The 125881-nt window shown below is 40.8% G+C and overlaps 3 protein-coding genes across 8 annotated transcripts; all 3 read right to left on the bottom strand.

Annotated features, from left to right (window-relative positions):
• Positions 1-23794: 23794 nt before the first annotated feature.
• On the bottom strand, positions 23795-46143 carry LOC102234619 (dual specificity testis-specific protein kinase 1-like). 4 transcript variants are annotated; one of them, XM_023342888.1, is made up of 10 exons: positions 45926-46143; positions 44477-44546; positions 34363-34556; positions 33600-33721; positions 33081-33129; positions 32261-32410; positions 28736-28909; positions 27012-27095; positions 26802-26888; positions 23795-25647 (listed from the first exon to the last, which is right to left on the bottom strand). In XM_023342888.1, the coding sequence occupies exons 2-10, from the start codon at positions 44505-44507 to the stop codon at positions 25543-25545; spliced, it is 996 nt and encodes a 331-aa protein (XP_023198656.1). In that variant the 5' UTR covers positions 44508-44546; positions 45926-46143; the 3' UTR covers positions 23795-25542. The 4 variants fall into 4 exon arrangements, with proteins under 4 accessions (XP_023198656.1, XP_023198657.1, XP_005802227.1 ...); XM_023342889.1 differs by having other exon boundaries at positions 34363-34553; XM_005802170.2 differs by lacking the exon at positions 44477-44546.
• Positions 46144-49772: 3629 nt separating this feature from the next.
• Positions 49773-53189, bottom strand: LOC102234878 (beta-1,3-galactosyltransferase 2-like). Its single transcript, XM_023341678.1, has one exon. The coding sequence runs from the start codon at positions 52915-52917 to the stop codon at positions 51976-51978; it is 942 nt and encodes a 313-aa protein (XP_023197446.1). The 5' UTR covers positions 52918-53189; the 3' UTR covers positions 49773-51975.
• A 2216-nt stretch (positions 53190-55405) lies between these two features.
• Positions 55406-121828, bottom strand: LOC102227520 (tenascin-like). Of its 3 annotated transcripts, XM_023342040.1 has the most exons (23): positions 121496-121828; positions 100878-101428; positions 96781-98373; positions 92820-93083; positions 92621-92736; positions 91987-92140; positions 88338-88607; positions 86968-87153; positions 85547-85636; positions 83903-84166; positions 75196-75471; positions 69812-70084; positions 67495-67617; positions 66196-66339; positions 65826-65945; positions 65036-65179; positions 63891-64021; positions 63658-63790; positions 62734-62885; positions 61646-61742; positions 59470-59631; positions 57826-57989; positions 55406-56799 (listed from the first exon to the last, which is right to left on the bottom strand). In XM_023342040.1, the coding sequence occupies exons 2-23, from the start codon at positions 101353-101355 to the stop codon at positions 56689-56691; spliced, it is 5445 nt and encodes a 1814-aa protein (XP_023197808.1). In that variant the 5' UTR covers positions 101356-101428; positions 121496-121828; the 3' UTR covers positions 55406-56688. The 3 variants fall into 3 exon arrangements, with proteins under 3 accessions (XP_023197808.1, XP_023197809.1, XP_005802200.2); XM_023342041.1 differs by lacking the exon at positions 69812-70084 and having other exon boundaries at positions 121496-121827; XM_005802143.3 differs by lacking the exons at positions 69812-70084; positions 75196-75471 and having other exon boundaries at positions 121496-121825.
• Positions 121829-125881: the final 4053 nt, after the last annotated feature.

Below are 125881 nucleotides of genomic sequence, written 5' to 3'. Positions count from 1 at the left end.
AGATTTGTTAAACCCTGAGAACAGACTGTAACAGCTCCAATAAATAAAAAAAAAAGATCTATCTGTGGTTTGTTACTAAATCAGTAAAATATACTGAAACTGTTTCACAGAACAAACTTTTTTTTCCATGTTAACAGTTGCTGTTCGCAGTTATTATAAACCTTATTAGTTTTATCTATAGTCATGAAAAATGTTGTGATTGCTTTGTGTTTATCTCTTTGTGTTGAGTGAAACGGATCTAGGTGTAGATTTCTGGTTGTGATCCTTCAAGTGTTTTCTGTGTTGTTCTCCTTTGAGGCAATACGCTGTCTGACAATATTTCTGTGTGAATTTGTCCACTTCTTTATTTGTATGCGTAAGACAAGGACCTCTGTTTGCAGTATTGTGTTATTCTGTGATATCTTCGGAGGATTTTGTTTTTGTAAACACGGCGCTGTCGTCGCAGAGCAGAAACAGCCCAGGGACACCACAGAGAGCGCCGCGCTCACTGCATGGCTCCTTTACATTCTGCAGCAGTTCGCCACTGCACCAAACGCTGCACGAGCCAGGCTGCTTTCTCTCTTTTTTTATTTATTTTTTTTTTTTTTAATGCTCTCTTTGACTAAAGGTCAGATCCTGGCAAATAGTTGCACACTTTCTCAGTTCTCTGACTGTCGAAAAGAAAAGTTGTTGTTTGTGACCCGGTGATCTGAGCTGCAGCTCAGCTCAGCAACAGCTTTATGTGAGTCAAATGACATTTTATTCATGTGTATTTATTCTAGTCTGTTCTCTTATTATCACAAGCATCCGCACACTATTCTGTTGTCCACATATGATGTAAACCGCTTGCAAACATTAATTTGAAAGCAGGTTACTGTTAAACAATAGTCCATTCTTGGATCCAGTTTGATATTTTTTAAATTTTAAGGATGTTTAGAACAGCCATAAACTGTAGGGTAGGAAGTTTGTTACAAGCACACATTGGTAATTGATATCAAAATGTGTAAGTTATCGTACGAAATATTTAGGAGCATAGCTCTCAGGTTCAAATATTGTGATACAAACATGCTGTATTTGCTCCCATACAGATTTTTACTGCTTTTGCTATTTTTCCCTTACTTAAATGTTTCTGATCATTGAACAAATTTTAATATCAGACAGAGATTACCTGAATAAATACAAAAAGTTGTTTCCAAATGATTATTTTTGATGTTAAAGAAAACAACCTGTATTACCCAACCTGGTCTGATGTGGAAACATATTTGTTCCTCTGGTTGAATCATGAAATACCAACATAATAAACCACAATATCAGGCCAGTTTCACCCACCACTTCCTGAGCCTGTCAGTTGCCAAAGCAAAAGAATCTAGAAACTAATTTGATAGATTCTGACAATACGAAGAAGGTAAAAAGGTCTCAAAAAGCAACATGTAATGCTCTTATGTATCCTGTATGAAGATATCCGTTTTTTTCTTTGAGAAAAGCAGCTGCTGTTTGTTTAAAGGAGCCAAGCAGAGAGCCCTGCTGAAGAGCTCCGGCAATCTTCCCTGGGAAACGGAGGACTTCCCCTAAGCATGAAAAACATAACTCAGATGTCAAGAGGCTCTGCGCTCATATGGGCACAGATCTGTTGCAGAAGAGCTGACTGAAACAGATCTGTGCTTGAACGCCACACACACCTTGCTCACTGGAGCAACCATTTTCCATTTCCTGAGAACATAATTGTGCGAATCAAATCATTTGTCTCTGCCTCTCCTCTCCTGTTGTTTTGTTATTAAGAACGGACGACCGATTAAATTATTAACAAGCGTTGTTGGGTCCTCTCCGCTGCTTCCTGCCGGCTCCCCTGAAGATTGCCGGCGCTCGGCTGCGAGCCTGATTGGGTTTGATGAGGGTGATGGATGGATGGATGGATGCTGCTCCGAAAGCCCTCAGACCTCCAGTCGGGCTCTGATTGTATTTTGGGGAACGATGGAAAATAATGTGCTTATTTAACGTCTGTTTTGATTTCCATCAACTTCAAACTGAGCATTATATTTCTGAAGGGTAGAGTAGAGACAGTAGGAGTGATAAATGTCGCAATAAGGTAAAAGCATTCAAGTGTACTGGTAGAAAACGTGCTTATTATGAAAAGCGTCATAGGGATTAACATTACTGCATATTTGGTGATTTTGATACTAATAAAGTTTATCTGTACACTACATAGTTTTATTTCTGTGAGCCTCCAGGTTGTCCATGTATAGCAGGTGATACTGACTTGGTGAAGCTACAGAAATGTGGATTCACTACTTAATGGCTTCCCTGCATAATTTCTTTCAGAGACTGCAAGGTGCTCAAAGCTACAGAATTTTGAAAGTATTCTGACCCGTTTGCACATTAACAACATTAATGCTGGATTCCATGAATTATTATTGTGATTTTGAAGTTGTCTGGTACCAGGTACAGAACATCCCAGTTTAGTTCAGTTTGTTGATATCCCAATGGGAAACTGGTTTTCAGCAGGCAACAAAAAACAAAAACACGTCCACAAAAGAATTCCCATTCATTCTGTTAGAACACCACAGCAACAAGTATCAGGAGAAATAACTGAGCATGACAATGGCTCGTTACTCTCCAATCCCATTGCACATAATAGCCTAAAGCATTGCATTTGGCTCATTAAAGTTCATTTTGCCACCAAAACCACAAGAATATAAAGTGTGTATTATCTCAAAAACCTAAAAAATGATCTAGTCTGGGTATCACAGCCTGATCCAGGTAGATTAAGCTCAGCATTGGCAGCAGGAATTAAAGAAACCTGACCATGTCGAGTTCTGAGTAGTTGAGTCGTCGAGTTCTAAGTGGGCAAGATTGGTCGGGTTGGGATCTGTATGGGGTGATTTTTCTACCATAATCAAAGAACCCACATTTTCAGTCAGAAAGCAGGATTTCATGTCTTTTGTTCTCAAAACCTTTAATACTTTTGCTTACATTTTCATTTTGAAAGCAGGACTTCATGTCTGTCTTCTCAAAACTTGTAACGCTTGTACTAAAAACTTCTCCTGGCGCTCAGCCAAAGTCTCTGCTCAGCCTCTCTGTTCTCTTACGTAACATTTTCTGCTTGCTTTTGGAACAAAAATACACCATCGCCTGGCAACCTCTCAGTCAATAGAATGGAAGTGGTGCGTTTGTTTCCTTTTAGCCAGTGTGCCTGTGTGGCTACTATAGATTGTAGCAACTTCATTAGTTGTAACAAACTCCTTAGTAACAAACTCCTGCCTAATATTAGAAGGCTGTTACGATCACTAGCACACTGCTAACAGATGCTTAGTGTACTACACAACAGAAAGCTGAGGCCGCTGTTTCTCCTTACATCCAGTGGGTGGCCACGTTGCTATAATCAATAGTAGCCACACAGGCACCACTGCTAGAAGAAATCAAACGCACCCACTAGAACACTTGCTGAGAGGTTGCCAGGTGATGGTGCCAAAAAGCAAGTCCAACAGCAAGCAGAGAATGTTTTGTAAGCAAGAAGAGAGTTCTGCGAGAGCACAAGGGGAAACTTTTGAGTAAACATAAGTTTTGAGAAGAGAGACATGAACTCTTGCTTTCAAAATGAAAATATAAACAAAAGTATTAAAAGTTTTGAGAACAAAAGACATGAAATCCTGCTCTCAGACTGGAAATGTATGTTCTCATATTATGGCGGAAAAATTCCCCATAGATTTGACTACTGTGGCAAGTCTATACAACACAGAGAAATCCAAATGAGAATGCACAATATAAAGTGTGGTAGTACTTATCATAGTGTGGTAGTAGTGTAGATTACCACACTATAAAAGGTAGTGGTAACCTACTTATAGTGTAAATATAGGAATAGGTAGCTGATCTTGTTGAGGAAGGAAAGAAAGTAAGGCATAAGTTGGGTTGGATTTTTATGTCCAATGTAAACTCTAGTTCTGACATTAAGCATCATAAAGCAGCAGCCAGATGGAAGAAAGTCAAATTCACTGTTAACTGAATTTTCTTTGATTCTCACATGTTCAGAGTGTATATTCTGGAGCTGCCCTTACTTCACTCCAGCCGTTTTATTTGCCACATTAGTGTATGGAGGCTTAAGAGAGACAAAATTAAAGAAATAAACATACTATGAAACATGTCTGTGTAAATATTCCATTAATTAATTAAATGTATCATAAAATTATTTAAAACATTATTAAATAATTAAATTTATCACTAAATAATAAAGAAATATGCCTCTAAATATTTAAGTAAATCTATAAATAATTAAATATATAATGAAATTGTGAAATATGCAATTTAATAATTAAATGCCCCATTAAATAATTAAAGCTATCTTTCTAAATAATGAATTTAATTAACAAAATGTTGTTGTAAAGAAAACCTTTATTTAAAAATATATTTCATTATTCCATGAGTCCTATGCGAGCGCTGTGGTCAAGAAACCCAACCATTAAACTCAATTTAATTATTAATCAATCAATCAGATTTATTTGTATAGCACCAAGGCAGTTGAAAGTGCAGTCTATCATATAAGGAAACCAAACCAAGCCACACACAAAGGTGAAAAACACTGAGCAAGTGGTGATCAACAAAAAGTTTGTTTTCCAGTTTCAAACCCTGACCAAGGCTGACCCATCAGTGTCTCAGTAAAAACCGTCTCTCCTGTCTTTTGCTCCCCGGTGACATATTAAACTGCAGCAGCCTGTTGCTGCTGGCCTTATTCCAATGAGAACAAATGAAGTTAGTATGCTTCATCTAATTACAGTAGGACAATTCCACTCTGTCTTTAGGGGCCGAACTTCGTTTCCTCCTTAAAAGGTTTACAGATGTTACAGCAAAGCTGCTACTAATGGCTGCAGCTTTAAACTCAACAATCCCTCCCTACACCTGAACAAAAGCATCACTGCTGGCTTTACTGTATGGCTCATGACTGCGCTCCAAACTTTTCAGAAAAATAATAAGAAACGCATGGATTCATGATTCTGCTACTCAGTATGGGTGGAGGATGCAGATAAATGACCAATGCTGTGCAGCTAGTACATTATTTCCCCCTGACCGTTCCTGCAATGGATTATAATTAACATTCGCTCTTTTATGGTCCGTTTGGAGAATGAAGGTCAGCATGGTAATGAATAGTGAACAAACCTGGAGATTAATTATACTACACCTACTGTGCAGCGTTTGCCTCAGTATGTTTTATCATCCAGAAGACTTCACTCTGCAGCCACTGCATTGTAGCAAACTTGTTTGCGGCAGTGTGCTTCTTTAAACATGCTAGCTTGCCAACATTTGTGAGTTAAAGCAGATCAAACGGATAAAATGACACATATTGTGATTTTGATTCGACCCATGCTCCCCAGACACTTTGAAAGCTAAAACGTTTCTGCTCCCTGTCAGGAGGAGACGGAGTGAATCTGGCTCACACCAACACAGACAAACACATTCACACGCACATTGGTATTTAATATAAATTTTAACAAATTTTAAAAATCCAAGAATTAAAAAAAGATGATAGCTTTTCTGTAAAATCTAAGGAGCAAATGCCATGCTAACTAGCCTAGCGTTCACAACAGGATCTAGAGAAATATGTTGCGCTATCGGAGAGCTAGGGGGGAAAGGGAGATAAGAGGTTGTGATTGACAACGCTAAGACCCGCCTCCTGGCTCTGATTGGTTGTTTCTTGTTAGCACTGGGAGAACGCAGAGAAGCTAAACTTTTTCCACAGATTATCTGCCTCAGAACAAACTGTCAAAACATGGTGACAGTTTTAGCATACATACATATATATAAATGAATAAATTAGCTGATTTGGATTCAAAATACAATTTAATGATTAAGCTGTACTATTAAAAAATATGAGAAATTTGTCATTAACTTTTGGGCTATCTTTTAAATTATAGCACTTCTGTTAATGTCTTTATGACCCTGTAATAAGATAGAAATGTGACCTTATTGATTAAAAGTTATCTTGTTGACAGGCTATTTTATTTTTTTTCTGTTGGATCACATGACCTGGATTTACTCCTCCAAAGGAAGATGGCGACTGGCAAGCTTCCCCTTTGAACAGCCCTAGAGCCATTTTGATTGGTCTGGGTGAACAGAATGATCTTCAGGACTACCTGACTACCTGCACTCTCACAAACGGACTCTTCGCATTGGCCTGACATGAACCCAGACTATTTCAGCCACCTGGACATTTACCTGAGCTCAGATACAGACACTTTGTGCAATTATCAATTTGAAATTCTTCTTTTCATGTCTCCACCGGGAATCCTTAAATGCAGGGAGCTGTCACCACACCATAAACTACTTACGGTGCTGGCATGTGGAGCAGAGGTCTTCTGGGCCAACTAACAGCAAGAACTAAACCTCAGGCTGTCAGAAATCCCTCCTGCTGCGGCTTACGTAACAGAACAAAGTGACCTTTCAGACCAAACTACACGGGTTAGTCATGCATCTCTCAAACTCTCATAGTCTGGGAAAGGTCTCAGAGCCTAGCTCCTGTTTTCTATAATAAATCGTGACAGTTGGTCTAAATACAAACTGACTGCTGTCATCTTCATCATCATCTTCATCATCATCTTCGTCATCAGTGGTATCATCTCCATCTCTGGACTCACTTTATTAAAATGCATTTAAATGTTCCAGCCATTTATTTTCTAAACCTGAAAACTACACTCAAAGCTTGGCACATTGTTTGTATGCAGTATTATATGAACCACACATTGATTCCAGTTAAGCCATTGTGCTTTTATTCATCTTCTCAGTCCCACTTCTAGCTGCTGACATCACTTTCTGTTCCAGTGAACAGATCACCTGAGGAAGCCCTTCCTGTCTGGCCTCTCTGACACAGTTTTTCCGCCCTGCTGCTGTTCCTACTGAGATTAAAAACAACCTGATCAGGCAAAATGATCTGTGCAATCAAAGCTGTGAATTAGCAACTGGGCACAGCTGGAAGAGACACTGAAGAGATTACTTTGATTATATCGCTCGAGGAGGGTTTTATCATGACTCAGTGGAAGATGATTGTGGATTTGTCATTGCTGTGGCTGAGGTAAAAATGAGGTAAAGTCTTTTTTTTTTTTTTAATACAAACAGTAAGAAAAGCTGGGTAATATGCAGAGATTTGAAATGATTATGTCACAGAGGTCTAAAATCTGTTTGAGATGTGCTTTTTCTAGTCATCTAGTCTTAGATCTCTTGCCTAAAACTGGGACTTTTGTGCCAAGTTCTACTGGGTCCTACAGGGTCTCCATCCCATCAGAAAAGACCTGAAGCAGTGGATACTTCTATGGGGCTAAGATACCTGCCTCTACAGGAACATGCCTTTTTTGAGTCTAATCAGCAATGATTGCTTGCTAGATGTGAAGTTACAGGGTGGAATAGTTCAAGGTTTTCAGAGTTGAGAGAAGATGACATCCTGGCAGTTGGTAGTGGAGATGACGTTTCAACTAGGATTTTGGTTTCCAAAAGAGTCCTGCTGCTGGTGGAGCAGAATATATGTGAGTGAGATCCACATGACTGAGCAGAGAGAGTTGGAGCTGGAGAGGTCGACCGACACCAGAGGAGGTCCGGTCTCAGAGGAGGGAGACGTCAGAGATCCTTTCTTCTGGAGGAATCTCTCTCAACAGCAGGGCCCTGTGGTTTTCATTAAGGAACAGAAATATACTTGCACCTGTTTAATAAAGATTATTTTTTTACTTTCCCTAAACTGTTAGAGAAAGAATCTATTGACTGTCTGCTGTGATGTGTGTGTGAGGTGTGTGATGAAATGTGCTGAGAATGCTGATCTGGAGTCTTTCCCTTAAAGCCACGACTTGGTCTGTTTCTGCCAATCTCTGTGTGAATTCTGCTGCTTCTCTGAGCCATCAAGTGTGGAGGTGACAAACATATGCAGACAAAGACATATGTGACTTCAAGGTGTGATGTAGCCATGACACATTACCTGTGCATCCAGCCGGGTGGGAATGAGGGCAAAAACACATCAGGTACACCGCGGCGCAGAACGCTAATTGATCCTTCTCAGATCCTTTGGTCCTTGTCAGTCTCACTCTAACTGGTGAATGTTCTACTTTATTTAAGAATAAAATGCACATCACGGCAAACTAAAATCATGCAGTTACACCGTTGGGAACATATGGAAGGTCATTGTTAGGCACAAAGCTGTAGCTCTGACAGAACGTTGACCAGAGCTCCATCGTTTCTCACTTCGTTATTACTGCCCGTTCTTCATAGAGGCGTTCTGTTTGCAGGGCTGCTGCGTCATGGTCACCCCACTGCAGAAGTGGACGCATGTTCTCCTGACTCTGATCATGATTAAACTCAACCACTCAGCTCTCTGATAGCAGACTGTAGGACCAGATTGACTTATTAGGAGAAAGGGAGCATTTCCCGTTGGGCTGGTCTGACGTTTGGGTTTATGTTATATTTATATGTTTATATATATTTTATTTTTAATCAGGCCATTGTGCAGTCATTAAAGTGGGTTGATCGTGTATTATACTATCGCTGTCCTTTTGGGCTGTGTCCACTTTGTGGTGTCTTGTCTTGAAAAGCAGCACATGTTGTAATACCTATGACCTCTAAGTTGCCTGAACACTGTTATTGTGCTGTGAGTTAGAAAACACAGTAAATGCTGCTGGGCCTTAACTGCATCATCTCAGTCTCTTCTCATGAGCTACATGAACATAAATGTAACCAATCGCCATATTACAGCAGCATAGGGCTGAAAGTCACAACACACCTCCACTGGAAACTTTCAGAGATGCACCCTGACAAAACACAACAGCATATATTTATTCAAAATAAATACATGATAGAAACATTAAAAACCTAAACCCTCTATGGCATGGCGTTGCCCTCAGGCAACAAACCACATAGCTGTACCTCACATTGCTCCTTTATTTTATTTTTTGGGGGGCATGATTTTTGACATATTTTTGTCCAAAAAATAGTTCTTTTATGAATATAGTTTTTGTTTGATTTGTATTTCATTTCTCATAATCAGTGTAGACAATCTTGGTGTTCTAGACCAATGTTACCCTGAGGCAACAAACCCAAATCTGGTTCCAGGAGGTGTCAGAGTCCGATTTTATGATTGACATGTAATTAGGGACCACCAAGCTCCCAAAGAATGCAGGAAAATATTTCTTCCCCACAAAAATAAAAAGTCATGCCATAGAGGGTTAAAACAAGCAGAAAAAGGGAAAATAGGAAGTTTTTTCTAGATAAAACTTAGAAAATTATTTGATAAGAAAAACAAGTATGTTTACCTTGGAGAATTGGATTTAGCAGCCAGCGCAGGTACTTAACAATTTTACCAGCGGCGCTGAAGACAAGTTCAGAAGGTGCTGGGATGATACTGCAGTCTAGCCAGCCGACGCAAATCCGTCACTTTTAGACTTTTGTGTTATAAACTGCCTGCCATCATTTGTTGGACTGACAAATATCAACTCTGAAAATCCTGGCTCAACCTTAGCAGCTATTATCTACAGCTCCCAGCTCAATGAAGGCCTCAATGCTTCTCATCTTAAGAATCACATCACACCTCCACTGGCACCTCAGCCTGGGGTCATTGATGCTAGCTGGGTGCTAGCTACACTGTTTGATGGATCGTGGACTCTGATGACTCTCCAGTCTCTAGTTGACCAGGTTGGTTTTGGTTTAATAGGACATTCCTGGGTGTGTTTTATCTTGAACTAACAGTGAGAGTTTACATTAAAAACAAGTTTAATTCACCTGTTTTCCATTCAGACATCGTTGCCCTTCAAGACATGAATCCTCATACTCCTTTTCAGTTTTATGTCAACTTTGGTTCTATAAGTTCTTCTTCATTTCTATTTTTCCTGCTCCTGCTAGTTCACTGGTCCATCTGTAACTGAGTCCCTTGGGAATCTGCTGGCAGCGCTAAAAAACTGCCTGCTTCATCCTACACACTGTCGGCTTATTACCTCATTTTGGTCCAGCATTGGTGAACACTTCAACAAGATGATGAGCTGATATAAATCCATATGTTAAATATCAGTATTAGGGAACCATTCAACCACACTGTGCTCTGAAACACAGGGTCAAAAGACACAAAGTGCAACAAACAATGAAAATATAATGTTAAAAATATTTTAATCAATAAAAGCTAAATTATTCTTAATAATAAGTCAAATGTGTAAATGAATATAAAAGCTGAATACCAGATAAGTAAAACAAAGACAATAATGCAATGAGTAAGTATATGATAATAAAGAAACATTTTTACACTATACAATCAAATCTGGATGAAAATTCCAAAACCATCTCAGCTACAGATGAGGTTCTATTTTCATTTCCATTCGCCTCAAGACTGAGCTATTTGGGGTTTTTTTTGTTATCACCCAGCAACCAGTCAGCGGGGTCTGAATGAGCAGAGTGCTGAGGAGTTCTGACAGTGCTTGAGAGGTCACGCTAAGGTCAGCGATGAACTCGCTGATGATGTGTCTGCTGATGGGAAAATGATCCTGAAGACCATTTTATTGTTGGAAATGCTCTCAGTGATGAGGGAAGTAATAAGCTCTGAGGTAAAGAGGAAACAGCCATGAGCTGCATGTGAACAAACTCAAGAAAATCCCCAGGAGGGCGTCTGTATTTATGCTGCAGATAGATAGATAGATAGATAGATAGATAGATAGATAGATAGATAGATAGATAGATAGATAGATAGATAGATAGATAGATAGATAGATAGATAGATAGATAGATAGATAGATAGATAGATAGATAGATAGATAGATAGATAGATAGATAGATAGATAGATAGATAGATAGATAGATAGATAGATAGATAGATAGATAGATAGATAGATAGATAGATAGATAGATAGATAGATAGATAGATAGATAGATAGATAGATAGATAGATAGATAGATAGATAGATAGATAGATAGATAGATAGATAGATAGATAGTGTTAAGGAATCATGGCTATTTTTGATGGTTTAATATAGTTAAGCTAATGCCATGTATGTTTAAGTAGACCAACATTCCTTTGGACAAAAGCAGATGCAAGCAGGAGTTCACAGATAAACATTTTTCTGGCAAGGTTGTAACTTAGAGCAACCATAAAACACTATGCTCTTGAAAGGTTTTAAATTAGGAGGCCATAAAGAATATCTTCCCCGGCTCGCAGGTCAGAGGTCGGGGGTTTCCCAGGAGCTCAGAGCTGCATCTGGAGTTGATCACAACTTAGGAATCTTGGAAAACACTTAGTTTAATTTCTGATATACCTCTTAATATTAATAGCAATAGTGTGTTAGATTAAAGTATATTACCCAAGCTACAAGTACTAATCTAGTAAATCGAATGTATTTGAAAATGTACTAACTATGACAATATCGGAATCAAAAGAGAATGATTTGAATGTTATGTTTTACAGGTTAAAAAAGACTTCTATCTCATTATTGTTTGTGATAAAGCAAAGGGTCAAATCTTTGGAGAAGCTGACTGCAGAGGAGCAAGATAGGTTTTGTGAAAATAACTTATAACTTTAATAACTAAAATGACTCTTGATATTTGTCATTAAAACTCAGGGGAAGGTCTAAGTTTTTTTCCAAGGTCGCTCTTGGTTGGTCAAAACAGAGGTACGCCCTATTTGCATATATTAACAAAGAGAAACGCCTTCCCTAGAAAAAGGGAATGCGCAACAATAAAATTCAGACAACTGTCCTGTTATGCTTTTAAGCAACAGCTGTCTCCAAAGGATCCTTTGTTCTTTTTAATTCTTTTGTCTCAGGTAAAGAATGTATTTTTGTACTCTGAAGTTTTCTTGTTAAATTCATACGGTGTTTTCTATTGAATTAAACTCTGTATCTCTGTGACGTCATCGAGCCTCGCCGTCTGTTTTTTCCAGCCGTGACGGCATCCGCTTGCGATCCGGGCTAACAGGAGGAAAAGAGAGCCATGTTTTTTTTTTTTTTTCAAAATTTAAGCTAACCTAATAAATTTCCTCCTTAATAATAGATAGATAGATAGATAGATAGATAGATAGATAGATAGATAGATAGATAGATAGATAGATAGATAGATAGATAGATAGATAGATAGATAGATAGATAGATAGATAGATAGATAGATAGATAGATAGATAGATAGATAGATAGATAGATAGATAGATAGATAGATAGATAGATAGATAGATAGATAGATAGATAGATAGATAGATAGATAGATAGATAGATAGATAGATTAGGAAAAGCTCTGACTGATCTCAGCACTGTGATCTACACTCTGGGATCAAGCTAATTAACCTTCAAACAAAGGGTGGAGTCTCAGAGAAAGGGTTTGGAGTATGTGTATGTGCGGGGGGTGGGGTGTGTGTGTGTGTGTGTGTGTGTGTGAAGAGAGAGAGAAGTGTGAGTGTTGAAGAGATAAATGGCTGACATGACTGGGTGGGGAAAATAAACAAGGCAAAGGTTAATCATGCTGACAGCCTTCATCAACTGTTTTCTTATTGTACGGCCAGAATGGAGTTTGGAGAGCAGATCCTGGTGAACAGAGTGAATTATACGTGAACGGTTCCTTATCAAGTCCTAAGGCACAGGCAGCAGCTCCAGTAATCATGTATTGATCCTGGTCTTCTGTCATCCCGCAGTGCAGATTTATCTTATCTGTGTGTTCAGAGTTCTTTCATTAGAAACACTGGTACATTAGGTGTTAGGTTCTATTTAAAATAGTTTTAAAGATGTAGGTAGCAATATGCTTTAAGGGTTTTGTGTCATTTCTAATTTAACGTCTCTTACCACTGGGATGGCTCGGTTTTCGAGTCCTTCCCATATCGGCTCAACAGGGCCAAAAGGCCGGAGTCCACCCTGACGACTCTGATGGCTCAAATTAGCATCCCTTCTTCAATTGTAAATGTGGTCGTTGACCGTCAGGCCAGAAGGTGGGAATGTGAATAGTCCATGTTGGGGGTGGGTATCTATGATACCTGCAGGAGATCAGGTCTCCTGTAGGTAGTGCTCTTCAGTTTAGTTTTGAAGCATACATGAAGTGTTTTTGGAGAGATGTGACCTTTTGCAGCTGATCCATGATGTTGTGCTGCATTATCCAGGTCATTTTGCCAAATGTACATAGAGTTTGCAAAACATAGAATCTGTTTCAAAAAATATGCAAAGGTTTTTCTAAAAGAAATTAGTAATGTTTCTCTTTGAAATAAAGCTAAGAGGGTATAACATGACAGTTTAGAAATAAACTAACCAAATTAATTGTGTTGATCCACCTCAAAAAAATCATGCAAAAAGTGTAAGCAAAAGAAATCTGGGAGACTTAGCACATGCAAATTTGCATGCAGCCTTTTGTGCTGTGGAGGATAAATAGGTGACTGCTTCACCTATTTAGTTCACAAGAACTAATGGCATTTATTTCAGTCATAATCTTGCGGGGGGTGACCAAGGTTCCATCACTATGTGACAGCTGGTCAGCAAACCTGGCAAACATGATTGACATGGCAGCACTGAATGCACATGTGCTTTATCAGGCATGCATTGGGGTGCAGGAGAGACGGGTGGACTTCCTGGTTGAGCTTGCAAAAGAGTTGGGTAACTCTCATGTGAGTGAGAAGAAGGCACACAAGGAGAAACTGCTTCGGCAACAACCTTCCACACCCAGCTCAGGCAAAAGGGCGAAGTGTCAGGTCAACCATCGATGCAGGATGCGTGTCCTGAGGCCGAAACATCATCAGTGACCCCTCACACCCCCACCATGGACTGTTCTCCCTGCTGCCCTCTGGAAAGAGGTTCTGCAGCATCCGGTGCAGGCCCACCTGGTTCCGAAACAGCTTTTTCCTACTTGCCATCAGACTGCTGAACTCTTAACTGGACTTTATATTTTATATTTAGATTTATATTCATATTTTATACTGTTGAAAATGACAACAAAGTCAGTCGAAGTCGAAGTCGAAGTCTAAGGAACAATTGTGCAACTGTGAGATGCGTTGAGGCCATTACCAGGGTACTGATAAGGTAATGGCCCTATTTACAGAACAAAAGCACCTGCTAGATAAAATCCTTCAGGCCAGTTGGACTATCGAAGCCGATATAGGTATACGTCAAAGTGGACTAACTCAAGCCATTCGGTGAAAGTAAAACAGTATTGGTCCCTTGAAGGACTTACACCAACGCTCTTATTTAAACTGCATTAAATTCCATTCGAGAAAGCAGGTAAGAGAACATCATTTAAATCCTGTGATATTTTCACATCCCGTCACTGCAAAACACAAGGTCTTAACAAGTGTTTTGTCTAGTTTCCAGTACAAAACTGACTTGGGTGAAACGCAAAAAGTGAACCTGGTGCCGCAAAGCCTCTTGGGGGGTTTTCTCATATAGCTTTGCACATCGGGATAGTTACTGTCTTTTATATTTTTTTACAAAACAGCTCAACTTTTGAGATTTGAGTGTCTGTTGGCTTTTAGTCTGGCCCGTGACGATAAATGACTGACCTGATGATTTTTAAAGTCAGACCTCAAAGGTCTGGCATGTTTTATATTTCTCCCTGTTCCAACACACTGAAGTTGTGCAGTATTCCACATTTCTGCAGAATACTGGTGAGAAGTTTGTTTTGTTTAAAAAAGATTGTTCTTTTCTCCTCTATGTTTTAAAATTTTTGCTAAGATAAAATTATTACTAAAAATGATCAAAACATGGGTTTAAAATCAAACGTGATTTTAATCCCATGTGTTATGTACACATACTGTATGTATACATATGCACACATATTTATGCAATATGTATGAAATACTGCATAAAATAGTTAATATTAGAACAGAATAGAAATTTTCTTTATTGTCCTAAATTGGGAAAATTTAAGTGCAACAGCAGCATCAAGATATGTAAGTTCATACAAAAGATCAAGAAAGAGTTAAAAAAAAATAGAAAAGCAAGATTTACAATAATAATATTATACTGCACAAGAATATAAACAAAAAAATACTGTGAAGTTATCAGAATAGAAATAGCATAATTTTATAAAATTTTAGGTTAAACAAATGGACAGGTTATTTGTCATCCGTGCATTTTAAGAGGATTTAATCTGGTATTTTATGACAAAATACACTGAAGATTGTTATGTCACAAAATATAATATAGGTCAAGTATAAAGAAATTTTCCAAGCTGTTTCTTGTAGCAAGAAGATCCTGGTTTCTATTTCTGATTCGGTTTTTCTCCCCGTTGATGTTTGAGGTTCTATCTAACGCAGGTCTGCTCTGGCTCCTGTATACGATCACATCTAATGAGCCTCACTGGCCTGTGAAGGCTGCTGGCAGGAAATGTGTAAAGCCAGAATTTTTAAACGACAAGAGGAAAAATGTTGCTGTTGTGCCGGAGCGGCCGCTGAGTTGAATAAAAATCAGCACAGCAACACAGGAGCACTGAAGGCATGATGCCGAATCTGTAGCCTTCATCTTCTATGAACAAAAGTCTGACATGAAGCTGAGGTGGATGAAGACGGTTCAGCCTCAGCCGCCGTACAGAGAAGTGTGTGTTTTCTGCCTCTCTTTTATTATTCATGACATGCTGGAGGGCTGCCCGTCCACACACATCGGCATGTTGTGTGTGGACCGGCAGCCCAACCTTACCTTTGACCCCGTACCACACAGCCAGCGGTGAGTCCGGCCGTGATTCAGAGCTGCGCTACGTGTGGATGTGTTGGGACGTCATCTGCAGCCTCAGCTCATGTGCTGCCTCCATCTGTTGGGATAATAATAATTATTGTTGTTATATGCTGCAGAGACGCAATGTGCACACACGGACAAAATTGTTGGTGCTCCTATGGGACTGAAAACCCCACGATGGACAGTCAAATAATAAAAGACGATAATGAATAAAGACTTGCTGAAAATGAATCAGTGAAATTCCAGGAACTCAACATTCGTGGTGCCTCTTCATAAAACAGCAATTCAATGAATGTCTCAGGATATACCAAGGTCCTGATCTGCTCATTTATCTGCCTGACCCTTCAAAGTGCTGACAGAGCTGGAAGACAGAGCAAAGCTGCCCGACCCTGACACATGACACAGGTAATGGATAGGAAGGTGAAATCTGTAGGCTGCACAGTAAAGCCAGTGAGAATCAACCAAGAGAGATTGTATAGACTACAGATGACTTCAGTGAACCCAAACCCGCCTGGTCTGCGCAGGACTTCCATCTGGATGCTGGCACCCATCCTGTTCTGCTTCCTGCAGGTGCCAGCAGGGTTGAACATTGTTGCCGTTTTCTGTAATTGGTGCGCAGGTGCAGACAAAGGATTTAGTGGTGCGTCAAAAAGGAGCAGTTGATGATGAATCAGGATTGGCAGAACGGATTGTTGTCGAGCCTTTTTGAGTTGTTTGTCATCCGTTGACCACCAGTAGGAGCCACAACGCCAGCAGATTAAATGCGCGCAAAAGGTGATGAAGGCTGGCATTACTGTCTGTAGAGCAGGAGAGAGGAGAAGGGCATACTGGACACTTTTTACATTGGCAAGTTCATCATACACTTAGGTTAAAAAAATACACCTGAATTTCATCCATGTGGAAAACAGGCCATGTTGGGATGCAGATCATTATATTTTCATCTGTACATAATTGGGTTTGTTAGATTACATTCCTATATTTACATTTTTTGATCTCTCTATGGGGCCCATGTTTCTTTTGACATTATTGTAAATAGTTAAGAGTTCTCTTGAAAACTCTCAGTGTTTCTCTGGTTGGTTTATGCAATGCCTGACACTAATACTAATTTTTAAAGCCTCAAAATGTAATGTAATCACTTTTATCTTCATAATCTAGACCAGGGGTGGGCACTCCTGGTCCTCGAGGGCCGGTGTCCTGCAACTCTTAGATGTCTCCCTGGTCCAACACACCTGAATCCAACAGCTGAATCTCCTCCTAAGTGCAGTCAAGTTCTCCAGAGTCCTGTTAACGACCTCATTATTTGACTCAGGTGTGTTGAAGTAGAGATGCATCTAAAAGTTGCAGGACACCGGCCCTCGAGGACCAGGAGTGCCCACCCCTGATCTAGACCTTGTGCTGCCATATTGCACCGAGTGTGAAGAAAATAACCTTGTTCTACCTGACCATTTTTAAATAAGCTTTGAGTTTTTCCTGAGTACTCCAAACCAACGAGAAAATGTCATTATAATGTCACTAACATGATAAAACTACTTACCTTATTTGAAAAGATGAGCTACTGCTGTGCTTTCATTCTCTGTACTCAAAAGATTTTAATAATAAATATTTCTCACAGTCCTATAAATGCAGATTTGCCAGCCTTTAGTTACATAGATCTGTTTATTACCATTCAGTGATTTGGAGGCAGCAGACGTCCATCTCCAGCCCCTCACTCTCGGGCCCCTCCTCCCCAGAAACGTTGGAGTCATCGATGTTTCCTGAGCAACATGGCTCAGAAAAATATGGTTGCAGTCTTTCAGTAGAAGCAGCTCCCTCTTCTTCATCCCTCCATCAAGCTTCTTCCTCCAAAACCACAGATAAATCGTTCACATCTTCACTGAAATCCTCACAACCTCCTCCACTTCTGTGTACTGAGGGTAGTTGTTTAAGGTTTGACTTACCCTGATTACATCAGAAGATGGCGCCGGCATATGACCCAGTTATTACAGAAGGAAACCACGACACTTCATTTATGGTATTCTGTGAGAAATATTTATTATGAAAAGCTTTTGTGTACTCAGAATAAAAGCACAGGAGTTCATTTATTTAAGTTGTGTGAGTGGTTTAATGGTGTCAGTGACACTTTAAACATTTCCACAGATCACTGCATTGGCTCTTCTTCAGCAACCTTTTCAAACAGAGCAGCTGCAGCTCATGTTGCTGGTACTGCAGGTTATCAATGGGCTGAGCCTTAATCAATGGTGAACACGGCTTATCTCGATGTCAGCAGCAGGAAAAGGACAAAGCTGGATCAATTACAGTGACAGCTGGGAGGAAACGTGTCAGTTTGGCCCAGAGGAATATCAGAAGGAGAAGGCTGGAGGTAAACCGTTTCTGGGACCACCTGCACACACGGGCAGAGATATTTCTACACACTAATATTTGCACATTTTTATAAAACATGGAGGTGTAGCAACCTGTTATGACTAGTACATGTTGTTATAAACAGAACAATGCTGGCAGCAGCCAGGCCAGCTGACAGCTTTGCCTCTTGGTATTCTGTTACTAGTGGGAAATGAATTCATATTGACCATTTAAAGACATGATTTATAATATATTCTGCCTCATTCTTTCCTCTTCTTCTTCCTTCTTCTTCACTCCTCCCCCCACCTCCACTCCTCTATCTGTTTGTTCCGCTTGTTGGAATCAGTTCTAGAAGATATTCCTTCTGTAAAAAGCTAGTCGTTACTGCTGTTAGAGTTGATCATTTAAATAAAATAGGAAATCAAACAAATATATCTTTTTTCAATACATTTTAAAGGTCTCAATTTACCACTGGTTGCACTAATTACATGAGGAAATCGTAGTAAAATTTAAATAAAAACAAATATTTTGACATAAACACTGAGCTGAGTGCTGTGAGTGTGTGTGTGGGGGGAGGGGGGGCGTGTCGGCGTGTGTGTGTCCTCCTTTTCTCCTGCAGGGTGAGTAAGGCAGGTGTAGCTCCAGCTGCAGACTATCAGCCTATCAGGATGTGCCTTTAAATAGGAGCTGGATTCCTGTGGCAGACACCAGGCGGTTCTCCAACATCTCGTGGTAACCTGACCGCAGCTGGAAATTTCAGTCAGACTACCAACCTGGTTCCTGTGCTGTCGTCCAGATTCCTCGTTCAGTGAACACCCTCCTCACAGCCGACCTCTGGCTCAGAGGAAAGACGTTTCTTCCAGGGTCATCCTCGTCGTTCCTGCATGTTGATCTCATGCGGTTCCCTTTACTCTTTCCTCATCTTCTTCTCCATCAGTGCAATCTCACACCAGCCTTCGCCTCCTGCCATCAGTTCTCCTGACGGTTCCTGTCGCTGCAAATAAAACTTCTTACTTACCTTAATAGTGTCTGTAACTGTCATCTGCACCAGAGTCTAGAATAACCAACAAGACAGATTTGTTTAAGAGGTTACATTACAGTTTTCTCATTTATAAACATCAATTTTGGGCCTTTGTAATTTATTGAATGGTGTCACTTTTGACTTTCCATACATGCTAAGTGTTTCATTGAACAAGAACCGCCTGCCTTGCTACTTCAAAATAAAAGTCCAAAGAGGAACCAGTTAACTCGCTTCTCCTTAAAAATAAATGCACAAAGATTTATCATTCCTAACAGTGGTGAAGAAAAGAAAGATTTGGACGTTCCATACAGACCGTCCCCAGTTAATCAAAGAGTTGCCCCAGTGAAGGACTGGTTTCCCATTGAGAATCTAAGGCTGCTTAACTAGGACGTAAATTTGGGTTTGGTAAGCCCATCCCAGTGACCTGCAGCTTCCTGTCGGATTTATTGTCTCTGCATGCAGCTGGAACCAGATGTTTACATTCACTGGATGATAAACATATAACGGTTCCTCTGTCTGGCACAAAATCTAATTAAACTTTTCCTGTTTTAGGGCTTTTTTTCTATATGACTGAGGATATTTACATACATTCCTTAGTATCTGATCGATCACTCTTTAAAGCTGTGCGTCTTGGATCAGAGATTATTCCATAAACTCAGATTTTGATGTCACAAAAAGAAGCAGTGTGTTAAAGTGTCGCCTTAAAATACATGGCAGGTCTGCCTTCAATTCACTCTGGTTTAGTTTTTTTAAACTCCTTAAACTAATAGTTATCTTAGTGTATGTAAACTTAAGAATTTTAAAAAGCAGGAAAGGTTATTTACAAAATGAGTTATGAAAAACCCCGCAGTCACATGGAACTGTTTTCAGATTGTTTTTATTCACAGAAACGCAAAGAAAAACATTATTTTTGCTGCTCTAGACATGTAAAGTGGTGTTAAACAGAGAAAATGGGAACGTCCACAACTTTGAACAACAAAGCTGGATGTTTAGTAGAACTCTTTGCAACTGTGGCAGAAGTTTTTTTTATGTTTTACTGCAGCACCACCACTGAGATTATCCATCACTGCTGTTACATATGACTCTTTTAGGATTATAGTTCATTTTAGAGGCTTTTTCTAGGTCCGGATGATATACGAGAAAGCAATTTTCACTCTGGAACCTTTTTGTGTTTTTTTAAAAAGCATTTTAGTTCTTCTGAAACAGTTCTTTTGTAGACACGGTGTACAGACAGACAGTTCAAAACTTTTCCTTTTTAGAAAAAAAGAACATTCCTAGGGAACAGAGTTGAAATCCTAACTGACCTAAAGCAGAAAAAAAATGGTCTGAATTCATGTCAGACAGGGAGAATCTTTATATTCAGTAAAATTCTGGTTTCAGCTGGAACTCCTGCATCATTCAGTCTCCTCTGCTCCAGTTGGTGAAGCTCTAACCCATAACGTCATTTTGCTGTAAATCACTCTTCTTCCAACTCAGTCACTCCAGGAGGTGGGCTTCATTGTTTTTAACAATGATGTTTATCAGATAAAATACTTTAAAAAAAATCTCTGTCATAAGCTTTGCTGACACAAAGTCATGACTTTCAATTAGCCGATTGAATTAACTGATGAGATGTTTTAAGGGACAAAAGAAATGAACCACATGGATTTAATTAGGAGTTATTTAACTTTGCAACATGAGGTGACTCCATGTTTTAAGGAACGGTTGGCAGCCAGGGCTGTGGGTCAGCGTTGGTGAGCTGTCCCAATACGAGCTGCTGAAGGGTGTGTGTGTGTGGGGGTGTGTGTGTGTGTGTGTGAGGACAGAGTGTGGGTGTAAAGAGGAAGTAGGCTAGGAGGCAAATGAGAGAAAAAGAGGCGCTGAAGGTGACCTAATATCAGAGAGTGAAGCACAGATTTATAGTGGAGGACGGGATTTTTGGAAGGACATCCAAGTCAGACTGAAGATCAGCAGCAGCCAGTGTGTGGATGTTTAAAGCCCTATTTGGATGTTGTCAAAACCTCCGCCGTACAAATGCTCAGCATCCAGCAGTGTGTACACCAAGCTACGTTTATGAGTCGTCGTAAAGTCATTTGTGGATTTTCTGTGTTAACCAGATTCCTTCCTGTAACCTGATGTATTCTGCATAACTTCTTTTTGTCAGATTCTTTCTGAGTCATGCTAAAACCCGCTGGCATTTATCCGTCTTGTTTTACTGATGGTACGTTCATTCTCCCATGAGACTGAGTGAGGAGTAGGTTCAGCACCTGCTCATCCCCGGTCTCATCTCCCCCTCCTGTTATCGTTTTACACGCAACATTAAGCAGGAAGACATTGTGTCTGCTTTGCAGTGATTACTGCACTGATGATGTCCCAGAGCAGCAGGAAGACTCATAAAAAATCACATTCAGACTCTAGAGAGCAGCAGGACTTACATTAGGAGACGTGATCGCAGCCAAATTCTGGTAAGTCCGATATGTCTCCACTTACAAACTGACAATTAAATATACGCCTGTCAGTGACATGGAGCAGGACAGCATGCTCTCCGCTTCACTTTCAGGTTTTAAAGGTGAAATGACATAAATCATTTCATTGTGTGTCCAAACTGTTGATCTATCATCATTTATTGCAACCATCACATTAGATTCCTTTCATTATGACAATTGAAAGGCTGCGCAGTTGGTAGCACTGTTGCCTTGCAGCAAGAAGGTCCTGGGTTCGATTCCCGGCTCGGGGTCTTTCTGCATGGAGTTAGCATGTTCTCCCTGTGCATGCGTGAGTTCTCAGTAATTATCAGAAATATCTAATTAAAACATGGTTTTCATATCAATGTTCAATTTCAGTCCTAAAGAACCAATTAATAAATGATATTACATAAAAACAAAACGACAACAAATTGACTTTCATAACAGGGCAAGCACATTTACTGAATAATAATAATAATAATAATAATAATAATAATAATAATAATAATAATAATAATAATAATAATAATGACAGTTGTAAATAACAACTAACAGCATCAGAATAACTGCCTTTTTTTTACAATATGTATCATGTAATAAATCATCTCAGTTATTTAGCAAAAAAATCAAATAAAAAACTTTCATAACAATAATAATACTATTAGTAATGGTAATAGTAACATCTCACAGAAGGAAAAGAGAAGCTCAACATGTTTCTGTTAATCCTCTTCTTCCCTCCACATTGTTAGTGTTACAGTTCTGTATTTATCTTTGAACTGGTTGATTAACTGTTGATCATGAGTCAGTATTATTAACTTGTGAAAGATCAACCTGAGCTTTTATTGAAATGCAACCGCTGCTCCTCCCTGTCCTTTGTGATCACAGTCATCGCTGTGTAAATCAGAGGACACACTCAGACACACAGATCAGTGTTTAGATCATCCATCCTCATCAATCTCACTCTTTAGACTCTGATGTTGCAGGGAGAGGTGGGAGGTGCAGAGTGTTGTCATGGCCTGAAACAGCATCTAAATATTTAATGCTCTCTCTGTAACAGCTGAGCACTGGGAGCCGGCTCCTGTAGCTAGACTAGATTTGTCAACCGGGTGTTTTTATATAGATTCAGAAGAGGCTCTTTGTTCTGTTTCATAATTGAAAACATTTGCTTTATGTTTTCATGCTGATTATGCAGACAAGTCATGCTTCAAAGAAAAATAATGAAGTCTCTCTCTCACAAGTGTTAAGAGCTCCAGTAACCCAACATGAAAGCAGCCACGTTTCTTAGATCATAGAACATGTTCTGTCACATCCTTCCAGCAAGTCTTCTGCTTCAGTCTGATGAAGAAATGACCAGAAATCAGAGAAGTTGAAGGTGCAGTATGGTGTAAATATAGGTTTTTGAGCTTTGCATCATGTTATAATGTTATTCCCTCCTCAACAACATACCTGGAAATGAGTGTTGTCTTGATTGTTTCATGGATGTTTGAGAAATCATTTAATCTCCATGGCAACCATTCAGCTGTGCAAAATACCTGGTGGGACCTAGCACCGCATTAGAGGATGAAGCTCCTCCTCAGAGCAGCTGATTCCAGGCGTCAGAGTTTCAGCCTCACAGAGCAGCAATTCCCCAAAACTCCCCCACTCAGCTCCTTCAGACTAGCCAGCAGCAAATAGCAAACACATCTGCTGGGTTCATTATATGAGCTACTTCTCAGATAAATGCTGTTTATACATACATTATGATATATATATATATATATATATATATATATCTTCCTCATCAAGAAGATGAGGAAGATCTCATATATGTAATTTTGTTAATCATTGCCTTTGCATTTATTTATAGTTTTCTCATAGCCAAACCAAACCTACTGTATGTCACAGCACACGTCTTTAGCATCTTTAACAGAACTAGTCTGTTTTTTTATTTTGTCCTTTTTCATATTCTGTTCTCACATGTTCCATAACCTGTTCATCATTTTATTCTCACTGATCATGTCAAACATTATGCACAGGAAGTCAAATGTAGTTTTATTTCTGGATTCTATTCATCGGACAGTTTCTTATTTTTACAGCAGTTGGTCCTTCGTAGTAATCCAGGCAGGATTCGTATCAGTAATGAAAAGACTGCCATCCAGTGGCATGTAGTGGTATAACAGCAGAAGGGATTTTGTGGAGGGGGAAAAAAACAAAAACAAAAAAAATCAAAAATTAAAACTGTGGTACATTCCTTGCATACTTTGGTGCTCAAATAGATTTAGCAGATGTACCTGACATCTATGTTCCATTTGGCTGGGAACTCAACAGGCTCAATGTGATCATGTTTTATCAACTCTGAACTTAAACTTAAAGCATCTCACAAAAAGAAATGATAGACAAAGAATTTCACTTTATTTGTTCCATCACAAAAGTCTGGCTGATGTCAGGAATAATGAAACTATCTGGCTGTTGCATTTTAGCTGCCTTGAAATTCTGATAGCATGGAAAACCGAACTGGACCACAGGAACAGAAAGCATACAGAAAGCTCAGGTTTTTTCAAACACATGTTCAGATCCAAGCATGTTTAAAAATATCAAAGAAATATATAAAAGCAACAGGTTACAGACAGTCTGGGTATGCTGGAGTCAAAGCAAGAATGTGATTTAAAATCTATTTATGCCTCACTATGACAGTTTTCTCCAATCAAGCCATAAAATGTTTACACACCCCTGTTAGAGGATTCAAAATTAGACAATGAACCTTTTATGTCTTTAATATAATTTCCAGTACTTCCTGTGCAGTTCAACTGCTAAACCAACACATCTGGTGCATTTCACATCTCCAGAGGAACACCAGTGAAGCTTGGTGGCGGCAGCATCATGCCCTGGAGTTCATATTTTCATGAATGTGGAGGAATTCATGAACAGTTTTAAATATCATTCAGTTTTCATGCAACCCCTCCAGGCGCTTATCATGAAGCTGGAGATGAAAACTGATTTTACTTTTTCAGCATCACACAGGGTTCAAGCAGATGTTCAAATAAATGTAAAAAATTACTTCATAAGAGAAAAACTTAATATCTGGCATCAGAGAGCAGAACTAATTCTGACAGAAAACTTGTTGGGTCACCTGAAGAGATCCTCACAGTCTGAAAACTGATTTCCTCTCCAGCTTGTTTTGCCAAGAAATGTAGAAACTTTGTTGAAAAGTCATGTGTAAAATCCCTGCAAGCTTCTACCAAAGAAGGATAAATGCTGAAATGAAAGCAAATTATTATTCTAATATTGTGAACACTAGAGGTGGGCCGAAAATTCTGTCCAAGGTTTTTACAAAATAGTTCAAAAGAAACATAAAAACAACTTAAGGTCAAAAGTTTGATGATATATCAAGCCTACATAATAAAAAGTATCCATATTGGTATCAATATCAATATTATTGATGTGGGACGTGGATTTACTTTGTTTTGCATCAATAACAAGTAAATAGATTTATTGACGTGTTTATTCAGTTAAATTATCATTTAGAACTGTCACATTAAAGGCTGGGAAGGTTTTGGAATGATTTGTTGGTCTCACTTTTTCTTTTCACTCTAAAAGGGTCTGCACACTTTGTGGTCTGTTGTTTTTTTCTGTGCAAATGTAGAAAGGATATTTTCTGTAAAACTGAGACAAGCTCTCAAAAGCCTTGAACACGACGGTCAGTCTGAGGGCCCTCGGCTGTCTGCAGCCGTTTGGAGTCCGTTGCTGAACGAAGTACGGAAAACAGAATAACTAAAGCAGACACAAAGACCAAAACCAATCTGCAGATCGGATGATCTGTGTCGTTGATTCCAAGTGAGTGGCGGCGACAAGCAGGACGAGGCGCGTATGAAGAGGAAGAGGAGGAGGAAACCTCTGAGTCAGGAAATGAAACTGGATCTACCTCGAAGAGTAACACTGATCACCCAGAAGCCACGTTAGCAAAGCGTTCAGGGAAGCCGCGGTTTGGCTAACCGCTCTCAGAATAGACAAGTTGAGCCTCTGGTGCTGAGTGAGAAAACAGGAAGCATCAACAATCAGGCCCGCCTTCTTTAAACTCCCCTTCACTTTGGCTTCCTGTCTCCACTGTGATCAATAATCCCTGCTGCCGGACACCCCCTGCTCAGCGGGCCGTCAGGTCGGGCTTCGGTGGCGGCTCCAGGCCCTCCGCAGCTTCGCTCAGCTCATCTAGCAGCTCTGTGAAGGCCGGGCGCCGGAACGACTCCACCTGGGAGCAGCAGAGACAGGAAGCTGCATCAGGCCACAGTCTGGTCAGATCTAATCTGTCACTGTGCCAGTATGAACCCAGATCATTCATCAAATTCATGATCTGTTCAAATGATTCTACAACACATTCTCCATTTTATTTACCTCATAATTAGCACATAAAAATACATAATGTATCATTTCACACAGATACCGTAGCATCATTCATTAAATCCGAACATTACTGAAATGTCCATTTATTTAAGGAACTATTACTGAATATTCAAAACAATAAATGTAAAGTAAGATAAAATTACCTAGTTTGATCTGTTAGGTACCACAATACATTTTACTTGGTGTGCACTTAACTTGACTCTCAGCTGCTGTTTTAGTTCCCTTTTTTATGTCATTTCATTTTTTCAATTCAATGAATTATTGAATCAATGAATTCAGCAGACTGGTGTTTTCCAGCTTATATTTCTGTTAATAATCACAATGATTTTGGGCTTGACGAAAACACGACATTTAAAACTAGAATATTATGTCAGACCAATAAAATAAACATTGTTTATTACAGAAATGTGGTTTTAAAGGTCATTTAAAACGTTATTCCAAAAGGTAATTTTCATCTGACAAACAAGCCTTGTCAGAAAGAATACTCAATTTATTCGATTGGACTGTTAGATTCAAAGTTTGCATTCAAGTAATTGATTATTCTGAAGATTAATTGAATAATCAAGTTAAAAAAGTTGGCACATTCTGCAGACATTTCATTTAATCATTAAGCCTTTTTATACATCATCAGAAGTAAAGTAAGAGATGCAAATGTTCTTTGGGTAGAACATATTTACAAGCAAAAGTTTTTCCTTATCTTAAATGCAAAATGTTTATATTTTTTGTTCAAATTTGGCCTAATTAAATCCTTATAAAAGGATGTAGAAAACACAGAGAATTTTATTGAAGGGTTTCATGTGTGTCACTGTAAAAGCTTGTTCGTAGGAATGAGTGTGTGCATCGGTGTTTTGTGGTGTGTGTCTCTGTGTTGTCCAGTAGTGGAGTGTAGGCCTGTCCATGGTGTCCCATTTTAATTTAACTTCCGATCCGGAGCAGACAAATGATCATCTGACTCTTTTCATTCTCTCTGTTCCGTATGGAGAGTTTCTTCCATCTACATACCATGCAGCAGCTGGCTGCTAACTCCAGGAGGCGCTGTGGGCAGTCAGGAACCAGCTCACCGAACGCCTTCACATCCAGCCCATAGTCCTGAAACACACCAACGCTATCATCACTATGGCCGCGCTAAAGTCCAGTTGTTACAGTGAAACATTCATGTCTGTGCACCGCTGGATAATCCCTACAGCTGGTGGTTCTGGTTCTGGTCTCTACCTGGGTTCTGGGGAGGATCTCTGGGTCGGCTGGGATCCTGGCCAAGATTTCACACAGAACGATGCCGAAGGAGAAAACATCCACCTGAAACAAGCAGCAGACTAATGTCTACAACAAAAAGCTCCACATTTCCATCTGTCAGTTTGGACACTAAACAGTGGAGATCGAGGAAGAAGGTGTTCAACAGATGACCAGGATGAGTTTTCTTTCACAGTGCCAGTGTTGACATGGACTTCATTAGAAACGTAGAAAATGTATTTCTGGCATTACCAGTTTTTAAAGGCTGCGAATGGCAAGTGTCCACTTCTAACAGAGCGAGTCGAGCGATCATTTCCAACACATTGTTAAGGCATCAGAGCAGAAAGAGCTACACATCTATCGCCTCGGAAAATCTAAAAATACAACTTAAATTTGAAACATGAAAGCATTTAAAGTAGAAAGAGTCCAGACAGGAAGTTTATTATGAATTTTGTAGGCCATATCGTAGAGGCTGTGGGTTCCGAAACTTCATTAGTAAGAGATCAGACAGGCAGTACGACATGGCTGTACATATCATGGCATGAAGATTCCAAACAGAGGACGGCAAATTTGACCTAATTTTGTAGTAAACATAAATTATTTTTGCTTCGGCTTGCGGCTGGCACAGGTTGTGATGAGTCAAATCAGAATCCAAAATAATTCCTAGATATTAATAAGTCGTGACAGCAGAAGGAGGTTTGGTAATGAAACGCCTTTTTTTCTACGTGAGAAAAAAATACATACACACAGTTTTTTTTCTTATATTAATAGTCAAAAAATAATTATCTTGTAACTAGCACTGAAGTTGCTGAAGATCTCCAAGTAACTGACGATTTGAATATCTGAATCAGAATATTTGAGCCAGACAAAAAAAGCAGCTTCCTCATGTATTAAAGCTGCAGTACATAACTTTTAGACAGAAAATATATTTTTACATATTTTGTTGAAACTGTCACCATGTTATGACGGTTTGGTATGAGACACATAATCTGTGAAACAGTTGAGGTTTTGCACCTTCTCCCTGTGATAACTAGAAACAACCAATCAGAGCCCAGAGGCGGGTCTTAGAGATGTCAATCACCCTAAGTGTGACTCTGCTTTTCCTCCTTTTTACTCCCCCTATGCTCTCTGCTACACCGCAGCTAGCAGAGCCTGTGGTGAATGCTCAGGCTTATTAGCATAGCCACTAATGTGTTGATTAAAGGGTTTTTCTGTAACGGTACGTTGTTTCTCTACCATTAGCACATTTAGCAGTGAGTACATGAGATTGATTGACAGCGTGAAGACCCTCCTGGCTCTGATTGGTTGTTTTTGGTCAGGAGCGGTGCTTTGCTTCAGAAGACAATAGTAGCTCAAGGAGGAAGTGGAGGAATTTGAGCTTTTACAGATGATCTGTCTCACAGTACACTGCAACAACATGGTGACAGTTTCAACAAATATGGAAAAACAAAAAAAAATAGAAAAGCTACATACTTCAGCTTTAAAGTATTGGAGTGCTTAAATGTTTTTGGGAAGGTCATTAATGTATAATAGAAATCGCATTGGGCCCAGCACGCGATTCCCAAAGAGCAGGGATATAAAGCTTCTAGAAAGAAAACATTTATAATGTAGAAAAGTTTAAAAGTCCAGTTTTGTCACATGAGGAATGCTTTAACGTCCTGCACATAGAACTAAAACTCCTTCCTGGGAAATGACTGAGCACTCACTTTGCGGTCGTAGGGCTCTCCTCGGAGCATCTCGGGGGCCATCCAGAAGGCCGAGCCCACCAATGACAACTTCCTGCCGGGATCCTTCACAGGCAGCTCCACCACTTCCCTCGCCAACCCAAAATCTGTCACCAAGGCCTCCCAGCCCCGAGGAGTCACTCGGACCAGACAGTTCTGGAGGGACCAACGAGAAGAGAACCGCAACGTGAGAATCTGACAGCAGAGGGCAGCGTATATGTACAACTTAAAAAAAATAAAAGCTTGATGGATTCATTATGTCATCATTAGAGACAGACGTTTTCATGGAGCTTCACATTTATCTGTCATCAAGGTCTGACCGGTTCTGACTGTCAGAACCTTTCAATTTCACTAAATAATTCAACTGGACCACATGCAGAGGCCAGACTAAGTGGGCCGCCATGGAGCAGGGAAGCCTCCAATTCACTGATCAACTCTTCATCATGCATTTTGCTCTTTAATAAAAAGCAACAGCTTTTAATGGAGACAGAACCTGGGCTGTTTACAGTCTGCAAGCAGGAGGTGTGATGACAGAGATCCACAGGAAGTGGGAGATATGATTGCATAACATTAAGTGGTCCCAGATACGTGTGTGATGTCTAATTGGAGCTTTTTATGTGGATTGATGGGTGAAAGCATGGTTCGCGTGGAGCGCTCTGTGTGCGTACACATGATGTGGTTGGAGTCTGGCTCAGATACGAGAAACCTCTTCCCTCTGCTAACCTTTCATTACGAGGCCTTACGGAGGGAAAAACTTCACTTCCAGACCTGAGCTCTAAATTTAGCAGCTTCGCTTAGTCACTTCTTTGGCAGGAGAATCAACAGCTTTGGAGACAGAAATGGAAAGAGCAGCAGACAAAAGGAGGAAACCCGAAAGCTCCAAAGAGGACGGCGACTTCTCACACCTTCACAGAGTCAGGAGTCATTTCAACGTCATTTCATTTACAAACGTGTGCAAAACTTTGTCAACATTCTGCCAATGTTGGAAATAAACATATATACACAACTGCAGGGTTTCCATTAAATAAGAAACGCAATTAAAATCACATGGGAATAACTGACAACTACTTCCTGTCGTCGTCTCCTTCATGGCAACATCCAATTGTTGATCATGTGACTTGTGTGATGCAAAAACGTGTTTCCATTGCAGTTTTGCAAAAATAAAGTTGTTTCCACACAGCCAAACAACAACCTCATCCCAAAACGTTTTGTTGAAAAACAAGATTCCCAAATTCTCATGGTTTCATAAAGCAAATTTATTTTTGAAATTTTAAATCACAGTCTATGGAAACACAGCTATTGACATTTAGGAGTTTTGAAACCATGTAGTCTGAAACTTTATATATTTACCAGATGATGATCAGAACTGGCCGATTTTCTAGCCTGATTAGCCTCATAGATCTGGTTAGTGTTTCGTTTTGTAATAAATGCACCATAACTAAACATTATCAGGTCTTACAACACTCTTCAGTGTGGATGCTACTACTAAAAAAAGATTCGGAGGCAACCACTTTCAAAATCATTGAGGTAACAGAGGTGAACACAAGAGACTGAAATAATACTCAGGAAAGAAAATGTGGTAAAATATTGTATTATTATTGTACAATAATACAATATGACATATTATTGTATCTGATAAAATATTGTTTTTGCCGCAGGAGCTGAGATCAGCTCAAAAGTACTTGTGGGCCCAAAAGAGTAATAGTCAATGAGTAAATGTGGTCCTAGTTACTATGACAACAGAAGGAATCTTGGTAATCTTGGTAAAGATGATCACTTTATGTTGCATCTAATATATTTGTAAGTACATTTTGACTGAAAAGTCAAACTTTTGTCAAAATGTATTAAATTTAGTCCTACTTTGTGATCATAAAATCAGTCCAGGGGCCACAAATGGCCCTGGGGCCCCACTTTGAACACAATGGTTTAGACCATTTTCACTTTGTTTACAGAAATCCAAACTTTCTATCCTGTCTGGATCAGCAGGTTTTGTCTTGTAGAGGTTTGACGCAAACCAACAACTCTCTTGGAGAATTAGACTGGAGCCAAGTGAGGAGCCACTGGGTGACAGCCAACAGTCTGCAGTTAGCAACAAGCTATTAACATAACAACAGAGGCTGTCATGATGTTGCTTTGCATTTCTGGTGGCTTCTTCTGGAAAGCCTGGCAACCGGAGGAGAGACGGCACCTACACGCAAGCTCACCCACGCAGCAATTTACGGAGGCTCTTCAATGCCTCATACTGTCACTGAGAATAAACACGCAAACAGAGACTTCCTTCGATGTACAGCGAAGGGCCAATGCTGGAATTAATTCAGGCAAACTGCAAAACAAACTACAAACATAGAGCTGGATAGAAAAAGACCCCCTGCGCAAATATTCACGTCTGTGTGCTTATTTCCAGTCTCAGAGCTGAAGTCATGCTGTGGGCAACAAGTGTATTATTTCCTCAGCAGATGGTTCACACTTGTTTCTCCTTAATTTATACAAGAACAATCAGGGAAGAAATAAAAGAGCAATATTTTAATCAGAAAAGAACAAAAAAGTCAAGATGCATCAATTATTTTCTGTCACGGTTGCCACGTTCTGTAGCAAAACCTGGGTACATGAAGAGGAAGACGTGTTTAGGTCATGAACCAGAACTAGTGGAACATTACACAAAAGTAAGCCCAGCTGTTGTGTAACGTCAACTCTTAATTAAGTAGATAATATTCTGTTCAAAGAACAGAAGGGGTGTAGCAAGATCATTAACCTTTTTTTTGGGACTGCAATGTGATTCATGAACCTTGTGAGTGTCACACTGTTAATCACTAACTATGTTAAAGTGCTAACCACAAGGGTTCTCTCATTTCTTTAAAGGACTCTGAAATAAATTGTATTAAATTCAGATATGTTCTCTGGTCAAAACACAATGTCAGAATTGATTTACTTTTATTAGCAAAAACATAAAATATAATATTTTCAAAGCTTTTTGTCATTAGCACCACTGAATAATGGAAGCCTAGGAAACAATCTATGAACCAGTCAAACCAGGACTGAGATATTTTAAGTAGGACTCGGACTTTACTGCATTCATTTCGATTAATTAATTACATATATTTAAATTATTGTTAACAAATTTTTAACACAGTTAATGACATGTTGTTTTTTTACACACAAAAGCCCTGAACTGGAACCTTTGTATTGTGTTTCTGTTGCTCCTGAAAATCTGATAGTTTGTTAGTTTGAGTCCAAAATAATTTTAAGATGAATGCAGATTGTTTTTAATTGTTTGTTATTTATGGTACATTTTATTCTAAGTAAACTGAAAGTGAAATTTATGATTTTTAATACCTGGTAAGTAACCAATCAGTTCTTGTCCTGTCTGATGTGATGACACACCACCAGCCATTACTTCAGGACTTTTTCAGGTGTAAAGAATATCTCCAAAACCCAGATTGCTGGACATCGTCTCCAGTTTTGACAACAGAACTGCCTGAGTTCTGGTTGGAGGTCTGGTGGTCTCACCTTTGAGTTCAGATCTCTGTGGTAAATGTTCTTGTAGTGCAGGTAGATCATTCCTCTGCTGATGTCACAGGCCAGGTCCACCTTCTCTCTCCAGCACAGGGGAACATCTTTCCTGGCCAGAAGCTCCTCCAGGCAGCCGCCGTTTACGTACTGAAACATGCAGCCAGTGTTCAGGTTAAGGGCTGCGTCAAACAAACAGAAGTTTACACCTAATGGGTGATGGACATGCAACCATAATGAGCACTCACGCTTTCTATCTAACAAGCCCTATCATGTCTGACCCTCTGGGTCCCTTTTAGGAGTCCAGAGGGAACAAACACAAGGTTCATTGGACCAAGTGACCTAACCCACTGCACAGGTAGATCTTGATGATGTGGATGTTTTCACTAACAGGACTGTGCGGCTCACTTCTGGATCACAAGCACACCACTCTAAAAAAACCTAAGAAAATCAAGAGGATTTGTCACTGTGGACAATGGAGTCAAACATGTGAGCTTTTGTCCAGACAGAACCCCCATAACTCTCAAACCTTCATCAACAGGTGAGAGACGATTATCCGCTGTCTGGCAAGTAAGGATGCACCAATTTATCCGCAAGCCGATTTTCGTAAAAACTTTCTTTAAAAAAATGATAACGAGGAATTCACATTAAAAGTAAGAAACTAGAACGCATTGGTTGGACGACAAGCCTCACAGCAAACAGTTTCATAGTGATCATAGCATATCAGATCAACATTTCTTGTTTCTTGTCTTCATAATAGACAAAGCTAATAACAGAACTTTATTTACGGCAAACAAGAGAAGCAGAAAGCAGAACTGACCTCTAAGATGGGGTACAGTTTGTCTTCTTTCACACAGATACCCAGATACCTGAAACAAAGGAGGCATTAAATTTGTGCCTTTATTCCTGAGCCTGTTAACTCAGATTTGGCAGTTCTGACTTTTGTCTATCTAGTAACTATTAACATATCATATTGTCACTTTCCTAAAATAATGGCCCATGTCATTTTTTGCCAAAAATAATTTTTTTTTTCATAAATCATCTTTAGGCAAAAAGGTCACCTAGGAAAAACATTATTTTAGACAGGTGACAATTTTATAAATACACTGGCTTGTATTTTTTTGAAGAAAATATGTATGTATGTTGTCTGAAAGTTATGTTTTCGTGTTTGTGATCACTGTAGAGATGGATAAGGAAAGGAAAAGGCCACATGTGGAGAGACTGTCTCAAACTACGCTGCTCTCAGTAGACTAAGGAAGTTTTAGATGGCAGCTTTAGACTGAGCCCTGCTTGTTGTAGCTTTGGCTGAGCAGAGACTGGGAAGGGCCGGTGCTTTTACCTGACAACGTTGGGGTGAGAGAGCTTCTGCAGCAGGCTGATCTCTCGCACGATGCTGTCTTGGTCCACATCATTTTTGTAGATCTTCACTACCATCACCTTCCGCGTAGTGCTGTGAATCACCTGAGAAGCAGCGGCACGCTTTAGACAGAGGAAACCCTTACTGTTTACTGTTTGCTTTCTGAAAGCTGTCTCAGTAAACAACAACTATTGATGCACCTCAAGAAAAATGAAAAACAAAAGTAAGAACAAGAAGGATTGGTTAAAACGTGGAATTGGTACGACTGAGTGAGAATGACAAACTTCACTAAGTTGTAGTTAAATTTCCAAATAACTGAAGCAGGGAAAATAATAAAGTTAACTGTGAGGAAGAATGATGAGGATGAAAAGAAGAGGCTTTAAAACGAAGGTGAGAAAAACCAGTCAAGACAGAGAACAAAGGCTGCTTCTCAGCCAAGTTCTGCCTGGACAAATTCAACCTCTAATTATTCCAAACAAACTCCTCAAACTAATTCCAGCTCATTTCATCAGCAACATTTCTGACAGCTTGCTCGCCCTGTTGCTGCGCAGCAAAATGAGCTTTAAAATGAGAATTATGTAAGGTGGGAGAATTTTGTGCCCACACAGTTTCTAAAGCTGGTGGGCCAATCACAGAATGGCAAGAATGTCCTTATTAAGAGGCTCAAACAAAGCCAGCTTTGATAGCAGCTCAGATGTAGAGCAGCAACGTGTAAATCAGGGGGGAGGACGGCGAGACGGAATACCTTGTAGACTCTGGAGAAGAATCCGCTCCCGATGAGTTCAGCTCGGAAGTTTTCCCAGAACTCCAGCTTGCGTACGGCCGTGCGGAGCTTCTGCCAGCGGTCCACATGGTAGTACCTGTCTGACGACTCGCCGTACAGGGTGGGGCTGCTGGGCTCCGAGGACGAGTCCACATCGCACATCCTGGAGACGTCTGCTGGGAAAAAGAGAAACACGCAGATGTGGGTCGTCATGCGCATACAAAACCTCTGCCGCACAGCACGCAAAATTACAAACAGGACGCTGAGTACACCAAGCAAAGAAGGAAATTATAAAAGAACAACATGTTTAAAAAAAAGTTAATTTAATTATTAATTTTGTGACAATTTGAAAAACTGAGGATTTACAAGCATGTCGGCAAAGTTACTGGGGCCCTGGACGTGTGAAAAATGAATGTAATTTAGTTTTATTAGCGTTTTACTTGATCCGATGTCTTGCATGTAGAAGCAGAATTTCCACTGCAACTAAACCAATTGAGGCATCACAAAAGAAGACAACCAAAAGGGCAATTTATGCATTTATCAGCATGAAAGCGACCCTGGATGAAAGAGAAGCTCATGAAAGGCCCGGCCTCACAATCCACTTATTAACTGCATAGATGAGGCAAAGTGCTTCCACTCTGCAGACAGAAACAAAGACGCTGCATCATGTGAGGTTCAAAAAAAAAAGGCTGAGGTGATCATTCACCTCAGGCAGAGACTTGTAGCTGTGGTTTTTTATGGTAGCGCCTTAATGATGAGGGGAAACACTACGTCTCTGGATAATCTGGATAATATTATAAAATATTAAGTTTTATTCAAAAGGTTTCAATCTAAACTTCAGCATGTCTTTCCACTAATACATGTACATCAGCGTAGATGTTTAGTGAAATTTATGTGTTTGGTGCTTGGATGGTTCTGAGTCACCTGGTGACATCGTAATGTAGAGCTGTGTATCATCTGCATAGTTATGGCAGCTAATCTTATTTCCTTATATAAGCATATAGATATTGAATCACAGGGGTCCACATTCTCCACATGTGACTTCGATGAGAAGCTACATATTGAAACAAAGAAATCTCTGTTCCTTATGTATTATGTATTCTTTAGTACTGGACCAGAGTCCAGCCCAACTCTCCAGTCGTTTCAATAACATGTCAAACGCTGCACTGAGGTCCAACAGAACCAGCACTATTGATCTTCCACAGTCTGTATTCATATGGATGTCATTGAGCACTTTGACTAGGCCATTCTCAGGATGGTGGTGAGTACAGAAACTAGACTGAAAGACATCAAAGCAGTTAGTTATAGTTTGAAAGCTATCTAACTGTTTAAACAGCTTTTCCAGTAATTTTGCTGCTGAATGGAAGGTTGGAGATCGGCCTGTAATTCTGCAGTAGGAAAGTTAAGGAAAATTGTCGGCATGACATCAAGACTTCAGAAAGAGGAGCTTAATTAATAGTTTTTATATTTAAGTAGTTGAAATTGAGTACAGTAAATTTTTTCTGCATTTATTATGTCACAGCATAGTATTGATTTAGTGTGGATGTGCAGATTAATCTACTTATTTTTTTATTTTCTGTGGAAAAACGTTAGCAAATTCATTGCAGTCATGTTTGGTGGTTCGGTCACAGGAGGGTCTGTGAGCCTGTCAACTGTTGCAAATAAATCTCGAGTATTGTTAATGGGTTTTTTTATGAATTCCCCAAAGAACGTTTCGCCTGCATGTTTTAGTGTTGAGTGATAGCTTTGCTCTCTTTCTTTGTAGATTTTATAATAAACGTGAAGTTGAGTTTTACACCATTTACATTCGGCCCAGGACAGTTTGCGCACGTCTCCATAGAGATTTGTTTCTACCAGACACTATCTTCAACTCAGTGGAATCAATGATAGCTGAAACTATAGAATGGATGTCACCTACCAACACATCTATGGTTACAGCATAAAGGTGAGGAGGAAGAGAAGATTTGATTAAAAGTTTCTGCTGTATTGTCGGAAAAAGAACGTTTTGAAATAGTATCTGTTTTGCTAAGTGAGTCAACAGCGACTTTCAAAGATAACAGAGAAATATGTGCCTGGAAAACACTCAGGTTATCTTTTGTCTGATTAAAATGAGTTGGAGTACCTAAAAGATTTTTTTCACAACACTATATTTCTTTGATTATTCTCAATAAACCATCATTTTTCAGATTTTTTTTCCATGCTACTGTAATTTTCTTTATGACTGTGCTGAATCATTAGTTGTAGCTGAAACTTTACTAATAATTGTTCTCCACTCAGGTGAGTCCTGACCTGCCTTCATCCTGACCTTCGCTCGGCCACAGCGAGCTGGCGTGACAGCAGAGAAGGTCAGACTCTGTTCACGCTATAGTCACAATGACGGTGGTGGAAAGCGCACGCTGACACGCTAACACAATCAACAAGCTTTTAACAATCAAGTCGGCGGACTCAACCCCAGCTATTCATGCCGCTTTTGTTCATTTGGCTTCAGACTAAACAATTATAGCTGAAATGCTGTCAGAGAGAAATGCTTACAGTGCAGCCATTGAATCTGCCATTCTGTGCCTCTCTTCTCTCCTTTGTTTCATCATTTTGCCTGCTTTTCTGTCCTGGCTGTTTTGGTCTCCACTTTTGTTTTTGCTTTGATTTCTTCTCAAGTGATAACTTTTTGGACTTTTGTTTATGAAGGACAAGATGCATACAAATGTTTCATTTTTCTGTTGTTTCTGTTTGTCATGTTAATATGCTAAGTAGCGCCTGCAGCTGTATGGCTGTATGCACTGTGCATATCTTGAGATTTTCCTCCAAGTGAAAAAAATCGGAGGAATTATAGTTATTGGATTTTTTAACCCTCTTTACTATTAACAAAACTGTGAAGAAAAAAGCTATTTTGTGTCAAAACATTTTGTACACAACCCACATCTGCGTGAGTTTGTGTGGGTGGGCACATGGCCGTCCTAAACCTAAGTCCCCTTGGTCAATTTACTTTTGTTTATTAGGTGGCTTGGTGGTCCTTCTGTAAGCTAAACGTGAATATGCAATGAATCTAGCTAAAAATGAATAACCAGCTTGTCAACCCTCCCGCAGTCCTAAGAGGCGTTGAATGAACTGTTTACACTTGTGTGGTTATGGCAGGGTTGCCAGTTTATCAGCTTTTTTTCTGTGGGGCGTTTTGCGAACTGAAGAGCTGATGGGTCACTCGGTTGGCCAACTGTGACATCTGCTGTGCTCTTCCTGAGTATCATGCTAAAACTGCAGGGGAGTTACACTGTGCTCTTGTAGGTGCATTGATAGTTTTGTAACTACCCTCTCTTCGTATCCTGAAGTGACCCCTGAATATGTTATTAATTTTTCAGACACCAGTAACTTTTTCCAAATTCAGTACTATGCATTAACATTTTTTTTAATGGAATCCCCTAAAAACACCAAGAGGTCAGAATTTAAAGGTGTCAAACTTGAAATATATAGGTATCAGTAATACTGGTACTATTTTTACCGACACCAAATATTTAGCATTGCATTCCTCTAGTGTGAACAACGGAACCTACTGTTTTCTGTTTGTGTTGCTAGTTAAATTCAAATAAATGAACCTTCTAAAAAGAAAATAACAGATTAATTTCCAAACTGACAGAGCAGTATTTCTAAATTTTTTCTCCACTTCTTCTCTTCATCCAAACATGGATCTCTAACACCATCTCTGTGTCAGAAAATTTTCTCGTTTTGAAAATCTGGTTCACTTCATACTGAGGTTAAATTACCACCAAGTGGACTCTAATTGGTTACATGGTGACTTCTGAGGGCAATAGTTTGGGCCAAATTTTATTTAAGGTTGTCAAAGCAAAGAGGTATGGACATACAGTACATTACTTTAAATTCATTTTTGCTCCACTTCACAGTTTAAAATCCCAACAGAACACATTAATGCTTTGAGGCATTGGACGGCCTGGCAACAGCTTGAGCTTTCTGTTTTTCTTTTCTTTACAGACTGAGTGGGAAGGTTAGACAAGCAGAGAGCAGTGAGCTTGACCTGTCAGGGCAAACAAGCAATACCAAGGCCTTCAGAGACCAGATGGTGACTTCCTGGAAAGGCTACCACAGCACCCATTAAAGTTCCACTGCCAACACCAAAGCAAGACTATTTTCCCTGGAGCTAAGTATCCATACATGTGGACTATGCAGAGTCCTCATGCGTTTTACTTTAAAGTGTGTGTCCTGTTTGAAGTGGTCAGGGGACATCGCGTCATTAGATGATGTCAGGGTGGTTGAATCTAAAATTCTCACTGAAAGTGATCATGATACAGGTCACGTGTGTGGAAAAAAAAAAAAAACTAACCTGTGTCTCGTTCCACCTAGAAGGTGTAAATAATACCAGTGACAAACGTAGCACTGCCTGACTGCCTGACTGTCCTCAGGCAAGAAGCACAAAACAGAAAATGTGGACTCTCAGGTACATACTTCACCACCTTTTCTTAGTTAAGACACTGCAGACTGAAAACACCCAGCAGGCCTAGCAGTATAACCTTGATTCATCTACAGCCGTGCAGCCTCAAATTCAAAACAAAAAATGTATTAATCCCGGAGGGAAATTGAACGTTTTAACTCATATCCCACTTTTTTTTTTAAGGAGTCGTTAGAGATGCTGATGTCTGTGGGCAGGAAGGAGCTCCTGTAGCAGTCTGTAATACAGTGTAACCAAAGAAGCCTATGACTAAAGACACTTTGTCATTGTAACGCAGTGTCATGAAGAGGATGGTCAGGGTTGTCCTTGATTTTTTTGACTTTATGAATACTTATTCTTTGCATCATAATCTCCAGAGGTTTTACAGTCTTCCCCAGAACAGAACCAGCTTTCTTCATCAGATTGTTAAGCCTTTTAAAGTTCTGTTGCTGCTACCCCAACAGATGACGACAGAAGAAAAGTGCACTCTCCACAGACGAAAAATAATATACAAAGCATCTTGCTGTAAATTCTCTAGGATCTAAACTTCATCAATAAGTGAACTTTGCTCTGTCCGTTCTTGTAGACGGCTGTACTTTTGTGTCTTCAGGCCAGTCTGTTGTCCAGATGAACACCGAGATATTAATACCAGAACTCAGTACTTACTAATACATGTTTGTTATATCGAGCATTGTTATAACAACTGAAGGTAATAGAGTCACCTGATTATGCTAGAAAATGAAGACTATGTAGCTAGAATAATACTGCATCTTTAAGGTCTATGGTTGTCCTCTTAGGGTACCTGCAAAAGTGAGACACCCTAGTTAGAGTTCCAAACCACTGGCTCAGTTTGTTGTAGAGCAACATTCATTCAGTGTACGCTAGCATAGCTAGCATACAGAGTGATTCAAAGCACTTTAGTGGTCATGACTCCCAACCCAGAACAATATGTGAGTGTTGGACTTTTCAGCTCAGCTCCTTCTCCACCAAGGTGAACCAGAGCACTGTCCTGAAAACACAGCGAACTCTTTAGACGACATGTTCCATGAGAAACAGGGTACCTCACCCAGGAACAAAGGACGTTTCTTGAACCAGGCCTGGGGTTGTGAGCTTCCTTGTAACTTCGTGATGGTTCAGTTCTTAGCTCCTGGGAACCGGCTGGCCCAGCCTTAAAACAGTCACTGTAAGCAACAAGAGGCAAGGTCAAGAGGCCTGTGCCTGTCACTTCCCACAATTACAAAATGGTTATTTGTGGACCTCCATGAGAACTGACTCCTCAGTAACACAAGTTATGTACAGGAAAAAGTGAACGGACCAGTCAGGCATAACATTATGACCTGCACTGACACTGGTGCTGGTGATTGATGCACTATGTACTCAGTAATTTGAACTACAGTGGTTTACCTGTTGGATCAAACCACATGGTTCAACGTATACTCTCCATCTGCATCAGTCACCAGTTGCAGACCGGAAAACCTCATGAGAACCGAGGTTCTGGAGATGTGTTACAATTTGTCAACACTCAGGACAGTGATCTCAACTAGATTTAAAGGGCATTATTAATAAAAATGAATTATTCTTATTCATATTAATGTTTACTTGTTACCTTGTACATCCAGTTTAGGTTAGGTTTAGATTAGGTCTCACCATTTGCATCTCTCTTAGGCTACACCATTTTGTAATTTCCCTTCAATGTTTTCATGTTTGGTGAGTTAGACATGAAATAATGCCCAGTCAGAGATTCCAAAACCCTAATGAGGATGGAAGCATTTAGACACAACTCTATTATGGCTGTAAAATGTCCTGCTCTGCGGTACACCAACTAATAAGTGGTTGGTGTTGCAACCCAAGCTCCATGGGAGATACAACAGTAGAAGCTATGGGAAGGGAACGCAGCAGGGATACATTGTGGGAATGTTTGAACAATTTAATTTTGAGGAGATTATGCTAGCTACCACACCCCTTAAATCAGTTTTCAAGCCAATCAGAACCTTAAGAATTAAGAAATAGGGAGATAAAGGTGGACTGATGCTTTTGAGATTTCAGTACTTTTTTCTGAACGTTGCATATTCAGATTTTAAGACTCAAGTCCTGCATTTAGGAACAATGTCCTGCAACTTTTTGGATGTTTCCGAATTGAATTCAGTTCAGCTCAGTTCAATTGAACTCAAAGGGAAGTTGCATTTTGACAAAAATACCAATGCAGACTAGACTGTAAAGAAAGTTGTGAAACTCAATAAACTAAACTGAATCACAGAGATAAAACACACCATCTATACTAGAAACTCCTGTTGTTCTGTTGGTGGCTGTAAACATCATAAACCACAGTGTTTTTCCAAATGCGTTCAGGCCTTTAGGGAATCTGAGACTGTCCACCCCTGGCAGCTTCTATCTCTGTGGTAAGGCAGCGGTCTAAAAAAACAGGCAGATTATATTACACAACAGAGTGACACCCTGACCGCTTTGAGAATGCCAGCAGACAGAGTGTTTGGGGGTGGGGGGTTTCCAGAAAAGATCATTTCTCTCTGATAAACAATACGTCACTTGTACAAAATGGTTGAGTGGGATAGAAAGGACGTCAGAGGTCAGGAAAATTGCAGAGACCACACAATGTATCGCTATTCCTGTCAACAGCTTCTCACCACTACGACAGCCCAGAACTCAAGCCAAGCTGCAAAGTTTGTCGAGTTCATGCCATGTAGGAAAAATCATTTTTCATAGTGAGGGTTAGTTCACTTGGTATTGGACCCAATAACCATTACTGGATACGATTTCAGGCTGAGGTCTCTATGCACACAGCATGGTTATGTGCAACCAGTGACATCATTAATTGTGCATAGACAATTGTTTCAAATACAGCAATACAAATAAAATACCTAAGTATTAGCATATTACTGGTGGACTCTTTCTAAGAAGCCGAGAAGTCAGTTGAGAAGGAGAAACATTTATGATCTTTGTTTATTTAGAGGGATTACAGTTCTAGTAACTGAGGAGAAAAGTCCAGAACTCAACACAGGATTAGAATGGAGAGTCAGAAGACAACAGGGAAGCTAACTGGAACACCGAACGCAACTTTATGTTTAAATTAATATTTATCTGGCCCTAGGCAGAAAAAAATTGGAAACAACAGAAGGAATATTCAAAGTGTCGTGAAACCAAAGAGGCTGCTGTTGGTTCTAAGCATCATTAATGGGAATTAATGTGGAGATGATGAAAGATGATTACTGAAAACCATGATTTCCTACATAAAAAGGCCACATAGTTATGAAAAAGGAACTCGGGGTCTGAGCGGACGGCAGGTAACAGGACACTACTCTGACACACAGTCTTTGGACACGTTCAGACATACTGGATGCTGAGGAAAATACATCCTATTTCAGGACAATGCAGAGCTAAACATATTTGCAGTACAGTGCGTTCATCTGCTTAAAGCAGCATTTTATCCTGATTAAACACTCAGAGCAGGTGGTGAGACGGCTGTGATGCAGAAACATCAGGCCCTGTCCTTTAACTAGGCCATGGTTCCGGGTCAGAGAGTTGAGAGGAGCTGAGCATCAAAAGCTCACCTTTGGCTGCAGTAGAACCATAAACCTTAAAGTGTTTCACAGTAATTTTGTGGTAAGGACCAACACAAAGTAAACATGCAAACTTTGACGGAAAACTAAGGGTTTTCAAACATGAAAAAGTGAAAAAGTGTGATGTCCAATTTAATCCTCCCACTGAAGAGGATGAAAGCTGAAACCAGCTTTCAGAGAAGTTACCCTTGCAGGTACTTTGGGGTCTTGTGTATGTCAACAGACTAATGTGCACAAGTTTTAGATTCTCACTACAAACAGTATTTAGCATATGGGCCAAAAATGTATTTGACTTAAGGTTGGTCTTGTTAGAGATTTTTTGGTATTATCATTTTATTATTACTTTAGTTCACATTCAGCCTATAGATCATTGTGATTTTCTGTTTAAAGTGTTCTCTTCCTTAACTGACCTGGAGGTCACTACTGTCTGTTCATTTCTATGAGAAATAGTTAACGCTGAGTTTCTCAGACCTTAAATCCTTTTACAAGAACACCTCCTAATTTAGTAACTACCTGTGAGCAGTCGTATTTTGTTTTGTTGACAGTATTGACCGAGATTTGAACCGGGCTCAGACCTTTGATCAGATATCACATCTGGAACTGGGTTGTTAGATGTTTGGGTTAGAAGCTTTACGACCTCTGTTGTTTTTCCTGACTGCCCCCTTGCCTGTTCTTCTTTGACAATAAAAACAGGAGCTCATGCGGAAGCAGGTCAGAACGCTCTGTGAATTGCTCGTAGGAGCAGTGACGGAGGCTTCTCCTTTTGCAAAAGCTTGATATAAAATTCATATACGTTGTCTGTGGTTCTTTCTTTTATGTAGGTTCGAAAGGAAAAATACCTATCAGTCTTATCTGACGTTCTTCTAACAGTTAGCTGTAACGGCAACGCAGGTGTGTTGCCTTGATTCTTTCATGCAGATTTAAGAAATCTTTATTTTCCTGTGGTATTTTGGAGAAGCCATTCTTCAACAACTAAAAGCATTGGAGTGCTCACTCAGAGTATAAGCACAAGAAACCTTCATTTTTAAATTCCTGAGTTCCTAGGATCACCCTGGAAATGCTGGAGTTTATTTTTTAAGAAACTCCAGCAAAAAATTTAAATTTATATATAATTTTAAATGACATTTTATTTCCTTATGTTTGTTGTTTTTTTGTGGAAATAAACTTTTGATTACAAGAGTTTCTGGCTTGATAAATGTAATAAATGGACATCCATCAATTATCATACACCCTCATCCCTAGTGGGGTTGCCAGGGGTGCTGGTGCCTATCTCTCGCGGTCAGCAGGCGAGAGGTGGGGTCACCCTGTACAGGTCCATGGCCGATAAATGGACCTTAAACTATTTTATTTCAAGATTTATTGGCTCTAGTGGCCTTTATTTGAGAGTGGTTAGGCAGGAAAGTGGATAATGAGAGAAGGGGGAAGACATGTGGCAAAGGTCACCAGGCCGGGACTCGAACCTGTGATGTATGCATGGAGGAGTTGGCCTCTATACGTGGGTTGTGCTTTGCCCCTTCACCACCACAGCACTCGAACCTTTGACTATTTTAAAAGTGTCTTTGTGGACCTTTAAGATTTGTATTTGAGTAACCCTGATCTACATGCTCATAACTTCACTGAATGAAGTGACAAGTCATGGATTACACATTTTTGGACCCTTTAATTTGGATGAAACAACTGAAGTGCAAAACATTTATATTTATTTGAATTGTAGCATTTTAATCTAGCCATATTTTCAGATTTCCTGTCAAAGTTAAACATTTGTTAACTCAAAAACGTGGTGAGCCTGTAGGTGACCCTATCACTGGGCTTAGCAGGTTTTCTGAGGGAGACCCTGAGTATCAGAATAACTGTGGCTGAATACAAGTGAAGTGCACACCACACTTTTTAGATTTTATCAGTAAAAAAATTGCAAATCATCATCATTTCCTTCTCCGTCACATTTATGCTCCTCTTTGTTTGGCCTGGTACACAAAATCTGAGAAAAAGTGACAAAATATTTAAAGGTCTGAGATGAAGGAACAGTTTTATAAACCACTGTAGTTTAAGGAAAGGCTGGAGAGCGTGTGAATACTTAAGTACTTACTCCACTGATTTAACATATTATTCATGTGCATCCTGTAGGTGGTGAGGGAAACCACAGGTCTCTGCAGAAGCTGAGGAGGAACCACATACAGTACATGCATCAACAAATGAGCACAGACACACGACCACGAAGCTACCTAACACACAGCTGGCAGGCAGACCAGTGACAGCGAGGGAGCAGGGAGGCTGACAGGCACGTCTGCACCGTCACAACGGAGATGAAATGTGTTAATACATGAAAGAGACAATGGCGATGTCTGCAAAGCTTCTGTTACAGTTCAGTTTGAGTCCTGCAGCAGTGGTTCCCAGCCCGGCTTCATCACACCCTCACAGCCACGGCTCAGTGACAGGAAGCGCTTTCATCACGCTGCTTCATCTACCCAACTACCAAACTAACAAGAAAAAATCCAGCTTTCACAGAGAATAAGGCAAATATTTGACTTCCATGACAACATTAACTGTTTCCTGTCCTTGTTACTTTCGTGCATGTTTGAGAACTCCTTTAATCTCCATGGCGACTCAACTGCGCAAAACACCCGGGTGGACCTAGCCCTGCCTTTGAAACGTAGCTCCTCCTCAGAGCCTCTCCCTCACATAGCAGCCCTCAACCACTCAGATCCTTCAGACTAGTCAGAAGGAATTAGCAAACACTTGATGAAACTGCATATCATACAGGCTACTACTCAGTGCAACGTTGGTAAAAAAAAACATTGTTTAAGTGAGTATTGTGATCACTTCCTGAAGGTGAAGTTTCAGAAAGAGCAGGAGTTTTTAAAGAGACAGAGGCCCAAATTAAAGGCATTAAATGTAAAAGTCAAATTTCTTTCAGGTCATAACTGATATATGCAGCATTTTATGACAACTGGAGGTAATAGTTACTTGATTGTGCTATAAAATGGCACTAATACATAACACTGCCCCTTTAGACTGCTTAAATAAAACTACAAATCTAAAGAGCAAGAGAGAAGAGGAACAGAACAGTCAGTTAGTAAGATGAAGGATTTGGAATATTAGTCTGGTAAAACTTTGCTATGATCCCTTTTACATATTCAATGCTACAAAAAAAATGTTGATCTAGGTTCGAAGAAGACGATCTGCACTTGAGACCAAACTTGCAAAGAAGGAAGGATGTTGCCTTGCTTAGAGGAAGCTGTGGCAAAGACACACAGGAGCAGTTTGCAGACATTTAAAAGTTTCAGAGTCATGCACAAATATAAAAGACTAATAAATGTTATTCATTAAGGTCAGTGTCCGGAGGCACAATCTGGGAATTCTCTTTTCTCTTTCCCCTATGGTTGAGCTCATTCAGATGGTCCATGGGAGCCACTGCTGAGCAGCGTGTTAACTGGTCTGTTCTCCTCTGCATCTTGTCAACTCACTCCACTTTTCTTCCTTGTTGGAAATAAAAGCCCAGAATCAAAAGTTGCACTCCGCGGCAGAGCAGACTCACCTAGAATCGGTCTCTGCTCCGGGTGCAGCTTCAGGAAGATGAGCTCGGCTTCAACGTGCCGATGGGAGCGTCTCCTCTATCCGCGGCAGCCCGGTCCGTGTTTCCCCCCAGCAGCGAGCAGGACGGCGCTCAGGTCCCCGCTGCTGACTCCGGAGCGGTCTGTGCGGCTGACGGGCCCTCCTTCCTGCGAATGCATGCCTCTGCGGTTGCCTAGGCAGCGGCTTCTCGAGAAGGTCGGGGGATGGAACTCCGCCCACACGGAGAACAGGACGCCGGCGCCTGGGGGCGGGCAGGTCGGACAAGCGCGATCAGCGGGTCTGAGCTCATGGGAATTCCTTCGAGGTCGATCATGTTCAGTTCCAGGTTAGAAGATTTGAATAATAATGTAATAATGAAAAAAAGTTTAAAGAAAAAAAAAGTCTATGCAGAAAGAAATGTATCTTGTGCTGTAAGGTCAGCACATCTGTAACAGGAGTATTAAATGGTAATGATGTAAAATAATAATAATAATAAAATAAAATAAAAAAGAGAGCTAAAAGAAAAAGAAAGAAAAGAAAAAATTAGAAGTTATGCAAAATTAGACTTTTTGATGAAGTTAAAACCATAAGTTTACACACACCGTCTAAAACACACATAATGTAATCAGTCAATCTGACCTAGATTACTTTGCTTTAGCTCAGTGAGAAATCTGGATGAGTCGAAGCTGCGGCTGTCCGCCCTGTAATTGGTGGGTTGCGGTTACCGGTTTGGTTCCCTCGTCGTTTTTGACCTTAAGCAAGACACTTCACCCACCCTGCCCGCTGGTGTTGGTCAGAAAGCCTCGCGTATCAGACTTGACCCAACTGTTGCAATCAACAGCGAGTGAATGAGCCCTTTGAGATTCAATTTGATATGAAGGGCATTATAAATAAAATAAATTACTATAATTTATTTTATAATTTTATAATCAGCAAACAAAATTATTTTTGTTTGTTTAAAAGCCACAGTTAGAGAAAGAATGTATATATAGCCTGGTGGCAGCATAGCAGTGAACGCAGGATAAAATAAGCCACTGTATCTGGAATCTTAAAAAAGGATCATTTTTACTCACTTTTCTTGAGCTCACCTAAAGGCCACATGGAGTTTGGAGGTGTATAGATATCCACTGTACAAAGTTAATGACCTCTGCAATACAGGTGTGTGATATTGCTGTGGTATTGATCCGATACCACGTAAATACAGGGATCGTGTCGCTGATACCAATACTTTTGACTTAAATTTGATATATCATCAAACTTCTGACCTTTTGTTTTTTCCCCTGATTTATTTTTTGTTCAAACCTTGCTCAGAACTTGGACAAAGTGTGTAGCTATCTACAAGATACTCTACTAACATAGCAACATGATTTGTGTGCAAATTGTTTCCCAACTACACTGTGCAAAAAAATATAAATTGAGAGCAAATTAACAAAATCTCTCTTGAGTTACAGTTTAGACACTAAATAAAATAAATTCCATATTAAGATGGAATCTGAAACTAAAGTATTGATCTTACCATCCTTGCATCATTTTGATACTGATACCGATTTGGTATCAGTATTGATATTTTGGATTGATCCGCCCACCTCTGCTCATCAACCCATGTTCAACCCATATTCTCATCTTTCCCAAAGCACCATGGGAACTGAGTAATCTCCTGAGATGTTTACTGAGATCAGCGTCTAGGCTACAGGTGAGTTCCATGTCTAGATCAGAATATATTAATCACAAGAAGCAGAAAGCAGTGGCAGCTGTTTGTGTTGATCAGGATATAAGAGACGGGAGCGTTAGAGTTAATCTCCCACTCAGTCGGCGAGGGAAATGATTACAGTCTAGCAGAGGGCACAAAAACACCACGCAAACAGACACTGTGGACAGTGATGAATACAAAATATGGATCAATTAGGCTAATGACTTGCAGGGATCATATTTAAACATACTGCATTCTTCTGAATCAAGCAACAATAACTTTGAGGAGGAAGGACATTTCCAGAGCAGGTACCTGTCTCCTGCAGTCAAGTGGATTCAGAGCTGCCTGGCATGTTAGAGGTCTGCTGAGGTTCATGTTTGCCAACACCCAGTCACTGTGGTGAATAATGAGTCCCGAGGCGTTTGTTTCTGAGCCCACTCACCAGTTACGTCGCTGTAATCATCAGCAGCAGCTTTTAAAGCTGTTTACCTTTTCCCTTTCTCCACATCTCCATTTTTATTGCTGTTTTAACATGGAACAGGACATTTCTGTAAAAACAGTCAGAGGATAAAGAAAGTGCACCACTTACATCCTATGGCCAACACAATTCCAGGATGTTTCCAGGTAACTGCACTAATTACTCCAACTCAACCACATAAACCCACAAGAAGCTTTCTGTAGGAGACAGGAAGTATCATCTACCCATGTCAGCGTATGAGTTAGCCTGGCTATTGGCTTCCTTTGCAATTTTTCCATCGAGTTTGATTTCTGCGGTTGAATTTCTGTGTTGACCACATATTGAGCAGTTACAGTCGGAGCAAGAGGAATGTTTAAGACATTTTATTGCTGGCAGAGCTGTCATGACCCAACTCCCGTCAGGGTTGTTTACAACAGTTTCTGGTAAGCTTCATTGAGGTAGTGCATAACATACACCATGGCCAAACGTTACCGATTGGGTAAAATCAGATCCAGTTGTTTCAAACTTCAATAGCAAGCAATTGTTTCTCGATAGGAGAGGGTCCAGATCCTCTGGACGAAGCAATGGGTATTCTTGGAACAAGTAGCTGTTTTTTGTTTTTTTTTTTTTACCAGGTTTTATGTGAGCATATAGATGGCCAGATATGAAACTATGTAACTTCCTTTGGGTACATTTACAATAAATACTAACTGATGTTTTCACCATGCCTTTCCTTCTTCTGTAAATCAATGTGGTATCAACAATAATAAATACTACAATTAGAATGCTTCCCCTGTGGTATATAAAGCCTGTCAATAAAAGCTGTAAGAGTTACTGGAGAAGAGATTTCACAGAAAATCTTCACATTCACTGAATCACATTTGGAACGACTCCAGCTATCATTTACCTCTAGATCATTATGGAACTGACAGCTGATGGGACCGAGTTGGACGAACAACTTTGTTATCATGATATTTATAAATAAGATGTTTTGAAATCTGCTACCAATGCCCAACAAGCAAACTTGAATAAAAAAATCAAACAAGAGAAATGAAACGTGGTTTGTTTCAAAATATTGTACTGAAGTGCCCTCATGTGGTGAAAATCGAACATTGCAGCCCTGTCAGAGGGTCATTGAAAACACATGAGAAAAAAAAATAGCTTTGCATGTTCCGAGTTGTCATTTCTACCAGAGCAGGAGAAATTCAAATCACTTTGACATCTTGCTCTAATTTACAGAACACATTTCATTCTAACAGGTCTTATTACACCTTTCAGCTGGATATTGACACTAGAGGGAGTCATACAGAACTATAATGAAATATTTTAGACAAGAGTATATGTCTGTGTTAGAATGGTCGAGTAAAAGTTCCAGTTAAGAATCTGTGGCAGTGATTGATGGTTACAGGTGTTTTCCATGGGAGTGTTGGAAGTGAGGATGGTAAACACTCAGCTCTTCCAGAAGCTTTCTACTGTTATTTGTGGAAATTAACCCTGTACCTCAGGCTGCAGGTGTACCTTCTTGTTTCTATAACTATCAAATTGAAGCACTGAATGAGATTGTAGAGAGTTGTATTTTATAAAATGAATGAATGAATTTTTCAAGATCATCTCCAAGTGCACTGTAGACGACTCCTAGGAACGTGTGACATTGAAGCAAGCTAATAAAAACCAAGACTGAGACTTATGCACGGTTCCATTTATTTACACTTATCTTTATCAACCAGACACAACTTTACTTTGCCAAGGCGGAAACTTGTAGAAGAAAACTGGTTTTAAAATGTTCCTGAGGCATTTATTTGGTGAGTTAGGAAACAGCATTTATCAGCAGACCTCCTGGTCAGAGCAGAGCAGCAGCCAATCACAGAAGATGATGTTCCTTCACCAAGAAGCTGAATGCGATATGATGAAAACACTGAGGTATAAAGTCATGAAGCAGTTTGGTTTACATCACACACACACACAATAACACAGATTTTTGTTTCTTCTCACTAAACTATCGAAAGGCATAACTTCCTTGCAGGTCAACAAATGATATGAATCAGCAATCTCCATTTTATCATTTGGATTACACCGCCACCTGCTGGTTATTTTTATAAATCTCAGTGAGATGAGTACAGCATCTGAATATTCAGTAAATGCAAATGTAGGCACCAAACCTGATATTACTATTCTGACAGATAGAATTTCTCAGATTGTTTTAATATGCTGGGCCTCATGCAAGAATAACAATGTTTATCAATCAGCTCTGCTTCAAGAAAGACTAAATATATGGGGACTCCAACTGTCTGCATTGAAATATAAATCTAATTGTTTTAATATTTCCAGACAGTCACATTTGTTTTTTGTTGTTTAAAATAAACAAAAAACAAAAAAAACATCTTTTACTGCTTACTAGCAGTGGACAGCAACTGGTTGGGGAGGGGCAGCGCTACATCACTTTATGCTCCTAAAGGATTCAAACCACAGGTAAGGAAAATGAGAGCAGCCTTGAAATCGGAGATTTTAAAAACTTTTGTAAACCTCGACGCTGCACGATATGAAAAAAAAAGCAGGAAGCAGAGATATTCCTGCTGCCATAATCATAATGACTGTGATTAAGCTATATTTTCCTCACTCATTTCTTACTTTTGCATCATCGCAAAGTCCTTATTGTTCTCCTTGTGCTTTAGCATCCTGCTTACTAAGACATATTTCATGTGTGTTAATGAAACACAATGAAAGACCATCCAACTGACCTAATATATTACTGAAGAGGAGAGTTTAATTCCACCTAAACTATAATACGTTATCATATATTGCATCCAAGCAGCAAACACATAAATCAGCTGAGATAGTGACTGCAAGTTTATAAGCTGAGCAGCTGTACTTTACACCAGCAGCAAGTCTAAGCCTGGTCTTAGCTGTCATTTTCAGGTCACTTTTCTTTCTTCACACACATTGTGTGTGTTTCTTCACCATCACACGCACAATGTCTCGAACATTTCCCCTTGAGCCTGATGTGGCGTGTGCATTAAAAGACAGAACACATCACACTTCTCCTAAATATTGCATCAGAGCAGTCTTTTTTTTTTTTTTGCAGTACTGTACACACGGATACTGCGATGATAACTGCGTTTCTATATATTGTTCAGCTCTGTATCAAATGGAGCGAGTGTTGGTCTTTTCACGCCAGCTGCCATTTTTTAATCCTCTCCACTTTTGGTTTGTTTGGCAACTATGTGTCTATTTCTACCCACCAAGAGGACGCTTCACTGTAATAAAGTCATTTTCCTAAGCTTTCCTCACAGTCAGCTGTAAGGAAATGTGACTCAAGGAAATAGTCCTAATTTGTCTATTTTGTTACAGTCACTGAAAGGATTCAGAATCCGAACACACGACTAGAGAATAAAAACATCAAAGACACAAATAAATTCAGAGAAGAACGAATGATAAAGGAAACTATCTGAACACATTCTTCCATGAGGCCCAGAACTCGACTGTAATCCATCACTCAGGCACTTAAACACAGGTTCACACCCAAACAAAAGGCACACGCCTCATTAGGAGGAAATGCAATAGGTCATAGGTCATCTCTAAAAGGAACCTTTGCTTGGTGTAAAATAAACACACCTGCAACAGGAGGAAGGCACGCTGACTTACCAGTCTCACAATGAGTCACACTGTGAAAAGTTAGTAAATGCAATTCAATTCCTGGAACTTGGGAGTGGATTCATTTAAAATGGCTTTTGTTCGCCTCATCACTCATTAATCTATTTTGACACATTCAATAACTGCTGTCAACACATTTCAATGATTATCGTAGTTTTTTATGGCTTTTATCCTTTCCAGCCAGCTATTAGTTGGTTTCACAGGGAAGCGAACACTGCAGGCGGTCAGCAGGCGGTCAGCAGTCGGCCTGGCCTTCAGAAAAGTCCTGCCACATTTGCAGCAGCTCTGACGGCTTAAACCTGTTCACAATGATGAGTCCAGCAAAGGTGCACCTGTCATACTCCAGCTTTCGCACCTCAAAAAGATTCCTGAAGCGTGGCAGACTGTAGGCGTACACCGGCCGGACCCCCAGCACACGCAGACACAAGCCCACGTAGACGTCCTCCAGAGGAATCACCCGCACAAACCTGGAGGCCCAGGAGATCCTGGCAGCCAGGTCTGTGGAAAACACATAGCCAGCTCCAGACACGTAAGGCGGGAAGCTGTCTTCGAGGTACAGCTCCTTAGACAGATACCACTTGCTGCTGGGGTCCCTCCTGGGGATGCCGTCCCGGATCACTGACCCGGTGATGAAGCCCACCCTGGGGGAGCTCCTGAGGCGTTGGATGAGGTAAAACACATTGACGAAGATGTCAGAGTCCACCTTCATGGCGTAGGAGGCGTTGGGGCAGTGGTCCGCCAGCCACTTCATCATCATCATCGTCTTTATCGTCAGGTTCTGGTAACTATCCAAGAAGTCCATCTGGATGATGTCTCCATGCTGCTGACTTTCTTTCTCCAGGACTCCCTGAAGGGGTGACAGCAGCGCCCCCTTTGACAGCCCCGAGAAGAAAAGGGTGAGAGTGTCTCTACCTGGAGCCCCCCATGTCCTCCTCACGGCCTGCCTGGCTTCTGCCTCTTGAGGCGCGACCGGGACCAGGAGGACCAGAAAGGGACTTCTGTCCAGGCACACCTGCGGCTGGTTCAGGAGGTAGCGGTAGGTAGGTGGGGAGATGAGGCGGTACTTCTTCCCGGGAAGGGGGTTCGTCTTGGCGGTGGGTCTGACTGAACCGAGGAGGTAGAGAGCGGAGAGGAGCAGGAGAACTGAGGCACAGAGGAACTTCGCCAACATCCGCATCGCCACGAGCTCCTCAACCCTCCGGGCGCGAGGCTTTCATGGTTCCCAGAAAACTGCCGCGAGACCGGACACGCCCACGAACTTTTTCTCGCGGTCCTGTCAGGTCCGGTCCGGTCCGACACGGAGAAGCAGGAAAGCCTCCGCAGGCGACGCAATATCCGACTGAAGCAGAGGGAGGACCTTTGAGCTCAGGAAACAGTTCCAGCTGCTGCTGCTGCTGCGGGAAGTCATGCCCACAAGCTGTTCTTAAAACTCTAGAAACACAGGCAGTCACTTTTATTTCAGATAAAATAGAGTACTTCACCATAGGCGTAAATCCCGGGGGTCGGGGGAGATCCGGACCCCCCCCCCCAATCTCGGAAAAGTTTATAATTGTCCCCCCTCCCCCCAAAAAAAATAAATAATTGAAGAGACATTTGCATATAAATAATACCAATATGAAAAGCCAAAAGAAACAAAGAACGAAATAAATCTGCCATTTATCTCAGAAAAAAAAATTGTTTAGGTCCCCCTACCATTATTAGAACAATGGCTCAGTCCAAAGTGTAGGAAGCGCAACAGCAGCTGAGCGGCACAAGTTCTGTTAGAGCCGCTGAAGAGAAGAGCTACCTGTTAGCAGCACAGCTAACAGGTAGCTCCTAAAACCCTCCACTAAGTAAATACTTAAAGTTACAAACATGTAACACGTTTTATTTACATTCACTGCTCAATAAGAAAAAACACATTATCAATAAAGATCAGACTGCAGTTCGTTATTTTCTTACTTTGACTGAATCATGATAAGCTCATCATTAGCAAAACTGCTACACTACTTTCATACTTTAAGCTTTTTTTTTTTGTCAAACGTAGCAAACATCTCATTCATATTTAGCTCTTTAACTTTTAATTAGAAGAGTTTGAAACGGGAGGGAGGGGCTGAGCAAGTGGACCCAGCTCAGTGTGTGGGAGCAGAGAACAGATAGAAATGTACAAAAAGTTATGCCTTTATTTCTCACTGTCATCAATGTAGAACTTTTAAAACCACAAAATAAAATCTGAATATTTGTCTATATAAACCCTGGTTATATTATTATATTCCCCAGATATTCATTTCTATCTACCTGTTGGTTCTCCGTCACCCAGCACAAGGCAAAACTAAAAAGGGCTTAAAAATAAAGCAACTTAACAAGTTATAATTGCAGCCCATAACTTGTATTGGGAGCCATTTCAATAAATCAATGTTTATGAGGAATTTTATAATTTTTTTTACTCATTAAAACCTTTTTTTAATCTAGGTAGGACCTTACATTTTTGTAAAGGTGTAGCAGAGATTAGATCAGTGAGACTGAACAAAACTCCTATAGAAGTAACATTTGAATTTTAGTTTTATTTCTCAGTAGTTTGCTTACCCAGAAAAACACGTTTGATGTGCATTACTAGTCACTTTTGATACTGCAGCTTGAATGTGGTTTAAAAACTTTTAAACCACATTTTATGTTACGTTTCACTGTAACTTTGCCGACCCTCCCAAAATTAGTCTTGAGAAATGTCTCTGTTTATGCCCCCACCCCCCACCCCCAATAATGGGATGGGATTCACGCCTTTGTTCTGCACTTCTTTTCGAAAATCAGTGCTCCATTCATTTAGTATAAATGATTTATCTGGTTTATATAATATTTTAGAGGTAATATTTTAGTCTTGTGGTTCTAAGTTCCACCCACATTAATAATTGATGCTCAAAAAGTGTGAACATTTTTTACTAAATAAATCCTGGACATTTGAGCACTTTGCTGCTCTAAAACACAGACCAGTACATGATACTGGTCAAGATAGAAATCCTTCTTTTCATGTGTAAAACCCTTAATAATCAGATCCATCACAACATAGATTAGATGTTCTTGACAGAACTAAAAAGGCTGCTACAAGCTATACAAGAATTATACAACAAGCTATACAAGAATTATAAAGTGCATGTATTCCTTTTCCATTTAGCTTTATCTTAGTTTTTTAGCTAATAATACAGTACGGAATATCATGTTTTACACGCAAGATTAATTTTAAGATATTTTGCCATCTAGTAAATATCAGATCTTAGTGGAACGTTTTTAAAGGTAGAAGCTCAGGATATGATACCGCTCCATCTCTTAAAAATGATATGTCATTTTTAAGGGAACCTTAAGAGAAAACTCTGTGAATGATAGATAATTCTTAATTAAATTAAGATTATTTTTCAAATTGTTTCTATCTCTTGATGACTCATCTATTTAATAATAGATCACTGTAAATAGAATCTAAAATTATTTTGGCCAGTTAGTTTTGTGAAGGTTATTTCTCATATTTTATGCCATTTTGTGGCTTTGCTTGATTTTAGTAGTAAAAATGATCAAGTTACCTGTGCTGTCAGTTAATCAACTCGTTCCTACAAATGTAGTAAGCTGTATTTGTGGGAGGGATTGTGATGTGTGGGTAAAATTGCAGAAAAAAATAAAAGCAGAACTTGAATCAAAAATCAAATTTGTCTTTCAACCAGACGGTTTTATTCTTTAACAGTTTACAGAGACACACCTGTAGTTCACCCGGTTCTAAACAGACGAAACAATCAAAACAAACTTAATTTACACAGGCATTCTTTAGAAGGTCAGTGGTTTAGTATCCTGCAAAAGCAGGAGGGGTTTGGGGCGATGGAAGGGTACAAAGATTAACTAGTTTACTAGTTTTGGCCAGTCCAAACACTAATCTTTTTTTTTTTTTTTTAATATCCAAAAGAATCATGGAGACTTTACTATGAACACTGAAATTTAATTAAAATTGGCCTTTTTAAAATGTTTACGTTTCAAGCATCACAAAAACATTCTCTTGATCCACATATAAGTACTATATTCACATTTTTCAAAAAAGATACAACAAAAAAAAAAAATGTAATCACCGCTTGCCATTATATACTGAGTGATAGGTCCTGCCTCAGATTCATGATAGAAAAAAAAACCTACTTCTTCCTCTGTTCTTCAGCTAGTTTCAAGCAGAATACTGTAGTTGCAGCGTGCCGCCTGCAGGGGGCAAGGTCAGGAGCAGAACCGTTGTTGCCTTTCTTGTGGAAATGGGAGGAGACCTTTTTCATGATTGTTTTTTTTGTTTTCGTTTTTCATTTTTTATTTTTTGGCTGCTGGGGGCAGGGAGGGGTAGCAGGTTCTCTGGGAGGAATGAAATGAAACTGATTTAGTTAACGTCACATGAAGACAAACAGATGTCGAGTCAGGTGAAGCTCTGTGTGGTCCGACAAATATCTGTTTTCAGATGTGTGAATCAGACGTGAACAGTTTTACACAAGCAGCAGAATGAATCACCCAAACTGTGATGTAAACATACAGTTCTGTTGCGTAAGACTCCAGATGCGTGAGCGTGATGAGAGCCGGTTGTCGATGACTCTGCACAACGTAATGCCCGAGTTGTTGGTGCACCTCCCCGCTAACGCAGCAGGATGACTGAGTGGGTTAGAAACTGCTGAGGTGGAGTTACTGTCTTTGGTGTGGGAGTAGACGCTATGTGGAAGGAAATTAAAATGCATTTTTTTTTGCATTAACAACCATCTTTAACAGGCGGACCTGTGTGGGGTGGGTAATGGGGTGGGGAGGTATGCTGTGTTTGGAGGGGTCTTGTTGAAGGCTTTGGTTGCTGCAGGATTGTTGCGTGTGGAGAACGTGTTGGACAGGTGGAGGGGCACACACAGATGTAGTAGTGTTTTGTTGTTGATGATGATGGTTGTGGTGGTGGAGGCGGTGTTCTCCGGGTCATTTAAGACCGTTTCCTCCTTCCCTCCAGATTTCTGAAGTTGGACGGACGGATCTTCATCTCGGCGAACTCGATGGAGTGTTCGTGGCCTTTCCAGTGGAACCAGTTTACACCCTGGGGAAGGAAGGGTAGGGTAGAGCGACGAGCAGGGAGTCAGAGAGGAAAATAGTTTAGTTTCTTTTGCAGATACATGTTTAAAGCAGTAGGAGACAAATTACAAGGACAACTTTTAGTGCTTTGGGAGCCTCCGCTATCAGTTAGGAACTGCAATACATGCACACTGACCTGTAAGGTTTTTAGAGAGGAGGCGACCTTAAATAGAAGTCAGGAAGAGTTTCTTGAAGACACTAAGCCTCCTGAATATCAAAAAAAATTTGCTAGACTGCCCACACACTCACACAAAACTGAGTAACATCCTGTTCTTAAACCAGTGGGTCTACCATACTACCAGGCCACGCTGCGGCTCCTCTGGAATTACTTCCCATGAGGCTTAGGAGTGGCTTTATGATCATTTTTGACAATTCTTTCAGAAAAACATTTGTGAGGTCAGACATGGATGTTGGGTCAGATTTATTAAATCTGTTTGAGGTCAGGACTAAGGATGAATCGTTCGCTTATAATACTGAGCCGATACAGAAAAAACACCTGACCTTACTTAAAACGTTTCTTATTTTAAACACAGACATAAATGTACTGAATTACAAATTTATTCTGAGAATGCTGCACCAGGGCAGCACACTGAAAACAAACCAATGGCTTCACAAGCTTGGTCAGACATGTGAAAACAACAAGACAACTTTAAAGGAGTAGAAGAGCCGATGTGAAATAAATAATAAAGGAATTAAAATTGACAAAAACAATAGGCTGTTATTCAAACGTGTATAAAATTAACTGCACTTTCTGAACCATTTGAAAGAAGGTTTTTGGAATTAAGAATTTGAAATATAGTGTAAAATTAGCATGGCATCTATCAGAATACAAAGCATAGAGTTAGTCTGAATAGATCTGTCCTTATAGATTGGGCACATCGTCGCTACACAGATTTCATTTGATTTTTGACTTTGACCTTTCTTTATATGAGTTAAATTGAAAAAAAAAAACTAACTCAATCTGTCTGTGTTGGACTGAACCCTGCTGTACCTTGCTGTGGCTGTTGTCTCCATAGCGACCCATCAGGTTGACCCGGTGACAGTTTTTGTACCAAAAGGCCCCCTTATAGGACAGAGCACAGTTGGTCACGGCAATGTCGTTGTCGTGGTCGTAGGTGGAGAACGGACGGCCGTGGTGGTAGGTCATAGAGTCACCTAGGAAATATAGGCAGTTTTTATAAGGAACACATACAAGAACATGAAAGTATCTGAGCTGCTCCAGTAATAGATGACATGTTAACTTGACGTCTCATCAGCTGTTCAGAGGACTGAACCATTGTTCCTTAAGTATTGAAGCCAAAATAACAAGAGACAAAGGTGTCCGCTTTGTTGATCAGTAATCTTATCTGTTAAGTGCGTACTGTGTGTGTCAGTAAGCACTTTACTATTGTCAGTATAATGTTAACAGAATGCTGTTTTAGGAGAAATGATTTAATTCCATTAAATCATACACTTCCAATCATATAGTTTAAATCTATTGCACCATTTCACAGCAAATGTGCTCTTGAGGCACTTTACAAAACATCATTTCAATTTAATCAGTGGCAAAAATATACGACATGAGGCAACTGAAGCCTGGTGAGCAGACAGTGGGGACAGAACACAGCATGGTGACGGAGATGTGGTTAAAAAGTGGTGATAAAGTTTAAAACAACGAATCAAACAAGGTGAGTGGACCTCAGGAGCTTTTAGAAGCATCTCAGAGAACATAAAAAGCAGACTTTAATCTTTAATCTTTCGTAGAAAGATGCTGCTTTGTTTAACCCGTCAGACTGCATTCCTTTGTAGCCTGAGTTTGTCTCTGATTCAGTAGACAACCTCTCATTCACAACCACTCTGCTGTTTGTTGACTCATTCCAACGATTTGTCTTTGACCTGTGACCCCCAACACAGGGTTTTGCTGCCTGGATTCCTGCTCAGACTTTGAGACTTTTCTGACTGTTTCGTCCTAACCAAAGTTTGGGCTCTCATGACCTGGAACCTTTATGAGTAAATATAAGAAAATAAATAATTAACTGATATAAAACAGGAGTGGGCCCCAGGGCTAGAGCCTGGGCCCTATAAGCCCTCTCTAATGTGTAGCCCAGAGCATGGTTATTGATCCCTCACTACAAACTAGACTGACTGGCAAAAACCCAATTTTTAATCAACTACAAACAGATACACCAGAATGACCTCAGCTGTTCACGGTGACGCTTAAATGCAGACTGACAATTTGGCTAAGCTGAAAGACTTGTTCAAGAAGCCCAGTGTTCCTATGAATACAGCAGGAAGCACGGTCTGTAGATAAACGGAACAGCGACTGCGCCACCTGGTGGCAGAATATGAACTGAAAAGGATCTGCAGCAGGACCTGCTGATAAGTGGCGGGGTGGCGCTGTGTACCTGCCATGTCATAATAACAGTGCTAAATCCTGCTGCCATAAATAAGTCTGTTAACTGGAGCATTAAATGTGGATTAACTTGCTATTAAAAATGCTTCAGTGCACAGTTGTCAAAAAATTACTCATAAATGGGACTAGATGGTGATTGGCCCAAAAACTCATGTCTGGTTTCAAGGAGACTACCTGGACTTCATAAGTGATGTAGAAACGTCAGAATAAATGGAAAGTGCAGTTGAAAGCCAGGAGCCCTACCTGCATTGCCACTGTATCCTCCCACATGGACTTTGTAGCGGGTCCGAGGTTCTGAGACGGAGAACTTGTCGTACTGAGCGAAGGCCATCTCTCCCTTGTCTCTCAGGTCGACCCGCAGCTCGTACTGGCCTCCAGATGTGATCTTATGCAGGTTGGACAGACCTGAGGGAGGGAAGAGCATCTTACCAGAGTCAGTCACCATGGGAACCAGACTGATGATGCTGGGTCCCTTCTTCTTTAAGCTCCTCCCTTTAAGCTCACTCTACCTTCAGCATCATCTGTTCCTGCAACCACAATCCTCCTCTGTCATCTTCCTGGTCTGCTGCTGCACCACATTCAGCATCTTTGTCCAAGATGTTTACCACAACCAACATCCCTTCTCCGCCAACTGACTCGGTCTGAAAATCACTAACTCTGTCTCCAAATTGCTCAGCTCATGTCCTCATTTCAGTGACTCTCATCTTGAGCATCACCTCCAGTCTTGGTGTTAGTGTGTTCTTCTCCAAACCTTACATCAGAACAGCTTCTACTGACATCATTCTCCCTCACATCCTACCCTTCGCCACTGATTACTTGTCCTGCCTCCATCCTGCCATCTTATCATCGGCATGTCGCTTTAATTGGTTGACCAAGGTACTTAAACTCATTCACCTGTAGTACCTCAGCTTCTTATGGCCTCACCAGCTGCGTTTCCATTAACCATAGAATTGCGTTTCACATGAGTCACTTTATGAAAAGACGGGTGTTACTGCTGGTGGAAAAGATGAAGGAAGGAACAGGAAGTAGTTGGACGATGATGGTTTGTTTTTGTTGTCTTTTCAGACAATGTGCAGCTGGCTCCACCAGAGCTCTAACAGCATCACACAGTTCATGAAAAGTTGTGCGCCATTCCAACATGTCGAATCCCTGACTACGATTTCCCCAAAATGAAGCATATGTAGCCGCTCCCAAGTGTAAGGGGTTTGCTCCAACGTCTGGCCTGATTGGCTGATAGAGCATGACTGATTTATGATTATATGACATGATATGATCTTAATTTAATTTCTTATTTAATAAAATTGTGTTTTTCAACATCAGTAGAATATCGACAAAGACTTGCACACATCTGTAATGGAAATGCTGCTACTGTTCCACCGCTCTTTCTTACTCTAACCTATGCACAGTTTCTTGATTTTACTTTTTATTTTTATTTTGTGCCTTGCAGCAAGAAGGTCCTGGGTTCAATTACCAGCCCGGGGTCTTTCTGCATGGAGTTTGCATGTTCTGCCTGTGCATGGTGGGTTCTCTCCAGGTACTCCAGCTTCCAAAAACATGACTGTTAGGTAAATTGGTCTCTCTAATTCTCCCTAGGTGTGAGTGTGTGTGTGCATGGTTGTTTGTCCTGTCTGTCTCTGTGTTGCCCTGCGACAGACTGCTGACATGTCCAGGGTGTATCCCGCCTCTCGTTAGCTGGAGATAGACACCAGCACCTCCTGACCCCACCAGGGACAAGGGTGTAAGAAAATGGATGGATGGATGGATGGATTTTCATTTTGTCTCCTCTCCAGAGGCTCTCATCACACATCACAGCATCATCAGCGAACGTGGCTATCACCACAGCCAACAGGTAGAGTAGGGTCTGAGCTGAGCCCTGAGGTAAACCTGCCTCTTAGAATCAACCCATGTGTTTCCTAGCACACACCTCTTCTCAGCCTCACTGTTCTTTTGTCCTCCACCAGTCTTACCACTCTGTCACTCCTGACATCAACATTCAGAAACATTATCCCTTTCTTGATATCCAGTCGTCTGCTTTTTTCTAGATCCATGAAGACACAGTGCAACTTTAGAATGTTGCTTCTCCATCAACATTCTAAAAAAACTCAGATGTATCTTTGGGATCTGTGATGCCTGTTTATGGGACATAAAACCATAATTCTGCTTATTTATCATCACCTTCCGTCTTAACAATGAAAGTCCACAGTCACTAGTAAAATACATTGTTTTACACTACAGCTCAAAATTAGTGTAATTATATGACTGTAAAACACACACTTTATTATTATGCCACGACAACACATCAGCAGTAAAGAACTCTATTTTTAATTGACAACAGTCTTCGTGAACAGAAATAATTACATGATTCAGCCCACATCTCTAGGAAATGTGATTAATTTATAATTGATTTGCAAGAACTTACCAAGCCAGAACTCATCGCTCATGTCACCAAAACCAGCCGTGTAATTCTTCCAGTTGCGGAAGAACTCCAGTCTGCCACTCTGACGTCGCAGGAAAACCTGCAGAACAAACCATAAAAATTGAGCAACCTTTCAGACATACTTGTTCTAATATCTGTGGTTTCTAAGCAACAGCAGAGACAAGCATAGCTCTCTAAGATGTTGGTATTTTGATCATTTTTTCTGCGCGATCAGGGATGTGTGACAACCGATCCAACAGATTTGTATTTCCTTGTTTTCTTTCACTGTGTGACTATTTTGGCCCTTCAATATTTCCTCATAATGTTCTTTGCTAATGATGCTCTCTGTTTTGTAATTGCAGCTTTCATTCTGTCTATTCTACTAGAAAACACCCACACAACATGACCCTGCCACCACCATGCATCACAGCGACATAATGTCTGACAAATATCAACAAAAATAAAGTTATAAAAAAATGTCTCCTTTGACTGCAGAATCCACTTCTTAAAATTAATCTGGGGTGCTGGGGTGCATGTCAAAGAAAATCCTGGTATGAGCATTGGAACATAGAGATTCCATATTTTGTACATGTTTATGCCACTGCTGCACAATCTACACAAGTGCAACTCAAATAAAACAGAAGTGACTCAATAATTAGGTCATTTAATCCTATGCTACATTATGCAGATGCTCCGTCTGCACATATGAACACTCAGATGAACTTCTTTTGATTCATTCAGTGAATATTTGATTTCGTATGGAGGTACTCTAAGCAGTGTCTGAACTCCATAGATGAGACAGGACTCAATTTGTTCATGTTTTAGTTCTTCCATTTTTTTCCCCACATTTTTAGATACGCCAATTTTCATTTCATATAAGAAATGTAAATATTCCTAAATATTCTCAGCAACTGTTCAAGCACAAAACCTGAACAAAGATGCAACTAAAAACATTGAAAGGTGCTTCAGAACCCAGGAGAAAAATATCCCGCGTTAATAGAGACACTTGTTGTGATATAGATGACTCAAGACTTTTAAACATTACTATTTTATTGGAGAACATTATACGTCCAGAATAATGATAAACTTACGATCCATCCGCCTCCGTCGGTGCTCATGTCGCAGTAGACCTGCAGCGGTTGGTTCTCGTCTCCACCCAGGTAGATAGTGTGCATGCCTGATGAGGCGTCGCCGTTCAGCAGGGCCTGTGAGCAGTCTCTGGGGTGTCTGTACAGCACGCCGGCTACATACACACACATCACATTAATGCAGCGGCCATTAAGGTCTTTGTGTTTCAGTCTACATCAGGCAGGTCGTCTAGTAACAAAAACCTCCGCCCACAGCAAGACGGCTTCACGACATTAAACACACGACAAATTCATTCCTTATATATGGAGAGTCACTTATAAAGTTACACAGTGAAAAATTAACAGCAATAATTTGCATTACTTAACAAGCTAAATAGGCATGTACAGACTTATAATGGATGTCGTGTTAGCACACTATATTGTTTCTTACTTTTTAAACGTTGTTTCTTAGTTTTATATGTACAGTACAGACCAAAAGTTTGGACACACCTTTTAATTCAATGAGTTTCCTTTATTTTCTTTATTTCTTTATCCTTTATTTTATTTTCATGACTATTGACATTGTAGATTCTCACTGAAGGCATCAAAACTATGAATAACACATGTGGAAATATGCACTAAACAAAAAAGTGTAAAACAACTGAAAATACCCCTTATATTCTAGTTTCTTCAAAGTAACAACCTTTTGCTGTGATTACTGCTTTGCACACACTCTGCATTTTCTTGATGAGCTTCAACAGGTCATCACCTGAAATGGTTTTCACTTCATAGGTCAACCTGCCCTGTCAGGTTAATAAGTGGGATTTCTTGCCTTATAAATAGTCATGAAAATAACGAAAACTCATTGAATTAGAAAGGTGTGTCCAAACTTTTGGTCTGTACTGTACATATGTGTGTAGTTGCTTCAACACAATGGGCTGTACTCACTAGTGGTGAAGACGGTAGAGATGACTTGGCTCCTCTTGGGACCAGCGAGAGCTTCCAGTTTCACTGAATATTCTGTCGATGCGCTGAGGTCGGCCATGTTGTATGACACAGCGGTGGGGCTCAGGACCACCTCCTGAGGGAAGAGAGACACGCTTGTACACTCGACTCCCCTCACAAATCCCCGTACATCACCTGAACATGCCAACTAGTGTGGGGTTCTGCTGTGAACTCACGTGGATGGTCCCAACAGCAGACTCGAAGTGGAGGAGGTAGCCGCTGATGTCGGCCCGGGGAGGCTTCCAGGAGAGCATGGCGCTCTCCGTCTGGATGTTGGTGGCTGCCAGGTCCTGAGGAGCGTCTACATCTGGAGACAAAGCAGGAAGCGAGACCGGCCTGTTGGTGATAGGACGCTGCAGACTCTACCGTCAGCTCAGTGTCATTATGTTACAGCTACATGTTATTTATAGATGTTACAAATGGAGTTTCAAATAAATTGAAGCTTCAGTGTGTGACTCCTGTGCAAAAAATGTTTTTACATATTTGTTCAAACTGTCACTATTTTTAACAGAATATGATGAGATAATCTGGGAAAAATCAAGTTCATCTGCCTCCTCTCAGTGAACCTACAACCTTCTGCAGAAATAGACCAACCAATCAGAGACAGGAGGTGGAACTTAGTCCTGTCAATCACCCTCTGTGTGGCGCTGCTATCCCTTCCCTCCATACCAAGTTGCTAGTTGAAAAGCTGCCGCTGTCAGAGACTGTTGTGAATGCTAAGGCTAGTTAGCATGGCCACCGATGACAGTGGATAAACAGTAACTCTAACTTGTTTCCCTACCATTTTGACATTGAACAGCGAGTACATGAGTTTGATTGACGGCACTAAGCCCCTCCTCCTAGCTCTGATTGGTAGTTTTTGGTCAGGAGCATTTCTTCAGACAGCAACAGTAGCATATATATATACAGTATATATATATAGAGAAAAAGATAAATAAAAAAAATTAAAGACTTATTTCCTGATTAAATCCAGCACATGAAAATGTCTTACTAGTCAGAAGACTTCTAAAAGTAACTGGCTGGACTGGATTTGGAAATCATGCAGTTTCTTTACGCAGTTATGCAATACTTTGTGTTGGTAAATCATATCAAATACTAACCACATATTTTAAAGTTTATGGTTATGAAATCACAAAATATATTGTCACCTTCCTAAAATAGTGGCTTAAATGACTTAGACCACTATTTTAGGAACATGAGGACAAGTTCAAGGGTTGTAAATACTTTGGCAAGACCCTAGAAAATGAATTTTATGAATGAATAGAGGTCAACAGGAAGCAGACTGTCTTTCTCTTCATGTGAGGCTGAACGTCTCACTGACCTGTGGTGAACTCTGTTGTGGTGGCTGCACTCTTGGCCAAGTCCCTCACCGCGTAGACCTTCACAGTGTAGAATGTAGCTGGCTTCAGTGAGCTCATCTCAAACTCCACCACGTTTCCAGACACACGCTCCATCACTGGAGTCACTGAGAGACACACAGAGAGATACAGGCTTTCACCAAGCACGAGGACACGGATGTAGGTGAATTTTTTTTTACATATGTGTTGAATCTGTCACTACATTGTGATAGTGCGCTATGACACAGACAATCAGTGAAAATACGTCAAGCATCATGTGATATGCTGCAGGTAGGGTAGGGCTACAGGTAGCAGCTTATCACATGATGGTGGACAATCAGTTTTCCTTTTAACGATAAGCTGTTTCTCTACCATTTGCATTTTTAGCAGTGGGTCCTTGAGGATGATTGACAGCACTAAGCCCCTCCTCCTATCTCTGATTGGTTGTTTTTGGTAAGAATGGCATTAGTAACTCGGAGAAGAAGTAGAGGCGATCGGTCTTTTCACAGATTATCAGTCTTATAGTAAACTTTCATGACATGATAACTTTAACAAACTTGGATTTTCCACCATGGTGGAGAACTGTTTCACAGGCGAAACTGATCAGAGATTAGGATGCAGGCCTGGATCTGAACCCCACTGACAAAACTGTGTCATTTCTCAAAACGTGGGTGGATAAATCACCCTCACTAAATCATTAGTGAGGCACACTAATACGACAGAATGGATCACCATCAGTCAGGATTAGAGGTTAGGTTTTGAATGTGTACGTACCAGAATCTGCGCTGTATGTGATGACATAACCGTCTACAGTTGCGATGGCGGGTTGCCACAGCAGCAGGGCCTCAGTGTCTGTGATGTTGACTGCAGTCAGTCCACGGGGCTTATCCAGAGCTGTAACACACACACACCCCCACAGGTACACACATGTACTCTGTAAGCATAAAATAACACTGAGGCTGATCCAACTAAAACCCAGGAGGTTTTTATCCACACTGTCACAAATACGAGCTGTAAAGTGTTTCATTCTGTCCCTTTAGACTGGCAAGAACTTGAGCAATTACTTTGTTTCATTACAGTCTAATGAAACACAGTGAAGTTCTGTGTTATCACTGAATCTGATGTGAAGCTCCATGTCGCTAACCTGTGGTGACGCTGTCAGAGCCAGGCTCACTCTCCCTCTGTTCCTTCACGGCAACGATGGTGACCTCATAGGTGACCCCAGGGGTCAGGTTAGGCAGCAGGGTGAGCGACTGCGAGCCGTCCACCGTCAGCGTCTTCGCAACACCTGGGAGTTCAAGCCATTTAAAAGAAGTCTTTACTTACTAATGCATTTTATATATTAAAGTCATGCAGAAAAAGATGGATTTCTCTCTTAAGGTGACCAACAAACTAACATGGATGTAGATTTATGGTTTTGCTGTTTTTTAAAAAATTCTTGTTTATATTTTTGTTTTATTTTTACGTGTTTATATTTCACTTCCACTTCATGCAGAAAATCAAGCCCATCATCTGAGTCCCACATGTGAAACTGTAATATCTGAATTATTATTTCCTGCCCTACAAAACTGAAGCAGATGTTGTGTCTACATTGTTTTTAATGATGAATATTATGGGTTGCCATTTGTAAAGTTCCACAGTATAAAATTAACAGCAATAATTTGGTTTATTTAAACATTCAAAGAAAAAAATGTGGGTGTTCATTTTTCAAAGGCATATTTTTGCCTTGTTATTCCTACATTTCTAAATGAGTTCCAAACTAAATATTTCATTAATATTTACTTAGGAAGCAAATTATTTAGTTCCCAGTAAATGTTTTGAGTTACAAAGTCAATATTTAGCTACAAATTAAATATTTATTTGTGAACTTAATATTTAGTTTGAAAACTTAATACTTTATTTGAAAGTTAAATATTTAGTTTGCAAATCAAAGTTGGTGAATTAAATAATTAGTTTGGAACTCTGACATTTATAAATGTATGAATAAGATGCTGAAATTATGACTTTGAAAAATGAACATACACATTTTTCCTTTATGACTCCAACTACAAAAGGCTTCCCATACTATATATATATATATATATATATATATATATATATATATATATATATATATATATATATATATATATATATATATATATATATACAGTATATATACTGTACATATATATATAATTTATTTAATGTCGACTTTTTATATCAAGTGGTCAGCAGGGGGCAGCATCAAGCCACTTTCTGAGGCAATGATGTTAGTGTATGTGTGGGTTCAACTTTGGCAAGAATGTAACTGATGATTTAGAAAACCAACTAAGCTGTTAACAAACTGTAACAATGTTCTTTTTAAAATTTATTTTTAAGACTTCAATACCTCTTTAAATACCTGCTATTTGTCAATAACAATTAAGTGTGAAGCTATGTGTAATGTAGCAGCGGTACTAACCTCCATGGGCAGGCATGTAGGTGACCTGGTAGTTGTCCACCCGAGCTCTTGGAGTCAGCCAGTGAACGGTGGCCGACGTGTCGGTCACTCCGGAGAAGCGGATGCCCTTTGGTGAGCCCAGGTCTGGCAAAGACGGGACAGAAACGCACAAATGGGAGCAATGACAAAAAAAACAGAAGATTTAGTCAACATGTACTCTGAAGACTGAGGAATGTAATGTTTGAGGTGTTAATATCGACACATTTGCAACAAACTGAAGCAACGGAAAGGAGACAACACACAAATTCAGTGACTGTAGCCTGTGCAGATCCTCCAAAGGAAGGCAAGTCATTTTACACAAATGGAGCAAGAGAGAGTTCAACAGACAGACAAAGGGGACCTGAGGATGTCTCGACTCACAGAGAGAGACCCTCGCAGTTAGCGGTGAGCCGCAGCATCTCGCGTGACAGACCTGAAGAGATTAACTTGGCCTCATTTCATGGAACACACAAAAAGTGAAACATGCACCACGCAAACCCAAGAGTAAAGCCTTGCCCTCAGGGAGGACAGGGGACACAAGGACAGAAAAGCCTTTTATGTGACACGGACAACCAATCACCCCCCAACAACCGTCACCACCATCGGCTCCTTTAGAAAAGCAGGCAACAACACAGGGGCCAGGTAGATAAAGATGACATTTGGGAAGATGAGGACACAGAACACACAATGGGAGGAGCAACTAAGTGTTCCTTTACACAACTAGTTAGAGCTGGTGTAGTAATAATCCAGATTGACAACAGGTCTAAAGAATACAGACTTGGTCAGAACTTTCCAAATCAGCATGAACGTCCCTTTCGTTTTGGGCTCTTTAAGGATTTAATCTTTCTCAGAATGTTTGTTATACAGCAAAACACAAGTGAACTTTTCAAACAATTGGGTGCATAAGTTTGAAATTAATATGGTTTTTTCCACAATACACAGAGATCAAAATTCATAGGTTTCCACTAATATTTGCATGAATTTTCTTTAAGTTGCAGAGAAGCAGTTTTATAATGATCAACAAAGTCTTGACATGATTCTGTTTTGATATCTGACCAAGGCTCTTCTGAGAAATGTTAGAGAGAAATGTTAGTCGTTGGTTTCCTGGTATAGACCCGTGTGCTAAGGATCATTATTCTGTCGGAATATCAGAGTTCAGGTATCAGCACCTAGCTGCTGGTACAAGGTGAAGTTGAGGAACTTAAAGGTAGTTCTTCAGTAACACCAACACCATGAATTATAGTTATTTCAAACCTCTCAAGTATAAAAACTTCACATTGACTCCTTCAAACATGGGTTAATCCTTATCTTTTCTGGAAATAAAGTTTTCCTAGTGAATATATTCAGGAAGATGAACCTTTTTGTCCTCCTTGATCCTCCACTTAGAGTCAGGACTTATTTCTTAGTCACCAGTCGTTGAGCTAAACACTATGGGCAGCGATACTGATGTTTGACACTTTTAGGGGTTCCAACATGGCAATGGTATCAAAAACTGTTCAAAACTTGTTTTGAATATTATACAAAGACACCTTATAATATATAGAGTATGTACTGTTGTAGATTCTTAGTCATCCAGGACATGATAGTCCTGAAAGATTTAATTGAAGAGAACTGGCAACGTCTCTGGCTATCTTGAACACACGGTGTCCAATTGCCTTCAATCAAAACCCTCAAACTTATGAGCCATGCTTAAAAGGTGGGCTAGTACTTAGCGACCAACAAGTGTAACTGAGTGCCACTATTTCTGATAATAGGACTGCTCAAATGTTCAGTTTGAATTATGCCAGAACGTTACTGACTGTCCATAAAAGGTAAAAACTGAAGTAGCTGTTTGTGTCAGTAATGTTGAAAAGTAAAAACTTGTTCAAATGCTTCTTTAAAATCCTTAAACTAATGTAATGTTCTAAGTGTAAGCTTCTGTTCAGAAATATAATTAAAGACCAAAACAGCTTTCTGACCATAATGACATTGTCTTAAAACAATAGTGGATCATTGTCAGTGCTGATTTATCCAACTGGCCAGGACTATTGTGCTCCAGCAAATTATCTTAAGACTGCCAGGCGAAATGTCTGAATCAAACTAAAAAACCTCAGTCAGAAACCTTAACATCTGGGGACTAGGTTAGTATACAAACAGAAAACACTTGGTATCACGCTCAGTTATTAGTACACATTTCATGCTATCATAGAAAAAGCAAGGAGGACAAGACACCATTCCATATCAAAAACATGTTGACGAGAGACTTCCAGAGCTCCAGTATGTCAGCAGAGCTTCTTGCTTCCACCCGGTTACCATGTACCTGTTCTCACCCCCTCTCTTACAGACTTGGAACGTCTTCCCAAAATGAGCCCAAAGATCTCAACGGTGTACTCTGTGTCCTCTGTGAGATCGCTCATAGTGACATTTCTCTCCTCGCCGCCCAGCACCACCTCTCTTGGTTGGCCTGGGTCTTCTGCCTCGCTGAGCATCAGGACAAACGTGTCAAAGGCATCCTCCTCGGCCGTCCAGGCCAGCACAAAACTCTCTGGAGTGATGCTGGAGACTTGTAGAGCCTGCACCTCCGGTTCAGTCTCTATGTGACATTTAGAAAGAGTCAGTTTTCCAGTTGTGTTTACTAAAAAGTGTAGTTGGACACATAAGTACCCTTTAAAACTGCAGTATATGACTTTTATACAAGATTTTTATTTTTTACATATTTGTTGAAACTGTCACTGTTGTGACAGATGCCTTCTCCTAGTGCTAACTAGAAACAACCAATCAGAGTTAGGAGTCTTAGTGATGTCAATCATGCCCATTTAACCCCCTTTTCTTTTTGTCCTCTCTGCTATGATAAAGCTTCTTCTTGATATGAGCCTGTCGTGAATGCTAAAGATAGTTAGCATGGCCACCAATAACACTTCCCTGTAACGGTAAGTTGTTTCTTCTCCATTAGCACATTTAGCAGCAAGTACATGAGGATGACTGACAGCAATAAGCCCCTCCTCCTGGCTCTGATTGGATGTTTTTGGTTGGGAGTTGAGCATTTCTTCAGAAGTCAATAGTGGCTTACAGAGGAGGTGGAGGAGATTGACCTTTTCATGGATTTTCTGTCATATACTGTCATGAGATGGTGATAGTTTTAACAAGTATGTAAAAATATTTTTTATAAAAGTTACATATTGCAGCTTTGAAGAAAGAAAGTGCATTAGCCTGGGTGCTCGCAGGGAAAGGAGAAAAGTTTTAGATGTAAATGGAAGAAGGAAGTTTAGAGCACATGATGTTGTTTGTGGAGCAACACCATGTCAGGCATCTACTTAAAACATCTAACAAGGACGTAGTTCATCTAGAAGCATAGCTGGGGAAAAAGAACAGTCTGAATGAGATGAGTGTTCATGTCTACAACCCCTTCAGCCTGGACAAACAGCCAAAAACATTGAAAGTCTTCAAAAAGCTGTGGACCATCCATTACAATAGAATGTATGACAAGTCAGAGATGGGTTTTTTATATGTACGTACATATAAGATCAAACATTTCTAGACGTTTTGGTGGTTTGTTGTCATGCTGCCAGGGTTTTGCTGTGGAGACTCTTAACAGCATTAATGCTACAGCTGCCTTGTTTCTTTAACACTTCAAATCTGCTAAGGACCCCCACTGCTGGGGACTGTAGGACTTTTTATGAATCATAATGGACATAAATACTATAACACATTCTAATTAAACATTTTAAAATCTAAAGATATTACTTAACTGGAGGATTTACATTAGTATATGCTTAAATTTCACTCATGTTCCCAGAGCTGGAGGGCAAACAGATTATTCTTCTGCTCACCAGAAGCTGGTGTTTGTGCTGCTGCTGCCTTCAACTTCATAAATGAAACAATGAATGACACGTAGCTCTGGTCGGACTGGGTGATCCGGTAAGTAGTTGTCGTGTTCTGTGCCCCATCCCATCTGTGGTAACAGCTGTTTAGGGTCCAGTCTTCAGTTGGGTGTTGGGTTTATGGTTTCACATTCAGTACCGCCGGCAGTAGCAATAGCTTTGTTATAATTTAAAAGAGCTTCCAGCGTTGCCTGTCTGATGTTTCTTCCAGCATCGTTCACTCACTAGGCAGCGCCTGGGTTATAAGCGCTTGTGGATAAAAATTGTTGGCACTGTATTTGGTTTTAGCTTGCAAAGGTAATCTATTTGCTCCTTCATCAATCTTGCTTGTATAAATGACTTCTGGAGAGAAATGTTGAGAGCACAAACGTAATTTCTTCAGAAGTTGCGCTCTTCTTTTTTTTTCATGTGGGAAGCGATGAAGACTCACTTCATTATTTATTTTCTTTTTTGAAATTGCAGCCAACAGCGGCGCAGTGTGGCATTGTCTAAATTTATACCAGTCAAATGCAATATGACAAAAAACAACTCGGGTAATGTTAGTCCTCCTGTGTTTACTTTGTAGATTCCGGTACAGAACGATCTAACCATGTCATCAAAAAAAAAAAAATGATGATGACTATGGGCGAAAGATATAATGACAGATATTATATGTTTTAAGTATTAGAATTTTTACATACAACAAACAGCAACTTTTAAGTTAATAGAAAAATTACAACAAATTTAGGTTAATTTGTTCAACTAGTCATGCATGCCTTTAACGCCTTGAAATTGGGCTTCTGTCACTGAGAATCAGCTCATATAATGAGCTCAGCAGGTATGCAATTCCACCAGGTGTTTGCTAACTGCTGTTGGCTAGTCTTAAGGAACTAAGTTGGGGAAGTCAGAGGGTGGGCTGCCCTGTGAGGCGGAAGTTCAGAACTGTGGATACTGCAGCTCTGACGAGGAGCGGCGTCTTTGAAGGCAGATCTAGGTCCACCCATTCATTTTGCACAGCTGAGTGGTTGCCATGGGAGATTAAAGGATTTCTCAAACATGTACAAAAGTATCAAAGCAACACTTTAGGTATGTTTTTAATAGGCAAATAACATCACAACATTACGTAAAGCTCAAAAAAGCTGATTTTCCATAACACTGTCTCTCTACAGACTGGTGGATGAGCCATTAGTTTTGAAAACAGCCATGGCAGTAACAACAGGACAGCAGAAGTCTGTATCTGTCGGAAGAGAAAGTTACTTTTTCAGAGGATGAGTCTGCCTCATCTTAATTAGCCAAAGAAACTTCCAACAGCAGCAAGATGCATACACAGACTGGACAGAGCTCTAAAAGCAGTCTGGGTAAAAGCAGATATCGGTGAGCTCAGGAAAGGCTCAATAAAGCCCAGCGCCACCGCTCATTAAAACACTGCTCCAAATGCGAGGGTCTCAGGGGTCCTTGAACTAGCCTGAAACCCCCTTTTTTCATTGTGAGGGGGGAAATGCGTGAGGCACTGCTTGTGAGAAGAAGTGGTGGAAATGAGAAGCATAGCCGACAAATCCCAGGGAGCTGTCACTCTTCATTAGCCGCCGAGCGGCTTTAACTGGTCAGTGGAAGAGAGGGAGGGAATCCATCAGCTAACATGTGCTAGCTTGCTGCTGGTTTCACCCTCCTCTACAACACCCCCCACACCCCCAACCCGCCTCTCAGGACCTGAGGGAACACAATCCCTGCTCACAAAAAGGAGCCTGTTAATGGAGGAGGTATGCGCCAAAGCCGGCTAACCTTCTGAAAAGGGGGTCTGCGAGCAGAACCTCACCTCTGTCCCAGTCTCGCCTGATAACTTCAGAACAGCAGCTAGTGGTGGTATGAATCACAAGTGAGTGGAGCTCTGAACAAACCGCAGTTCTTTGTAGTTCAACCAGTCAGTCAATTACACATAACTCCCTCTATTTTACTCAAAGTTTCCCCCACAACCCCTCCAGGGCCGATTAGGTTCGTTTGCCTTTGGTGTCTTCCTCCTGCAGACTGACGACAAATCGCCGCGCATAATGTGATCAAATTAGTCCGAGGTCGCATTCACTACTTGGAATGTTTTATGGATTAAGTGATGCTAATGAAAAATGGTACGATGGCTTCACCCCATTGCCATTAGCATGCAGACAATGGGCCATGTTGAGCACATGCCATATTCCGCATTGCCCCAGAAGCCCCTGGCACCGCAGCACAAGAGCCCAGGGGCAATAGCAGCATGAGAATGAGGAGCGGTCCAGGCTGGAGGGAAGTGGGGATGCATACAGAAGAGAGGCCTCACACAAAGTGACAAAAGAGCCACTGGGTTTTCTTTCCTCCGTCAGTACCCCCATCTTTCTTCCTGTTGACTGCTCTTCATCTGTAACATGCTCACTGATAATGCTGCAATTAATGTTGACATAAAAAAAAGGTGTCAAAGGCTTCAGATCAGATTTTTTGGACCTTTTAGGGTTCAAATGGCTTCATGGAAACAACATACAGAGCAGAAAACTGGGCTGCCCGGCATGACTGGCAGAAGTTGATGTTGCAGCTCACAGTCCTTTCATTAAGCACGTCTTGTGAACAACAGCATGTTCAAAGCTAAAAATGACTATGATTAGTGTTGTGGGAGGGGAGGCCGGAGCACCTGTTGTGCTGGGCAAACAGGAACACTGATCTGATGTGTTTCTGGGCCATTCACACAACAGACTATATGCTGTTTCAGGCTGGACTCGTACCAGCAGGCAGACAGGCGGCTTAAAGGTGGAGAAAACATGGATCCAAGGCTGGTCTCATGTAGACTGAAAGGGGTTTTGTGAGGGAGCTGCTGCAGAACATTAGGCCGTTTCACAATCCCCCCTGCATGAAAGGAAGGCGAATGTGTGTGATCGATGTCTGTGGAGGGATTTGGACCCTTCATGCTCTCTGAAAGCCTGGAGAAAGAATCACTGAAACTGTTGGGTAGTTTCACATCATTCTATAGAACTTTTGTTTTTACATGTTTGTTAATGGAAAATATTTTGGAGTCTTGAAAGAACCTGCATCTTTCTTTCAAGTAATGTGCATGTATTACCCAGCATGTAATACACACTGGAAGATGATGCATCATCAAAAAATATATAAAATGTAAAGAAACTGAAAATTTTGTTAAGATGAGATTATACCATATTTTATGGAAAAAAAATGTTTTAAAACTCACACAGACTTGAAAATTAATATAATTTTTTGGGGTATTTCTTAATGAATATACTGTATACTGTGACTCATTAAAAAACATCTAAATAATCCCTTAATTCTACAATTAGATATTAGCAGAAAAAGAATGTCAACATAATTTCATAACACTAGTGAAAAGAACACTCAATACTCCAGCTGAAAAATGTTTATGCTGGAATTGTGCTTTCATGTTGAATCCACAGCTCTTCTGTAATATCACCAACTACAATTTCCCCAAAGCATTCTATTTGATTTCTTGTATTATGTCCCACTGTATAAGAGAACTTCTACACTCCAAAAACACAAAATCTGACCAAATATTTTTGTTGTAGTTTTATAGTGACAAAGAAGTTTTATTTGTACAGCTATATAATTTTTTAGCTATATAAATAGCTCAAGAAGCTATTCTTTTCCTTTTTTTGCACAAATTGTAGTTCAAATTGCAAATATCTTAGCACACTTGACACAAAACAAAAAGAAAACACATAGTAAGACTTTGTGTTTTTGCAGTGTCATTTTGAAAGACAGCAGGAAAAAGTGGCAGTACGTTTTCTGAGTGCAGCAGGAAGTGAATGAAGCAGAGGACAGAGTGAGGCCCCAGAGCTGACTGCATCTGTACCTGTGATGGTGTCTGCAAACACAGGCTCTAAGCGCACCCCGGTGTGAACCCCGTACAGGGCGGCCTTGTACCAGGTGCCAGGGGAGAGGCCCGAGACGACGAGGCTGCGAGCGTCTGCGGGCGCCGTGTGGTTCTGCCACTCGGCTCCCGTCTCCGCGTCGGTAACCTCGATCAGAAAGGCGTCGTGCACCCCGTCGTCAGCAGACCAGGACAGGAGGAAGCTCTCCCACGACACGTCGCTGACGGTGACGTTGGTCACCGCCGGCTTCTCCTCCGCTGGCCGACGACAAACACATCAACATCATATGACACAAACACAAAATGTTAGCTGGAGTTTCAATGCTGAGGTGATGAGATTGCGTCGCGACAGAACTGGACTACAGATAAAAAACATTCAACTGAAAATCAAATTGCTTGCAAAATGTGTCTAAAACAGGGAAATCATACACATCGGCGCACATGTGAAATACACGAAACAAACAAAGCAGAACCTTTGCCAAACGTTACAGAGAGGTCAACAACGATGGCATCTCATTTGGATTCCTATCATTTTATTTTGCTCTCAGGATAATAAAGGAAAGCCTTTACTTTGTCTGCAGTCAAAGTATTCCTGGATATCCACTACAAAGGCCAAAGGGACCAAACAGCCTCATTTTCAGCAGCTGCCTTTAGCCGTCTCCTCTATATTATCATATAAGTGGGAAGACATAATGATAAAAGGCAGCGTGCAGACATGCTGATGCAGCTTGTGCCCATTAATGGCTGTGAATGAGCCATTAACATCTGAAGGTGCAGCGTAGCCCGCCTGGTGAGGCTGAAGTACGCTGTCCACTTCAAACCTGTGGGGAGGCCAAGCACAGAGCCAAGCACAGAGCCATGCAGCCTGGAATTGAAGCCTGTTCTATGAGCGAGGTGAGCGTTCAGAGAGCGGTCCAGAAAGAGAACTAAATCGACGGCACAGGTAAACATTACGGCAGCCATTCCGGGCTGATCGCCGCAGCATGCTGGAGAGGAGATGGAGTAGAGGACAAAGGGTATGTGATTGAATGTTATGAGAGACAGTGATGATGGAGACGTTTTGGTGAAAATTTCTCTAAATAAAGCCCTATTAAACCTTTCCTCCATCTTCCTAAAGGGGCAGTATCATGTAAAATCTACTTTTTTCAGCTTCATAATGTTAGATTTTTATTCTCTCATCAAAAACATACCTAAAATGTTGCCTTGACACTTTCATGCATGTTTGAGAAATCCTTCAGTTCATTTAGCAACTGAAGTCAACATTATTTTATTGTGCTCCAAAATGGCACTGTGGCTGGAAAACACATAAAACTGCCCCTTCAGTAAGTGTGTAATATTCATGTTAGAATATTACACACAATAGGTTAGGGTTGTCTCAACAAGCTCATGCGGTTAACAATTTGTCCTGGCGTATGAAACGGTCCCCTCAGATATCTCCTCTATAGCTGATATCTTCCATTTCACACACAGGCTTGTCTGCTGCAGGCTGCGGCGCACAGAGAGACACACACCCTGACCCTTCCACCACTCACACACCGCCTGCTTTAAGGATTTATATAGCTTTTCTATATCTTATCACCTCACAACTACAAACTTCAACATATGTTTTTTGGCATTTTAGGTGAGAAAACAACACAATGTAAAATATTGTCAAGTTGAAGGAAAATAACACATTGATTACAAAAATCTAAAATGCTGTGCTTCTGTTTTCACTCCCTGTTCCAACACCTTCTGGAAGCCTTTTCTCAGTCAGCGCTGCAGGTGTTTTGGGGGTTCATCTCTGACAGCTTTCTTTTGACATTCTTTGCTCAAACTCAGTTTGGACACTGTATCTGTGAACATTCATTTCTCTGCCCACTCAAATCAACTCTCTTTTTTTCTTTTTCTTTTTTGATAATGCACTATCTCAATAGGTTATTTGGGTTTCTATCTACTGTATGTTTGTGTGCAAATTTTGACATCCTTGTGTACATTTGCTTAGTTGTGCAATATTTTTCCTAAAACCATTTCTTTAAGTCAAATGTTGCCTAAGCAGCAGAATTTTCCAACACTAAACAAAAGAGAATGGAGCTCCAACTTAAAAAAAACGCAGTTTTGTTTGTTACATTTGTCAAACTTAGCTTATGTATGCACGTTTAACATCATAACGCAATAATAAACTTGATTTGATTAATTGTATAAAATTAAATACATTTCTTTACGTCAGTACTGGTTTGGTTATAAAACCATCTCATGTGACGTCACCATGAAAATCTACAGATGCAGATACAGGAAAGTCTCTAGTTGTTTTTTTGTTTTAGATAAAACATCAATAGAATGGTCTGATGGTCTGAAGTTGCTAAATATGGCAAAAGTAGAAGTGGATTAGTTGAGAACAGTGCTTTGTTCTGACCACAGCCCTACCTTCTCACTCCGCTAATCGCTACACTTGGCCCCGCCCCTCTGTGACTTCTGGCTCCGCCCACATCAGGAAATGTTTCTACATTTGTTAGTGGTTATTCTTCCACAGAGGGGTTCATTACACGTTAACAGTATCCATCCTCTCATCAACTCTGACCTCCTTCCTGCAGCTCTTCCACAGTTACCATGGCTACCTCGACTGCTCCTCTGATTCATTCTGTCAGTTTGGGTGGACAGCCCAAACTGACATCATACAAAATCCTAATAAAATCCGTTGAAGTTTGTGGTCAAAACTTCAGAGATAGAGGGAAAAAAAACTGAGTGGGTTTAGCCTTTGTCAAGGCGGTGCACTTTGAAGGTTTTGCATGTACAATTTAGGGTCATACATGCATGTCTTCAATCTGTCATGTCATCTGTCATTTGTTTTTGTATTGGTATTATTTAAAATGAAAACCAAAAGTAAGAAAAACCCAATGAAAGATTGCTCTGGATATTCAGAATGAGCTATCAACAGTAATTTCTTTCTGTACTGAGTTTTGGTTCTGATTTGAAGGCATGAGGAGTGTTATGACATACATTGAGGCTACAGATTAAGTGTAAACTGACATTTCAAAACAGAAAAAAATATATTATTCCTGTTAGTTTCAGATGTATATTACAAAAAAGAAAAGGCTGTATTGGAATGAAGCAAATCATGAAAATGACTTATCTCTGAGGCTGATGTAAACTGATGTAAATTCTGCTCAGTTACCCGGTTTCTCTCTCTATACTTTTTTTGCTTCAGGGGATGTTTAGACCACTGCTGTAATACTTCTTCAAGCTCAGATAAACTTGTTGACTTTGATTTACAGCCAAATGGCTGACCAGGATATGATCAAACCTCGTGTTGATTTGTGGAGATTGAAACCGCTGGTTGGAGAAACAAAATGGCTCCAGAGAGACGTAGAGGAAGTCTTTGCTGACTGCTGTTGGTCCTTTTCAACATGACCACAATAATAATTCACAAAAAGACAAATATGAATATTGTCATACATAGAATGAACAAAGCTGTGTGCTGCTTCAACAAGACAATGGAAAGCCGCCCTGTGTAGTCATAATGAAGCCATGACCGAGGAAGAAGAGGGTTCATGTAAGGACAGTGCCATGGTTTCAGATCGTGTGAAGAATCCAAAAACGGGCCCCATGCTGCTGACTAACTGAAGACAGGTTTACAGGAAGAATCCCACAAAATAAACTGAAATGCTGCAGGGTTTGCTGTTCCCTCTGACAAAACGGCTTGTGAATGTTGGGCGGACAAACATCAGCAGCATTTACGAAAAACACAACTTAACCTCAATCTGCCTTTCGCTGCTTTTTCAAAGCAGGTACATTTGAACTAATGTCTCAACCGCAGATCATAAATGCCTGTTGCTGAACCAAAAAAATATTTGGAGAGAAAATAGACTCATAATATCTGTGTATATAGATTTGTAAAGTCTGTATGCCTGTTTGGATGTAGGGGTGAGAATTGGTGTGTGTAAAGTATGATTTGTAAATAGCAGAAAAAAAAAAACCTTTTGTGCGTGACTTTCAAATGTGTTTTTCAAATGTATGCACCCGATATTGAGAAATTGTCAATATACCACAATTACAAATCACAGAGACGAAATCAACAATTTGCTAACTATACATAAATTCTAAAATGTTTCTACGCATACAAAACGTTAAACTCATGTGCGCAAGTCATACAATACTCAGAGACAAAACGATCATTTTGATCACATCACCAGCAATGAAACGTACCACTTACGCACTTAACCTATGGGGCATTTGACATGAACTCCAAATACCCTCCTTCAGTCGCAAAAGGAAGTGAAATTGGTGTTTGAATTTTAAAACACATTTGAAAATTACCAAAGTAACGCTCAAAAGGTTTTTTGTGGTTTACAAATAATACAAATACACTTAGAAATACCCAAAGCTGCACATAAGCTGGCTTACAAAGTTCACAAATCCAGGATTATATATGAACAGATATCTTGAGTAAATTTTTGCTTCACTAGAAATCACTGAGTGAACACTCCTACTTTTCCTTAGGATCATCAACATCACAGGAAAAATGTCTGACCTCCTTAAAAGTCCTTGGCAGATTTCTTCCCTGCCAACTCAGTGGAAACACTTTTGGGCCCAGGATTATGAAACTGTTAGAGACTCGTGTTCACATGAAGGAGCAAGTCAAAGCTGAGGGACCAGGACAATTCTGGTGGAGTCAGCAGCCAGACCATCAAAGCCACCACGTGTTGTTTGTAAGCATAAATTTCTCAGGAGATGAAATGCACTGTTGATCTGTGGATTTTACTTTTCATCTGTCCACAGCCATTACCCGGTTAGATGAACTATTCTCTCCATATGTTCTCCCTCCATGTTTCCCACAGTAAGTAGCTGCAGCTGCGACTCATTTTTAATGAACTACAGATTTTTTTATTATTATTTTGACTTCCTTTTCAGCCGTCAGATGTGCAGCATTAGCTTTTTATTGCCATACATCATCTTGTTGTGAAATCTACCTGCGGGCAGATCTGTGTGGTGGAAGGGCCGTGACGGATGGTTTTGCACAGAAATAATGTTTTTACAGCTAAGTGAAGTTAAAACCTCATGTGTAAAACCTGAACTCTGTGGAAAGCCGACCTCTTCAGATGCTTTCATTTAATGCGGCTAACTGCACAAAATAAAATAGGTTGTTCTTATCAGTGGTAATGCTGGCCTGAAATGAAGCAGACCTTACAGCATCTAAGTTGTAGTTTTGGAATTATTTTAAAATTATAATTTGTAGTAGCTTGTAAGTGGTGTTTCATGACTGTGATAAATTATGGACTCGCAAAAAGAACTCTGGGTTGGCTGCCGGCCCTTTAGACCTTCTGGATATTTCTTCTCACTTCCTCCTCTGGATAACTCATCAAATTAACTTTTAGCTTTTCAATTCACATTCATTTGTAGTATTTTTGCTTTTGAGTGACCATTGTGTGTGGGGGGTTACGTGGGTGTGTGTGTGTGTGTGTGTGTGTGTTTATTGATTCATATCTTCCATATGTATCACTCTTCTTCAGCCTATGACTGATTCTGTCACATCCAGCTCATTTGTGCCCACTTTCTCTATTTAATGCTTTTTTTGTTTTGATGTTACATGTTTATTGATTTTGAAAATGACAATGAATATAAATACCATGAGCTGCACACTTGAGCATCATTGAAAGATAATTTTCAAAATGCTTCAACGTGTCCTTTAACAGTTTCATAAATCGAAACAAATATCATATTAGCTTGAGTCCATCCTTTATGTAATATACAGAAAAAAAACAGCTTTTTAAAAGTTGGCACATTATGATGAGGCTTTTTTCGTTAAATTTGGTAAAAATACAATACAATGGCACATTTATATAAACTTACTGTATGATCTTACCATTGCAGTTATATTAGGGTGATTAAACCAATTCTTTCCTATTTTTGTAGCTTTGTGTTCTTGTAGATTCTTGAATACACAATATGAGATATTATGCTGTAATGGCAGGTAAGTTATATTTATTGATATTACTTCTCTACACTTTCATCACTATGGAAAAATAATCCTGTCATTGCTTCTTTGCTTCGATTAAACAGCTCACAGACCTGCAGTCACATGACCAAACCAATACCTCATGGCCAAGCCCCTCCCATCCTGAAACACAAACCCAACAGGATGGAAATAAACAATGCTTGTTAATATTGACTCAGATTTACTTAAGTGACCGGTATTGATGATAACACAACATGCTGTGCAGCCATAACAATAATAAACAGTTGGACACTGTGCGCGGTCTGGTGGTGTTGCTCTGACCCCGTGTGCGCTTTTACGTTTTTTTTTGTGTCTGGTTTTGGAAATGAACGATCTGGCAGGACAGCCCCCCCCCCCCCCCCCCCCCCCACTCCTCCCGGCTGTCTGACCCTGACTTTTCCACGCTTCTCCTGAGTGTTGCGCTAAGACCGCGGGAGGGTTAAAGAGACAGTAATCATTCTGTAAGTAAACTTCTGATTTTTAACATACCCAACCATATAATTGGAATTTGTTTGTTTTTTGGGGGGGAGTGGGGAGGGGGGACTCTCTGAATAGCATCTTTCAGTCATGAAGCGCATTCTATAGGCAGGTCACCTCAGAGACAGTCGTTATCGAGTCTATCAAATTTCCAGTCTTAATTCTTGTCTGTGATTGTTCAGGTACTACTATAAACCCCACCCCCCACCCGTCTTCTGTCCGCCCGTCCCCTCCTGCAGAACCAGCATGATCCGTGTTGGTGGAGATGATATAAACCTCCCGGCTGTGGATTAGGCGGCTGCTGATTGTGAAAACAGCGATTTAGCAGGACTCTCAGCATGTGTCCCTTTATCAGACGGACCCACGGTTCATCGTGGTCAAATCGCACAAAACCCAGAGGGGAGTGGGGCTCAGGTCGCCAATTAACACATGAATGAGAAACGCGCAGGGCTGCACACATGGCCGGGCCATTTCCCACCAGCACACACATTACCAGTCCGCTCTAAGGTTCCTCTGAGACTCCATCTTTGAAGCATGGGGGAAATATCTGCAGCTTAAAGGCAGATGCAAGGCTTGTGATTATAGTGCATTACTGAAATGCTCACATAAATCCACTGGCTCGCTTTTACCAACTGCAGCAGGCATGCAGCTTCTGATCCCGAAGAAGGAAACAAACAGAGCCGGTTCCATTCAACGATTTCTGCCTACAGCCACCAGCTTAACCGAGCACCAGGATCTACCTGTGGGATGTTTGTCTTGGCGGCACCCTTACTGCAGCACAAAATATACAATCACTTCATTTAGTTTTTCTTGTTTTAAGTAGAAACAAAAATGGGGAAAAAAGAAAGAAATATTTCCATATGCTATAAATGAGCCGTAGGAGAAGGAGACACAGTTACATTGAGAAATAGCAATGAATGCAATTCATTGCCTTGGTTTGGCCACAGCTATGAAAAAGGGGGGTTGGAGCATGGGGGTGCGGGGGATTATGAGAAGACCCCCTTCAACTCTGCACCATCAGCTAAAACCCTCCTGGAAACAGTGAGCTACAATTACACTGTTGCATATTTTAGCAAAACAAACCTCTCCATTCTTTCTGATGTTCCCTGAAATGTTGAAGAAAGATTAGTCTGTTTTGTGTTTTGTCTCCTCTTGATCCCCCGGCACCGGCTCTCTGGGATTTAGATGGGAGATTCCGACATCCAGCTGGATTTGGCACATCATGGATTCAGAAACATCAGCTACAAATCAGACTTCTTAAACTACAGAGTTGCACAATCTGCTTTTTAATTCTGGACCTTTAAGCAAAAAAAAAAAACTGAAACAGTGCAGATATCTGCTAACTACAAGCTAGCAAACTGTTTGTCTGTCTGTCTGTCATCACATGGAGGCTGAAGGGGAAAACAGAATGCGTCCTTGGTCTTTCTGAACCATTTAAGAAGGAAAAAAAATCAGCCTGGTGCTTTTTCAAAGCTGGTTCAAAGCTGCAGATCATGACCTGATGAAACCAGTAGGACCACATCATCTGCAAAAAGCAGAGGCGAGATCCCAAGGCCACCAATACAGATCAACTCAGCACCTAGAATGAATATTATGAACAGAATCGATGACAAAGGGAAACATTGGCAAAGTCCAACTTGGAAACAAGCCAGGCTTACTGCTGGCATTGCAGAGCAGACTCTCATACAGGGACCCAACAGCTCGTACTAAAGGGCCTGGTACGCCATACTCACAGAATACCCCCACAGGGTTCCCTGAGAGACTTGGTCCAACACCTTCTCCAAATCCACAAAGCATGTAGACCGGTTGGGAGGAGTCCCACACACCTTCCAGCACTCTACTGAGTGTGTACAGCTGGTCCAGACTGTACTCCAGGATCAGAACCAGAACCACACTGCTCTCCCTAAATCTGAGGTTCGACTTTCCGACTGACCCTCCTCTCCAAAACCCCTGAACAGACCTTACCAGGGAGCCATAGGAGTGTGATTTCCCTGTAGATGTGTTCCAGCTACAGGGAAATCTGGGGACCACCATCCCAGTCTGCCAGTCCAGGGGAACTTCCCCTCATGTCACAGCAATACTGCCAACACAACACCACAACATCCGGAGTCTTAAGGAAGGCTCTACGTCTCAAACATCAAGTAATTCAGTAAGAAACGCCAACAGTCTAACAACTGCGCTCTGTTGTTTTCCAACCAGGTGCAGCAACTTATTTGGGAGAAAGTTGTCGGACATGCTGACCTGTGGCAGCTGAGACAGAGGCGGGCACGCTGCTCCTGCGGCCCCTCTCGGCGGTGACGCTGACGGTGTACATCATGCCGGGGTTCAGGCCCCGCAGGGTGTGAGACTCTGAGCCGCCGGGGACCGAGTCTTCAGCCCTCTGACCGTCAGCCGACACGTAGACCAGCCGGTAGGAGTCCAGCTTGGCCAGTGGCCGCTTCCACTCCAGCATCATGGTGGTCTCTGTCACCTCTGCTACAGTCAGGTCTCTGGGGGCGTCCAGGGCTGAATGAAGAAAAGAAGATCAGCTTGGAAAACTAATACAAATAAAGCTAACAGATTTGTTCTCTGACACATAAATCTATCAGAAATATTTTTTGCTAACTCCCTAAACTCTTCAGATGAACCTACAGGAAAGTCCTTCCAGCATTTCAGGCATACAGACATAAAAAACCCAGAACTTCAAAGATATTCTGACCGTAAGGACTTCATCTGGTTTTCAGAACTGCTCACAGTTGCAATGGATTTATCCAGATGTTGCACCAGTTTGAAATCTAGTTACAAAGTCTGTGCCAATCTGTTGTCTTGGGTCTGTGATTTTATCAACCTATAGTGATAAATCCAGATGCAAAGCCATCCGGCGGATTCCAAGATAACACATGTTAATATGAACTGTTTTGGATTAACATGTAAATCCTTCCATTATCCAATTAAGGTTGTGAAGTTTTTGTCTTTGTAAATGGAGCAAAATACATCACCTGGAGTTCTATCACCTCTAGGATGTTTTAGATGTTCTCCAAACAGAACTCAGTGATCAGAGGCGACTGTGGCTCTGCTACTAAATGACATCTTTAGACTAAAACTGGCTACATGAGAGACCAGACGTCTGCAGCCTGCAGCTCTTCGGATTTTCCACAATGTCTCTTAATAATTCTGGCTTCAAATCATAAAGAATCAACTGTTTATACATTCATATAATGGTAGTTTTAGTAGTTTTCATGGGATAAACTGATTATGAATTACACTAAAATACTAGTGATAATGTTTTAGATCTGCTTTTTTGTCATTTAGCTGAAAACCATGTTGTTTTTTTCTTTTTCATTTTCCATAAATTTCAACATACCACATAAAGAAACTTTTCCATCCTCGTTTCTGAAAAAGCGAAATGTTTCACTTTATTTTAGAACCTAAAAAGAGATATAAAATGTGGTCCTTTAACAATGACGATTTTGATATTTATAAAAAATATATAATATATAATTTTCTTTTAAATAATATATTTAAATAATATATTTTTCTTTTAAAGGTCATGCACATGTGTAGCTCGGAACAAGTTCAGTCAGTTTTAAAGTTCCTCGCTAACATTTAATTGTACTTTGTACAATGTTCAATTTAATTGAACATTGTGTTCTGTTGTGTTCATCAGTTTAGTTGACTTTCACTACGATTCCGTTTTTCATTTACTATTTGTAACATGAACCTTTCTGTTGTTTCATTTTATTAAGCAGACGTTGGGTCGGGGTAGGGCTGTTAAATATGCTTTTATAGACGTACTAATGGGAGAAAGTTCATATTTCCTCATAAAAAGCAGGCAGACAATGTTGGCTGCAGCTGAAACATGGGAGTGAGAGGTGATTATTGAAGGTGTCGGTGGAAACATCTGACCTGTGACTGCGTTGGTGGTGGTGGGCAGACTTTCCCGCTCATCTGTCACCGCGGTTACTCCCATCCCGTACTCCGTCCCCGGTCTCAGGCCTGCAGAACACCAGGAACATGCAAACTGTGAAAAAGCCCCTCTCCTGTTTTGTTGAGGTGTCAACAAATGAACTGAGGGAGTGTCTATAGTCAAGTGGCCAGCTGTTGCAGCTAATGGCTGTGGGGCCACAAAAACGCTCTCTTGTGGCTTGATTGCACAATAGATTGGCGCCTAATTGCATTTCATGGTATGCTTGTGTTCACTGTGGAACATCGGTGTTGTATTTGCATTGATGGATCTATAGAGCCCTTGTTGCAGAGCAGGAACACTTGCTGCAGTGATGCAGCGGGCTCTGGGGGCTGTTTGGTCTTTACAATCAGCTCCTCTCTCACACTGATCGCTTCTAATTCCTTTATTAACTCCCACAGAGGTCACGGCGCTCAGGGCTTTCCTGCATGAAATTACACCTAAAGCCCAGGAAGCTCATTATCAATAAAATCACGAGCGTGAAGGCAATTACAGATAATAAGTGTGTGAAAGGAGTGCTGAGGTGTGTGTGGACGCAAGGGGTTTGGGGGTGGGTGTCAGCTGAATGGACACAGTGCTGTATTTTCATTGGATGGACCGTCCAAGGACAAAGAAGTGGGTCAAACAAAGACTCAACTGGTTTATTTTAGAAGCTTTTTAAAAAAAAAAATTCTTCTAGTGTTATGTAGCCGTGCTGTACTGGAGAACTGCAGAAGAAAACAACCAGCCACAGAAAAGCATCAATGCATGGCTGGACGCGGTCACCGCTGCAGCAGGAGGAAAACCAATCCCTCTCTTCAACAAGAGCTCTCTCAGTCCGCTTCCTCATTCAGGACCGAAAGAAAGCAAGACACCCACCGGCGATGTTTTTTTTGTTTATTACACAAAACAAAGTGTTACTGTGTCCAAGCAAACATTTAACAAGACAAAATAAAGGAAATGGAGTTTTGGGAAATGAACTGGGTGAAAATCCAGCTGACCATTTGGAAAAAAAGCCCTCAAAACTCCTTCATTTTGAAATTAAGCCCTTTAGTTTCTGCTATAACTGCAAACTACATGTTGTTCAATTCTCCCTCATTTACAAGAGAAAATACTAAAATGAATTTATTCTATGGATGGATGGATGGATGGATGGATGGATGAATGGAAGGAAGGAAGGAAGGAAGGAAGGAAGGAAGGAAGGAAGGAAGGAAGGAAGGAAGGAAGGAAGGAAGGAAGGAAGGAAGGAAGGAAGGAAGGAAGGAAGGAAGGAAGGAAGGAAGGAAGGAAGGAAGGAAGGAAGGAAGGAAGGAAGGAACATTCCACATCTGCCTGCTGACGGTAGCTTGGACATGTGTGTGTTGGTGTGTGTAGTCTGTCGTACCGGCGATTTTGGCCTGGGTGGAGTCCCTGGCTCCGGGCGGGAAGAGCAGTTCTCCATGGTCGCCTCCAGACAGCGGGCCGTACTTGATGCGGTACTGGTCCACCTGAGCCTTACTGTTCCTCCACTCCAGAGTGATGCTCTCATCTGTTATTTCCACCGTCTGAAGGTCTCTGGGAGCATCCAGGTCTACGGCACAGAAACAGACAAAAGGCAAATAAATGTTATTTAAACTGTTTGTTTGAATGAGATTTAACCTTCTGCTCCAGATGATCAAAGAATCAGGAAGAAAAATCTAGACAACTTCCCAAATGTAGGAGTTGGATATATAGATGAAAAACCGCCATACATGACAAATGCCTGACCTCTGCACAAAGAATTTAGTCTCTTATATCGCACTGTAAACAATTTTGTTTCAGAAAACATCACTTTGCCTTCAATGTAAAAAATGTAAATGTGGCAGCAACGTTGACTTAGTCTTGCTGTGACAAAGACAAAATTAAAACGTCTAATAAATTGTTGTGCACCTTGATATGAACACAACACATTATGATAAACACAGAAACGTGCCTCCATTTGACAGGATGAATGCTGGACCAATTGGTGGCGCTGCAGCACTGCCACAGACTGACACAAAAACACTGTTCATACATGAAGAAGTCGTGTGAAGCAAAGCAACAGCATTATTGCTCTTAGCATAAACGCAACACTAATAGCACGATGTTGATTTGTGAGAGAGAGGGGAATGTCAGTTCCACTGATGGAGCATGTGCTCACTGAAACATTAAATCTGCATTTTGGTCATTTGTCGGCCTGAATTTGGGAGGCCAGAACTGATCAAAGACGATCAGTTCTGGCCTCCCAAAACACCAGATCCGTGTGAACACACTGCCTGGACGGAAACATACCTTTGCGGACGTGCCTCATCTCGTCTCTAAGTGAACGGGGTCTGAGTTTGGAAGTAACAGTAGCTAAACAAGATCTAGTTCTAGAGTGAAGCTCTGAGCTTAATATGGACAAACTGATTCTTAAACTGGGTAAGAAGATGTTGGTTGATTCCCACGGTTGGAATCAACCACTGAAGGAAACATAATAATAAAAAAAATCATAACTACCTAACAATGCCTTTATAAAATCTATAGAACTAGTTCATCTAATCCTATTCTGCTGCAGCCACCAGGAAGTCAACGGGAGACAGGTTCAGTGGGGGTTTTTATCCTGAACCAGCAGGGGAAACTGTGTCAAAGTTTAAAGATTACATGCCTCCATTCTCATAAATACAGCAACAGCAACATCTTGTGTGGTCCCCAAGTCCCTGGGCGTCTAATGAAAGCTGTGAAAGCTGCGCAGGAAGAAGGTTCCAGGAGTCTTACCTGTGAGGAAGGAGTCATACACAGGTATGCTGCTCTGCTCCCCTCTCTTTGCCGTCAGAGACACCTCGTACTGCGTATCAGGGCTGAGGCCAGCCAGGTGGTACTGGGTGTCAGCAGATGACAGCTCCACCATGTTACGATCCGCTGGGTTCAGGCTGGGTCCGAAGGAGACGCTGACCCCGTCCACGTGGGCCACAGGATGGAACCAGGTGACCAGTGCCGTGGTGTCCGTCACGTCTCGCACATCCACCTGGCCGGGGGCATCGATCACTGGAAGGACAGGTGGAGGAGGAATCATTGTTAAACCAATCAGGCAAAAAAAAAAAGAAGGGGCAGAATTATGTGTTTTCCAGGCACATAGTGCCATTGTACAGCACAGTCAAGTAAGTATGTTAGCTTTACTTGGTAAAAAAACAAAGTTGTGTATATCAACTATGACATAAAGAACATTTTGCTTTGTAAATTAACGCCTTGAAGTAGAGTCAGTGCAGCAACATAGATGCTCTCAATGAGGCAGACTGCTTGAATTTTCTGAGAGTACGAATATAATTTACATATCAAGTCCCAGCTCCATGAAGGTTGACTTTTCACTGCTGCTTGAATTGATTTGTCACACACAAACATGTAAACTCTCTGTAAAAGGTTGATAAAATGTGGACTTCATGTGAGCTTAGCACAGAGTTGGCTAAAAACATGGCTGCAGGATGTCATTGGGGTGTCAGGGTTGTGTTGTCCTGGAATGGTGGTGTCCCTCTGAGTGTGGCTGCATGAATGAATGGTGCCTCCCACACATGGTGAGAGGAGAGCAGAGAATTGACATTGTTTAACAGCCCCCCCCCCCCCCCCCCCCCCCCCCGATAAGCTAGAGAAACAGGAGCCTTTAATAGACCCTGAGTGTCCCAGAGGACTCGGAGCATCATCAGCCAGGTATAGATGACAAATATGTGGAAGTAAATGCAGGGCACCGTGACAACATTCTAGGGAATATAAAATCCCTAAACTGAGTTCTGGGTTTGCCCTTTTTCCAGGGGGATTCACATAAAAAAGGAAGGAGTTCAACAGGTCCAAAATCAGATGTGCAAATCAGCTGGTCTACCTCCTCTAGAAGGAGAAAAGTTGTGTTCCTCCTAAGAGATGCCTAATGTTGATGACTGTCCTAAACTCACTCTATGGAAACAGCTCAGTTCAGCAGCTTGTTTCTGAAATCTTGCTCGTTTGACCAGATGACTGTTGGAATGAAGGTCAGGAAATTCAGAGATTTGCTTTTTAGCTCAGTTCTTATTGGACCATTACTGGTTTTAGCAGCACCTTCACCACTGTTGATGAAATCTTGAACATGCCACCAATGCCTTCGAATGATAAAAGATCTTAGATTCCTCTCTACCCACCTTAATGAAACTGAGCTGACACTGAAACAGCTGGAACAGTTTTTGCTGCCAATGGAGATTCTGACCTGACACACTGACATGACTACATCATGTATAAGCAAAGCATATGTGAGACCATGAGGCCAACAAAGCAAACACCCTAAACTCCACCCTTCTCTCCATGATCATGATCTTTTGTACGTAATTTAATGTTTATTAGTTTTCTCAATTGTTTATTGTGCTTTTTATCGTTTGTTTTTGTGACGTAAAGCACTTTGAACTGCCTCATTGCTGAAATGTGTTTTACAAATGAACTTGATTGACTTGATCGATTGATCATTTTCCTGATGTTCTAAAGAATCCTTCTTTGCACCATCAACTCCAGAGGTTCCAACGTCGTCCCCTCACCAGAACCACAACTTTATTTTCAGGTGGTTGAGCCTTTTTAGGTCCCCGGCTCTGATGCTGCAAAAACTGGAGGGACTTTCGCTTCCTCAAAGAGTCCAGTCTGCTTTCATTTAATCCCATGTTGTGGAATATGCCGCATCTGCATAGATTTTTCTGTGGGTACGCTTGTGTACGACGAGAACAAGGGAAGAGATAATAAACGTGTTGCAAGCTGACCGTTATTCATCAGTAAAAATAAATATATCCAGGTTGAGGTCTTTTTCTTGCTCTCTTACAGAGAGGTCATGGTATTGATCTCCAGCTCTGAGTTTCCTAAAGTTTAAAGATTTATAAAGTAAACAAGTGGAGAGAGTATGTCATTACTTGTCAACAAGGACTGGAAATCCATATCAGCCTTTTCGCCTCTGATAAATCATAGCTTTGCAGAAATCTCTAATGAGCCAATCAGTCAGGCCTGACATGCCACTTCTCTGCTTTCACTGACTGCAAGATGGATGAGCCAGGTAAAGAAACTAATGAGCCTATATCTAAAGGTGAAAGCTTGGTTTGACCATTATGTTTGAACTTAAATAAATGTTGTATTTTATAAAACCTCTCCGTGTGAAGAAAAAAAAATGCCCTTCTTGTGTTTGCAGCACTGGGTTCAAATGTTGAAAGTGAAGCAAAGAATAATTCTAGACCTCATATCAGGTTAGTAGAATAAACGGTGAGGGCTTGAATTTACAATTATTTGATATCAATCTTTCAATTTCTGCAGAGAGTGTATAGTTTTGTCACCCAGAATCCATCAGTTTGTTTTTATGACCTGCATCTATACGGGTGATGGGAGCAAAAACACACTTGATTGTGGACATGAATCAAAAGTGATAAGGCTCAACAGAAGGGTGGTCAGAAACACACAATTTCTCAGGTCGGTCACCTTTATCTCATCTCATATTTTCTTTGTATTCCGGCTTACCTGAAGGTAAACACATTACTCACAAACAACAGGGAGGATATCTGATTCCTGTTTTATATTTTATCAGACCCGCTCTCAGAGGGAAACAACAAGTAGCTGCGTCAGCACAGCTCTGATGGAAAAACAAAACACCAAGGAGAGAAGTGGTAACCAGAACGCACATTTTCTATCGAGACAACTGACGAAAAAGTCGTAATTGCTAAGCAACAGAAGTAGGTTCATTGTTGCAATGAATAGTTCGGGATAAGATTCGATAAGAGATACTGTGCCTTGCAAGAGAGTTCAAACTTCTTGAACTGATAAAAACTATTTTTTAACCCTTTTATAGATGGAAATCGGTAATGGTCCAGCTTAGACTGGACCAGTCCACTGCTAAAGCAGAAAATCTTACCAAGTTATTTTGGCCTAGCCTCTAGTGCAAATATCTTAGCACACTTGAAATAAGACAAAATAACGTAAAAACAACCTTTTAGCAAGATATAGAGGCTTGTTTTAAGAACATAATTCCTTAATATTGATGAAAAAGTACTAGTTCCATTGGCAGATAATTTAACATTTAACTAGGGAAAAATGTCATTATAAGTGAAATATTCAGCCAACAGAACTAGTACTTTTTCACCAATATTAAGTAATTATTTAATTTCCTCTACTCTACTAAGATATTTGCAGAAGAAACTAAACCAAAAATATTTGGCAAGATTTTGTGGTTTTGCAGTGTATAGAATGACCACTGAACATCTTGGTGGAGATTTTCTGTTTAATAAAGATATTTCATTCCTTAACACTGGTTCTTATACAGAACAAATCAATAAAAAAATATACATTCAAGTGGAAGGCTTTTGAAGACCGTAGTATGTGTTGACCATTGCATCATGTCCAGTCAGCATCGGTGTGCAGCAAGGCTGCGTGAACTCACTTGTGACGATGCTCTTCGAGGCAGGCGGCCCACGCTTTTTGTTCTTCACCACCTCCAGTTTGACCTCGTACTCCTGGCCTGGACCCAGACCCGACTGCTCGAAGGTGGTCTCCGGCCGGCCGAGGGAGTTGAGAATCTCACCATCCTCCTCTTTCTGCCAACAGCAAAAAAGGGAAAAAAAAAAAAAAGAAAAAAAAATTAGTCCTCAAAGAGTAGTTCTGGCATAAAGTGTGCAGAGTCGGGTATAAAAGCAGACATAAAGACGTTCTTAATGGTGTTTGGACTGGAAAGGAGGCAGGGAGTTTCTCTAATTGAATGTGGCTTTGTGCAGATCCCAGTAGCTCCCTTTGGAACAGTTTCACTCAGAAAGTCCTCAGCCTCCAACGCTTGTACAATGATTGGATCTGTCAGGCCTTGCTAATAACTTTAACTGCTGTGTTTCACCCTCTGGTTTCACCAGGTCATTTTCCACCGGGTTCTCAACATAATGTATGCAGCATGCTCTAATGGGAGGTGTGGGTTAAAGTCGGGGCTTTACAGCAGGTAAGGCCATATCGGGTTTCAGCTGGAAGAGAATGTGTGTAATTACCAAAACCGCAGCAGGTTCCTTTCATTGGGAACTTAGAAGACTCACTGTGTTTCTGAAGATGAGGTTCCATCCATCAAATGGGATATCCAGGGGGTCCCACTGCACTTCCACTGACGTCTCTCGAACTGACTTAAACTTAAGACCCTCGGGCTCAGGGAGATCTGAACATGACAAAAACTCTTAACGCATCTATAATGTCTTCTGAGGTGCATTTTGGGAGCCGCCAGGTAGAGCTTTCACTTACGTGTTGCCACGCGAGCGCTGACAGGAACGCTCTTCTTGTTGCTGAGTACAGCATAGACACTGATCAGGTACTCCACACCAGGCTCAAGCTCCTGAATGGTGGCCTCCTTCTGGTCCCCAGGCACCCGCATGTCGAGCTCCAGACCGCCAGGGGCTGTGGGAACGTAGGTGATCAGGTACTCTGTCACTCGCATCTCATTCTCCCAGGAGAGGTCCACCGTCTCAGGAGTCACCTCCACAACAGTGAGGTCCTTGGGTGGCGAGACTGTGGAGAAACATGGAGAATCAGTATTGGCGGACAGTAAGGGAGTAGACCTACGGAAGCTCTGTACTAAAGTACATTTTTTGAGTATCTTTACTTGCGTATTTATTTTTTTGAGTGGAACTTATGACTTCCGTCGTCACTATGTTTATAGAAAGCTTGCTCTTACTCCTTCCTTTTGCGTCGTTTTGCAGTTCGCTGTTGCTGTTTTTATTTACTGAAATGCAATTGGCCACACACTATGCTCCTCGCAAGAAGGGGAACCAATCACAGTCACCGCTCTGTTTGAATTACGTCATCCTCCCACTATCATTCAACCAGAAGTCAGTAACGGAGACAGTTAGAGCTTTATGTTTGATGTTTGTCAACTTCTATGTTTAGAACATCATTACTTACAGTTAACATTGTTGCTGTTTGTGGGGGGAAAAAAAGGTCTGTTTTTTGTTTTTTTTTCTTTTTGGGGGGAAGAGAACATTTTAAATTAAGAAAAAAAATGATGACAATAGTTATCATTTTTTTTATTGCATTTTTATGGTGAAGTTTTTACAGGCGGAGTAGACGTTTTGAAGCAGAGTGGTACTACATGCCAATACATCATCAGGTGCTTTCAGCAAGTTACATGGTTCTGTGAAAACACTCAGACACACAGCAACGTGCTGATATTCAAAAGTTTGATTTGTCCTTTTGGCTACTTGAGTAATTTTAAATGCTTGTACTCCTGAATATCTAAGTATTTTCAAAGTAAGTACTTCAACTTGAGTAAAGTTTTGACCAAGCAACTTTTACTAGTAGTTGAGTAACATTGAACCATGAGTAGTAACACTTCTACTGGTATGAGTTGAGTACTTTGTCCAGCAGTGATCAGCAGCTTCTCTCAGCTCTGCAAAGGCTTCAGAGGTGAAAGGTCAGAGAGGAACATAAAACCGTTTAGTGACTATTAGTGTTCACAGAATTGTTCAAAATCCTGGATCTAGCCTGAAGGAGACACAGTCAATCTACGTACGTCTACCACAAACACCAACCCAAAGCAAGGCAGATTTTTGTGAAAGATGTTAGAGGAAGTCAAAGCAAATCTGGAGAACAAACAGAAATAATGAAATGAACCCAGAACCACAACAGCCAACAACCCAGCTCACATTTGTGCTACATGGTAAAAAGAACATCCTCTTTCAGTACTCAGGTGCTCATGAATAAATCATGTAGGCAAACAAACACATTCCATCATGTGCTTCAACACTAAACAGTGATCTACCCAAAATATGTAAGTCTCTAGAACTTAAGCAGGGTACTTTCTCTTCATCACCGATCTTCTCAGGAAGATCGGTGATGAAGAGTGTTTGTGTGTGTGGAGGGCAGGGGGGAGTTATTCAGAAAACACATCCCTCTTTTCTGAACGAACTCTGCTGTCCTTCCTACTTTGAAGAGTAACGAGAGAAATGAATATCTGGGTCACATTTTTAACCCAGGAAAGCAGAAAGACTAGAAATAAATGGTTTATTCATTTCATTCTCATTGTCAGTTCATGATCTTGTTCTATTTTAAGGCTTTTTACATGTCTTTACCAGGGGTGCCAATAATTGTGGAGGATTCTGGACATTTCAAGTTTTTATAACTGTATCTGAATTGTGGACACTCTGTTGACTGGTAAAAACCTGCAGACTGTTCCCTCCGCCCTCATTCCAGATCCCTCATCCCAAGCTGTTTTCCAGAACCACATTTTATCATTCCACCACATGATCCTGCAAAGCCATTACTGGTCAATCAAAGCCAATGTAAACCAAATCATACATTTACTGCATAGCTGGTCATATGAGAAAATCAACTCCGAAGTCCTGAGCTGACAGCTTCATTACTGAGAAAGATTTTACCTGAATGCTTTATGTTGGATCCTGGACAGATTAACTTGTGCAGTCGAATGAAAACGTTTCTGCTCTGATTTGCCAATGTAAGTCAAGCGACTATATTAAATTGGATTTAATCCAAACAGTGTGGAGTGGACTGAGATGACAGTGGTTGTAAAATGGCACTGCACAAAACAAAAGAAAACTGTGTGCACTCTGCTAGAAACCACATAGACCAGTTAGTGGTTTCATTTGACAGACAGATCAAACAGCAAATGCACCAAAAATATCCAGTTGATTTGCAGTTTGGTATGTTTCTATAAGCAAAGTAACGTTTTTCCTTCTAAAACTTGTTTTTTTCTACAAACACAGTTCTTTGTGAATCACAGCTATATTTTGTCACATTACAAAAAGAAACCTAAGTAATTTTTTTTTGCCAAAAGAGATTATTATTATTATTATTATTATTATTATTATTATTATTATTATTATTATTATTATTATTATTATTATGCCTAAATATTTTTTTCCCAAAATCATTTTTGGCAACAAATGAATTTAGCCATTATTTAAAGAAGATAAGGGTGTGTGAATCATTTTCTTGATTTAACTGCAAGGAACCTATTACTACTATATGTTATGCTACATTATATTATTATATATATCTTTTACAACGCAAATATAATAGCAAAGACTCTTTTGCCCGTCTGATCTGAACATTTGTTTATCAGTGGAATTTGTTGAACAAAAGAAAATGCTGAGGATGATTCTCAAGAACTTTCCTTGTACGCATAGTACTCGCTGTATTTGGACTACTTGCATGAGGATCTCCATCCTAGTAGAAAAGAAAAGGTTTCAGAACTTCAAGTTACCCTGTTTTTTTTGTGACTTTCCTCTGTGGAGTCCAAAACAGGCCCTAAATTCACAAGATGTTCAGAGCTAACTCTTCTCACTGCAAAACTATCAACTGACGAATTGCTCAGTAGACGTATTTTGCTGTCATTTTTCAAACTTTTCCAGTGGGCTTTAGCTTTTATTCGGGGTTAGTTGTTAAACGGGGTTCAATTCAATATTTAGTGCAGTTCTTCCCATGCTCTCTGTCCTCTTCTTTGGGTCTAGCTATGAATAAATAAAGGCCACTAGAGATACAAAAACTTACAACAAAACAACAAAATTCCATAATATATTATTTTGACTCAAATAATTTTTCCCTTTTTCGCCACAAATGGTTGTAAACAAATGTCATTGTTAAAATCTATTTCAGTTAAAGGTAGAAAGTACAAACTGTAGACTATTTTAAATTCATATGACTCCACTGTTACATTTTATGAAAGATTTTTTGGTATGAGTGGCAAATTGACAGGAAACAGGATGCAGAGAGTGGGGGGAAGACCAAAGACCAGGAATCAAACCCAAGATACCTGTGTGGAGGACATGGTCCTGTGTGGAGGACATGGTCCTGTGTGGAGGACTAGCCACTGCACATGGTTCTCATGTTCTACCCACAAAACAATGTCAACATTTTTGCTACTCTTGTTTCACAAAATTAGTTCTAGCTTTCTCCCAGGAAATTTTTCAATGCTAAATTTCTACTCTAGTGATCTGATTTTAAGGATGAGGATTACTAACCTACAACAAAATACAAGTAAAAATTTCACATTTTTATATGTGTTAGCTACTGTATATGTAAAGTGCAAAAAACTCTTTTCTATCCTTCTGCCATAGTCTTTTCCTGTTACTGAAAAAATAATGATACTGTTACTTTAAGAGCTTTTAAGAACTCCATGTTTGAGAACTGATTGTAAGAGTTACAAAAATGCAAATATTTTGGAAAGCTACACATCCATGGTCTAGCTTACCTTCAGAGCAGTCCTCTCCCATGAAGCCTTCGTCACAGATGCATACTCCATTTTCACAGCGCCCCTGGTGGTGGCAGTCTTCTGGACAGCTCAGCGCAGAGCAGTCCAGCCCTGTGAAACCTTCAAAACATACACAGACACCGTCTCTGCAGTGACCTCTCTCTAGGCAGTTCTTAGGGCAAGTCTTCTCACTGCAGTCTTCGCCAGCAAAACCCTGGTGACAAACACACTGGCCGTCTACACAGCTGCCTCTGTCGTGGCAGTTCTTCGGGCACGTCTTCTCACTGCAGTCTTCACCTGTGAAACCTTCCTGACAAACGCACTGGCCATCTACACAGCTGCCTCTGTCGTGGCAGTTCTTCGGGCACAACTTCCCACTGCAGTCTTCGCCTGTGAACCCTTCCTGACAAACGCACTGGCCGTCCACACAGCGCCCCCTGTCGTGGCAGTTCTCAGGGCATGTCTTTTCATGACAGTCTTCGCCTGTGAAACCCTGGTGGCAAACACACTGACCGTCTACACAGCGGCCTCTGTTGTGGCAGTTCTTGGGGCATGTCTTCTCACTGCAGTCCTCACCAGTGAAACCCTGGTGGCAAACACACTGGCCGTCCACACAATGACCGCGGTCCAAGCAGTCATTCGGGCAGGTCAGTTCGCTGCAGTCTTTTCCTGTAAAACCCACAAAACACACACACTTTCCGTCTACGCAATCCCCTCTTCCATGGCATTCTTTGGGACATGTCTTGATACTGCAGTCTTCACCTGCAAAGCCTTTCTTACATATGCATTGCCCATCAACACAGCGGCCCTGTTCTTGGCAGTTGTTGGGGCAGGAGAGCTCACTGCAGTCTTCCCCTTCATATCCTATGTCGCAAACGCATTCTCCGTTAATGCACTGACCCCTGTTGCTGCAGTTGTCAAGGCATGAGAGAACTGAGCAATCGTCACCTTCAAAGCCAGGATCACATATGCACTTCCCATTAAAGCAATGGCCTCTCTCATTGCAGTTTTGGGGACAGAGAAGCTTTGAGCAGTCCTCTCCACCGTAGTTTATCTGACACTTACATTGGCCGTTCACACACACGCCATGTTTGCTGCAGTTTTCACGACAGCTGAGCTCTCCACAGTCATCTCCAGTGAATCCCTCTTCACATTCGCAGGTTCCGTTGATGCAGCGTCCTCGGTCGAAGCAGTCGTTAGGACAGATGAGCTCAGAGCAGTCAAAGCCCGTCCATGGCTCATCACAAATGCACTCGTCATCGACACAGCGTCCACGACCCAGGCAGTTGTTAAGGCAGTTAGTCTGAGAACAGTCTTCGCCAATGAAGCCTTCTTCACAAAGACAGGACCCTTCAACACAGTGACCGTAGTCGCCACAGTCCAGCAGGCAGAGCTCAACACCACAGTCATCCCCGCCGAAACCCTCAAAGCATTCACATCTCCCATCCACACAGCGACCCTGGTCCTGGCAGTCATTGGGGCACTCTGGCTCCGTGCAGTTGGGGCCCTTCCATCCTGGTTCGCAGGAGCAGCTGCAGGTCTCCGTGCTCCAGTTTCCACGTCCGTTACAGAATGGCTTTGTGGACACCTCTCCTAATGGAAAACAAGACGAGTAAAAAGGACGTTTATTTCAAGTACGTCAGTTGCCCAAACATGACAGCCTGCTGTGGTGAGTTTGCCAGTAGCCTTTGCTGAAACCTGCCCTGGGAAGACTATAATCAAAGAACAGGCCAAGGAACAAGAGTCTTGAAACAAAAGCCCGATTCAAATCTGATGAATTCTTGCTTAAATGAAAAACCTTCTGTTTTCCCAAGTTACACACACTGGCTGTAAATGTCATGGATGTTTTGTTCTTTTTTACTGACAGTAACAGACCAAATACTTTACATTGATGATCAATATAATATTTGCAATATTGCTGGTTGATTTGTTGGCAGTAGGTAATTTTCCAAAAAACATTAACCAGTGGTGCATAGCTTAGCAACTAGAAATGCATAATCACAAACACAAATTAATTTACATTTCCTAGTTTTTTAAAATTGCTTTTTGCATACTTACTAAAAATCAAAGCTCGATTATGCACAAAGAATACAAACTACAAACTTAGAAAACATTGTAATTTCCATTTCGTCTCATGCTGACATTTCCCATCAATTTTAATGCAATCTGTCCTCTACAGATGCTTCCTGCCAGCTGCCCTTCTCTGCTAACTGTTGGCTGCACCTATATAAAGCCAACAGCAAATTCTACAGATATCCACATTAACGTCAGGATACAAATTCAGATGACTCCCTTAGGAGAAGATACATAACCTGTAAAAATGGGACTCTAGTTTGGACTTACAGCTGCTGTTTTTGTATCCCTTCCTTTTACGTCATTTTCTTTCCTACTGGACCCTCATTGGTTAGGTTAGGGAAGCGTTTTAGGGCGTAAAATACATTTTATTGCTGTCCACCTACAGTGCCTCACAAAGACATGCATACATTTTTATTATGTGACCAACAAAAAGTAGTGCATACTACAGTGCACCAGTACTATCAAAGTATCACAACACTTCACATTTTCCACATGTTATGTAGCAGTCTTGTACAAGATTTTATTAAATTAATCACTTTCCTCAAAAATCTACACACAAATACCGCTTCATGAAAATATGGAATTGCTTAGAAAATTTACTAAAAATAAAAACAATTACATTTTCATTAGTATTCACAGTGTTTGTTGACAAAGCTCAACATTGAGGCGTCATCACTAATCAGCCTTCAGATGTTTCGACAGCTCAACTGGAGTCCGTCTGTGGTAAATTCAGTTGATTGGACTTGATTTGGAATGACATACACCTGTCCATGTACAGGTGTATGGACAGGTGTATACACCTGTACATGGTGTATACACCATGTACAGGTCAGAGGTCAAACACCAAGCACTAAATCAGAGAAACTGTCTCTAGACCTCAGAGACAGGACAGTCTTGAGGCATAAATCTGATGAAGGATCCAGAAACATTACAATACAAACATTACGGCCTCCATCATTGGTCAATGGAAGAAGTTTTGGAACCAGCAGGACTCTTTCTGGAGCTGACCGGCCGTCGGAACTGAGCAATCGGGGGAGAAGAGACCAAGAACCTGATGGTCACTCTGTTAGAGCTGCAGGGTTCCTCTGCAGCTCTAACAGGATTCCTCTCTCTGACTGTGGAGAGAGGAGAACCTTCCAGAAGGAAAACCATCTCTGCAGCAATTCACCAATCAGCCTGGACTGTAGGGCGACCAGATGAAGGCCACTCCTTACTAAAAGGCTCATGGCAGTGAGTCTGGAGTTTACCAATGGCACCAGAATGATCTCAGACCAACAGAAACATTCTCTGGTCTGATTAGACAGAGATTGAACTCTGTGGTATGACTGTAAGGCAACATGTTTGAAGCAATCTCCATACTCTGCAATGATACCAACACAAAGTGGTGGGATCCATAAAAGCTGGTCAGACAGCTCCAGCATGCAAAGCATTTTTTGCAATGCACAAAATACAGTATACACAGCCCACCTACAATAAATCATGTGTCACCTGCACAACCCACTAGTGAAGCTACTGAGTTGTGTTGTATACTGTTATGGAAAAGTGGAACATTGTTGGATGATGTAATGTTTCTTGCTTGTTTGTTGTTTTATGTTTTCATCTTGTGAAGAACCTTGAATTGTTTTGTCGCTGACATGCGCTACAGAGAGAAACTTGCCTTGTCAACACAAAGCAAAGACTGAGACACAAACGTACCTGAGCTGTCAGAAAGTATCAGAGGAATGTTCCCTTATTCACAGATTATCTAATAAACTCAACCATTTGTTGGTCCAGATTGAACTGAAGAAATATTTGGCAGATTCTTTTCTTTAGATTATTCTGATTGTTGATGCTTTATTGTCCTGTTATTTCTTCAGTTGTAGGGGTTTCATCATAAGTAATGGACAGTGGAGAGGGATAGGCAGGGGTCATGTTCGCGGCCAGTCGGGTGGAGTGGGTGGCGTTGTTGCTCTATCACTTAAAATCTTAATGGCAATCTTTGATCTTGGTTTGTGTATTATTGTAGAAAGCTGCAGACGTACCTGTAGCCTGAGCTCCACAACAGCCGGCTCCACTGGTGCACTGCTCCCTCAGACTAGACAGCTCAGACTCCAACATCTCCAGTCTGTTCAGGATGTCTTTGATGTCCGGCAGCTGGTTGTCACAGCCACAGGCTTGTTTGGGGATGTTGATACGGTGAGTGAAAACAATCTGGTTGTCGCCATCGACCGTGTGCTCCATGTGTTCGGTGCTCTGCATGTCCATCGAGGCGCTCTTGTGCTTGACACCGCCCCCTCCAGACGAGTCGAGGTCCACAGTGCAGAGCGAGGTGGAGGGGACGTTGATGTTGTAGACGTGGTTGAACACGACAGGCTGATCGGGATGGGGGAGAGTCAGGTTCTCTTGGGTTTTCTTGGGCATCAGGGTCTCCCTCCGGTGGCGGATGACCAGGCCGGCGGTGGAGAGTTGGATTAGTACGGCTGTGGTGAGGCAGCTCAAGAGGAAACCATTCGTTCCCATGGTGACACCCGTAGACTGCAGCCTCAGAGAAGGTAGCAGCTGAGTGTAAAAGGGTTGTGCTCTGCTTTTAGATCTGTAGAAAAACAGTACAAACACATGGAGACATTACTTTTAGCAAGCAGATAACATTGCAGCAGCAACACTTGTCAAACTTTTCTTTGCACTCAGGGCAATGATTACCTTTAATTTTTGGTTTTAACGATGTATTTGAACCATTCAATTTTATGGTAGAATGACCATTCAAGGGGCAGCATTATGTTTTTTCCTGGCATATAACACCATTATATAGCACAACCAAGTAAATATTTTACCTTCAGTTGTTATAAAAATACTATATACATATCAAATATGTCTTTAAAGAAATTTGAATTTGTAATTTAATGCCTTAAAATTGGGCCCCTGTCTCTGTAAGAAGCTCCTTCTCTTTCTGAAACTTGTAGCAGGACATCATCACAACATGGCTCCTCTATTAACCCTTTAACAATATTTTTACCAACGTGCTACTGATAGTAGCAGTTCCACCAGGTGTTTGCTAATTGCTGCTGGCTAGTCTGACGGAGCTGAACGGGGGAGCTGGTCTGTGAGGTGGAAGCTTGAAAGCTGCAGTTCAAAGGAGGAGCTGTGCTTTGAAGGCAGAGCTAGGTCCACCTAGGTGTTTTGCACAGCTGAATGGTTGCCATGGAGATTTTAAAAAATCTCAAAGAATCAAAACATCACTCCAGGTATGTTTTTTTTATATATATACAGTATATATGAGGGAATAACATTGTAATGCAAAGCTCAAAATAGCCCCTTTACACATACAACTTCAATGTGTTTTAAGACTAACTCACCAGCACATGTTTAATTGGTTGGTGATTTTCTTGACCCCCAAATTTAAAACATTCCTCAGGTAGACTTTTAGCCTCTTCTCATATCCCCAAACCACTTCTGAAGTGTTCGGGAACATCATCTGGCTGATAGTCCAAACTGTGTCAAAGTTCTACCCAAAACGTTATTGTCATTAAACACGATGGACCACATGGTGGACCAGGGGCCAGATGGAACCATAAAAACTCCAGCCTGTCGTTAACAGGATGATGTTGTAACTCCAGTGGTCCTATCCACACTGCAGTTTGGCATCAACATGAACTGAGAAGGTGTCGACTGCGAGAGGAAATAAAGATGAAATAACTGTCAAGCATCATCCAACGGGACAATGACCCCAACACGTCAAAACTGCTTTAAGAGAATATGTTTTTAGTTGTTTTTTCTAAAAAAAAAAAATACAAGAAACTGGATATTGGATAATCACATGATGGGGTATGCTGTCAGAATTAGTATAACAAACTGAAAAGAGGACTGTAAAGATTATATCACTCTTTGTGAAGAGATTAAACATTTTATTCTTGTTGTTTTTACATAACAAGTAATTAGAATAAAAAAAACTCCTTTAGGAGGACATAAATCAGAATCGTTTGAAGCCTCTGGAGTTTCCCAAACTTAATCATATTGAAACTTTTTGAATTATGCTTGGAGCCAAGGTCCATAGAAGAAAATCAAGTAATTTCATTAAATCTACTGCTTCCCACAAGTAAAGAAAACATGTAAGATTTATTTTCTCATTTTTATATATTTAGTAAATCAATTTGTCCAAATTACCTAGGGACGTTAATCCCAAATATCATTATGGATTCATATAGTTATGTATGTAACACTCTGAACCTTTGTGTCTGATAAGTAACTTAAACTTGTTCTTTAAGTAGACACCCTGCATGGTGAAACACATTTTACACAAACTATGTTACATGTTTTCTTTTCTAGCTTGTTTTTATCATTCACTTTTGCAACACTGACCTCAATCACAAATGTACATTCCTCAGCAGGGAGAACAGCTGGAGTGAGACATATTCCACTAAAAACAATTAACCTCCACCTGTCCCCCCTGACAAAGGGACACCTCTGATCCCATTCCTGCCTCCGACCCATGAGACCCCCCTGCTCCCAGTGCAGAAGACACACATTTAGTGGATAAAGTCTGATTTTCTCTTATCAATTCCTTCAAGGACCGAGAGCAGCAATTACCTCAGTCGTGGCATGTTACCTGGAGGCTCTATGCAAAGCTTTTTTTTTCTGACTAGGTCCAGAATGGTTGCTGTGACAGAAATAGCTGCGGCAACACCTGCAAGGCAACAAGCCTCTTCTGCTCTCCCAGGTCCAAACCACAGCCTAAACTGGCAGATTAAAGTCAGTGTGTGGTTAAACCATCTGTGGGCTTCCTGTAAAGGCAACAAGCGCTTGTTAATGCCGCACACCAGCTGCTGAGCATTCCTGGACCGTTTCACAAGGCTTCTGGGTTCCTCTATTAGCCTGTGAGCCAAATATGATGGTCATTATAGCTTTATAGGAGACATCGACATCTTTACTGTACTTCATGCATGGATGGGATGAGGCTTAAAGGGGCAGTATTATGTGTTTTCCAGCCATATAGTGCCATTTTGCTTAGCACAATGAAGTAACTATGTTAACTTCTATTGTTATAAAAATGCTCTATAGACCGAATATGACACAAAAGAAATTTGACCTTGCAATTTAAAGCTTTGAAATTGGGTTTTTGTCTCTTTAAAAACTCCTGCTCTTTCTGAAACTCCGCCTTCAGGAAGTCATCACAACATGGCTCCTCTTTCAACCCTTTAACAACATTTTTACAAGCATTGCACTGAGAAGTAGCTCATATAATGAGCTCAGAAGACAAACAGTTCCACCAGGTGTTTGCTAATTGCTGCTGGCTAGTCTGAAGGAGCTGATTGGGGGAGCCGCAGCTCTGAAGCTTGGAACCTGCAGCTCTGAGGAGGAGCTGTGTCCTTGAAGGGAGAGCTGTAAGTCCACCCAGGTGCTTTACGCAGTTGAATGGTTGCCATGGGAGACTAAAAGATTTCTCAAACATGCGTGAAAGAATAAAAGCAACACTCCAGGTGAGAGAATAACATTATAACATAATGTACATTTAAAAACATTTACATAATACTGCCCGTTTAAGCAGGTGATATGCTACATTGTGTTTTTTCAATCTGCTTGTTCTTTTTTAGAAATGTCAAATTCAGCTTTGCAAAGAGCTTAACACCTAAAGCAGCTAGGGGGATGCTTGTCTCTATAGTGTGATTCATAATTGAAAAGTTGGACATCGACATAACCAATGGTTTGTCAGAAGTCCGACCACAGCATGGAGAGGAACTGAGCATGCAGACCCGTTTCCTCCTCATTTTTTTCTGGAGAAAGCCTGGTTTCCATAATTGCGCTCTTTAGCCACCTTGCAGAGACGCTGACTCTGATCGTTTTCTTCCTCCAATAAAACTGCTGTGTGCCTTGGCAGCTCTAAAGGTTAACAGCTGCTGCCAGTAGTCAGCTTAAAAATGTCCTCCTAAGCAGACAGGAGGTGGGCTGTGTATACTGGGCATTGTTCATTCTAAGCCTGAGGTGGAGAATGGGAGATCGGATTTGATTTTCTACTCAGCATCTCATGACACCATGTTGTCAGATTTGCTTAATATATATATATATATATATATATATATATATATATAAATATATATATATATATATATATATATATATATATACGGTATATACTGTATATCACCACCACTTCATCCTGGTCTCACATGTGATTAATGCAGCTTGAAGGACCTCACAACTTCAGCCTCCTCTCTACCCAACCCCCTTGTCCCTCCATCTTCCCCCGCTCCATGAATATGTAGGCAAGAAGAAGTGGGCAGTGTCTTCACATTTTGACACGTTAGATTCACAAACTGCAATATGTTATACCGAGTAATTAATGTGACAGAAAAACACATGATAGTGAATAATTGTCATGGTAAACACGGTTTCAAAACTTAAAAAGAAAAAGAAGAAAAATCTGAAAAGTGTCTCAGGCCTTTGTTTTTAGTCCTCCTGAGTTCATCTAGTCTGAGAAATACATTGATCAGATGAGTCTGATTAACAAAATACCACACAGAGGACAGCACACAACAACTATGTTTGTGTTTGAAGCACTGAATGTGTTTCAAAAGCTTAAATTAAGAACCCGAGCTCAGCCCTAAGAAAACCCCAGGCAGGGTGTCAATCTCCAGTCCTCGAGGACCATCCTGCGACCTTTCAACGTCCCCACACCTGAATCAAAAGATTGAATTAACCTCCTCATAGCTGGAATTCTACAAAGTCCAGCTATGACTCAGATGTGTTGTAAAAGAGACATCTAGAAGTTGCACTGAACCTTGAGGACTAGAATTTGACACACGTGTCCTAATGGAAATCCTCTGCAGGGACACTTTCCTTTGATTCTGCAATCTCAATTCCATCAGTTAAAGATGGAGCACTACAGAATGTTGCTTTGTTTTCTTCACACAGATTTTCCTGCTTTCACACCACATTTCAGTCATAGACAGTCCAGTATATCATAGGAAGATAGGCTGGACTAGCTAACCTAGACTATTTAGATCAGACTATCTAGTTTTGGGTTAGTCCCTGGAAAGACCCAGACCAGCCCTGTAATTTTAGTACTGCAAAAGGCTCACATAAAAAGTGATCTTAGCGAATCACCTTTATGGTGTAAAGGTGAGCCTCTTCCAGGGTTGTCCAAATTTAGCAATATTGTGGACTCCAGGAAGTGTAGCCATTGTTACGGGAATGGCAAATAGGGATAAAAATTAACAAACTTACCCGACTCTAAACTTTCTAACTGCTGCGTCATGATGCTGCTTGTTCTCTAATGTTCTCTAAAGAGAACAGATGGATTAATACAGAAGTTGCCTATAGTAGCCCTGTTCTACATTTGCTTCAACCAGATGGTCTGGGCTCTCTGCTATTGAGAAACGATTGCTTCCTGGAGTCATGGAGACTGGTGAGGTTTTAAATTTTACCCTATCACTAATGTTTGGCTGTGCTGTATGTAATGTGCCAGTTTGATACTTTGATGCTTAATGGAAATTGCCTGCCCTGTAAACAACCATCCTCCACTGGGAAACAAGAAGTGCTGATCCGAACGAGGCAGCTATTAATGCTAATTCAATGTTTCAAAACGTGGTGAACACGCTGACAATGCTTAAGCTACAGAGAGGCTACAATTGGAAAACAGCTCAGAAAATCAACGTAATCATTTATGACTTCTCTTTCTGTTTGCTGATTGGCCCAGTAGAAATTCTACCAGAGAAAATCCAAGTCAATGGGAGAAAGCCCAGACTGTCTGTAAAGTCAAATTTGAATCGAGCGCAATAGGCCAGGAGTGAAATGACCATGGTAAAACAGAAACCAAACTACACACAAATGAACTCTATTTACAAGTTAGGTGGCTTCAAAATGATCCTTTAATTGGGAGTAACCTAGTAAAGGGCTTGAATGCACATATAAACCACGTGTTTTAGAATACACAACACCATTCTGTAAGTCATAGTCATGAATTGTTTCTTGCTGGTCTGTTGTATAAAAATCTCAATTAAATATATAACGTTTGTTGTCGTAATGTCAGAATATCCAAAGAAGTATAAGGTAGAAATACTTAGGCAACGTAAACTGATGCAGCAAGTCTTTACAATATGGACCTTTGGGGTCCATCAGCACCTTTTCTATCCTAGACTGAGCTACACACACAAGAACAAAAGCAGTCAGAGCCCAGGCGACACAAACGAAGGATTAAACAACCAGAAAATTGCTTTGAGTGGCTGCTCAGGTTTTAGCTCTGGGAGGACAGTTGGCTTCTCCACTTCTTCAAGGCTGGCTGCTCTCCACATGGACTGCAGTGCTACACCAGCCCAGGGGGAACGAGGCATGCTATATGCACTAAGAGTCTCTGTCTCCGGTAAAACTCTGCATCGCCCAGAAATAAATAAAGAGAAGAAACGTCCAATCCAAGAGGATATTTTGATTAGATCTTTTTTTCTCTCCTGTCTGCCATCAGCAGCTCCATAATGTGAGGAAGAACAATATGATTGTGAGAATGTGAGTGTGACCCTGAGAAACACTGAGCTGATCCCTCTGCTTGGACTTCCTTCATAGGCGCCCCGTGGCCCTGGCAGTATGCTAATGCAGCTGGTTGCTGGCACCGGAGACACGGACTTGATGCAGTCTGACTACTGCTTTGTTGCTCCCTCACTTGGTTGTGTTTCATAGTTAGCTTAGTAAACAGCCGCAGCGCCTGTAGTGCACCTCACAGTTGGATTTGAAGAGAATTTTAGCGGGGGGAAAACCTGCTGGCACGCATGAAGCTGCTGCCACTGATCTAAACAACCCTGTTGTGATTGAATTCTGGGCAAACACTTACAGTTTCATACCCCACACAGAGGAGGGCTGGGAAGGCTTCAGCTAGGCTCCGTTTCCAAAGGAATTGGGTCTGTCAGGAAAGTAAATGGATTTTATGGTTTTAAAGTGGATTAAAGCAAATAGGTGCAGCGATCAGACACGTCTGTGTTTTCCCTCCAAACCTTAACAACTTTCCTAACACACAATGCATCTAGGGTATAAAGCAATCAGAAATGAAATATAGTAGATTTTATAATTAAAGGGGGAAGTATTAAGTGTTTTCCAGGCATATAGTGCCATCTTATAGCACAGTCAAGTAACTATGTTAACTTAAATTAAAAAAAAGGCTACAGATCAAATATGATTAAAAAGAAATATCCATCCATCCATTCATTTTCTTCGGCTTTATCCGGGGTTGGGTCACAGGGATAGCAACATAAGAAGGGAGGCCCAGACTTCCCTCTCCCCAGCCACTTGTTCCAGCTCTTCCGAGAGAATCCCAAGTAATTCCCAGGCCAGCCGAGAAACATAGTCCCTCCAGCGTGTCCTGGGTCTTCCCCGGGGCCTGTTAATGTTAACATTGGCTCCTCTTTGAACCATTTAACAATGTTTTTTTTTTATTAGCACTCCACTGAGAAGTAGCTCTTATAATGAGCTCAGCTGATGCTCAGTTCCACCAGGTGTTTGCTAAATGCTGCTAGCTAGTCTGAAGGAGCTGAGTGAAGGAGTTGCAGTATGGGTTGTTGCTCTGTGAGGTGGAAGCTTGGGAACTGCAGCTCAGAGGAGCAGCTATGCTTGGAAGGCAGAGTTAGAACCAACCAGATGTTTTGCACAGCTGAATGGTTGCCATGGCGATTTAAGGATTTCTCAAACATGCAAGGAAGAACCAAAGCAACAGTCCAGGTATGTTTTTAATGAGGGATTAACATTATAACACAATGCAAAGCTCGAAAAAGTTGATTTTACATAATACTGACCATTTAATGGAAAGGAAGTTTTTCTAATCTGGAGAACAAACGTATATTAAAATGGCAGCTCTATAAACACTTTCTACTTTAAAATAGTAGCAGTCATGGCAGAAAATGTTTTGACTATTCTTCTACCATCTTGGAAAAATAATCATCTGAAATCACCATTGGCATTCCAAAGCTTTACAAGACCTTTGCATCTCGTCTGTCTTTTTTTTCTGTAAACTTCAGGAATTTAAATCTCAAATAAACACATCACAAACATATCGCACTAAAAAATCTGCTGTATTTCTGCTGCTGATGCCTGTTGCTATGACTTTATAATAGCTTTGCATTGGTTATAGTTTTAAAGCTTTTATTGTTGGTCTCCTGCGATGTATAAAAATATTGACTTGTTTATATGCATGTTGCAGCTCTTGCTGTTTAAACTGCCTGCTGTCTTGGATGGGAACACTCATATAAAAGAGATTTTAGGACTCAAGAGTCCTATCTACTGGTTAAAAAGTTGAATAAAATAAATAAGCATCCACAGCTTCTTCACTAGGGAGAAATTTGAGGAGCTAATGTTACACACTTAGAACAATGAGCTGCAACCAGGGGAATTCTGGCAGGAGATACAGGAAATATGTTTTTGAGACAGTTTGTTTATGGAGATCTGACAGCTGTCCATCTAGTTATGTAAATATTTACATTTTTAAATGTAAATATTATACCTCCATTTTTAGAAAGCAAATATTTTAAACAGTAATGCAACATTTACTGTCTTCTCATAACGCAAAAGAGCCTGTCTTTGTATTTGTGGAACTCTATGTCTGTATAGTAAAGAGGTTCTGATTCAGTCCCAGGTATCAGGTCAAGGTTCAAGTCCGATTTTTAAGTGATTAGTGTCAGAGTGGAAAAAAAAACCCACCCCTGACCCGCTTGTTGTTTCCGTTCACCATGAAATAGAACAAAATGAAATTACAAAAGTCAATTTGCTTAATGGAATCAATCAATCAATCAAATGTTATTTGTATAGCACATTTCAGCAGCAAGGCATTTCAAAGTGCTTTACATCATAACAAACACAAAGTCATGCAACATAGAATCAACAATCAAAATGTTACATTAAGTCAAGTGCCGTCATTAAATTTGTAATTGATTACGTTTCAAATAAAACTCTAAACAGATTGGTTTTCAGTTTAGATTTAAAGGAAGTCAGTGTTTCAGCTGTTTTACAGTTTTCTGGAAGTTTGTTCCAGATTTGTGGTGCATAGAAGCTGAATGCTGCTTCTCCTAGTTTGGTTCTGCTCTGCATCCGAGAATCAGAACCTGAGGGGTCTCAGGATACAACAACAGCAGATCTTTAATGTATTGTGGTGCTAAGCCGTTCAGTGATTTATAAACTAACAACAGTATTTTAAAGTCTATTCTTTGAGCTACAGGGAGCCAGTGGAGGGACTTTAAAACTGGTGTTATGTGCTCTATCTTCCTGGTTTTAGTGAGAATGTGAGAAACAAGCCAATTTTGAAAAACAAACAAAAAAATAATAATTTTGATTAAAAAAAGTTGATGTGGAGGTTTTTCAGCCATATCTCAGTATATGTATTTCACAAAATTGCACTGGAAATACTTTTTTTTTTCATTCCAAACAAAATGCCAAGCTTATGAAGCAGGAGGAAATATTTTTCTGTAAAAAGATTTTGCACATCATTAATTAAAAGTAAATTAATGTGTGGGATGAATTAACAACAAGTCATATCAAAACAGAGACAAACGCAGCCCAGCCGAGCCAAGCAGCAAAATTGCTTCAGATAAAAGATTGAAGATGGTCTTTGGATACTTCAGTTCAGCTATGTCTGTAGAAATAAATGATTAATCTCTGCATCTTAACTCTGAGTTGGAGCAGCAAATTGTGACTGACCTGTAAAAATCCCTCAGGGAAAAATATCTGTTGCTTAGAGGAAAAACAGCAAAGGAGGGACTGTAGTGTTAGGAATATCACTTTTCAAAATGTTAGATTTTATGCAATCAGAATATTAATGCAGACCATGATGTGTGATATTGTACAACATATGCAGACCATGATTTAATCAGTTATCAGATTGGGATTTTGTGACAAACAATGTATTTTCCACTTCATTTCAATGTTGGCTATCATATGTGATCCACAGGTCACATACAAATATGTATTTACACAAGAGTCAGACCCAACAAATATGATCTACTACAAAGTGTAGTGAGTGCAAATCTCCCACTTCAGACTGGCCTGAAAGATCTGCAGGGAAATAGAGGTTGATGTGGTTTCCATTTGGAAGAGTTTTCTGCTACGGAAAATAACGTCTGGAAGGATGATGACATTAGCAGCGGTATCCTTCCCTCCTACTCATCTTTTTGGGAAGATAAAAAATCAGTTTGCTTTCGGTTGGCTTAAAGATTGATGAGCAGACGTTCCGTGTTCCTCCCGAAGAGCTACGCAGCAGTTCGAACTTTCTGTCTCAGCCAGGACCCCCTGCTGACTAACTTAATCATCACCGTAGTGCACCTTTGCTGAGACCTACACCATATGGCGGCTCTAAGATAAATCAGAACAAAAAATATCCCTCGGCAAGCATTCAGCAGAAGTTATCTTTGCTGTCCTTTAGAGGAGAAAATGCTAATAATTTGTGGAGAAAATTCTGAGAAGGATAATATTATCATTCTGCGTTGTGTAGGCAGGTCTTCTGCAGTGGAGCTGAACCGCCACTGTAGTTGTTTCTATTGTAGGGGTAAAAAAATAAAAATAAAAAACAGCTCAGCAGCCGTCAGAGTATATTAGCAGCAGTGTAAACAAATCCACATTTTAACTCGACAACAAGCAAACTGAATAATAAGGCAGCATGCCCCACTTGGTGTGTTAAAGCTCTAAATATTCAATGACTACAAGCACAATTCAAGTCCCAGGACTGCATGTTAAACGGGACTGATAGGAGGCTCCTGCTTTCTTCCTATTTGTGAAGAATTTATCAGGCTTCCCTAGTTTTATAGGTCAGCCATGACAAAAACTCAGCTTGTCTTCTTGGTACAGAATCCAAATCTGGGTCGCCAGTACAGGGACTGAAGGAGGGGGTGAGTGGCTGACTCCACTGTTACCTTGAGATGGGGTGACGGCGCAACGAGAAATGAACGAGAACCGGATCTAAAGTGAAGCCTTCGCTTCCTAACAGATTTCACCTGTTTTTGCTTTTTGTCACATTTACTAGTTTCAGATCAGACAGAGAGAACCTAAACAAATGTTTTGATTTCATATTTGAGTGGTAAAATAACTATCCAAACCAAGTAGGCTTTACAAGAAACCAATCATGATTTCCATGTTCTCATCTTCAGAAACTGTCTGGTGATTTTATTTTTTTACCTTTGTGTTAAGATCCATGTTTCTACTTACCTTAATGTGCTAGTGTGACACCTGAACTTCTCCACTGTGGAACAATACCTTATATTTCTATTCTCTTTCTAGTTTTTACTGAGGAAATAATTTATCTGTGTGGTTCACTAAAAACCATTTAAACCACCAGGCCTCCTTCCCACCAGAACTCTGGAATTAGGAAATCATTTAAAAACGGGTCTGACAGAAACCAAATGATCAGTAAAGGCAAAACTTTATAATTTTTTTTATAATCCAAAAGAAATTCTAACGAAATTCAAGAATTGATGAGCAGCAAAGTCATTGACATCTATGAGTCTGGAAAATGTTTTAAAGCCATATCTGAGGCTTTGGGTCTCCAGGAAACCAGAGTTAGAACCATTTACCATTTACTAATGAACCAGTACTGGTCGTTCAAAGCCCAAAAAAAAACAACATTTCACACTTTCCCCTAAAAGACATGTGGATGTTCTGGGAAAATATTCCATGAGACAAAAAATGCTGCGCTTTGAAAGGTGTGAGCCTGCTACATCTGGCAAAACAAATAACATGACATTTCAGAAAAATATCATTTTACCCACAGACAAACGTGGTGATGGCACTGTGATAGTCTGGGGCTCCTTCCTGCTGCTTTAAGATCTGGACGAAATGGTCCAATTATGTAAAAAAAGTTTCTGAAGGAGAAATCTAGCACTCAAACTTAAATTTTGCAGCAGGACAATGGTCCAAAGCTCTAAAAAAGCTACAAAAAAGAAGAAGGAAAGGTTTTGGAGAGACCTCATCAAAGTCTGGACTCCATCCTACCTTGGTGGCTGATGCTTCCGCCAAAAGCAGCAGAATTACTCAGCTTATTCACCGTTTTTTCCCATAATAAAGGCTATCACCATAAGAAACGACATTCTCTATTTATCTATGTCTAATTACAAAACATATTTGATATGAAACATTTAAATGTGATAAAACATGCCAACCCAGCAGAGATCTCTAAGGAGACCAATTGTCTTCCACATCACTACAAATCAGAAGCACCCAAAGCTCGGTGCAGAATCAGAAAATACTTGCTTCTTTAATAACAACTTCTTTCACATCTCGAGTGAATGCAGTAGAATGTGCTGATAAACTCACAGTCTACACACACACAGGCGTCCTGGAGCAGGGCAGGCGAATATTGATCTGTATCTCCACTGTCTGAGGAGAGAAAAAGTTGCTGAGGACAGCACTGCAGCTCCGAGTTACAATCACGAAGAACAGGAAGGCGCTCAGCCTGAGTCGGTGGTCCGGTTTAAGATCGATGAGATTGTTGTTACTGCATCTGAGAAAAGCTCGATATTTTTATCACCTCACACTCCGGCAGACCGGTGCTGGGTTTTTTGTTTGTTTCTGCTGTGAGGAATTCTCCGTCGTGCTGAGCTCTAGAATCATTGTGACAGAACAATCGCGAATCAAAGAGCTAACCCAACGAGCAGACAGTTTCAGTCGTGCTGGGGTAGAGCAGGGTTGGGTTTTAATGTGACACTGATGTGGTCAGGTCATGACCTCAGGACGCAGCTAACTGGCTACAGACAGGCATCCTCGCTGTGCGCTCCTGTTGGAGCTTTTCCTCGTTCTGTCTTGTCAGGCTCTTAGTTTTTTCCTCAGCAGGTGCTTCATGCTTCACAGACCCACAGCTAGGAGAAGAAATGCTAACTCATCCTCATAGATGTTCCTCTGCTTTAGCGATTCTTTAACAGAACTTTTGTAAATATGTTTTTACTGCCACTTTGATTGCACTAGATGGGGAAGTGTTTTCCCTTTAATGGGCAGCATTATGTGTTTTCAACCCAAATTCAAATTTAAAACTATTTTATTGATTCCAAAGAGAAATTAAATTTTGTTATAAATCAAATTAATTCAGTTTCTTCAAAGAGTTATTGTGGATAGTAATGGCTGTTGGTAGGGAAGACCCCCTATAGCAGTCTGTATTACAGCAAATTTGAAGAAGCCTCTGACTTACGACGCTTTGTTTTCCTATGACAGTCTCATGAACAGAACGATCCAAGCACACAGTGTCATCTTATAGAACAACTATGTTTGGTTGTTATAAAAATATGACTTACAATAAATGTGATTTCAATATTTACCACCTTGAAATTGTGAAACTGAAACACAGGAGATATTTGAACCTCAAATCATGTGACAAAGACATGATTTTCATTCTATGAATCAGTGTAAAACAATCAACTGTTGCGTTATACTGTCTTCGTTGCTATGGCAACCAGGTTAAAAAACTTCAGAAAGTGGACGTAAGAAATCTTTACAGACTTCTTTACTAAGTGATGAATGGTTGGAACAGAATAACATATTTCTGGCTTGATTCAATCGCTTAGATTGGATTTTTCAGATGCTGTAACATGAAAAAAATGTAAAAAATACATAAATTCAAAAGTTTTGAAACCCAGGGATTCAAGATGAAGTCCCTGGGCTCAGAGTGCCAAGTGTTGGCAGTGTGAACACATGCAACTTAAGCCTGAGCATGGAATGTGTTTTTGTAAAATAAACTGTTCCCACATGTCCAGTCTACTCATACATGCAGTGAATTAAAGTATTCCAGAGAAACTTCATGCAGGTATTTAAATGCCACCTTTGATGTTGATGAGGCTGCTGTGATGCCTCCAGTACCCTCCTTGAGCCACTAGAGGGGGTCGAGAAGGAGCACTGGAATGCTGCTGGCTCTGGTGTGACACGAATAAATCAAAATTTATCTTTCTCATATGGAGTGAAATCAGGAATACGTTGCTATGATGGATGGGGAAAAAAACAGGCTGGTATCATCAAAGTGAGGCTGTGCTCATCGGCTCTTAACTGTGACCCCGTTGGCTGTGATGACACAGATAGACGTAGGGGGAGGGGGGGGCCTGTGTGTTCCTGGCTGATAAGGTGGATAGGGAGGCTGGATGTGAGATGCCAGCAGTAACACTTATCTGGAAGCATGGAGAGAGCTTCCTGCCAACACTCAGGGGCTGATGCTGTTAATAAAAATAAAAAAATCACAATAATAACCCTGTGTTGATATGGAGCCAGAGCGGACATGTATGATTGATAGCAGTCCAAAAATAAAAAATAAAAAAGAAGAAACAATTTCTTCAAGCAGAAACAATTTCCAATTTTGACACAAAGATATAAAGAAAATAAATGTTGATGTTCATTGGGCCCGACTGGAGAGCTGGAAATCAAATCTTAGTCCAGTTGTTACAAGACGGCTGGCTGGCAGTGAGACCTATCAGTGTGTTTTACGGCTCCCTCTGCCGTTTTCACCAGCTCCAGATGGAGACGCTGGATACTCGCTGTCTGTTCAGCATGTTGTGCGCTGATGACCCACCTGCACACCAACTGCTTTCTCCAGACATGTAATAGTTGGAAGTTCAACTGTCGTCCTCCTCGGTTTTCACGCTGCACTGCAATTACTGTAAAAACGGTGCTTGCCTGGCAGCTGCTTTGTAACGCTACACAGTGGGATTCATGTAACTTTAAGCAGCTAATCTAAACCCACCATGAAACTAACACCTTGTGTCTCAGGTAATCCGCTGCAAGGTGAGCATGCTCTCACCTTGCAGCACTGGTGTGCCTTTGTTTCCACGGCGATTACTTTCTTTGAGCTTTCAGTGTCAATTTGTGGACCTTATGAATTGTAATGTCCACATTACAATAACAAACAGCTGTCACTGAGATGAAAAATTTCTTTTTTTAAGAAGAATCTGGCCAAGAATGGCAGCAACACACAGACAATCACCCATCATTCATAAAACCACAGACGCCAAAATCAGTCGGACATGCAGTATGGTAAATAAAGCAGGTAAAATAGCAATGAACAAACAAACCCATAAAGGTACAATTTGATGTTCACCAACCATTTACTAACACATTTTTACCACCCAAGAATATCTGTAAATTCTTTAAAAGAGACCAACTTATTCAACTTGATGCTGATTCCACTCTGAGGGAGCAGCAGACTGGAGGGAGTTCTACCATGATCGGTGTGAACCTTGGGTTCACATCAGGAGATGTTCCCATCCATTCCATTGTCTCTAGTTGGGTCAAACCTCCAGCATGACGGAGCAGCACATCAGTCCAGGCCAGGCACAGCCAGAACCAGGACCGTCCCGGTCCAGACCTCAATCCCCTCACTTAGAACCCATCTCCAACCAGAGACAAAATGTCTACAAAATGTCCCAACCCTCCAAAGAGCTCCAATCCCACCTTCCATCAACAAAAAAGTCCCCCACTACAAATGTAGCATAGTGGAGCAAATACTGCAACACTACAACTTCCAACAGGAGGTTAAAAAATTGCTATAAATAAATTATGGGACTTCATTGCAAGACACAACAGATAGATGTCCTTGGTAATCTGGAAGTTAAAATAAATAGTGGAGAACTTTGTGGGAAAAGTTTAGCGACGGCCACTTCCTGTTCATGATTGAGCACCAGCACACAAAGATTGGTGTGAAGAAACCTGCAGAGAACTGACCTCAACCTGGTAGAACACATTCGAGAGGAAGCAGAGAAAAGACTGCAAAAGAGGCCTTTTTGCCCAACATCAGAGTCTGACCTCAAAGATGTACTTCTGGAAACGTACAGATAGCTCATACTTTCTTAAACACACTGTTTAACATTCAGTTCGGTTTTAGTTAAACTTTCATATGTGGCAAGGATTACATATCCACGTCAAATTCAGAGAGAGACGGTATTTCAAAGTCATAGATATTACGTTTAATAAAAGTGAAAATAGAAAATGCCAACATATCAGCTCAGCCCATTTATGCTACAAAACATGTTAGCAGGGGGGAAAAACATGTTTAAGTAGCTTAACAAGTTAAATAAGAGCAAACAATGTTTTATTTTGAACTCAAAAGTCTCGCCATAGCAACATACCTAATGAAACACTTAAAAGGCTGCCAATGTTTTTGGTTGGTGATAACTGGCTCCTTATCTGGCAGGACAAAAAAAAAAGAGTAGAACATACTTCACTGATTCATAAGGGAAAACTGCTTCATGTGAAACTTTCTGGAGGGCCCAAGGCATCATAAAATAAATTAGAGAAACTGTGACATATTTCATTTGCTTGAGCTGCAGCTCAAACATTGGAGAAGGGCAGGGGAAGGATCTGGAAGGGTAAGTGTAGACGTTCAGTAAAAATGAAGGAGAGCTTTCACTGTCTGCCTCCTTTAGCCCAATGCTGGATGTTTATTGGTTACTTCCTTTCAAACAGGATGGAAATGAGTTTTTCTCCCTTCTTCTCTGTGCTACAAATAGAAGCATGTTGGCTGTGATACCCGGACATCTGTTTGTCCTTGTATGTCTGAAAGCCTGAAGCGTGTTGCGTGTCCAAATTGCGAGTGCCTTCCATTCATACACTTGTATGAGCCTAATGACCCCGGTCTCTGAGGTCGACTCTCCACCGGCTTCCCCGGGTTTTTCCTTTTATTTCTCTATCATTTTACTCTATTTAAATAGTCTAACCCTCTCAAAGGGTTCCCATCTTGTCCAAGAAGATTATGGCTCACACTTTCCTATGTGGGAAGTCATTGCTGGAGGTGTAGAGTAGACGAGTAAAGAATCTACCACGTGCTCATCAGTTGGCTCGCTCCTATGGTGACCAAGGCAAAACAAAGGCGTCCCGGAACCCCCGGCTTTGGCGTTGCACATTACAATTGGAGGAGCATCAGGAAACCATCTGGAAGGGCAAGAACTTTGGATTCCTTTGAGATGGACTGATGACAAACTTAATTGGTCCTCAATGGGACACAGAAAAATGTCCCACACGACTGTTTAATTTCCAAACATGAGAAATATTTGTTGGAACTCCAAATCTGACTGATGTTTTAGTGAAATTAAACTGAAATTATGGTGAATATCATCTTAAAGAATCAAATAATCAATTTCCCTTTTGAGAATACGTCATACAATTATGTTGAATGTTTTTTTTTATCCAGCAGTCCTGACAGTATCCTATCAGTTAGACAGGGAATGTTTATGTCAATCCTTTTTATTTTTAAATTCAGTTTTTAGGAAACTGCTGGTAGATATTATGGGGTTGTTGTTTTTACTTTCATAGCTGAAGAATTTCGGGATGCATGGTGGCACAGTTTTTAACATTCATGCTTTAAAAAGGGTTCAGTCTTGGTGATCCAGCTTTCCAAAAACATTAATGTCAGATTATTTGGCCGTCTTGATTTTTGGGTTGAAAACCTACATCTGTGGATTCTGGGTCAAATCCATAACCCAGCCCTGTTCAGGCCATTTTTGAAACAAAAGCTTTCAGAGCACATCTTCAACCTTGGTGCTGGTCAGAAGTCACAATCAATCCCCTCCTCTGAAAAAGCGTTTGGACCACAGATGGTCAAAAACAATGCATGTTAAAATAGTTCAAGAACTATCCTTATCTTACATTTACGATGACTCAAGTTTTTACACAGAAAAGCCAGCAACGACATTAATCGAACAAATCAAAGGAGAAAAACAAGATGACATGAGAAAGCAGGAGACGAGGTGGCAAACAAAGGTTGAATTAAAGATGACGTTGACTTAGTCCAGACAAAACCTTCTTCCGAGTCCTGGCCGACATGGGTCATCATGAATACCCATGATTATAGTACGCTCTGGATCACCAGTGAAGGAGCTAAGTGGGGTCAGAGATAGTCGCCCTCTCTGAGAGCTTTGTAGGGCATGAAGCTCTGGGAGCTGACAGCTGTCCAAACAAAGGCTGCTTTTCCCACTCATCGCTATACCGAGTGTGACTGTCAGAGGCTGCTTATATGCATAGTCGACCCAACATGAAACATTAATGTGTGAAGCATGAGCTGATGTACCATGAGACTATGGGCAATCCTCTCAGATGGAGGTCCTCAGACCATGTTTGAAAATTTGTGATAATCAAAATTGGTTTTCCAACATCAAAGTCTTCTTGGAGACATTTTGGATGTCGTTCTTGATTAAAGAATCAAGAAAGACAATTAAAGGTTGGTTCATCCACAAGTCACATTCAGGCACCGTCTAACAAGAGCTGCCCTGGGATCCTGATGGTCTTCCTCTCTCTCCTTCAGTCACAGACTACACCAATGTTCAGCACCAACACAACAGCCATGCATGTGAGCTGATCTGAATAAATCTATGCAAAAAATCTTTATAGTTTCATGTGAAATAAATCCAAAGCACAATCATTTTAGATGAACATTGACAGCACAAATATGTGAAAGAAAAAGATAGGGTCATTTCATTTTGCTTTTTTTTTAATAGTTGGTGCACAAAGTTTATCTCAACAAAGATGTTGAAAGTGCTGGTCAATTTAACCACTGCTAGTCACCTTCCAACCACATTTAGACATCTTTCCTGAAGGGCTTTCGAAGCGGCCGTGTTACGTGTTGGAAACTGCAGCTCTGACAACGAGCTGCGTCTCGAAGGCGGAGCTACATCCACCCAGGCATTTTGCACAGCTGAGTTGTTGCCATGGAGATTAAAGGATTTATCAGAAATTTATGAAAGAATCAAGGCAAGACTACAGGTATGTTTTTGATGAGGGAGTAACGTCATAACATGACGTAAAGTTCAAATAAGTTGATGTAAGATCTCCCATTTTTCAGCCCACTTCATCTTTTCTCCATCTGTTCAACAGCAATGTGTCTGCTGGGTATCCTGAGATGGAAATGTGGAGTTTGCTCTAATGACCTGATTTCTGAATGCAGCGTGGCTGGGGTGTGTTTGGAACACTGTTACGGTCGGGAACTGTCTCACATGAACAGAACTGCAGAAGAAAGTCATTGTCAATGTCCTGGCTGTACTCTGCTGTCTGGGCTCCCAACTGGTGAATTTTTACTGGTTTTCTGACTTGAATGGTTAAGTTTTGAAGGAAGTCATTATGAGATCTGAGGGAAATACAAGGCACTATTTTGTTGGTGTGTTTTGGACAAGTAGGCTGTAGAAACAGAAATGGATCAGCTAAAGATGTCACGCTATCAAAAAAATATACATCTTCAGTTGGACTGCGGTGTCTGGTGGCAGACTTGTCAGGTCTTTCTTTGTTTTGTTGCTTACCATTCTCATGCTGTTCTCATGTCAGTGACAGTTGTGTCCACAGACCACCGTCTTTTTGTTCTGAGAAGAAACACCCCGACTGGCAGGACTCCAGAAACAGCATATCTGCCACCAACACCCCCATCAGTGAATGCCAGTTTTATTTCCTAATCTGTCACACAGCCTCAGCTCCTCTTTCCTCCTGGGACCACCATGACACCAACCTGGGGATCAGGGAGAGCCGCCGAGTGTGTGTGTGTTAGAGAGGCTGCAACTTTGCAGCCGGCAGCGTGCGAGGCATGGAGATCTGGGAGAGGACCCAAACCGGCAGCTTCTAATGCGGATCAGCTGTCTGTCTCTGTCTCCCGGGTTACACCAGCCCAGGCGTCTGCCGGCTACCGTAAATTCTACAGCTGGACCTGTAGTCGGCGGCGAGCTGCACTCATGTTTGAGCTGCTTACGTGGGTAAATGCACATGTTCAGACTATAGCCCGTCTCTGCTCTGCAGCACCGGCAGAACCTCGACCCAGCATCAGCCTTAACGCAGCCAGAGTAAACCAGCAGAACGTCACGGTCTGCCCGCCGGGTCCCAAGACACTCGGGCAACATTTTTCTTTAGCTGCTTTCACGTGTTCAAGCAGGAAAACAGTGGCAAGCGTTCAAGTTTGTGTTACAGCTTCTGCTGCATAGAATCAGCTCCAGTCTGAACTCAAGATGTCAGATCTTATTTCATTGAAATTATTTTGAGCACTTTGGTTTAATTTGTTTTACTTTTGTGTAACCAGGTTGCTTTGTGTTGCGGATTTTCTGCCCTGTGTTGCAAATGAGATTTGGATCTCGATGAGGTTTTACCTGGTGAAACACATAAAATAATAATAATAATAATAGTAATAATAATAATAAACTGCTCCTCAACTTGTTTTCTAAAGCAAAAAGGAGCAAACACTTTCTCCTACAGGGAATAAATGACTCCCAGGTGAGTGCAGTAAAGAGTGTAATTAAGGGAGTCTGAAGTCCTGGCTCATTAATACAAGGACCAAACTATTTCCCTACAGCCAACATCACATACATCGTTATCTGGATGTGTGAGAAATGTGTTCAGAAATGTTAAAACGATAGAAATGTTATGGGGGAAAAAACAGAAATCAGAGAGGTTAATCAAGCAAACATCTAAACTTTTGGCCTATTTTTAATACTCAGATATTACAACTTTCCTGTTTGACATATTTGAATACCTCAGCGGTAAAACTGTTAAAATAAGTCATTCCTTATAACACCTGTCACATGTTTTAACATAGTCACATCTCTCCAATGGAAGGCATTCATATCGACTGATTAAAACAATCAAGAAAAACAAAAGTGGTGAAAGTTGTGAGCTTTTAAAAAGTGCGAGCAGTCAGTGTCAGTGAGGTGAACCCATCAGCCTGTTCGCCCCCAGCAGCTCCATGCAGGTAGAGAAGGTGACTTACCTCGCAGGAAACGCTCACAGCCTCTCAGCTGACGGGGGAAAATGGAAGCAGAAAGCCTCCTCAGCCAGTCAGAGAAAATGTTCCCACTGCTCCGTGGCTCTCAGAGCGCTGACAGCTCTGTCATCTTTTCTCTGTTCTCTATGAGTGTTTACTCTCGTCTACCTAGAGAGCCGGCTGATGTGCTGAAGCCAGTGAGGAGAGAGAGACAGACAGACAGAGAGGGAGAGAGAGAGAGTGAATGAGAGAACTCCCTTTTCTCTGAAACAGAAGACCCTCTGCAGTCAGACTCCACTCCCACCTACTGCTCTCTTAAATGCCCCCTCTGCCACCCCCACCCCACCCATTCAGACCTCTCCACAGCATTGTGACTGAAAGCGAAGGAGTTGAAACGGGACGCCTCAAGGCTGGAAAGAGAGAAGCAAAGAGAGAGAGAGAGAAAGTAGGAGAGGAAAATGGGGGGAAGGGGATGGGGAAGTGGATGACAGAGGGAGTGGGGTGGAGGGTGGGTGGGGGTGCAGTGGTGGTTGGACCATTAGCAGCAAATTGCGGAGAGCAAGCCAATGGAAAGCAAGATATAAGTGAATGCAGGCTCCACATTAACATAGCATTTAAGAACTTGAAAGCAGGGAGTGAACAAGGCCTCCATTTGTTAGACTGATGAGGAGGCAGATCACCAGCAAACAATTCCCCCAACACTGAAAAGATGTACAAGATTTAAACATAACAACCTGGAAGCAATGGTGCTACAGTTTTTGTTTTGTTTGTATTGTTTTAGAAACCTTGTCTGCACCAGAGCACGGCGCTAGAGTCAAGCATCTTCACAAAACAGACGGAGCAAAAACTTTCCACTGAGGCAGTGAGCGAATGTCGGGCAATGTTTGCTGTTGCATTCACAACAAAGTTGGAGAAAATAATGTCGCGGCCCTGATGGAAGAGGAAACTGCAGGTTTTCTCTCAGGGTTGGCCTCTGGATAAATCCTAGTGAGAGTAGCGCCACTTTGATGTATTTTTCCTCAGATAAAAGTAAAAAAGTATCCATCCATGAAATAACGCGAGTGACCGTAAAAGTATTTCTGAAAAAGGATTATTCAAGTACTGACCAATTGATCATACCATCGCATTTAATACTTTACATTTATGTTATCAAACGAAAATATAACCGTTTGTGCAAATCCTAGTAATATGAAGATTAAAATGAGAACACACAACATAATGACAAAATAACAGATATTAGGCAGGATAAATACTTTTCTAATTAATTTTTCAACATAAAACGTATAAGACTAATACTTACTGTAGGTCACGTTCATGTATGTTAGAACAAGGTAAATTATTTCCATTGACAATGTGCTCAGCAGAGAAACATAAAAACCAGCCTTATTCTACGCTTTGCTTCGTCCAGAGGGTCTCAGCTGTTGACCAACGATTGCTTCCTTGATTGGTGAATCCTGTTAAAGTTTAAAATTTTACCTGTTTGCTAACGTGACCAGTTTGGTGCTAAGAAGCAATGCACTGCACTGTAAGTAACCATTCTCCACTATGAAGAGTGAAGAGGCAATCCGAACAAAGCAAATGTTGATATTAATTTAATATTTGGAAGCGTGGCCAGACGACTGAACAACCTCATCCACTTCCTCTGCTGCTGTTGCTAAAACTACAAGCAGACTACAAATCTAAAACATCGCAGAAAATCGACGTCATTGTTCGCAACTTCTTCTTTTTGCTGATTGGCCCGGTAGAAAATCTTATCAGTGGAATCCAAGTGAAGGGGAGAAAGCCCAGACTGAGCTGGAAGATTTTTCAAAAACGTACATTGCTGGCAGCTTTAACTCAAAATACTCGACGAAGAGAGTTTAGGTTTGCTCCTTTCATTTACTGATGAAAAGCCCACATAGCCACACCCCGACCCAGAGCTCTATCTGGACTATGACCAGTGTTCTGACTAGTTTGATTTTTGTACAGTAAAACATCTAAAAAGCGTCAAATGTCCATCTGTCCATACAACCTTTAGAAAGCTGCTACTGTTATATTTACATGCCAAAAACCATGGCAGTTAGTGTTATTGTTAACCATGATCAGCGGAAAACTGTCAGGATCTGTGTTTTTGTGTGTTAATTTCGAGTTTTCTGTGTCCTTGAGTCTCTTCGTTGTCCTGTCCTCCCCTTGATTGTTCCCAGGTGTGTCTCGTTCTGTGATTACCCGCTGTGTATTTAAATCCACCTGTGTTCCTTGTTCCTCGTCGGGTCCTCGTCAATGTTTTGTCAATTCGTCCATGTGTGTGCTGCCAGTTGTTTGGACTGTGCTTTCCTTCACTAAATTTCATTATTCATCTTACCTGGGTCCGCTGCGTCTGCCTCACCGCACCGCTTCATGACAAGAACGTTCTTTATGAACGTTTCACTGAAGTGATGAAGCTGAAGTTGGCGAGTCCGTCTAACGTTTTACTGCTTTGAGCTTTTTTAAGCTGCTCTAGTTTAAAAACTTCAGCCACTAGACATGTCAAACCTTGACTAGATTATTCTGGACTAATAGCAAAATTGATAAAACCCAGAATGTGATTTTTTTTATGCGTGTTAGGCATTTGAAAAATAATTCTGTAAATGGCATATCTCCAAATATCCTAAATTCATATGTCAGTCATTTTAAGGCACACCTTAAAATGATAGAACACTGACTATCTCCTTCACCCCTTTCTCCCTTAGCATGAGCCATGCTAACCGTTTAGCTTGGGTGATATGCTTTGGCTTGGTCTGCGGCTGCTTTAAGACAAGTAAAGTTGCCTTGTTTGTTGAGCATTACTTCATCAATTTTGTTGCTGTTCTGTTCATTTTACGCCTCGCTGCTCTTGTAATCACACAGGTCCTCGCCACGAACGACTTTGGAAAATATGAGGTCATTAATAATGCTGTTGTGGCTAACGTCCGGCAACAGTTTCATGTCATCTCATGGACTGGGCGTCCATCATTAGTGACGGGTGACACACTGTCCATGAGTTGTCCTCATCACTTTTTAAAACACCCTTACAGTGTATTCACCTCTGGTGTGTTGTCGTTTATTACAGGTAAAAGAAACTGCAGTGGGAAAAGCTTTAATCAACAGCAAATGTGTAACCCAGCAACCGTAAACAACAGCACTAGTGGAAGTAAAAAAAAAAAAAAAAAAAAAAACTGGCTTCCACTATGAATCAGGGGTAATGGCACAAAGTTAGGAATACTAAAGGCCATCAGTTGTTCTACAGTCTACAGAATATCTCACCTTAGCTAAGGGTTCATCCTAGAGTTAACGTTGGACTCTGGGCTGCTTCCTTGAATGATGCTTTCTTTGCAGAGCTTGTCAGTATAACACTGCGTTGAAAGCAGACAGTTTCTCAGTGAAATTTTTCAAAGCCATCATTTTACAACCTAAGCATCCTCCCTGAGCTTTCTGTGTTTCTGGGTCTTTATGGCGCTGCAAACAACTGAGAGCAGAACCAGAACAGCTGGAAATCACACAGAGATGAACTGGCCGGTATGAATAGTTTTGGAAGGTACTTGAAAAGGACAAAAGTGAAAAAACCCCCGACATCCATAGCTACCATAAATATAAGAGACACATAAATGTATAGTTAAATGGACATTTGTAAAAGTAGATTAAAACAAAAACCCTTAAAATAAACTCTTAAAATAAGAACCCATGAGCCTGAATGTTTCAGATGAACTTGGTGGGTGAAAAGTGTTTGGTAGTCAGAGCAACACCTGTAAAACTTAAAGTGAACGTGACTGGAAGGTAAAGCCAGGAGTTGACACTAACTAAGATGCAAAACAACTTCAAATATTTTTTCAAAACAAAAGACAATTTGGAAAACAATCCCTGACACAAACACTGTATGCATAACCCTTTGCGTTAGTTTGCCAGGTGAAATAGTCAGCAACGGTTATGAGTCTGTCCAGGATCACGCACCAGAGGGTGTTAAGAGCTGCAGTACATAACTTTTGCAACATTTTTTACTTATTGTCAAACTAACTCTATGTCCCGACAACATGAGACAGATTTTCTGTGCAAAAAATCGAGCTCTTCTCTTCCGGTGGTCCTACTGACATCTGCAGAAATACACTGCTGTTTTGGAAACAACAAATAAGAGCCAAGAGTAAGGTGTTGCTGCTGTCAAACATCCTTGCGTACGTGCTGCTCACATGCTCCCCTCTTCAGCGTGTTCAAGCTCAAAACTGACAGTTTGTTGCAGCTGTGGTAATGACAGAGATGTTACCTGATGTTACAGGAAAACTGTTTATCCACCATAATCGGTGGCTGTGCTAACTAGCATTAACATTCACAGCAGGTTCCACTGTGGGGGAGGAGCTTTAGTGTAGCAGAAAGCAGAAACCCTGATGCTAATTCATTCGTTTA

The sequence above is a fragment of the Xiphophorus maculatus genome, chromosome 11, assembly GCF_002775205.1.
Source record: "Xiphophorus maculatus strain JP 163 A chromosome 11, X_maculatus-5.0-male, whole genome shotgun sequence".
In the NCBI taxonomy this organism is placed as follows: Eukaryota; Metazoa; Chordata; class Actinopteri; order Cyprinodontiformes; family Poeciliidae; genus Xiphophorus; species Xiphophorus maculatus.
The sequence above is the reverse complement of the archived record's forward strand: the minus strand, read 5'-3'. Positions and strand labels throughout refer to the sequence as shown.

Coding starts and splice junctions, on each gene's coding strand:
- LOC102234619 (XM_023342888.1), bottom strand. CDS start 44,507: ATGCACATGAATAATATGTTAAATCAGTGGA. Junction 33,722..34,362: donor TCTTCTCCAGAGTCTACAAG/GTATTCCGTCTC, acceptor GCTGCTTCTCAG/GTGATTCACAGCACTACGCG. Junction 25,648..26,801: donor TAGCAGCCAGCTGCTGCATG/GTATGTAGATGG, acceptor TGCTGCTCCCAG/GTGGAGTCGTTCCGGCGCCC.
- LOC102234878 (XM_023341678.1), bottom strand. CDS start 52,917: ATGCGGATGTTGGCGAAGTTCCTCTGTGCCTCAGTTCTCCTGCTCCTC.
- LOC102227520 (XM_023342040.1), bottom strand. CDS start 101,355: ATGGGAACGAATGGTTTCCTCTTGAGCTGCCTCACCACAGCCGTACTA. Junction 92,141..92,620: donor ACCTCATCTTCAGAAACACA/GTGAGTCTTCTA, acceptor TGCTGTTGGCAG/AAAGAGGAGGATGGTGAGAT. Junction 56,800..57,825: donor GAGACAACAGCCACAGCAAG/GTACAGCAGGGT, acceptor TTCCTTCCCCAG/GGTGTAAACTGGTTCCACTG.